General features: G+C 40.6%; 2 protein-coding genes across 3 annotated transcripts; one reads left to right on the forward strand and one right to left on the reverse strand.

Annotated features, from left to right (window-relative positions):
• Nucleotides 1–30,777: 30,777 nt before the first annotated feature.
• LOC139447629 (ras-related protein Rab6) lies at nucleotides 30,778–83,539 on the reverse strand. 2 transcript variants are annotated; one of them, XM_071229040.1, is made up of 8 exons: nucleotides 83,342–83,539; nucleotides 76,392–76,450; nucleotides 59,943–59,996; nucleotides 55,972–56,077; nucleotides 54,834–54,945; nucleotides 52,841–52,934; nucleotides 50,976–51,039; nucleotides 30,778–37,454 (listed from the first exon to the last, which is right to left on the reverse strand). In XM_071229040.1, the coding sequence occupies exons 1-8, from the start codon at nucleotides 83,409–83,411 to the stop codon at nucleotides 37,387–37,389; spliced, it is 627 nt and encodes a 208-aa protein (XP_071085141.1). In that variant the 5' UTR covers nucleotides 83,412–83,539; the 3' UTR covers nucleotides 30,778–37,386. The 2 variants fall into 2 exon arrangements, with proteins under 2 accessions (XP_071085141.1, XP_071085140.1); XM_071229039.1 differs by lacking the exon at nucleotides 30,778–37,454 and adding an exon at nucleotides 39,229–46,404.
• A 461-nt stretch (nucleotides 83,540–84,000) lies between these two features.
• LOC139447423 (ankyrin repeat and KH domain-containing protein 1-like) lies at nucleotides 84,001–96,893 on the forward strand. The gene is made up of 4 exons (XM_071228761.1): nucleotides 84,001–84,052; nucleotides 86,398–87,000; nucleotides 90,317–90,626; nucleotides 94,029–96,893. The coding sequence occupies exons 2-4, from the start codon at nucleotides 86,437–86,439 to the stop codon at nucleotides 94,493–94,495; spliced, it is 1,341 nt and encodes a 446-aa protein (XP_071084862.1). The 5' UTR covers nucleotides 84,001–84,052; nucleotides 86,398–86,436; the 3' UTR covers nucleotides 94,496–96,893.
• The last annotated feature ends 23,600 nt before the right edge of the window (nucleotides 96,894–120,493 follow it).

Consider the following 120,493-nt stretch of genomic DNA (forward strand, 5'->3'; position numbering starts at 1 on the left):
GAAACGTCGCCTTTGTCATTTCAAGTTACTAACCTAAAAGTGAATATATACTCTGCAAAAAAAGAGAAACAAAAAGTAGTAATATCGTAAATATCCGACAGTGTTACCGACATCCATAAGTACCAAAAGTGAATTGGTAATTTCTGTATGGATTGGAGATTGATTTGTGTGGAAAGAATGAGGTACTGCAGAAATTTTATGTCACCGAAACACCAAGTGAGGCACCGTTTTCGCGCTCAGGTGAAACGGGGTTAACGTCGCGACCAAAATTATTGCACTTATATAGCGACGTGCATGCAAGTGTGTATGGCTGCTTGTACTAGTCCGGACTGATGCCGATTTATAGTGCTAGCTCACTGAGATACCATGCCGCAGTGTAACATGAATACCCCACTCAGACACAGTATACTGACTCCGAGCCGACCAGTCCTTGTTTTAGCCCCTTAATGCCGAGCGCCAGACAGGGTAACAAGAAGTGCCATCTTTTAACGTCTTTTGGTATATGACGCGGCCGATGATCGAACCCCGGACGTTCCACTCTCCGGGTGGACGCTCTACCACTAGACCATGGAGGCTTTCTGTTGACGCCCTGAAGGTATCACTAGTTCTAGGTGTCTCATACACTGGTAGAACAGACTTTGTGCAAGTTCTGGGGAATTTAACGGCACAATGTTACACGAAAGAGATTATTCGTCCTTCTCATTATGCAACAAGCGAACATTATTTTTCATCGGGCGGTCGGGTAGCCTATTGGTTAAAGCGTTCGCTCGTCACGCCGAAGACCCGGGTTCGATTCCCGACATGGGAACAATGTGTGAAGCTCATTTCTGGTGTCCCCCACCGTGATATTGCTGTAATATTGCTAAAAGCGGCGTAAAATCATACTCACTCATTTTCCATCAAGACAACACCCGACCTCACACGGCAAGACTGACAACAGCCTTTTTAAGAAATCACAACAACCAGGTCCTGCCATGGCCCTCCAGGTCTCCAGATTTATTTTGGGGATGCACTGGATCAACGACTGCGAGCACGTCCACAACAATCACAGAACCTCCGACGGTTGGCACAAACAATGCTCGCAGAGTGGGTGAACATTCCCCAGGCCATAATTCGGGATCTGATTGCTTCCATGGGACGACGATGCCAGTCAGTTTTGGACTCTAATGATGGCCATACAATATGCTGAGAACAGATGACCTTCACCATGACAATCTACTGTTCCATGTGTGATCGTTTCTGTAATCATGTACTTTGGCTGTCATCAATCAATAAAGTCCTCTTCACTTTTAACTATTCATAATCAGTTGTGCAAGTAATAGTATCTTGCTGCTCAAGCCTCTTGTGTATGCGCAAAACGGGAACCTCGATCTTTCCTTTGTCTGCTAGTGTGAACAACGAAATAATTTCTAAGCTGACATAGCACATCACTTTGTTGTAACGCTATAATTAGATCTTCGGTATAAGAGGATTAGGGAAGAATTATCCAGAGACCTATCTGAAGGAGATTATGTCGTCGGATTATAGGTTTTCGGACATCAAACGTTTTCTGACGGCCATGTTCGTCACGATATGGCTGAAATATTGCCGATGTGACGTTAAATATTAACTCACTCACTCTGACGGCCATGGTTATAGCGATTACTCTCGCTGTAGCAAGGGATGTGGCGTCAAACATGCATTGTAAATACTCAGATGATGACATGTTATTAAGATAAAGTCGTCTTTTATAAGTGAGTGAGATGTTTAACAGTTGTTCTTGTGATTAGCAAGAAAACTGCGAATGATTCTTAAGGGTCCGAAAACCCATAACACGGGGAGTTATATAATTGATTTGAAGTATTCGACTTCTAAATTTGTATATAATTGTAAACTAAAACGACCCGGTGCATTGTCACTGCGACCCTAACAATATTGCCACATACTGCGGCCGCACTGTACTGAAGTACAGAAAGTTCAGACCACATACACGGAAAAACTAGGAATACAACAGGTGTACGCGATGACGAATTGACATTTATCGATTGTGACAAATCCAGGTTTGACAACAGATGAAGGAGTAACACGTGGCTTTCCTCCCACATCAAGCTGACACGCCGTGATGTTACTGAAATACTGTCCAAAGTGGCGTTAAACCCAACTCACTCACTACACAATATTGATTTATATTTTTACGAAAATGGTCAGGGACAGATGTTAGAATTAGCGATGTGAAATGCTCATTCGTCCTTCTCAAAGCTGGTAATGTGACAATTGTCACCTTCGAAATAAGGGAACACAATTCTATAGTAAAGTCAAAGTTGGTACCGAGTTCAAGATGCTGTGAATTTCCATCTCAAACTGGAGATAGGCAGTCAGATGTAAATGTATTTATAAAGTGAAGCAGTCGGGATAGGAGAATAGGTTCGAGATACCAGTACCTTTGGGATAGCGAATATCGAGTTAACCGAGTCCGACTGTATGGGTAACTGAAACATTATGTACTTGAGACTACAACAGAAGCCATTACTTCTTTGAGAGGCATTGGATAAGATATATGGATGAACAAGTTCTTAATTACAATTGGCAGTGGCTTTTTTTTACACCAGTACCAAGAAAATGAAGTACAGATTTCCTCCGTTAATAGACTGGTATTGGGCTCGGCTGACGTCTCGCCCAGTATTTTTCTGCTTATACCGTATACGGCAACTAAGTGAGTGAGTCGGGTTTAACGCCGCTTTTAACAGTATTCCAGTTACATCGGAGGGGGAATGTGGGAGGAAAGCCCGAAGTGGTGCAGGTCTCAGACGTTTACCACTTCGGTGAAACCCACGAACTCGGGTATGGTGCTGACAAACCTAGAAACATAATCGGGGCGAACCGGGATTCGAACCCACAATCATAGGTTTCTGGCGTGCCTAAGGGACACAACTCTGCACAGCGAATCGCGGCGCCTTAGACGACTGGGCCACCCGTGCCCCTACGGCAACTAAAGACACCATAACTAATACTATACCGTCAGTAAAAATCCAAGATGGTTGATACTGACCTAATATGAGACCGTATACCGCCAGTAACAACCATCTTGGATTTTCCAACACCCACCTCAAATACTAGTATTTCACGTGGAAATTCTGGTACTGACATTCGTTGTCCGACACTGCATGTCTTGTGTTCTATTATCATCAATTGTGATGTGCAAAGACATTATTTTTTTTAAGAAACCGCGTTCTTGACTTTAGTAATACTTCTTTTTCTGCTAACCTAATATAATTAATTTTTTCTAGTGTTCATTGAAATTCCTGCATTCTGATTAGCTGAATTGGTCACGTGTTATTGCACTAGCGAAACTAATGCATATTCATTGTCCAAACAACCCTTTGAGGCCGAAGTCCGAGAAGGAATGAAACAGTAAACATGCAGGCTCTCTCGCCGGTCTTTTTCCAGCTCGCCTCGATTCCACAACTTTCATGTCTTTGTGGATTTCTTTTCTAACGAGCATGTTTCCAACTGTGTTCTCAAGGAACTAATGTTTGAATCTTGCGGTAACTCCGTTGATTGGCTACTGACTTTATAGGCGTGTCAAGTTATATGCATAAATTAACCAATCACCTGATTCATGTCACGTCTCGTCATTTTTGTCTGCTTTGATATAAACAACTGTTTTTGGTTAAACTAATGTAGATAAAACATGTTTTCGTTGTCGAATTTAATTAGAAGCGTTGACTGTGTATCTTTTTCTGTTCATTGAGGTATGAACTGATGTGCAAACATTTGTAAGAATCATACATCATACAGATGTGCAAACTTTTGATTATATCGCTACGCGGATTCTTACATCATACAGATGTGCAAACTTTTGATTATATCGCTACGCGGATTCATACATCATACAGATGTGCAAACTTTTGATTATATCGCTACGCGGATTCATACATCATACAGATGTGCAAACTTTTGATTATATCGCTACGCGGATTCTTACATCATACAGATGTGCAAACTTTTGATTATATCGCTACGCGGATTCTTACATCATACAGATGTGCAAACTTTTGATTATATCGCTACGCGGATTCTTACATCATACAGATGTGCAAACTTTTGATTATATCGCTACGCGGATTCTTACATCATACAGATGTGCAAACTTTTGATTATATCGCTACGCAGATTCTTACATCATACAGATGTGCAAACTTTTGATTATATCGCTACGCGGATTCATACATCATACAGATGTGCAAACTTTTGATTATATCGCTACGCGGATTCATACATCATACAGATGTGCAAACTTTTGATTATATCGCTACGCGGATTCATAATCATACAGATGTGCAAACATTTGATTATATCGCTACGCGGATTCATACATCATACAGATGTGCAAACTTTTGATTATATCGCTATGCAGATTCATACATCATACAGATGTGCAAACTTTTGATTATATCGCTACGCGGATTCATACATCATACAGATGTGCAAACTTTTGATTATATCGCTACGCGGATTCATACATCATACAGATGTGCAAACTTTTGATTATATCGCTACGCGGATTCATGCATCATACAGATGTGCAAACTTTTGATTATATCTCTACGCGGATTCTTACATCATACAGATGTGCAAACTTTTGATTATATCGCTACGCGGATTCATACATCATACAGATGTGCAAACTTTTGAAAGATATCGCTACGCGGATTCATAAAGTTTGCATATCAGTTTTTCAATTCATACCTAAATGAACCGAAAAAGATACACAGTCAATCCTCATTTGGGCCTTTATGGGGCCTTTACACAGGATGGCGACCTCTGTGCCTCCCGTGTGCGACCATAAAATTTGCTAGGTCGTCGTTGGAGGCTCAAAGGAGGCAGAATGGTTGCCTAGGTCGTTCCAAGGTGGTACACGGGAGGTTCAGACATCAGACACGGCAGGTCTGATGTGAATTTTTGAACATGTTCAAAACAGTCGCACAAAGTTCGCCGAGGAGGTTAGATGCTCAAAGGTGGCTCAAAGGAGGCACAAACATTGCCGTTGTTGCAGAAAGAAGGCACAGTGGTAATAGATGCTCTCTGATGAAATATTTTCCCGTCAATCTGGGCGATGCTTCTGCCTCTCTTGTGCCGCCTTTGGGCGACCAACAGCGTGCATTGAACGATGACTGTGGCGACCGCCATGCCTCCATTCGGCGACCACGGCAACCCTTGAAACACCATGGCAATGCTTCTGCCTCTTTTCTGCCGCCTTTGAGCTACCTGCAGTGCCTCCTCAGCCTGCCTATAAATAGAGGGCTTGTACCTGCAGTGTTTCATTGTGGTTGCAGACGCTGCACAACTCGAGCAGTTACATAGAACATATAGCACGTATGTGTGCGTGCGTGCGTGCGTGCGTGCGTGCGTGCATGCGTGCGTGTGTGTGTGTGTGTGTTTATTTATAGTGCTATCCCACTGATATACCATGCCGCAGTGTAACATGAATACCCCACTCAGACACAGTAGACTGACTCCGAGTCGAGTCATTGTTTTAGCCCCTTTATGCCGAGCGCCAGATTTTTGGTATGACGCGGTGGGGATCAGACCCCGGACCTTCCGCTCTCCAGGCGGACGCTCTACCACTAGACCACGGAGGCGGTCGCCGAGCGCCAGATTTTTGGTATGACGCGGCGGGGATCAGACCCCGGACCTTTCGCTCTCCAGGCGGACGCTCTACCACTAGACCACGGAGGCGGTCGCCGAGCGCCAGATTTTTGGTATGACGCGGCGGGGATCGGACCCCGGACCTTTCGCTCTCCAGGCGGACGCTCTACCACTAGTATTCAGTATTCGGAATTGCCTACAATCATAGACGGAGAACTTTACCATAAGACTTTGCATCCACTAACCCTTCCCGCAGTTTCACAAATATGTTGAAACAGATTATGGTGGTTAACAAACAATGAAGGCTTAAATAATTTATGAAGATTATAGTATAAGCAAGGAGTTCATATAAATGTTATCTAGGAATATATTTGAGTTGTTCCTAAACCGTAAGCACTTGAAATTTGCGTGGTCACTTGCATTCAACGCACGTTTCTGTCGTAACATTCCTTCGTCAATTAGTCCACTGTGATAATGTTACTAGTTGAGGCCTTGTTTTCCAAATGGTCACCTGCATCTAAATATCCCTCGCTTCTGAACCGAACATCCTTTGTCGAACGTAAAGAGCTGTGACTTTGCAGACTCTACAGGGATACCGAGCGCATGCAGAGATCCATTTAGCTATATGTCCGGGGCGGTCGGGTAGCCTAGTGGTCAGAGCGTCCGCTCGTCACGCCGAAGACCCGGGTTCGATTCCCGACATGGGTACAATGTGTGAAGCCCATTTCGGGTGTCCCCCGCCGTGATAGTGCTGGAATATTGCTGAAAGCGGCGTAAAACCATACACATTCACTCACTCGCAGTTATATGTCCTTACTCACTCACAGTTATATAACATCTTCCCGAGGCAAGGGAGTTAACTGACTTTAAAAGTCCAGTTTCCACCCTTGCCGAACAAGGCTGGAATTCCTGGGCTCGATCGTAGCGCCACCAGTATATCCCTTCTATGCCTCCCCTATGGACCAATCAGATTTCACCTCTCGTGTCACTTGCATTTGATTCAAACAAAACGGCGGCGCCCAGTCAAGACGATCTGATCGATAATCAAGATCTATATATATTGTGATAAAAACGAGTCTTACATCGCGAAGTGCATCAAATAACGTGAGCACCGTGATTAAAAAGATAAAAAGATTAGGAAAATATCTGTTGACAACGAGTTAGCGGTGCATACGCTTTGCAAATCCTGCAATCGGCCGAAATCTGCAGGACAGTTTACGAACCGGAATTCGATTTCTTTGCGCGATTTTGATTGGCCTATGCATAGACTCGTTAGTCCAGCCAAAATGTAACTCCATAATATACCAGCCTAGTTTGGCAAGGGTGGAAAGTGGACTTTTATAGTCAGTTAAAGGGAAGATGGTGTTATACAGCATTGTAATGTTATATCCAGAATTGAGAGAGAAAATACAGTATGTAATAAGGATTGGATCCAGAAGCAAAATATCTAAGGAATGTATCACCATGTCCTCTTAAACTGTGAATGTCTACTTTCAGAGATAGATGCATTATTTTCCACTCTAACTGATAATCTTGATGTTGAAACGTATGTTAAAATAGAGACGACGGAGGACCATGATATGTTAGCTTTCTTTCTTGGTGCAGATAACAATGACATTAATGAAATAACGTGGCATTTCCCTATATTATTGAGTTCTCAACGTATTTATATCAAATTAAACATATCCTAAACAACGTGTGGTAACCTTATCAATTTTTCTCGCTGTTTATATGTTTGTTTGTTTGTTTGTTGTTTAACGCCGCACTCAGCAATGTTCCAGCTATATGACAACGGTCTGTAAATAATCGAATCTGGACCAGACAATCCTTTGATTGACATCCTGAGCATCGATCCACGCAATTGGGATAAGATGACATGCATCAACCAAGTCAGTGAGCCTGACCACCCGATCCCGTTAGTCGCCTTTTACGAACAAGCACAGTCGCCTTTTCCGGCAAGCATGGGTTGCTGAAGACCTATTCTAACCCAGAAAATGACAAGGACAAAGGATTTTGCACATGCTTAATATAGCTGCACGTTAGACTGAGTATGTATCTGTATCTTCGAATTCCTTAATAGGGCGAAGCAACATAAGGCAGCACCCAACCCAATTTTGCGCCATAAACGGTGATGCATGGAGCCATTTACGCGGCAGTTCCTCGCCACTTTGGCGGTGTCATTGCGCCACTTTCGCAGTATTTTCACGACACCACCGTAAAGGCATCGGGCTATATTTCGCGATTTATAACGTATGAACTGTAGTGTAATTATTGACGGCGGTGTCGGTACAGGTGCAGTTGTTCATGTTGTTGCAGGTGTAGGTGTCGATGGTGGGTGTACGGTGGATGTCGATGGTGGTGTCGTATGTGTAATTGTCGGTACAGGTGCAGTTGTCCGTGTTGTTGCAGGTGTAGGTGTCGATGGAGGGTGTACGGTGGATGTCGTTGGTGGTGACGTATGTGTAATTGTCGGTACAGGTGCAGTTGTCCATGTTGTTGCAGGTGTAGGTGTCGATGGTGGGTGTACGGTTGATGTCGTTGGTGGTGTCGTATGTATATTTTTTGGTGTCGGCACAGGGGCAGTTGTCCATGTTATTGCAGGTGTAGGTGTCGATGGAGGGTGTGCGGTTGATGTCGTTGGTGGTGTCGTATGTGTAATTGTTGGTGTCGGTACAGGTGCAGTTGTCCGTGTTGTTGCAGGTGTAGGTGTCGATGGTGGGTTCGGTGGATGTCGTTGGTGGTAACGTATGTGTTGCCAGTTGGGGGTGCTAATATAAATTTAGATGCAGGTACCCAGCGAAAGACGCATCCGCACCAGCCAGTGGCACTGGTAACAAACACATGCAGGGGCAAGTCAATTGTTCATCTGTATAAACAATATGGGATAACTCGAAATAGGGAATTTCATCGGACATCGTTGTTGCGTCACATTCCCTTGGAGTACTCAGTGATACATTTTGCGTGACTATATCCTTCAAATACTGACAGACCAAGCAGGAGTGAGTGAGTGAGTGAGCGAGCAAGCGTGCGTACGAGCGTGCGCGCGTGCGTGCGTGCGTGCGTGCGTGCGTGCGTGCGTGCGTGCGTGCGTGAGTGAGTGCGTGAGTGAGTGAGTGAGTGAGGTTTTACGCTGCTTTAAGCAATATTCCAGCAATATCACTGTGGGGGACACCAGAAATGGGAATTCGGGAATCGAACCCTCGTCTTCGGCGTGACGAGCGAACGCTTTAACCACTAGGCTACCCGGCCGCCCCTGCAGGAGCAGAGCAGCATAGCAAGATGCTGTGGTGAGGTGAAATAGGGTTTAACGTCGCGTCCAAGATGATTGCACTAATATAGCGACGTGCATGTGTGTGTGTGTGTCTGCTTGTACTAGTCCGAACTGATATCGATTTATAGTGCTAGCCCACTGAGATACCATGTCGCAGTTTAACACGAATACGTCACTCAGACACAGTATGCTGACCCCGAGCCGACCAATCCTTGTTTTAGCCACAGACAGGGTAACTTCTTTACCATCTTTTAACGTCTTTTGGTATGACGCTACCGCGGATCAAACCCCGGACCTTCCGCTCTCCAGGCGGACGCTCTACCACTAGGCCACGGAGGCGGTATGATCACCTCGTGTGACACAAAGATACATAACACAGCAATCGGTTACTTGAGTTTATTCTCACAAGGAGTATCCAGGGAGCAAGTTTGAAATCTCCAGAGCATAAAACTGAAATGTAGAACATTACATTTTAGAAAACGTACGAGGTTATTGCAGTGTCTACGGTATCCTATACTTGTGGTAAGGGCCGACAGGACAGGACAGGACAGGACAGGAGGGAACTAGTCTAATTAAATTAAAAGTGTAAGCAAAACTAATTTTCGAGGTCGCGAAAAGGCCGGGTTTCGACCCGCACACACACAATTTTAAAAATTAGACACTGTTGAACGCTATTTCCTGCATTTTATAACCGTTTGTGTTAGATTTTACTTTTAACAAATACAAGCAATTTATTTATTATATATATATATATATATATATATATATATATATATATATATATATATATATATATATATATATATATATATATATACGTGTTTCACCAACACATTGACGACTTTCATTCAAGAAACATCTGTGATGACAAATGAAATTTTAACATTAAAACGTATCGATAATAATACTTTTATGTGTTTTTACATGTGTTTATTTGTAGTATGCGATGGTTATTTATATTTTCATATTTTGTCGCCAGCCGACCTGTAATGAAAATAATTATGAGAGCGCGTTTTACTTACGTAGCAAACCATCTACAACTTAAATCCTAAAGAGCGTAAAGATTTCCAATTCCAAATTAGGCAAAAAATATGATGTTCAACCGTGTAGACTTTGAACTTCTAACTTACTGCATAGCTGGTAAATGAATGTTTATCAAATAATTGTGCTTTGTTGGTTGGAAGGCGTTATATGTTTTGAGGGTGGCTTGGCCCATTAAAGGTCCCTCGATACCTGACTTGGAGTCTGAGTACCCCACCTATCCCTTTTATTCCGCTTTCCCACTACAATATAAAAAACGTTACTTTGTAACTGTGAGGATGGTGACATTCGTTAGGAAAGTTCCTTCTGGGACGATGTAGTTAAGCCCTATTAGGTTGTCGACGTAAATGTCCTCAGTGAACTTGCAGTTCTCAAGACCTGAAACAGATTAGATGAAATACCTCGACGTGAGTCGCACATACTAAGTCAATGATGTCAACCTCTGGTCTTCCCCTGTCAACTGAAACTGAGTCAAACACATGGCCTTCATTCAATGAATCAGACACTCGTATATCTATATGGCCAATTTCATGATATGGACTTCCGCTGAATGTTTCCTGGGACGATTTGGTTGAGTGTGACTGGCTAGGTTCTATAGAAAGGACATTGACCCATTCACAGTACAACCCGTGAAGATCCGGGGTAGAATATAGAATAGGTCTTCCGCAACCCGTGCTTGCCGTAAGAGGTGTTGAAGATGTTATTCTAACCCGGATCTTCACGGGTTCTGAGGGAAGATTAACACATGATCTTGAAGAAACCAGTGGTTTGTTGACGTTAAGTTAGGATTGAATATTTAACTAGCGGACATGGGCATGTGAGGGAATCAATAGCGCACATATGGACGCAGTACCTTAAATCATCGCCCCCTTCCTAGTACCCCATTTTACTAATTAAAACGTGAAAAGGGGATTGGTTTCAGCAAAACAATATTTTGGACACGTTTTCGGTTGGTAAAGAGTGCTCACTGTCTCACACATGTATACTTTAAGTGAGACATGGGGCAGGTTCAAGGAGCTTCAATTGGGCTTACCAGTCAGGCTACAACAGCCAAGTGTGATACTGCCTCTTGATATTTCGTCCAAATCGGTCACGACACGGACGATCACACCATTTGGACAAAATAACACCGCGGTTCCAACTTCAATGTCTACAGGGGCTGAAAGTAACGTCCCATGTGTTAGGATCACCTTCGTTTAAGACAGACATCTAAGTGTCATGGGTGAGGTGAGGTGAGGTGAGGTGAGGTGAGGTGAGGTGAGGTTAGGTGAAATTGGGTTTAACCTCGCGTCCAAGATTATTGCACTTAGATAGCGACGTGCATGCACGTGTGTGTGTGTGTGTGTGTGTGTGTGGCTGCTTGTACTAGTCCGGACTGATGCCCATTTATAGTGCTACACTGACATATCATGCCGCAGTTTAACATGAATACCCCACTCAGACACAGTATATAGCCGACCAGTCCTTGTTTTAGACTCTTAATGCCGAGCGCCAGACAGGGTAACAACAAGTACCCTCTTTTAACGTCTGTTGGTATGACGAGGCCGGGGATCGAACCCCGGACCTTCCACTCTGGGTGATAATCGTCTGGTCAAACATATAACATAGCGCATATGGCTTACCGTGGCACTGACAATCTCATAGTATAACACTTTACATTTTATACAAGGCTCACGATGTCCCAGACAATCTTCCAGCACAATACATAAAACGATACAAGGCTTACGATGTCCCTGACAATCTTCCGGCACAATATGTAACATTATACAAGGCTTACGATGTCCCTGACAATCTTCCGGCACAATATGTAACATTATACAAGGCTTACGATGTCCCTGACAATCTTCCGGCACAATATGTAACATTATACAAGGCTCACGATGTCCCTGACAATCTTCCGGCACAATATGTAACATTATACAAGGCTTACGATGTCCCTGACAATCTCCCAGCACAATATGTTACATTATACAAGGCTCACGATGTCCCTGACAATTTTCCTGCACAATATGTTACATTATACAAGGCTCACGATGTCCCTGACAATTTTCCTGCACAATATGTTACATTATACAAGGCTCACGATGTCCCTGACAATTTTCCAGCACAATATGTTACATTATACAAGGCTCACGATGTCCCTGACAATTTTCCAGCACAATATGTTACATTATACAAGGCTCACGATGTCCCTGACAATTTTCCTGCACAATATGTTACATTATACAAGGCTCACGATGTCCCCGACAATCTCCCAGCACAATATGTAACATTATACAAGGCTTACGATGTCCCTGACAATCTCCCAGCACAATATGTTACATTATACAAGGCTCACGATGTCCCTGACAATTTTCCTGCACAATATGTTACATTATACAAGTCTCACGATGTCCCTGACAATCTCCCAGCACAATATGTTACATTATACAAGGCTCACGATGTCCCTGACAATTTTCCTGCACAATATGTTACATTATACAAGGCTCACGATGTCCCTGACAATTTTCCTGCACAATATGTTACATTATACAAGGCTCACGATGTCCCTGACAATTTTCCAGCACAATATGTTACATTATACAAGGCTCACGATGTCCCTGACAATTTTCCAGCACAATATGTTACATTATACAAGGCTCACGATGTCCCTGACAATTTTCCTGCACAATATGTTACATTATACAAGGCTCACGGGGTTCCTGACAATCTTCCAGCACAATATGTAACATTGAATACAGTACTCACATAAGTCTTCACATTGTCCTAATCCTGGTGTAGTTTTGCAGGCGAATATGTAGGTCCTGTCAGCGGAGGAAAAGTTTCTCTTCCAGCTTTCAATGGATTCACCAGCGGGACACGAGTAATTTTGGATATTCATGGATGACAAAGCAACCAAACTCGACACAAGGAGAACAACAATCTGGCAGCGGTAACGTAAAATAAAGAAATTAGTAAGTACAGTTAACTACGTTTATAACGAGCACACTTATAACTAACTGACGGATATAACGAACTGTCTTTTGTGGTCACGGCAATTTGCTGTATACATACTGTATACATGCTTATTACAAACCACGGTTATAACGAACTAGAAATAGAGCTCCCTTTGAGTTCGTTATATCCATAGTTTACTGTAGATTGTAAACAAATCTGGTGGCAGATTGTACAGTTCTGGTAGGCTGGCGGATTAGGGATGACACTGATTAACATGTAAGCCAACAGATTGGATCAAATCAGTACCCACTAAATGTATTCATTGTACTATTGTGTGTTTCCACTGTAAGCAGTTTGTGACTTCTTTTGAAGATTTACCAGGAACCGTTTTTACAGGGAACTAAATTTCAAATTATTTCGTTGTCGGGGAAAAATCCTGGTTCACTGATAAGTTAACTAAGTTTTTGTTTGTTTGTTGTTTAAAGCCGCACTCAGCAATATTTCAGCTATATGGCGGCGGTCTGTAAATAATCCAGCCTGGGCCAGACAATCCAGTGATAGATGTCATGAGGATCGATCCACGCAATTGGGATACGATGACATGCATCAACCAAGTCAGCGAGCTTGACCACCCGAACCCGTTAGTCGCCTATTGAGACAAGCTTAGTCGCCTCACTGAAGACCTATTCTCTACCCGGATCTTTCTCGGCTCGAATAAATAAACTCATCAGTGTCGTGAAACGTTTTGTTGAAGATCTGACAAATTTTCATTACCCAATATTCCAAGTTTTTGATAAAATCAGTCTCGATTATCTGTCGACACATATTCCACCGTGCACGAAGACCAAACTGGTAAAAACCATATGAATGGTTCAATGAAAATAACCAGGTGTTCGCGAAAAGAGTGTTTAATAAAATGATAAGAAGTTCTAAAATTTTAAGTAGCATTAACAATACTTACAGTTAAACCCATAGTGCACAATCACGTCACTGCGGAAGACGACTGATAGTGCTACGATGACACAATCTTATATAATACCTCGCACCTGTGGAAATCCCGCCCTGTTCTCTATTGCCAGCTTGTGATAGGACGTGAGTAGTTGAGTGCGTAGTTATCCGTCCATGTCCACTATGATATGAGGGAAAAGAAAAGTTGATAACTGTTTCTGCACGTAAACAGCCAATCATGTTCACATGAAATACAATTTATCTGATTTCTTATCTCGCAACTCAAGTCAACTGGATTAAAGTAATTATTTACACATAAATCTTTAACAAATTAGTACTTCAGCAAACAATGCTTGTTGAAAGAGGCAACTAAAGGGATAGGGTGCATGTCATCGTATCCCAATTGCGTGGATCGATGGTCATGATGTCAGTCACTGGATTGTCTGATCCAGACTCGATTATTTACAGACAGCCGTCATATAGCTGGAATATCAGCGTTAAACAAACAAACAATCACAAATTAGACAAACGGCCATATGCAACTGATTTAAATGAAAGCGACGATACTCTTTCCACAGTCATAAGAAATCTATTTGGTCACAGTGTTTTTTCTGACGGACAATTGCCTTGCCTTTGCACGTGTTTGTGAGGGTTGCCATCGGTGGGCCAGGATACGCTCATCTGTTCTCGAACACCTGGTATCATCACTATTTGATAGTGATTCATAAAGACACGCTTATGATATCAGTATGGGATCGAAATGAAATTGGAACGATTGAGATCAACCGAATGGGTGACACGATTATCAGCTGTTGTATCAGCGCTGAATAATGAACGAGATTAATCATGAAGAAACCATCCGATGCGATTAAAATGAAATCAGTGACTTCGGAATCTTCAGCAACGAGGTGAGTCAAAGAACAAAATCTTCCGGATAGAGTAAGGGTAAGATATTTATACCAGCCCGGTGAACTCGAAGGAGGCCTACGTCGCGCAACCAATCCGGTTTGGTCTCTTAAGACATATAACATTAGTCGATTGGTTATGAAAGAAGGAGAGCCTATTCTTTATTATCTTAATACTTCTTAAAGAGTTCATCTCGTGTTTGAACGTTCTACTGTTGAATAATGCTTCTTTATACTGTTCGTGTTTGATATGTTTTTTTACTGTATACTTCTTAACACCCTTAGCTTTTCTTATCTCTCCATTATCGGACTTCCTTATAGAATACATCTTAGGTCTTAATCCGACATACTCCGCTATAGGGGTCCCAGCACATTCATCCTTCATCTTACCTAACACCTTTTAATTTACTACACTGTGCAGTGGATTATCTTTAGGGTAATCGCTCGTGTCGTACATATCTATTTTTTCTGCCATATCTTTATACACATCCTCGGTTTGTATTTCCATCAACAAAGAATCTGTACTGGTATATAACATCTCACATCTATCGCCGTATTGCTTCTTAAGTTTGTTGTAATAAAAGTTATACATTAAGTGTTTTGACAAGTCGAGAATACTCATACCGACGTACACCAGTCTGTTGAATTTTATATTACTCTTCTGCATATGCAACGCGGCTAAGTCGTTATCGAAATATTGTGCTTCTGTTAAAACCGGACTGGCTATAAGTTTCCTGAGTCTTTCTTCCTCATTAGATCTGACTAATTTAACATCAGCACACTTCCTTAGATTCTCCATTGTTTTACCAAATACTGAGTTATTCATGAGCTTACATAGATTCTTTTCGAAATCGCTGGTAGCTATCTTTCTTAAATCTGTGTTCAGCCTTATATAGGGCTCCATCCAAGGGCATTGATCAAATTTTAGAACTCTGTGTATTTTCTTTAGTTTCATACCTAACGATAGGTATACCTGGAGATTTCTGTAGTGAACTATAAATTTTGTCTTATCCATCAAATTTGGTAAGATTTTTTCTACGTTAGCTAACCTTGTATTACCAATCAAGGAGTGTTAAAATTCCGCCATCCAATCTTTATTAACCATTAATCTTTCGGGAGCTAGCGGATAACTGTTATGATCTTTATGTAACGGATTTGGATATTCCAAGTCAACTTCTAGTATGTACCCTTTATTCACATTATTCTCATTGATATTATGGATATCATTCACTTCGATATCATCGACCCACTCAAAACCACTCGTGGGTAAAGGTTGACTGATAGCCCATCCGTACAAATTGTTGGCGTCGAGAAATAATATGTGCGTGTCGGGTTTACTCGGATCATATCCTTCCACTAATTTATTATTAGAATTGGAATACCTTTTTGCTACCATCGATATACCACCTCTTAATCCTTTCTCAATAAACAAGTGCATATCGTAATTGGTGAGTAGTTTTAATTCTACGCCGGTCTTCTTCAACATTGCATCCCACGATAATCCGGGACTGGAATAGTACCATGTAGGGTCCAAGCTGTATTGTTTTAAACATGTCTTTATTAATATCTCGAATATATCCGCGAGTAACAGTACATCGGTTTTTAAGTACAGATCGTGATAATCGCCTAAATTCTTACAACCTACATTTATCCCACACCGTCAGAGTGTGTTCATAATCGACATCTGTTATTTTAGATTCTGTTAAGTTACTATAGAATGATTCAAGAGGTGGTAATTTAGTTTCGTCGAATCTAGACCAATCATCCATATATTCGTAAGGATATACACCTTTTCTCAGCAACAAATGACGAGTTAACCTATCGGTATATTTATTTGTTATCGCAAAGTCATCGGGATTGTTCGCATTAGCTAAATTGTCCAGGGAAGATAACAGAAACTGTACGGAGTCCATTACTTTGCTTTATTCTGGCTTTCCCATCCTTGTTCGTATAATGTATAGTTTTAGTCAACGAGAACGATATGTATTTTTCCATATTATTAGGAATGCATGTTAAGCCACCTACAACCTACACCTACAACCTGCACCTACAACCTACACCTACAACCTACACCTACAACCTACACCTACAACCTACAACCTACAACCTACACCTACAACCTACACCTACAACCTACACCTACAACCTGCACCTACAACCTACACCTACAACCTGCACCTACAACCTACACCTACAACCTGCACCTACAACCTGCACCTACAACCTACACCTACAACCTACACCTACAACCTGCACCTACACCCTGCACCTACAACCTACACCTACACCTACAACCTGCACCTACAACCTACACCTACAACCTACACCTACAACCTACACCTACAACCTACACCTACAACCTACACCTACAACCTACACCTACACCTACAACCTACACCTACAACCTACAACCTACAACCTCCACCTACAACCTACAACCTGCACCTACAACCTACAACCTGCACCTACAACCTACACCTACAACCTGCACCTACAACCTGCACCTACAACCTACAACCTACAACCTCCACCTACAACCTCCACCTACACCTACAACCTACAACCTGCACCTACAATCTACAACCTACAACCTACACCTACAACCTGCACCTACAACCTACAACCTACACCTACAACCTACACCTACAACCTACACCTACAACCTACACCTACACCTACAACCTGTACCTACAACCTACACCTACAAGCTACACCTACAACCTGCACCTACAACCTCCACCTGCATCTACAACCTGCACCTACAACCTGCACCTACAACCTGCACCTACAACCTGCACCTACAACCTGCACCTACAACCTACACCTACAACCTACACCTACAACCTACATCTACAACCTGCACCTACACCTACAACCTACACCTACAACCTACACCTACAACCTACACCTACAACCTACACCTACAACCTGCACCTACAACCTGCACCTACAACCTACACCTACAACCTGCACCTACAACCTACACCTACAACCTGCACCTACAACCTACACCTACAACCTGCACCTACAACCTACACCTACAACCTGCACCTACAACCTGTACCTACAACCTGTACCTACAACCTACACCTACAACCTGTACCTACACCCTGTACCTACAACCTGTACCTACAACCTACACCTACAACCTGCACCTACAACCTGCACCTACACCTACAACCTACAACCTACACCTACACCCTGTACCTACAACCTACACCTACAACCTGTACCTACACCTACAACCTACACCTACAACCTACACCTACACCTACAACCTACACCTACAACCTACACCTACAACCTACAACCTACAACCTACACCTACACCTACAACCTACACCTACAACCTACACCTACAACCTACACCTACAACCTGTACCTACACCCTGTACCTACAACCTACACCTACAACCTACACCTACAACCTACAACCTACAACCTACACCTACACCTACAACCTACACCTACAACCTACACCTACAACCTACACCTACAACCTGTACCTACACCCTGTACCTACAACCTACACCTACAACCTACACCTACAACCTACACCTACAACCTACAACCTACAACCTACACCTACAACCTACAACCTACACCTACACCTACAACCTACACCTACAACCTACACCTACAACCTACACCTACAACCTACAACCTGTACCTACACCTACAACCTACAACCTACAACCTACACCTACACCTACACCTACACCTACACCTACACCTACAACCTACAACCTGTACCTACACCTACAACCTACAACTTACAACCTACACCTACACCTACACCTACAACCTACAACCTACAACCTACACCTACAACCTACAACCTACAACCTACAACCTACACCTACACCTACAACCTACACCTACACCTACACCTACAACCTACAACCTACAACCTGTACCTACACCTACACCTACACCTACAACCTACACCTACACCTACACCTACACCTACACCTACACCTACACCTACAACCTACAACCTACAACCTACACCTACAACGTGCACCTACAATCTACACCTACAACCTACAACCTACACCTACAACCTACACCTACACCTACACCTACACCTACACCTACAACCTACACCTACAACCTACACCTACACCTACACCTACACCTACACCTACAACCTACACCTACAACCTACACCTACACCTACAACCTACAACCTACAACCTACAACCTACAACCTACACCTACACCTACACCTACAACCTACACCTACACCTACACCTACACCTACACCTACAACCTACAACCTACACCTACACCTACACCTACACCTACAACCTACACCTACAACCTACACCTACAACCTGCACCTACACCTACACCTACACCTACAACCTACAACCTACACCTACACCTACACCTACAACCTACAACCTACACCTACAACCTACACCTACACCTACAACCTACAACCTACAACCTACAACCTACACCTACACCTACACCTACAACCTACACCTACAACCTACACCTACAACCTACACCTACAACCTACAACCTACACCTACACCTACACCTACACCTACAACCTACAACCTACACCTACAACCTGCACCTACAATCTACACCTACAACCTACAACCTACACCTACAACCTGCACCTACACCTACACCTACACCTACACCTACACCTACACCTACACCTACAACCTACACCTACAACCTACAACCTACACCTGCAACCTACAACCTACACCTACAACCTACAACCTACACCTACACCTACACCTACAACCTACACCTACACCTACACCTACAACCTGCACCTACAACCTACAACCTACAACCTACACCTACACCTACACCTACACCTACAACCTACACCTACACCTACACCTACACCTACAACCTACAACCTACACCTACACCTACACCTACAACCTACACCTACACCTACAACCTACACCTACACCTACACCTACACCTACACCTACAACCTACAACCTACACCTACACCTACACCTACAACCTACACCTACACCTACAACCTACAACCTACAACTACACCTACACCTACAACCTACACCTACACCTACAACCTACAACCTACAACCTACACCTACACCTACACCTACAACCTACAACCTACACCTACACCTACACCTACAACCTACACCTACAACCTACAACCTACAACCTCCACCTACAATCTACAACCTACAACCTACACCTACACCTACACCTACAACCTACACCTACACCTACAACCTACAACCTACAACCTACACCTACACCTACACCTACAACCTACAACCTACACCTACACCTACACCTACAACCTACACCTACAACCTACAACCTACAACCTCCACCTACAATCTACAACCTACAACCTACACATACACCTACAACCTACAACCTGCACCTACACCTACACCTACAACCTACACCTACACCTACACCTACAACCTACAACCTACACCTACACCTACACCTACAACCTACAACCTACACCTACACCTACAACCTACACCTACAACCTACAACCTACAACCTACACCTACAACCTACAACCTACAACCTGCACCTACAACCTACACCTACAACCTACACCTACACCTACACCTACAACCTACAACCTACAACCTACACCTACACCTACACCTACACCTACAACCTACACCTACACCTACACCTACACCTACACCTACAACCTACACCTACAACCTACAACCTACAACCTGCACCTACACCTACAACCTACAACCTACAACCTACAACCTACACCTACACCTACACCTACACCTACACCTACAACCTACACCTACACCTACACCTACAACCTACACCTACAACCTACAACCTACACCTACACCTACACCTACACCTACAACCTACAACCTGCACCTACAACCTGCACCTACAACCTACACCTACAACCTACACCTACACCTACACCTACAACCTACAACCTGCACCTACAACCTACACCTACAACCTACACCTACAATCTACACCTACAACCTACAACCTACACCTACAACCTGCACCTACAACCTGCACCTACAACCTACACCTACAACCTACAACCTACACCTACACCTACACCTACAACCTACAACCTACACCTACAACCTACACCTACAACCTACAACCTACAACCTACAACCTACACCTACACCTACAACCTACAACCTACAACCTACACATACACCTACAACCTACAACCTGCACCTACACCTACAACCTACAACCTGCACCTACAATCTACACCTACAACCTGTACCTACAACCTACACCTACAACCTACAACCTTACAACCTACAACCTGCACCTACAACCTACACCTACAATCTACACCTACAACCTACAACCTACACCTACAACCTACACCTACAACCTACACCTACAACCTACAACCTACACCTACAACCTACACCTACAACCTACACCTACAACCTACAACCTACAACCTACACCTACAACCTACACCTACAACCTACACCTACAACCTACACCTACAACCTACAACCTGCACCTACAATCTACACCTACAACCTACAACCTACAACCTACACCTACAACCTGCACCTACAACCTACACCTACAACCTACAACCTACAACCTACAACCTACACCTACAACCTACAACCTACAACCTACACCTACAACCTACACCTACAACCTACACCTACAACCTACACCTACAACCTACACCTACAACCTGTACCTACACCCTGTACCTACAACCTGCACCTACAACCTACACCTACAACCTACACCTACAACCTACAACCTACACCCACACCTACAACCTACACCTACAACCTGCACCTACAACCTACGCCTACAATCTGCAGCTACAACCTGCAGCTACAACCTACACCTACAACCTACACCTACAATCTGCACCTACAACCTACACCTACAACCTACACCTACAACCTGCACCTAGAACCTGCATTTATTTTCATTTATAAAGAATTTGTAACTTAAACACAATACATTCATTTTCAGCCAAAATGTGCATTTTATATGTTAGGGAAATGTTTATCAGACCCATATGAAAAGGTGGCTCATCATTAGCAGTATTGACTAGAGAATACATTCTATACTTTGGGAAATGTAATGAATCTGGTGATATAAATGTGATACATAATATAGATACAGTAAAGTACGGTTATAACAAACTCAAAGGGACTACTAATTTTAGTTCGTTATAACCGTAGTTCGTTATAAGCATATATACAGCATAACTACAGCAAAAAGTTGGGACCAAAAAGTAAGTTCGTTATATCCGTCAATTCGTTATAAGCGTGTTCGTTATAACCGTAGTTTACTGTACACACAATATTGATATTTGATAGCTGTACACTCAAACTCCCTCACAGAAGGTGTGGCAATTAAATAGACCTGGATGTGCCAGGTGTTGGCGGTGTGGTTTTACAGTCGTGTTTGCGTCACTTTGCCCATGTGTCAACACCAGGTGCAATAGATAAAATAAAATATAAAATATATATATTCATCATACTGTTTTGTATTAAGTGAACACCCGTGGTGTTCTACGTGTTTAAAGTGCATTACAATTTTTCTGCTGACATCCAGCTTATGGATTTGTGTCTTGACAATGGTTAGTTGTCAGGAATTAGTACTATTTAATGTAAGCAGGGGCGTGAAAGTTACTATATTTAGATGCTTTTGGGGTCAAGTGTAATCTAGAATTTTCTAGAACGGCTCTATTAATCCAACACTGTATAGAAACGCCTAAAGGGGTAAGGTTGTGCCTCTCTCATCATGGGACACGCCAGAAACCCATAATTGTGGGTTCGAATCCCGGTTCACCCCGTTTGTTTCTAGGTTTGTCAGCACCATACCCGTTCTTGTGGGTTTCACCGAAGTGGTAAACGTCTGAGACCTGCATAACTTCGGGCTTTCCTCCCACATTAAGCTGACACGCCGCGATATAACTGGAATACTGTTAAAAGCGGCGTTAAACCCAACTCACTCACTCACTAAGGGCCACTGGCGTCTTTGACAGGTAGCCATATTTCCAGCCTTCTGCCGCATCACGTAATGATTCAGAGAAATATTTAGCTTCTCCTGGGAACATTTGAAAAGCCAGAATGATATATTCGTGCGCTGAACGAAGGTTTTGGAATTCAGATACATGTATGGGTCTTAAGGGGTATAATTCTGTTACATTCGCCTTAGGGTATCCGGAATATTGTACGTTGATGACAGAAATGCCGAGATTATTGGAATAGGTGATGTGTACATTTAGCATAAGACGGTACACTCCAATAATGAAATCATCCAACACGAGGATCATGTCTTTATCGGACCAAGAGTACAGATCAGTGTACCATTAAAGAGCCCAACGACTGTCGTAAGTCTATGTTAAGGTATAGGCGTTACGCTAAGATCGCTTTGTACGAGTGAGTGAGTGAGTATGGCTGTACGCCGCTTTTAGCAATATTCCAGCAATATCACGGCGGGGGACACCAGAAATGGGCTTCACACATTGTACCCATGTCGGGAATAGAACCCGGGTCTTCGGCGTGACAAGCGAACGCTTTAACCACTAGGCTACCCGCCCGCCCCGCTTTGTACGACGCAACCCAGTTCTGTAGGCAGGTTCTTGTGAAACGGAATAGGAGGAATCACCTTTTGCATGTTGCTATACGCGTCTTGCCTTATTGCATAACAGTATCCTTTTTAAAAGCATCTTCGATTTTTGTAATTGTGTTTATAAGCCTTTGAGTTTGTTTTGTTTGTTTGTTGTTTAACGCCGTTCACAAATAATCGAGTCTGGACCAGACAATCCAGTGATTGATATCATGAGCATCTATCCAAGTATTTGGGATACAATGACATGTATCAACCAAGTCAGCTAGCCTGACCATCCGATCCACGTTAGTCGCCTCTTACGACAGTCATGGGTTGCTGAAGACGTTGTGTTTAAGTGTGATAAGGCGTGGGGTTAAGCTCAATATAAATAAACCTAGTACCTATTATATTTGCACTGTATCTCTGTGGTACTGTGTATTTCACACCAAGAATGGCACATATCATCTGTAGAGCTTCCCTATGATCAGCCGACCACTTGAAGTCAGAGTAGATATTCGACATTAGGCCTTCCAGAGGGTAGTCAAATAGTTGCCAGAACCCTTTTGCAGCATTGTGGGCGTGGTGGCAGGTATCGCCGTCGATATCAAGCAGGTGGGGTGCCCTCTTCATCCTTATCATTTGTTCCAAGTCTCTCTTTGAACCCGGCATGACTGCACAAGAGTCCATTATTATATTGACATACGGTTCCATGGAATTTTATGCATTACCAACAAATTGTCCAAGGCTTCTTAACGATGGATGGATGACAACTGTTTGCTGTGATGGGCAACGGTAACTTACCATCACAGCCAAAACTCGATAATTGTTTGATCTTGTAGCCTCATCAATGTTTAAAGAGAACTTGTTTTCCCTAAGAGTAATAAAAAGGTCATCCTTTAAGTTCTGGCCAGGCCATGGGTCATTTTATAAGAGGCTGAAGTTCTGTCCATTGAAAGCTGGTCAAGCGTACACTTGTCAGGAGATAAAGCCTTTGCGAGCGATATAAACTTGGGTACTTGTGAAAAAGAAAGCGAATTTTCAGCTGCAAATGACAATACCATTGCTTCAGCATTATGGATACAATCTCTTAAGGTGAGGTGAGGTGAAATTGGGTTTAACGTCGCGTCCAAGATTATTGCACTTATATAGCATGCACGTGTGTACTATAGATACTATGTGAGATACCATGCCGCAGTTTAATATGAATACCCCACTCAGACACAGTATACTAACCAGTCCTTGTTTTAGCCTTAATGCCGAGCGTCAGACAGGGTAACAACAAGTACCCTCTTTTAACATCTTTTGGTGTGACGAGGCCGGGGATCGAACCCCGGACCTTCCGGAAGAGGCTGAACAGTTTCTGTGACCTGTAATTGGACAATATATATTATATATTATAATATTTATTATATAACATTTTTATGACCAATTCCTATATCACCTAATGCAATGTATATAATCTATTCATGAAACATTATTTAACAAGTTTCTATAATTTCCCTCTTAATATCTTGGGTTATATGTTTACACAGGCGAATAAGGAGCACACTCTTAGATCATAGTGAAATAATATACTGAACCAAATTAAAAACTTCACAATCCTAAAATTTTAACATTTTGACCAGTTATCATTGTGGGCCCTTAAGGTATATTTAAACAGTAATGGCCACGTATTGTCATAAGATAACACCTTTTTTTGTGAAGGTGAATCGATCAAAATCATGTGCACAGCACTATAGTGGCAAAAGGGGCTTTTCACGTGCAACTGGTCACGTGGCCATAAAACCGCACATGTTTTCAGCCATACTTGTTAGCAGTCATTAACAAAAAAAAAAAAGAAAAACACAAGAAAACAAAAGTCTTTACGGCCATTTGTCATGTCACGCCTTTCAAATGTGCAACGTGAACGTGCCATCGGCATGTTGCAGACGGGAACTTCCGTAGCTGATGTCGCAAGGACGATGGGTTGTAGTCGACGGACTGTTTATGATTTACAGACGCGTCTACAGCAAACGGGTACCACCGCTGATCGCCCTCGGCCAGGTCGACCATGTGGGAAATGTTAGAGTGAGACACTGATCTCCAACTCAGAAAGCTGGGGTTCTTATTTGGAGCAAAAAACTGATTTCTCTTTGTTGATAATGAAACCAAGGTTCAAGATACAAGATACTTTCTCGACAATGGACTACACACTCTGGACTGCAGGCAAGGGTACATCAGAAATACTGATCTGTGTGCAATTTGGTAAACCCTGTGGAGCCCATGCTGGTCCAAATTGAAGGCAAAGAAACTGAAACAATCTCTTTCCATTGTAAATGGAGTTTGCTCTGTTGTCTGGTCATTGGGACGCCAAAGTATACCATCTTCCCGAGGCAAAAGAGTTAACTGACAGTAAAAGTCCAGTTTCCACATTTGCCGAACAAGGCTGGAATTCCTGGGCTCGATCGTAGCGCCACCAGTGGTTATTACGAGGTATGTCCCTTCTTAACCTCTCCTGTGGACCAATCAGATTCCACCTTTTGTATCACTTGCATTTGATTCAAACAAAATGGCGGCGCACAGTCAAGACGATCTGATCGATAATCAAGATCTATATTGTGATAAAACGAGTCTTTCATCGCGAAGTGCATAAAATCACGTGGGCACCTTATTAAAATCATGAAAAGATTAGTAATATATCTGTTGACGAGTTGGAGGTGAACATGCTTTGCAAATCCTGCAATCGACTAAAATCAGCATGACAGTTTACAAACCGGATTTCGTTTTCTTTGCGCGATTGTGATTGGACTATGCATAGACTCGTTAGTCCAGCCAAAATGTAGTGTGAGTGAGTTGGGATTAACGCCACTTTTAACAGTATTCCAGTTATATCGTGGCGTGTCAGCTTAATGTGGGAGGAAAGCCCGAAGAGATGCAGGTCTCAGACGTTTACCACTTCGGTGAAACCCACGACCACGGGTATTGTGCTGACAAACCTAGAAACATAATCAGGGCGAACCGGGATTCGAACCCACAATCATAGGTTTCTGGCGTGCCCAAGGGACGCAACTCTGCACAGCGAATCGCGGCGCCTTAGACGACTGGGCCACCCGTATCCCCGACAAAATGTAACTCAATAATACCAGCCTAATTCGGCAAGGGTGGAAACTGGACTTTTGTAGTCAGTTGACTCTCTTGCTTCGGGAAGATGAAGTATACATCCTTCAGGTGCATGTTTGCACTTATAATCGTTATCCTGATTGACATCGTTCAGAAGTGAGTGACTGAAGAATCCAGTGGTCTGGAGTAATCTTGGCCCAAATGGTGTAGAGATGTGCTACTCTCTCACCAAAATATACACATGCACAAACGTTAAGCACCACCCACTATCTTTGTGAGCTGTTACTTTTGGCACTTAATGATGACTATTATAACGAGATGTACGATTGTTATAAGCCGTATATGTAAACCTCATGTGATGCAAAAGTTGTCCCAAAGCAAGTTTATCTTGTGTTCCAAAAGAATATGAGCAGAATGGAATTTTACCGAAGACCAGAAATTGAAGGATTATAAAACATTGAAAAACTTTTTTTGTCATGTAACTGTCATGATATCAGCAGACCATATCAGGTGTCACATAGACACCCTAGGGAATGCAGAGTCTTTTGCAAGACAGAAACGTCAGTTACGTGTGTACATTGACCACAGCTTCAACCCTATGCCTCAAACTTATTACAAGTCGTTGAATGCTTCTCTGAGGCAAACGGATCCATTCTTCATGAAGTGCGGCTTAAAGTCCATCGAGATTTTGAACTGGGGGATCACGATGTCTGATTTTCCGGCCAAGAATGTCCCAGATATGCTCAATCGGATTAAGATCCAGACTACAGGCCGGCCAAGGAAGAGTGGCAATAGCTTCTTGACGCAAATAAGCCAAAACTGCCCGAGATCTGTGTGGTCTAGCATTGTCGTCCATGTAAGCAGGTCTTGTCTGAAGAGGATGGTTGTCAAAATGAGGGACTACCACTGGACGAAGAACGGCATCATGGTATTGTTGGCCATTCAGGTTTCCACGAATTGTCACCAGCGGAAGTTTGCAGCCGAAGGAAACACAACCCCATATCATGACAGACCCCCGCCACATGCTAAGGTCTTCTGGATGTTCCTTGGTGCAAAACGAGTGTTACATTGCCTCCAAACACGTATTCGACCATCAACAGTTCGTAGCAGCATTCGACACTCGTCATACCAATGGATCCTTCTCCAGTTGGCCAAGTTCCATCGACCACGGGCACGAAACCATATCAGACGATTCCGCATGTGCATCTCAGTCAGTTGAAGACGTTTTACCGGTCTTCTGGCGTTATAACCAGCCGCTCGGAGGGGACGCTTTACGGTCATCGTCGAGAGTCTCTGATGAGTAATCCACTGCAGTCTTAAATCTGTTGAAATGGCAAATGGATTTCGTCTGACTACCCTGAAAAGACGTCTATCCTCCCTGTTAGAGGTCTTACTTGGCCTATCAGACCTATGCCTGTCATTGGTTTGACCATGTATGACAATCAAACGAGTGATAACACTGTGATGACGACCCGTTTGTCTTGCAATGGCCCTGCATGACATGTCAGCATTTTTCATGCCTATCACTTGCCATCTTTCAGCGTTCGTTAAGTTCCTCCTCACCATGGCTGATTTTCAACCTCTATTGGAAGGGGAATCTCACACAGGAGCAATATGCAACCAGGTGTCTGAAACTTGAATTTCACTATTTATAGGGTAGGGGAACTGCAGCAACACGTAAAGCACGCTTTCCTTGTGGTATCTGGACAGATTTGGGTTCATGAAACTACGGAAGCCTAATTCAGTCATACATTATCATATTTCGTATTTCTGATTCCCACACGTGAAATCAAGGGACTATGAATATGGTGGCGCTAAACTTTTGTGCATGTGTATAGTTTCTGAGAAAGAGATGTTTTCTAGATTCTGGACTTTGGGCATTCAGATTCATGGGCCTTGAACTTATACCAGGCTTCATGTCATCCGTATTTAGCTACCAGGGTCTTTCCCTCCGCTCTTGGGACTGAAGGTGTCCTTGACTTAGAATCCTTCCACTGGGCTTGCTTTTAAGGGGCTGCTACGAGAGGGGTTGGTTTTTGAAGAAATTATTAGTTTCCTTTGGAGCCGAATGCCACCCACCAAGAATATATCCCTTGCTTATGCTTCACTTGACCAGGAGCATATTGTAAAAAGGACCCCGAAGAGCTTGCCTTTAGCACTGGCAAAGGGGCTCTTCATATTTGTAAAGCAACATTCTCCTATTTGCTTCCTTTGGACAGAACAAGTAAGAAATTGATTGACATGTTGGGTTGTCCAGATTCACTCACCTACTGCGTCAAGAAGCTCCTACGTTTCTAAATCAGGGTAGCCTCCCTGCGTCTAATTTTATCAAGATTTCGCATGAATGGGACAAAGGACCCATGACATTTAACATGCAAAGAGAAATCTGTTCTTATCTGTTTGAGGAGGTTTGCGAGAATTCCCTAAACCTGTGGAAGGTTGTTTGGGAGCATTAGATGGCCTACTATGGATGGCTTGCACAATTTATTAAAGTCAAGCTTTATATATTAATTATCGACATATCTTGATTATTCGGCAAACTATTTCGGGAATGTATGAGAATTCTAAGTGTACCATGAACACAGATTGACCTGGTCGGGTGCCTGCAGTGGAAAAGATCGGATGTAACTAATGTGTGTGTGTGTGTGTGTGTATGAGCGTGCGTGCGTGCGTGCGTGCGTGCGTGCGTGCGTGCGTGCACTCACATGTATGTACTGCTTTTAACAGTATTCTAGTTATATCACTTATGTCAGCTTAATATGGGAGGAAAGCCTGAAGCGATGCGGGTCTCAGACGTTTACCACTTCGGTGAAATTCACGAGCACGGAACATGACAAACCTAGAAACATAATTGGCTTGAACCGGGACTCGAACCCACAACCATTGGTTTCTGGCGTGCTCAGGGGATTCAACTCTGCACAGCGAATTGTGACGCCTAAGACGACTGGGCCACCCGTGCCCCCACGAGGGAGGTAGATGAACACCCTCATAAAAAGTGACAACAAACTATAATTTAAGTGAATGATGTTTATTGTTTCGCCAACAAAGAGCAGACAGTCTCTCAATCAGCTATTTGTTGTCTTGACAACTGACTTACAACTTGAGGAATATCTTAAGCAGTATATAGTGTGAAGGGTGTGCTGAGCAACGTCTCAGAGCGACACACAGGTATGAAATCAATGGTCAAGTTACAAGCAACCACCTTCTTCATTTGACAAAAGCATCACATCACACTAATGCTTGAAGCTCTATACAAGGTTGGGAGTATCCATTTTATACTTATTACATGTGTCCCTCAATATATCTACATTGTATCACTTTGGCCACAAAAAAAAATCATTTGTTTCTCATTTCTTGATCATGGAAAATGTACTTTCGTGTTTTTTAGCTGTTTGTCAAAATAAAACCGAGAATGAAAATCAGAGTACACTGTCCATGAAATAAATGTCATTGCAATGTGTTCCGAGTTACCCCCCCTTAGTTGAAAATGAAAGTCCAACAAAACCAAACACGGGGGTTTGATAATGATGAAAATTTGTGAAAACGAGAAACAAATAAATATCTGTTTGGCCTCATGAGGATATCACACAATTTGTCCACCAGAAAACAAAAGTAACGTTTTCCAGAGAGTTCACATCTAGTTTTTAGTGTTTCCATGGTTACCAGGTACATTCAAGGGTTCTTTCCCCTTCTGTATACATAGAGAACATTTATACAACAATCTATATGTTAAGATCATATTTACAGTAACAGCTGAATACGAAACAAACTTAAATTTATTAATAAAACATGACATGAATGCATAAACACTTCCATTAATGAACATTCCTTAACCACAAGCATGTACATCAAGCCACACATGTCTTTCAATACACAAACTGTTGTGCAATTTTTTAAAATCATTCACCTCCTCATTTTCAACATATTGCATAAATTGTCAATCTTACCTTTTCAATGTTCTAAAAGATCTTAAACCGATAAATAAATACATTGGTGCCAAATGTGTTCATCTCAGGAGGAACATAAATATTGATTATGGTTTTACGCAGCTTTTCGCAATATTTCAGCAACATCATGGCGGGGGACACCAGAAATGGGCTTCATTGATAGGACCCTTTAGACATCACATAGGAAGTCAAAAGAAAGTGGAAAGTGCATATATCATTGAGTGAGTGAGTATAGGCCCCTTTCGCAATATTCCAGCAATATCATGGTGGGGGACACCAGAAATGGGCTTCACACATTGCACCCATGTGGGGAATTGAACCTGGGTCTTTGGCGTGACGAGCGAACGTCTAAACCACGAGGTGACGCCAAGGGTTCCTTTGAGCTCCTATGAACAATCTTCCTGTTTGGAAAATGAAAGCAATACATACTTAAATCTAAGCTACTCATTTCATCTTCCTGAGGCAAGCATGTCCATTAGCCCATATAAAAGTCTAGTTTCTACCCTAGCCACATCAAGGAAACTTTTCTTGACTCGACCCTGGTGACAATAGACATATTCGGGTCAACATAAGACAGGCAGCGGTAAATCACTTTCATACAAAGGTGTACCAATCGTGGACCGATTTTGTGAACCCTTCTCTGATTGGACTATCGATATGTGCGATAGTCCTATCATATTTAGCACAGGAAAGTGAGCTTGATGTAGCAAGGGTGGAAACAAGACTTTGATAAAAAGTCTCGTGGACGCTCTTGCCTCGGGAAGATGTCCTATCCATTGTGTAAGGATATAGTGCTAGTACTACCATACCCACTGTGATGACGGGCATGACATCACCAGCTAACCAAAACTACCATCATAAAAAAAATATAGAGGGAAAACATTTTGATTTCATTCAACCTGTAATATATTTACTGCCTCCATGTTCGCTGATAAATTTTGATTTCTCCACATTTATAAACATTTACTATATTACTGACATACAAAGTTATGACCTTGAACCTAAAACATTTAAACTTGAGGTTGATAATCAAAGGCATCCAGCAGTTGTGTGACAGTGTATTGAAAACAAGGCTAAAAAGGGAAAATGCTTGTCCATTTTCCGGTTGCGAAATCTCTGTTGCCAATCACATGACACAGGTCACACTGTCCTTACAAAATGGCCTCCGTTCGGCAGCAGAGCCGGCTAGAGACATCACAACCTGTCTCCACACCTCTTGGCTCCTATTCTATTTGTAACCAGCTGGTAATCAGGAGATGCAGACTTCAAATACACCATGAAATATTTGACAAAGGGTTTTGTCCTTTAGCTGTCTCTGTGACGATATATCAAAATCTAGTATCAACAGCTGTATAAGTCGACTGACAATGTGGCATGCGAAGTTGTTAAGAATTACCCCAAGACATTTTTCTCGGCGCATTTGCTTTAGGAAAGCATGGGCAATACCAAGAGTATCAATTCAACAGTCTCATCCACACTAAATACAAACATGCTGATGCACCATAAGCCATAGTAAATCAGGTCTGAGCACAAATAGCAGATCCTGTCATGGCCAAGGGGAGCAACTCACCACACACATCAGCAATCTCACCATTACATGATACAGAACATGGCTGTAGAGAAAAAAGATTTTCGGAAATAATTGCTTAGGATCAGTTCAATATAACAGTTAAAAGTGAGTGAGTGAGTGAGTGAGTTTGATTTTAGGCAGCTTTTAGCAATATTCCACCAATATCACTGCGGGGGACACCACACATTGTACCCATGTCGGGAATCGAACCCAGGTCTTTGGCGTGACGAGCAAACGCTTTAACCACTAGGCTACCCCACCGCCACGTAACAGTTATAAGAGTCAATTAAGTCATCACTGCAGAAGAATGGTTTGAAGAGGGAAATACTGAAATGTGTGTTCACATAAACATGTTACTAATAAATGCCACACTAACTTGTGACAAATCAAACAAATTAAAATGCAGAAATTCCTGAGCTTCAAACCCACAGTTCATGGAATATATTAACAAACATGTACAAAGGGTAGAATGTAGCATGTACAATGGTTACTTATAAAAGCTGTGCATTCATGACCTGATTACCATCAGACACAAGGGAATTAACTCTTTCTACAAGTGACAAGGGAATTAACTCTTGCCTAGTGACAAGGGAATAAACTCTTGCCACTAGTGACAAGGGAATTAACTCTTGCCACCCAATACAAGCTCCTTCACAGCGGGTGACACCTTCGTTACACTTGGCAACATCGCTGCCACCAGTGTGGGTGCAGCCATTACAAGAATCTTGAAATTTGCCCTCTAACACCAAATGTAGCAACATTCATACTTTTGTTTGTCTTTGGGAATGCCATCATATTTCATTTTGAAATGGTTCACGATTGACCATGTTTTCCAGATGAATTTACTTTGTTGTTTGTAGCTGTATAATCAGATGGGTTCGAGATTGCAGATAACGGAAAATCAACCAACTTCTTGCTTACATTCTTACTAAAAAATACAGTACATGAAATAGAAATTCAACTTGACAAAGAAAATAATTTAGCAGGGGTACGAGTATTCGGCAGCACTGCAGTCATCACTTGTTTGTAAACAGAACGATCAGGCGGCTGGAGTTCAACTCCAAGCATGGTTGTGGTCACCTATCACAGTGGGGAGCCTTCACTGGTGGCAGCAATAGTACAGAGAGCTCCGCGAACGGGCTATCGCTGTGAGGAGCTTGCACCCAATAGTGTGAAGGGACTTAACTCTTGCCACACACTATTGACATAGGAAGAATGCTAATAGTGAAAGCATTATTTGAAACACATACAGTAACACATCACACTACTAATGACCAGTTTTTTAATAAAATTAAACAAAACATTTGTGACCAACTGTCATCTGGTTATGTTGGTGTTGAAGCGTTTGCCACAGCATTATTCCAGATGTCAAGAAACAACACATCTTGGTAACAAGAGTGGCAGAATAAATATACAGGTCCACTAAACAAATATTGCAATCTTAGGAAGCGACCATGTGACATTCTTGGTGGTGGGTGCCTGAGATTTGTATCAGGATTAGATATTTATTTTCAGCTAAAGCTACCAAAGCAGATATCTTTTTTATTTTGAAACTATGAGCCTGAATTTATTTGTAGGTGACAAAGCGAGAACTTAGATGCGAGGTGAAATGGGGTTTAACGTTGCATTCAAGACTATTGTACTTATGTAGCGACATGCATGCACGTGTGTGTGTGTGTGGCTGCTTGTACTAGTCCGGACTGATGCCGATTTATAGTGCTAGCCCACTGAGATATCATGCCCCAGTTTAACACGAATACCCCACTCAGACACAGTATCCTGACTCCGAGCCGACCAGTGCTTGTTTTAGCACCTTAATGCAAAACGCCAGCCAGGGTAACAACAAGTAAACTCCCAACCTTCCTATCTGGGTGTGGACGCTCTACCACTAGACCACGGAGGCAGTCTTTAATTTTTAGAAAAACACCTTGCACCAATGTAATTTTTGTGGCAGGCAATTTTGTTTTGTTTTGAACAGTCAACTTTTGGGGACAGCTTATTTTGGGGGGATAAAATCCCAGACCCCCAGATATCCAATGGTCAGTCCCTAATCACAATGTCCGACTTAACTTTAACTACAAAGACCTAATCTTAAAAAGAACGGGCTCCAATTCACAAAGTGATCTTAGTGCAAGTCTTGTAGCAAGTGAGTATGGTTTTACGCAGCTTTTAGCAATATTCCAGCAATATCACGGCGGGGGACACCAGAAATGGGCTTCACACATTGTACCCATGTCGGAATCGAACCTGGGTCTTCGGCGTGACGAGCGAACGCTTTTACCACTAGGCTACCCGACCGCCCCCGAACACAAATGTTGTAAGTAAATGTTAAAGTACAGGACTTACGGTCGTCTTAGCGCTAAGATTGCTTTGTGAGATGGGCACAGGTGGTAAAGTCCATGGTCATTCTAACAAGCATGCATGCAGTGTGAAGCATAACCGGTGAAATCAACATACACATGATAGATCCAACAAGTTAAAATCAACAAACAGTGTTCAGTGAAGATGTGGCATCTACATCATGAACAACACAATCCTCCATGACCCAGGACATATAAACAATGAGTGAGTGAGTGAGTGAGTTGGGTTTAACGCCGCTTTCAACAGTATTCCAGTTATATCGCTGCGTGTCAGCTTAATGTGGGAGGAAATCAAGAAGTGATGCAGGTGAAACCCACGAGCACGGGTATGGTGCAGACAAACCTAGAAACATAATCGCGGGCGAACCGGGATTCAAACCCACAGTCATAGGTTTCTGGCATGCCAAAGGGACGCAACTCTGCACAGCAAATCGCGGCACCTTAAGACGACTGGGCCACCCATGACCCCCATATAAACAATGCATCACATACAAAAGTATATCTGACTAATGTACACATCTTTACAAATCATATTTGGTGTAATGGCAGTTGGAAGCTAAAAATTGGAGTCTTGATCAAGGACATGGAATTTAAACTGTGTCAATCACTGTAACATGACTATCTATTAGATGCTTTCTTCAAAACAATACACTAATGTACTTCACCAAAATATTAAAAAAATGGCTCAATTACAATTTCAACAAAGAGCATCTCTTGGGACAAAAATATCAAAACTTGAAAATGATAGAATTTAGTATATAATGATAAACAATTACAATTTCAACATAGAGCATTGGTGAAAATATTCCTCACCCCCCACCCCTTGGATTCCCATGTCTCATTAACAAAAAATAACATCTTTATTGAAATTGGAAAGTAAATATTAAAAGCTTATGTCTTTCTGAAACTTATACTCAAATACTGCAATATTTGTTTGCTCACCAACCCTATAAGAAGGAGTCTGCTGAAATGCAGATATCTGGTGCTTCATCCTTGTGGCCAGGTGCTTGATATTTCATCTACAGCTAAATCAGTACATACTCAGTTGTCTAACAGTAGTTTCTACTGAGGTTAACCTAGCTATATAATACATTACAGTCACATAAATAGTGAAACCATGACACTATATAACTTGCATAGTCTTTCACTGTGTGAACCAACCTTGCCGATCTGCCTACACATTCAGAAGCTGCTGCTGCTGCTGTTGCTGTTGCTGTTGCTGTTGATGATGATGGTGTCCTAAGATATATTGTGTGGAATAGTTGTCCTATTCAGCCAGTTACTGCCATCCTCTTGAAATGTCCAGGACCCTGTTCCACAAAGCGATCTTAGCGCTAAGATGATCGTCAATCCCATACTTTAACATAGGCTTACAATAGTCTTAGTGCTATGATCGTTTTGTGCAAGTGGGCCCAGGACCCCGTTCCACAAAGCGATCTTAGCACTAAGATGATTGTAACTCCCATACTTTAACATAGGCTTACAATAGTCTTAGAGCTAAGATGGCTTGGTGCAAATGGGTCCTGGTCAGTTGGTGCTATTTATCTGTAATATCTAACTGACCGACGAAACAAGGATTCCATAACATTGCTGTCCTAGTCTAATGATGTCATCAGACTGTGAGGGAACAATGCTTCCAAAATGATTGTGATGTCATCATCAGATAAGAACAAAGAGCTTGATCCTGTGACTAATATTCAAAGTAATTTGATAGTGATATCGACACAAACGATTTCATGCCAAAAGAATCAGAGGTCATGCAGCATAATTTCCAACCAATGTGAATAGGCAGCGACAATATGTTCATTAAATACAAATTACATAATGTTACTATCACTAGATACAATCAGACTGAAGTTACAACCCATTATGTCAGACATGAAAGTTGACTGCTAAACGTGTCGCCATCATCATCACTGTCTATCAATACCTATTTCTCTCCTAGACGTTTAACGAGGGTACCCCACAAGCAGGCGCTTGGTGCAGACAAACCTAGAAACATAATCAGGGCAAACGGGGATTTGAACCGATGAGGATCAGTTTCTGGCACACCAAAGGGACGCAACTCTGCACAGAAAATTGTGGTGTCTTAGACAACTGAACCACCTGTGACCCCGATAAAACAAACCTGTCATTGTTGAGTACATACTTAAAACAGAAAAAATTCCAATTCGTCCTTAACATCATATACTCTGCGATGATGTCGAAAGGAAATAATTATCACATTGTTTCAGATTACCGTATTCGACGTAATAAGCGCCCCGCTCTAATAAGCGCCCACAGTGACATTTGCTAAGATATTGGCTAGTGAACAATCCCAATTAGCACCCCTTCCTATTGATCAATGTACGCTCTAATAAGCGCCCACAGTGACATTTGCTAAGATATTGGCTAGTGAACAATCCCAATTAGCACCCCTTCCTATTGATCAATGTACGCAAGACTTATTTATTCGCGTATAATACACACTCGTGTGTTATATGCACCCTTAATTATGGGCATTTAACTCTGGAAAAATATATCTGTCGTACATTAACACTTCAGGCTGTCAGCATAAACCACGAAATTTATCTTTCAACTCTGTTTTTTTCACCAAAAAAATATTCTAACAAGAGCCCCCTATTTCTAATTTTGAGACCGCCCTGGGCGCTTATTACGTCGAATAAGGTAATATTGTTTAAAACAGCATAGCATGAAGTAAAAAACATCAACAAACGTCACTGTGACATCACAATGACCATGTAAATATCAAAATATACTTATTTTATTAAACCATGTCAACTATCTCCAAGACCATACAGAGAATACAGCACAACTGTCTGCACAAGACCATATCCACCAACATCGGACCAATCGGAAACAAAACCTATGTAAGCTGTGCTGACCTGTGTGCAAGACGGAACTTATATTGTCAGAACAAACATCACAGCAAGCACAACATCATCACATGACTTGTCACATGGTTATGGATACTGCTGATGCTGTCAAATATAGCGGACATAACGGCCCACCCTCACCAGGGCATCATGGACCGATGGTGGAGATGAAACGCAAATGGCGATTGGTTGATTTGGTGATGACATCACAAGGCGAGAGTAGGCTAGCAAGAGCAACCCCCCTCTGCCTCTGCATGGTCTATTGGGGGCTTCAGTGGCTCCAGTTCAATATCTTGTACCAGTCAAGGAATAAAAGCAGATAGATACGATTCATTTACTCCTAAGGGCATCACTGAAAACAAGAATTTGTCAATGCATGTCAGGGTCTGATTTTGATTGTTGTTTAACATCGCTCTCAGCAATATTCCAGCTATATGACGGCGGTCTGTAAATAATCGAGTCTGGACCAGACAATCCAGTGATTGATATCATGAGCATCGATCCACGAAGTAGGGATACGATGACACACATCAACCAAGTCAGTGAGCCTGACCACCCGATCCCGTTAGTTGCCTCTTACGACAAGCATAGTCGCCTTTTATGGCAAGCATGGGTTGCTGAAGACTTATTCTACCCCAGATATTCACGGGTAGTCAGGGTCTGAAATACTACTTGCCTGCAACTACTACAAACAGATATTATTTTGGATTTGTGCTCAATTGGTATGTGTCTCATCTCACACCATCTTAATTTCTGGCCAAATCTGGCTATTTATACCTGTTCTGTCAATCAATATTTCATATATACAAGTTGAGGTTGTCCTAAACCAATATGTATATAATTCTTAACCAATCAAAGCCATTTAACCCGTCATGTGACCTATAATGGTGTTTACATTGATAAGTTCATATAGAAATAATCTGATTTATGTTTACAGGTTCAATTTGATCTATTTTCATCCAACATAATCATGATGCTTTCAAGAAATGAGAGTCAAGCCATTTCCTGTCAATATCAAATATCTGTGACCTAAAAAATATTCAAAAATTATACGTAAATTTATCATAGAGAAACCAACCTAGGTTTTACATGTTTGTCATGTCCACTTTGGCCTTGCTATCGCTGACCTTGCTATGACCTTGCTATGACTGACCTTGCTGTGACCTTGTTACCATTCACCTTGCTATGATGACCTAATATCACTGACCTTGCTATGATGACCTTGTTATCACTGACCTTGCTATGATGACCTTATCACTGACCTTGCTAAGATGACCTTATCACTGACCTTGCTAAGATGACCTTATCACTGACCTTGCTATGATGACCTCGTTATCATTGACCTCTCTGGCTGGATATCAAATGGTCTTTCATGTGGTCAAAATTGATTGGCATATGTTTAGCCATTATCATGTAAATTTTGACATTTCACAGACAAAGTTATCTGGTTCTTAAATTTCTCTTGTTTGAGGCACCACCTAATATGGTCACAATCAATGACCTGTTTCAGGCCAATTCTAGACCTCATGTGACCTTTGACCTTTAATATTGACTTAATTTGTTGTCTAACCTATCTTGACTTTTATAAAGCCAGATTAGGTTAAAATCCATTGATTTCTGTCAAAGGTGGATGGACAATGGATAACATGCCTTATGTCCTGTTGAGTAAATCAACACTTAATAAATACTTAAAGATGGGATCAGATTTCTTACTGTCAATTCCAAAAATAGTTTTCAGTGGAACTGGTTAATGACCTCTACAAGGAATTCACACCTACATACCAACTGGCACTTACTGTGTAAATTAAATTGTGCAAGTGACAGGTACTACTGGCAGAACAGGTCATACAACACTTTTCACAAACACCCGGTGTCGTCATTGATATTCATTGATTAATTCATATAATATTAATCACCAATACGCCCTGTGGAATCTGTCTTAGCAGATAATCAAGACTGATGATTCTTTGGCGTTGAAGTCACATATCCAATAGTAAAGACTAAAACCTCATTGATAAAATATCTACAACAGAATGGAGACACAAAGGGAGATCCTGTACAATAATAACAACAAAAACACAAGTCAGATTCCATTTTATTTGATATAAAAGCATGGCAACATACAATGCTACATGCCATTGGACAGCATGCCAGTGTATAATAACCATCATACCACAGTTAGACCTCATAAGGACAAGTGTCTGTCGCACAAAGTTCCTCGTCGCAAATATTGATTTACAGGTTTTATACTAGAATATATCAAATATATTTCAGATAATCTCAACACACTGCATCCCTCCCACCTGGGATGATATAAAGGTTATAACCATGGGGAGATATAAAGCTTAACATAGAATACTTAAAACTACTCATCGTTTCTTTCTGATTTCACACTCAGTTTAAATTAACACCTTTCCCCATGATGTACTCACTGCTACAGCATATTTGCATAGTGAGTGAGTTTGGTTTTACACAGCTTTTAGCAATATTCCAGCAATATCACGGCGGGGGACACCAGAAATGGGCTTCACACATTGTACCCATGTCGGGAATCGAACCCGGGTCTTCGGCGTGACGAGCGAACGCATTAACCACTAGGCTACCCGACCACCCGCATATTTGCATAACATAATGATGAAATAAATTAACAATTTGTACTGGATAACCAACAAATCAATTGTAAAAAAACAAAACTTAATTAAGACTCGGCCAAGTATGAACATTTTTGGAACTTTTTTCTGAACACCTTTTAACCAAATTTCGATGTAGAAGCATCTTTACACAACTGGGAAGAGACAATCTGCTGCAGACACTTGCTTAAAGCATCCTTAGTTATATACATCACTGCTACAGGCTCACCCTATATGCAATATTACCGAAAACTTCGTGAACGTAACAAAATGACATACAACTTCCTTCATAATGGTTTGTTAAAAGTGAAAATGTGCAAGTTGTACTCCCAGAACACACCCGACATACAACCGATCGATGCAATCCGTTTTTTCCTTACAGAGCTTCATCTGTGTTGAATTGTAACCCAAGTGGGAAGTGCAGTTTACACTTACAGCAACAAGCAATAGAGAAACACTATCGGACAGAAGTTTAATGAATAACGTCTACTGGTAGGAGAGTATATTGGCATCTAATTATTAAGTTAAACCATCTAAGGGTAAAGGTCTGACCGAGATGTTCAACTACGCGTGCACACCCAAAATGAAGCTTCCAAATAAGGAGATAACCTAGGAATTATCACACTAAAAATTCTTCAGACCCCATGGTTTTGTTTTCTGTTATTTACAGACCGTCGTCGTATACTTGGAATATTGCTGACTGAGGCATTAATCAACAAACAAACAAACAACATCAGCGATACCAAATGAGCAAAGACAACCTAGGAGTGATCAGGCATATCCTAAATCGTTCACACCCTCCTGTACACAATTTATCCCATGAAATGATTCGAAGTTATTGCATGTAAAGACGTGACACTTTTTATTGAGCTAATACAGTTCCCATGTGATAATTTGATATATATTACTATGCAACAATTCACAAATTACTGCCGCACTATCAACACTAAACTAGAAAACTGACTTTAAAAGGTAAAACTCAAGAGTCTAAGAGTGAATGAGTTTGGTTTGACGCTTCTTTTAATAGTATTACGCGGCGTGTCAGTTTAATGTGGGAGGAGAACCCCAAGTGATGTAGGTCTCAGATGTTTACCACTTCGGTGAAACCCACCAGCTCGGGTATGGTGCTGACAAGCCTAGAAACATAATCAGGGCGAACTAGGATTCGAACCCACAATCATAGGTTTCTGGTGTCTCTGGACGCAACTCTGCACCGCGAATCGTGACGCCTTAGATGACTGGGCCGCCCGTGCCCACCCAAGAAACTAAGAAGTAGCATGGGTCCTTTAAACATATCCGACATAAACCAAACAGTTGAGTTGTACTTCTAAGTGATTTGTTGAACATGTACATAGTACTCCTTCTCAAACAATTGTATTTATTAGTCAAATTTGTTGTCTTTAATTAAGCAAGCAATTTATTTGAACATGTACTAGGTACCGGTAGTTGTACTTCTATGTCATTTCTTGTCTTCATTTATTGGTAATATTGTGTAATTTAGCAAATCATTCACTTTGTTCGCTCTGCTCTCACTGAGGATAAGAATGCCGATTATGCACCGACAATAATTACTGAAATAATAAATAAATAAGACATTTAAGTTACATGTCTTAGTTTTAATTAAAAAAATGCTTCAAGATGGGAAAATGACAAAAGAAAAAGTATGTGATGCCAAATGTGGAAATGTGATAAACAAAAACTAGCCATTTACCATCCATACTCAAATTACTCAATCATAACATTTTTCTCGAGTATTGCTTCGTAATTAGTTGTTTCCAAGGTACAGATATCAATGTATCACTATTCAAACCAGTCAGTTCTGGCACATCCTCTTGAAAAAACACACATGCATAGGAAAAAAACAAAACAACACCGTTGCGGATATATTTGAGTGAGCTATCAGCCCTATCCTGTCCCACTGTCACTCAACCCTACATCACACAACCCTTTACAACACAATTCTGTAGTCTTGTCCCTCATTTGATTAATTTCACGTGCAAAAACATGACAAACTAATCAGAATGTGTATATGACTAAGTACTGTGTCAAAGAATCCCTTAATATTTTTGTGTTTGGTAGAAGCCACGCCCAATGCTAACAGCCAAGAAACAAGAGCAGCTGGATATTCTGTGTGGTTCTGTCATGTTCTGACAGCATTCAAGTGGTTTTACACAGCTTTTAGAACTATTCCTGCAATATCATGGCAGGGGACACAAAGGATTCGACTTCTGGAATGATGAGATTCGAACCTGGCCCTTAGCATGGCGAATGAACGCTTCAACAACAAGGCTATCCCTCGCCCCAGAATAATGTCTCCAGCTGTGTTCAATGAAAATTATTCTTATCAACAAAACATATCACTCTGTTAATTAACATTACCTGGAGCGTTGAATCCACTGCCAAACAATACCGTAATGCTCATGGCATTAAAAAAAAGTTCCTTAATATCCTTCCAATGTATATCAACAGCTCCAAATTAGCATAAAAGCTTAGTTTCCCCATTTACAGAATTTCAGAAAGACAAATTACTAATGCTTAAAAAAATCAGCTGCCAAAAAACAGTACTTTAATACAAACCAACTTTTCTCTTGCCGCTCATAAATCCTTTACTAAGTAGTACATAATCATCATAGTTGAACAATCTCATTAAAATCAAATCTTAGTTCTCACTATCGCTAAACAAAGATTTGAGGACATCCCATTACGGGTCACGTCAGAATGACCTTTCATCAAAGCGTTGCTTGAAAGTCATGAATGTGTTTTCTTTGCTTGTTTGTTTGTTGTTTAACGGCGCACTCAGCAGTATTTCAGCTATATGACGGCAGTCTGTAAATAATCGAGTCTGGGCTAGACAATCCAGTGATTGACATCATGAGCAGTGATCCACGCAACTGGGATCGATGACATGCATCAACCAAGTCAGCAAGCCTGAATGTGTTTTCTAAACATGCAACCTCGAAAACGTTAACATGGGGTATTCAGAACGACAGTTACGGCCCGTACGACTGATTCCGTCAAAATTATCGTCTATCTCTGGCTTCCCTGGGAGAAACATTTGAACTGAGGAGGCGTTGCACAGTACGAGGGAAGCACTGCCATACAATATCAACCACATATTAGACATTCCGGAATGTTTGTTTGTTCAGTTTTAAATTTTTTAATCGAAAACTGTGTCAACATATTTTTCAAGCGGCGTCTGAAATGGAAGTCACCAGGTTGAATTGAGTGCCGTAAAGCTCGAGAGAGCTGCTTTCTAATAGGCTGATGTTGACTTCTTGTTAGTCATTTCAGTGGATGGTCAAAGTTCGCGACAGGTCATTCTGATGTGACATGTAATAGGATGTCCTCAGATCTTTGTTTAGCGGCAGCGAGAACCTAGATCTGATTTTAATGAGATTGCAATGTTGAATAACAATTCCTTGTGTGGTTACAAAACATACTATATACACAATTAAATCATATCCCATATCTACACCCTTACACAAATAATAATTGGAAAATAACTTAATATATATGAATAAATGCAACACTACCAATACAATTAACATGCAGAGTTACAACCTCTCCTGTACTACAACGTCCATTGCAAATGACGGGAAAAGTGTGACTGGACTTGCATGTGCCCCACTACATCATTACACGGCTTGCTCCCTCATCTTGTTGGTCTTGGTCCCCTCAGTTTTGAGGTATTATCAATCCTCTATAGAGATGCATGACAAAACAAGGGCCCTATTTCAGAAAGCGAATGTAACACTACGACTGTCGTAAGTCTGTGTTAAAGTATAGGATATGTTAGTTGTAGTGCTACGATCATTGTGTGATCCGCAGTGTTGACAATACGATAATTGTAACCTCAGTTTAGAGGTGTTATCAATCCTCTAGAGATGCATGACTAAACAAGGGCCCTATATCAGAAAGCGAATGTAACACAATGACTGTCTAAGTCTGTGTTAAAGTATAGGATATGTTAGTTGTAGTGCTACGATCATTGTGTGATCCGCAGTGTTGACAATACGATAATTGTAACCTCAGTTTAGAGGTGTTATCAATCCTCTAGAGATGCATGACTAAACAAGGGCCCTATATCAGAAAGCGAATGTAACACAATGACTGTCTAAGTCTGTGTTAAAGTATAGGATATGTTAGTTGTAGCGCGACAATCATTGTGTGATCGGCAGTGTTGACAGTGCGATAATCCTAACTGTACTGTTTAACATACAACTACAACTGTCGTAGCGTTATTGAACGCTTTGTGGATCAGAGCCATTGATTGTACATTTCTAGTCTGTGTGCCAGTATGTCAGTGAATCTGTATTGTTATGTTTCCACGAAGACATCCTATATTGTGGTGAGCCACTCGTCAAATATTTGTCATAGCTTACAGCCTTGATGGGTTTCCAAACTATCACAGGCTTAAAAAAAGCATGGGAATCAAACCCAGCCCTTTAAGCAGGGAGAGCAAACCCAGTACCAACAGAGCTACTTCACTGCCTCACAAGCAGCCAAGCTTGTTGTGAACTAGCTACTACCTTCTGTGTCACGGACCAACAGACAACTCTTTTATATTAAATCAGAGTCCTTCTTCTTTCCACTCAGATTAATTATCTATTCACTATCCAAAGAATTAAGAAATATTTCAAAACATTAATAATCATCACTACGTGAATACATGACCATTTGTCCATTTCACCATTCCTCTATCTTCCAATTATAGCCATGGAGTAGGACTTTCATAGGTTGACATGGACCAATAGGCAAATGTTTCACCAATCAGCTGCTTAGCACAAGTAGAGCTGCAGTGGTTGGTTGGTTTGTTTTACGCTGCACTCAGCAATATTCCAGCTATATGACGGCGGTCTGTAAATAATCGAGTCTGGACCAGACAATCCAGTGATTGATGATTGATAACATGAGCATCGATCCACACCATTGGGATCAATGACATGCATCAACCAAGTCAGCGAGCCTGACCACCCGATCCCGTTAGTCGCCTCTTACAACAAGCATCTTCGCCTAGAATTGCAGTGGAATCTTGACAGGATTAGAGGTTCACTCATCTGTGCATGTCCATGCTTCTCTATAGTCCAGTGCCTTATCAGAACTACTCAGCCTTGGGTGCTGCTGTACAAAGCGACCTTAGCGCTAAGGTGTCATAACTCCCACACTATAACATAGATCTACGACAGTTGTAGCCCTAAGGTTGTTTTGTACAACGACACCCTGTACAATAAAGTCATCTTGGTGCTAAGATCCTGGGTGCCATTGTACAAAGCGACCTTGGCGCTAAGGTGTCGTAACTCCCACACTATAACATAGATTTACGACAATCGTAGCCCTAAGGTTGTTTTGTACAATGACACCCTGTACCATAAAGTCATCTTAGTGCTAAGATCCTGGGTGCCATTGTACAAAGCGACCTTGGCGCTAAGGTGTCGTAACTCCCACACTATAACATAGATTTACGACAGTCGTAGCCCTAAGGTTGTTTTGTACAATGACACCCTGCACCATAAAGTCATCTTAGTGCTAAGATCCTAGGTGCCATCGTACAAAGCGATCTTAGCACTAAGTTGATTGTAGCTTCAATAACCTAATGTAGACTTACACCAGTCGTAGCCCTAAGGTTGTTTTGTACATTGGCACCCTGGAAAGTCTATGTTAAAGTAAGGGTGTTACAGAAAATGGACATGGTCATCGGTTCCAATCAAAGCATACAACTGTACAACAGTTAGAGGCAAATTTTGATGTTAAAATACACACATTCAAAACACATCACTGGCAAACTTGTTAGACAATAAAGAAGAGCAAGAAATGGGTCATTCAGTTTTAGTTCGAATACCTGCAAAGTGAGAGAGTGTGTTGGGCACAAACCCAGGTCTGTGTGCTGCTAGGTGAACACACTACCCACTGCACTACCCAGTGTACTACCCAGTGTGGTGACAGTGAGGTACATGGGTTTAGCATTATCATTGTGAAAGTCACAATCAGGTAAGATTAATAATCACATAAATATATCTTTCAGTGAAACGAAAATTAGACAAACATCAAAATCCTTTTTTAAATATAATAGTACAAAAGTTTAGATTTTCAACAAGAATTTGAGGACAGGTTGAAGCTAATTTAGATATTGCTTTGTCAGGAGAACAGCAGAGAAAATACAGTTTCAATGGTCGACTTCATATTGTTATGAGAAACTAGAGAGCTCATATCTGAAAATTGTGAGCATTTCAGATTTTCTTAAACATTTGCATAGATCTTGCGGACAATATTAAACTAATAATAATATTCTTGAACTATTTAAGATTCTACCCACATACTTATAGTCATCTTCAAAAAGAATCGTTTGACAGTCTTGAAGTTTGGAAAAGAATGATCTCATTATTTCTTGCTTTCCTTCATTTTGAGCTATGTACAAAAATACAACCAATGATAACAGTTTATACAAAACTGAGTGGCCAATGAAATCAGTGATTCTATATACAAAAATACATCCAATGGTTACAGCTCATACAAATAGAGTAGCCAATGAGAAACAGCGACACATCTAGCATGCACAGCCTCCTTCTTGTGTCTGAGGCTCGGCCGGCGTCTCCTTCAGTTTGACCTCAGTCACTGGGGAGGGTTAAGGTGTCAAACTCAATCAAATCATAGCAATTAATCCAATAAATTAACTAAAAGTAGAAAAGAATTACATTAATTTAATCAAGCATCTAAAAGCCTCTGTTTCCAGTCTCAGGATCAAAACTCAAACAAAGTATCAAAAAGACTTATGTAACTTACAAAAGTGAAGTTAATTTGACAGCTTTTTTTTTTAATTCTTTCAGAAATTAATATTACAAATAACCTGGAGACGATGGACTATTTTTTACTTGGGTGACATACAAACTTTGCCACAAAGCAATGCTAAGTACAAATTTGAAAAGAAGACTTTTCTGAATTATTCGATTTCATTAAAAACATCATAGACCATATTGTTCTTTTATATCAAGCAGCTATATATTTCCCTTTGTACTGTCTGAGAGGTGAATTTTCAACCTATAACCATTGTTATACTACCGTATTTTCTTGAGTATAGTGCGTACCAAAGTAAAATGACCACCCTCCTTAAGCAGATTCAGTATTTTTGAAAAAAATAAATCGAATATTATTTGCAGAAAAAATTACTGAATTCCGGTAAACGAACGGGTGATTAGAAACTTGGTCAGTACAAATTTGAGTACAAACGTAAGTCCAGATATACAATGAACACTTTTTATAACCAGACAGTGTAATTACAAGATTATATTGTGTACTCCTGTACGGATTTGTTGACATGGTATTTCCAGGGTTACATGCTCACGGCAATGTCTTTGCGTTGGGGGAAAAAACATCAAAACTCATTATGGTGTGTATAATGCACACCCCCTTCTACACAGCTGTGTTTTTGGGGTAAAAAGTGTGCACTATACTCAAGAATATACAGTATATATACCAGTTAATTAATACAACCAGCACCTCCGACACAGAGAGAAGATAGCACAAGGACATTCAAGCAGTGAGTTAGCATGCAGGACAACAGGTGCAGAAAGAGTCTATGAAGATGTCGTGGATGATCAATACCATGGACTGGTTGGCACACAATCGCACTTTCAAATTAACTACAGGCATGTAATATCAAATAATGGTTTCTGGAAACAAAGAATGATAGTGTTCTTTAGCTGTGATAAGTCCTGAGAATAACAGGTCTCTGACTACCTACCCTCCCTAGGAAATGCTCCGTGAATTAATGGTCTGTGACTACCTACCCTCCCTGGGAAATGCTCTGTGAATTAATGGTCTGTGACTTCCTACCCTCCCTGGGAAATGCTCCGTGAATTAATGGTCTGTGACTACCTACCCTCCCTGGGAAATGCTCTGTGAATTAATGGTCTGTGACTTCCTACCCTCCCTGGGAAATGCTCTGTGAATTAATGGTCTGTGACTTCCTACCCTCCCTGGGAAATGCTCCGTGAATTAATGGTCTGTGACTACCTACCCTCCCTGGGAAATGCTCTGTGAATTAATGGTCTGTGACTTCCTACCCTCCCTGGGAAATGCTCCGTGAATTAATGGTCTGTGACTACCTACCCTCCCTGGAAATGCTCCGTGAATTAATGGTCTGTGACTACCTACCCTCCCTGGGAAATGCTCTGTGAATTAATGGTCTGTGACTACCTACCCTCCCTGGGAAATGCTCTGTGAATTAATGGTCTGTGACTACCTACCCTCCCTGGGAAATGCTCTGTGAATTAATGGTCTGTGACTACCTACCCTACCTGGGAAATGCTCCGTGAATTAATGGTCTGTGACTACCTACATTTCCTGGGAAATGCTCTGTGAATTAATGGTCTGTAGCTCCCAATATTCCCTGGAAATTCTGTGATAATTATTGGTCTGTGATTTCCTACATTCCCTTGGAAAAGCTCCGTGTAATTGATTTTCAGTTCATGACTTTGAAAGACTGGTGTTGGCTGGTGGCTCTTTCAGTGAGAGGTCACAGGTGTAAAGGGAGGGTTTGTCAAGCCGAGACGAAGTAAGTAAGTTACCATAGCAACTGCAATTCAGTGTGTTCCTATATTCATGTACCATCTATCAGACATACATGTCCATCCATATCTCTAAATTTCATGATATGAAATCAATTTGTCATTCTCAGCTGAGACAACCCAGAGTTACCTCCCTTTGACAATGAATGCTCACCCAGAACTGAAATTAGTTCAAAAGGGCAGAGACCATATGGTCTCTGAATAGGGCAAGCAGCCTTCTACATTGAACTTGCTTTTTGAAAATATTGCCAGCATATGTCAGTAGGGTCCTGTTTATATTCAACGCTGTTGCAGCAATATATCAACAGACCCAAAGGAATAGGGTTGAACGCACGTGTGTGTACGTGTGTGTGTGTGTGTGTGTGTGTGTGGCTGCTTCAAATAGTCCGGACAAATGTCGGTTGTATAGTGCTAGGCCCACTGAGATACCATGCTGCAGTTTAACATGAATACCACAATCAAATGCAGTATACTGATTCCTAGCCGACCAGTCTTCGTTTGATACCCTTATTGCTGAGCGCCAGACAGGGTAACAACAAATACCATCTTTTAATGCTGTTTGTTATGACGCTGTGAGGGGATTGAACCATAGATCTGTTGCTGTCTGCACTAAGGCATTTCCACTTGACCATGATGGTCTAACTGACCCTGGACTAGTGTAAAAAGTTGATGAATATCAAAACTCCATGTTAGGGCTTGAGATTTAGGACTTCGTAGCTCTATGTTAGGGCTTGGGATTAACGACTTAATAGCTCTGTTAGGGCTCGAGATTTACAACTTAGCTGCTAAATGTTAGGGCTTGAGATTTACAACGTCGTAGCTCTATGTTAGGGTATCAGATTTATGACTTCGTAGCTAAATGTTAGGGCGTCAGATTTACGACGTCGTAGCTCTACCTTAGGGCATCAGATTTACGCCTTCGTAGCTAAATGTTAGGGCATCAGATTTACGACTTCGTAGCTAAATGTTAAGGCATCTGATTTACGATTTTGTAGCTCTATGTTAGGGCATCAGATTTACGCCTTCGTAGCTAAATGTTAGGGCATCAGATTTACGCCTTCGTAGCTAAATGTTAGGGCATCTGATTTACAATGTCGTAGCTCTATGTTAGGGAATGAAATTTGTGATTTTGTAGCTCAATGTTAGGGCGTCTGATTTACAATGTCGTAGCTCTATGTTAGGGAATGAAATTTGTGATTTTGTAGCTCAATGTTAGAGCATGAGAGTCGAGACTTTGTAGGTCAATCTTAGGGCATGAAACTTTCAACCGAGTAGCTAATGTGTCTTTGGAAGAAAGCCCAGTTTTTCCAGAGGAAAATCTAATGCCAAAACCACTCGTCCCCCAACACAGAGCCCCCTATATAATATTTATACTGAACCATGAGATGGATTGGGAGTAAAATGCTTTACAAGACACTTGTACACTACACATGTAACACCACAGGACATCACAAACTCTCAATGATAAGCCTGGGACTGGAAATAGGAGCTTCATTAAGTAAATATGGAAAAATAAAAACATTTTAATCACAGCCAACCACAAATACTTAAAATTAATTATCACACAGGGTATGTGACATACAGAGAATTATTACAGCCAGACAGCTTAGTAGTCAGTGTGTTTGAAGTTGCAATAAAAGATTTACTTAGAGCAAACACAACTCATGGAAAAGCTTGAAAATGTCATTGTCGAATGACAATTATATAACAAATTTTCCCAAGAAGGTCTTTTCCTTGACATGTCACACACAAAATAAAAATCAAGCTGTACAAGTCTTACCTGAATCTGACCAGGCCATAGGACTTCTGCTCTCAAAAGGTTATGTATGCAAATTTGTACCTGTACAATGTGTCAAAACATTGTACAAGCTGCTCTTAATAATCAAACATTGCTTTGGGATTCAACTGAATAACTAAATATATTGCAAGTGATTCCATGTCATTTGATTGTCAAACCGAGGGATTATTTTGGCATTTAGGCTTCCGCATGGAACCACATGGAATTTATCTACGTACAGAATCCCAGCAGGAGATGCTGCCATACAGAGTCAAACCCAGGCTACAACCTGACAGTGAAACACAGAACCCACACGGCCACCTGGCCTCCACACAGAATCCCAGCAGAAGACCCAGTGGGGTTTTCCGACCTCCCAGAGTCAAACCCAGGCCATAACCTAACAGTGAAACACAGGACCCACATGGCCCACCTCCTCCAACAACACCATCACCCAACAAAGAAGCAAAGGCAAACAATGTTAGCTAGTTCCATCTTGTTTTACACTGACCACCTTGCACGTTTGTGTACCAAGGTCCTGTTTTAGTAACAATCATCTCAGATCTCATCAGAATATACCAGCTCCAGAGAAATATTGGACAAACTTGATCTATGCACAGTATGAGTGTCACTGCAATCACTCATTCCAAATGCATCAATTATATTATCCAAGAACAATCATCGCCATCAGTGTAATTATTTCTGTTAGTGGCAAAAGCTGAAACATCTAAGTCTAGGCCTAATTTTGCAACTACTACCAGCCCTGTCAACAGCGTGGCTACACGCGACCTGTATCAAAGGAAGTATTATGATGTTTATGATCATTGTTATCGTTTCAAGGATACTCTCGCCTTTCTTGGGTTCTGTTTGTTCCATCCCGGGTAGCGCTGCTGCAACACGACGGAATAACTGAAAATGGAACCAGCAATCGTTAGAGGGCTACTTCTTCAGTAAAGGCAGTCTACCATCATCTTTCCGAGGCAAGGGAGTTAACTGACTTTATAAGTCCAGTTTCCACCCTTGACGAACTAGGCTGGAATTCCTGGGCTCGATCGTAGCGCCACCAGTGACTATTACAAGTTATGTCCCTTCTAAGCCTCTCCTATGGACCAATTAGATTCAACCTCTTGTATCACTTGCATTTGCTTCAAACAAAACGGCGGCGCCCAGTCAAGATGATCTGATCTTTATTGTGATAAAAAGGTCTTACTTCGCAAAGTGCATCAAATCACGTGAGCACCTTGATTAAAAACATGAAAATATTTGGAAAATATCTGTTGACACCCAGTTGACGGTACACCTGCTTTGCAAATCCTGCAATCAACCGAAATCTGCATGACAGTTTATGAACCGGATTTCGATTTCGTTGCGGGATTGTGATTTGACTAAGCATAGAATCGTTAGTCCAGCCAAAATGTAACTCCATAATACCAGTCTAGTTCGGCAAGGGAGGAAACTATATGACATTTAAACTATATGACAGCAGCCTGTAGATAAGAGTCTGGGCAGACAATCCAGGGTTGGTTGGTTTGTTGGTTTGTTTTAGCAATATTCCAGCTATATGATGGCGGTCTGTAAATAATCGAGTCTGAACACGAGTCTTGACCAGACAATCCAGTGATTGACATTATGAGCATCGATCCACGCATTTCAGATAGATGACATGCATCAACCAAGTCAGCGAGCCTGACCACCAGATCCCGTTAGTCGCCTTTTACGACAAGCATAGTCGCCTTTTACGGCAAGCATGGGTTGCTGAAGTCCTATTCTACCCAGCTTTAGAAATTGGCACTAGTCCTGTAGTCCTTACCAAACTGCCCAATGGTAAAGGTATCATAAGGACTAGTAGAAATTGGCCCATTTTAAGGGTTTTGCTATATGTTATCATTATAAGGACTAGTGGACATAAACTGTTAGTTTCTAATCCTGCTACCCGGATTTTCCAGGGATTGATACTGTGACCGATCCACTGCATCGAGGTATGATGAGACACTATCAATGAGTGACCACCAGTTCCAATAAGTCTCATCTTACAGTAAACCAGAAAACGATCTCAGCAATACAACCATAATTACATCTTCCATACTGTAACAATGATACACATTTCTATTCAAGTGCCAGTCTTTCTAAGTAGCCATTGTAGACAATCCTCAAATGATCGGCACTTGAAATGGGTACTGGCAACTGTGGCATAAAATAACACTCACTCACTTCACAGCAATGGTTGAGTGAGTGAGTGAGTATGGTTGTACGTCGCTTTTAGCAATATTCCAGCAATATCCTGGCAGGGGACACCAGAAATGGGCTTCACACATTGTACCCATGCCCACATAGGGAATGGAGTGAGTGAGTGAGATGGGTTTAACGCCGCTTTAACAGTATTCCAGTCATATCGCTGCATGTCATCTTAATGTGGGAGGAAAGCTCGAAGTGATGCAGGTCTCAGACGTTTACCACTTCTGTGAAACCCAAGAGCACGGGTATGGTGCCGACAAACCTAGAAACATAATCAGGGCGAACCGGGATTCGAACCCACAATCATAGGTTTCTGGCGTGCCCAAGGGATGCAACTCTGCACAGCTAATCGCGGCGCCTCAGATGACTGGGCCACCCGTGCCCCCAGAGAGAATTGAACCAGGGATGACAAGCAAACACTTTACCATTGTGCTACCCCACCGCCCCTTCTGCTATGGTTGAGACTCTAACTTACTTGTTTGACATTATACCCGGCCTTGGCGCTGGTTTCTATAAACATTACATTTAACTCTTTTGCTTTCCTCTCTCCCTCCTCTGTTGTCACTTGTCTGAAACGAAACAGCAAGGGTCAGTCATGTCTTTTACAAAGGGGGGTAAGTCTTCAACAAAGGGGGATAACTCTCAACCTAGGTTGTATCACTAGCAACATGTGGCTGATACAGTACTGTCATCATGAGAACACTTCCAATCCATCAGGGACATATTTAGACCTATTCAGGGACATATTTAGACCTATTCAGGGACATATCTAGACATATTCTGGGACATATTTAGACCTATTCAGAGCCCAATACTCAGCCCAAGTCGGCAGCAAATGTCAGAAAGATATTCCAAATTTCCAAACTGAATTACAAATCTCTAAATTCATGTTATATACTCATAATATAAGTTGTAGCAGGATCACGAGGGTTACATGCGGTTTATGCATCCCGCGTTAGGTTTTATACGAGCAGGAGCGTGTGGTATAAAACCTGTTGCGGGAGGCATAAAACCCCATGTACCCCCCGTGATCCTGCTGCAACAAATTCATCTTACCGACAAGTTTTAATATGACATTGTAAAAGAATTCAAACAAATTGAAAATCGATAGAAAACACCTGTTCGTTTGAGCTGAGGTTAGCTTGCACTATGTCACTTGACTTCCATTGACTTTGAAAAAGCGTGCGTCAATTTGTTTGGAAGCTGGGTATAAGGGACTTAATCAGCCTCTCAGAAATCCACATGCAGCCTGACTTGCTTGTGGTGGGGTATCAGAGATTTATTCCCTTCAAGGCGGGATACGCAGTATTTTATCAAGATCACTTGGACCAATCAGGTCTCATCCTTCTGACATGGACGTATGACAACTAATGTTATGGCTTTGTATATGAACGAGCTATCTTTTCTTTTACATTTCATTCCATCCCCACAAATGTTCATGAACATCCTACATCCATAATACAGCTGTACAATTTGGTACCGACAATGGAGAGGTAATGGAATATTTAATAGCAAAAGGTTCTTTTACAAGGTATAAGGTACAGTCGTGCCCCGCTTATACGGACTTCAGATATCCGGAAACCTCGGTTCCCGGACGATTTTCATTCAAAACGAAATAATGACTATATAAATTTACCCGTATATACGGAAATTCAGTTTCCGGAACCGGACGGTCATTTTCATACACAAAACACTGAAATGCACACAAAATTGTCTCACTTATCCGGACAATACATATAATCCTTCCGCTGATGGTAATCCTTTGACTCGTGAGAAGTCAATTAACCAAGTGACACTGAGTTACGTTTGAGCTACGAGCTTGTTTATTGTACATGTAATCCCCAAGCACAAGTTTGTGGCTTGTATAGAGACCTTGATGAACTATATCGAGAACACGGGCGATCTGGACAATTCGGAATTATTGTTTAAAATTCAAACCTCAAAATGTGGTAAAGTTCAAACTTCCATGACAGACTTCCAGTAAGAAGCTGGTTTCAGTTATACGGAAATTCGTTTATGCGGACGAATTGTGAATTGACACAAGTGTCCGTATAAACGAGGCACGACTGTATTGTATTTGTATGAATCTGCCACTGTGCCTTATTAAATTCAACTTACACATTTACTGTGTTCGACCTCATAAGCGCCTCGCTCTAATAAGCGCCCACGGCGACATTTGCAAAGATATTGGCTGGTGAACTATCCCAATTAGCACCCCTTCCGACTGATCAATGTACACAAGACTTATTTATTCGTGTATGATACGCACTCATGTGTTATATGCACCCTTAATTATGGGTGATTAAATTCTGGATAAATATATTTGTCGTACATAAACATTTCAGGCTGTCAGCATAAACCATGAAATTTATCTTTCAACTCTATTTCTAATAAGAGCCCCCTATTTCTAATTTTGAGAGCACCCAGGGCGCTTATTATGTTGATTACGGTACTCGCAATAAACAAACCTTTTATCTGACAGATCTGTTTTATTTCCTACAAGCATTATAATGACATCACTCCCTCGCTCTGTACGCACATCATCGATCCATTTGGATGTTTGGTGGAAGGAATTTGCATCTGAAACAGAGAGGAAAAGTTAGTTTGATGACACACTGTTGTTTAATTCTGGTGTCAAAAATATTCCATCTATAACAGAGTGGAAGACAAAGTCTGGACCAGAAAAATAAGTGATTGATGTTTGTTTATTTGTTTGGTGTTTAAAGCCGCATTCAGCAATATTCCAGCTATATGATGGCAGTCTGTAAATAATCAAGTGCTGGACCAGACAATCTAGTGATTGATGTCATGAGCATCGATCTACACAATTGGGATTGAATGCCATGCATCAACCAAGTCAGCGAGCCTGACCACCCGATCCACTCTGTCGCCTTTTATGGCAAACATGGGTTGCTGGAAACCTATTCTCTACCAGAACACACACCATCAGAGAATGGTGACACACAATCAGCCAGGTCACACACCATCAGGTCATGGTGACACACAGACAGGTCACACACCATCAGGGCTTGGTGACACACAATTAGGCAGGTCACACACAATCAGGGCATGGTGACACACAATCAGCCAGGTCACACACAATCAGCCAGGTCACACACAATCAGGGCATGATGACACACAATCAGCCAGGTCACACACAATCAGGGCATGATGACATACAATCAGCCAGGTCACACACAATCAGGGCATGGTTGACACACAATCAGAGAGGTCACACACTATCAGGTCATGGTGACACATAATCAGACAGGTCACACACAAACAGGGCATGATGACACATTCAGACAGGTCACACACCATCAGGTCATGGTGCCACACAATCAGACAGCTCACACATAATCGGGGGATGATGACACACAATCAGATAGGTCACACACAAACAGGGCATGATGACACAAACAGACAGGTCACAAACCATCAGGGCATGGTGACACACAATCAGACAGGTCACACACAATCAGACAGGTCACACACCATCAGGGCATGGTGACACACAATCAGCCAGGTCACACAGCACCATTACTATGCCCTAAAGCATGGATAGAGAGCATCACAACTATGCATGGTCAACCTGCTTGTACTCACTTGTTATATCATACACAACTACAGCTACTGAGGAATCTCGAATGTAACTAGGGATGAGACTTCTAAACCTCTCCTGCCCTGCTGTGTCCCACAGCTGTAACCGGATCTGAACAACAGAAAACATACACAACATGGCCAAACTGTATTTTGTGTTGGTTGTTGAACACTGCACTCAGCAGTATTCCAGTTATATTCAAGTCTGGACCAGGCAATCCAGCTTTTGACATTAACCTCAATCTACAAAATCCTGATAATTGAGGAGACGGTGACATGCATCAACCAAGTCAGCGAGCCAGATCACCCGATCCCTGCGAGTCGCCTCTTACGACAAGCATTGGTTGCTGAAGGCCAATTCTAACCCAGATCTTCATGGGTAAGTGTATTCCTATTACACCAGCACATCATCAATACTTCAAAGGTTTGTAGGCCTAGAAAATGTCAGCCGAGTCTCTTTCAATATGAATTATATCAACATAAAAAAATTGCAAGTGATTCCGTTTCATTATGTTGCAAACACATTTGGCCACAGGCCTCAAAGTTGCGACTTTAACGGTTACCAAACTTTCGGAATTGTCTACTGTCTAAAATTCAGAGGTAGCCAAATGACTGACTAGAAAAATATCTCGTGGCTACTTGATTCTATTGCTACACATCTGTAGACACACACAAAAATAACAGCTGATATTGGAAAACATGTCTGCCAATTATTGTACTTGCAAATAATTCCTTCTAAAGTCGATAATGAACCAAAATACATAAATATTAATGTAATTAGTTGTTTATTTTAGTTAACAATGCTCATTGGATAAGCAAAGTTATACCTATGTAATCTAGTAACATAAATTGCATCATTTTTTGAGTCACAAATAACAAAAATCAAGTACAGTTTCCATTAAGATACAATTTCAAGACCAGTGCTGTAACTTGTACATATTATCACATGATTATAATAGTTATTTGAGAAAGATAATTTCAAATGCTTTTGGCTACCTACAATATTGGCTTGACTTCTTGATTTTACCACTGGCTACCTGGAAAAAATACTTGTAGCCATATGGCTACTTGGTAAAAATTTAAACTTTGAGGCCTACCACCCCTGCTGCCTGGAAAAAAATACTTGTAGCCATATGGCTACTTGGTAAAAATTTAAACTTTGAGGCCTGTCACTACTGCTACTACTGCTGCTGTATCCTGATTGGCTGATCAATGATGCTAATGGAACCCTGAACAATGTCAATGATTTTGTATTGTCGCCTACAGTTTTTTGTGCGCCTGTCTGTGAAGTTATTTTTTCCCGTATTTATTAATCAGAACTGACTTCAAATTAGTACAATACAATATGTTTTTACATTCATGGAGGTTTAAACATAAAAACAAGTGTACATACTGTGTAAATGTGTAAGTAAATTCTTAAACAAGACGGTTAAAATTTAAAACTCTGAGGCTTGTGGATCAGTTTAAAACTTTTATCGACAAGTGTTGATATCTTTGACATCAAAAGACACAAGGGTGAGATTTAATTTATCATCCAAAATCATTCTTCAAATTTTTTCTGTTTGCCAACAGAAATAACCTGTTTCTTGAGTGTAAAATAGTACGCCGAACCAGCTTCAATAGCAGAGAGATTAGTGATGTCATTTGACTGGTAACCCATGAGGTCACACTGGTCTGCAAAGCATAGTGATGTAGCGATATCTCCTAGGTGATATTGCTTGATAACTACCAAGCATATCTCCTGAGGAAGCCAGTTTGGGATGATAAATTATGTTGGGCTGACATTCATGTCTATTGAAATGATTTGGTTGGTTGGTTTGTTGTTTAACGCCACACTCAGTAATATTCCAACTATATGACGGCGGTCTGTAAATAATCGAGTCTGGACCAGACAATCCAGTGATTGACATCATGAACATCGATCCACGCAATCGGAATCGATGACATGCATCAACCAAGTCAGTGAGCCTGACCACCCGATCCTGTTAGTCGCCTTCTACGACAAGCATGGGTTGCTGAAGACCTATTCTACCCCGGGTCTTCACATGTCCTATTAAAATGAAAAAAAATGTGTATCCGTTACGGATGTCACATGAGCCCGTCTTTGTGGACGAACTTAGTGTGAACTCTACCATTGCCTGACAGAAGTAATGTGTAGAACAGATACCACAATGTATGGCACGGATTTAACACAATGTCAGGTGGGAAACACTGATGTTTGTAATGCAAATTGAGCTCCCAGTGCTTTGGCTTCTCACTGGAAGCAGGTCGCCCGATTTGATGACAATAGGTGAGGTGAGGTGAAATGGGGTTTAAGGTCTCGTCCAAGATTATTGCACTAAAATAGCTACGTGCATGCATGTGTGTGTGTATGTGTGTGTGTGTGTGTGTGTGTGTAGTCCGGACTGATGCTGATTTATAGTGCTTAAATATGCACACTGAGATACCATGCCCCAGTTTAACATGAATACCCCACTGACACAGTATACTGACTCCGAGCCAACCAGTCCTTGTTTTAGCCCCTTAATGCCGAGCGCCAGACAGGGTTTCAACAAGTACCATCTTTTATTAGTTTTAACGTCTTTTGGTATGATGTGGCCGGGGATTGAACCCTGGACCTTCTGCTCTCCAGGCGAACGCTCTACCACTAGACCAGGGAGGCCGTCTGATGACAAGAGAGACTTCACCATGTTCACTGCACAGTGGGTGAAAGTCTTACAGGTAATGGAGGAACATTGACTACAAACCTGTCAAGCATTGAGGATGACAATAGCATTAAGGATGACAATAGCATTGTCATGCTGCATTAACTATACCACTACAGTGCCCACTTCCTGAACCTGGAAGCTGTCACATCCTTGAACCTAATTCAAACTTCGCACTTGAATGTTTAATTTTTTATCTTCTATGTCATGTTACCTTTAGTAAAGATGTTACCATGATTACCTTCCTGATTATGTTTTGCATTATGTATGGTTTGTCAATTTCATATCTCCTCCTCCTCCACAGTGACTGAGTGAGTGGCTTGGAGAATCTATGCCATTTTCTGCTGTGTTCATTAAATTATATACTACAGCCCTTCGTCTGTTCTTAATCAAGTGTTTGAAAGACAAACCAGTCACTGAGCATGTCCACCAGGGCCCACTTGCACAAAGCGATTTTAGTGCTACAACTATTGTAAGCCTATGTTAAAGTATGGGAGTTACGATCATCTTAGCACTAAGATTGCTTTGTGGAAGTGGGCCCTGGTCTAATATAGCAGCCGCACACGACCAGCATGGAGACTTTTCCACCACTGTCGTTCCAACTGGGCTCTTGTATTGAAGACAGTTTGTCCCCATAAGTTTGATCATTTTCTCATTAGCACATCTCCCTGAGGAAAGGCATTTAACTGACTGTAAAAGTCCAGTTGCGACCTTTGCTGAACTAGGTTGGAATTTCTGGGTTCGATCGTAGCACCACCAGTGACTATAAAGACTTATGTCCCTTCTACGTCCCTCCTATTGACAAATCAGATTCCTTCTTTCATATCACTTGCACTTGGTTAAAAAAACATGGCCGCTCCCAGTGAAGACAATCTGATTGATAATCAAGATCTATATTGTAACAAAATGGTTCTTACGTCGCGATGTCCATCAAATTACGTGAGCACCTTGATTAAAACATGAAAAAGACTTAGAAAATATCTGTTGATGCTAATTTGACGGTATACATGCTTTAAAAATCCTGCAATTGATCGACATCCGCAAGGCCTTTACGAATCGGATGTCGGTTTTGTTCCGTGATTTTGATTGGACTATGCACAGACTCATTAGTCAAGCCAAAATATAACTTCATAATTCCAGGTTAGTTTGGCAAGGATGGAAACCGGATTTTATAGACAGTTAACTCCCTTGCCTCAGGAAGATGTCATCAGCACTGCATATGGGAGACAACAACAGCCATTGATCAACATGACTGTAGGCAAGCATACTCACTGTTCTGTCTTCCAAGTACATTGTCTTTGACAGGAAGTCTATACCTATGGTCGCCTGTGGAAACAGAGAGAGAGAAATCAATACTTCATGCATATTACTATCATTGATACACACAAACTGGCAGCCAGGAAGACTGGCTGGCAACTTGCAAAACATTTCTGGCTTTTTACATGTTTTACATAATGATAATATTTTCAAACATTGAATGTCCTATCTAAAAACATTTGAATCCACCATTTGAATCAAAAATGACAGATAATCTGTGAAAATGGACAAAAAGACAAATAATTCAGATTTCCTGTGGAGTTGTCAAGAGGTTACTCTGTAAATTAGAGAATGTAGTTTGTGGGCAAATGCAGAGTGAGTGAGTATGGTTTTACGCCGCTTTTTTAGCAATATTCCAGCAATATCACGGCGGGGGACACTAAAAATGGGCTTCACACATTGTTCCCATGTCTGGAATCGAACAGGTCTTCAGCGTGATGAGCGAACCCTTTAACCACTAGGCTACCCGACCGCCCTAAGAGAGATCTACTCAAGCTATTGCATGTAAAGTTCTAGCAACAATCAGGGCGACGGGAAACTGGTTTGAATGTTTCGTTCAAGATTATTGCACAAATATAGCATCGTCAGTAGCTGCTTATACCATGTATACTAGTCCGGACTAATGCTGGTGCTATTCAAGTGAAATATCATTCCCTAGTTTAACATGGATACCCCACTCAGACACATCATACTGATACTGAGCTGGCCAGTCCTTGTTTTAGCCCCTTAATGCCAAGAGCCAAGCAGGGTAACAACAAGTACCATATTTTAACGTCAGATACAACAGCCCCCTTAGCCCCCTAATGCCAAGAGCCAGGCAGGGTAACAATAAGTACCATCTTTTAACATCAGACACAACATACTGATACTGAGCTGACCAGTCCTTGTTCAGGCAGGGTAACAATAAGTACCATCTTTTAAGGTCAGATACAACAGCCCCCTTAGCCCCCTAATGCCAAGAGCCAGGCAGGGTAACAATAAGTACCATCTTTTAACATCAGACACAACATACTGATACTGAGCTGACCAGTCCTTGTTCAGGCAGGGTAACAATAAGTACCATCTTTTAACGTCAGACACAACATACTGATACTGAGCTGACCAGTCCTTGTTTTAGCCCCCTAATACCAAGAGCCAGGCAGGGTAACAACAAGTACCATCTTTTAACGTCAGACACAACATACTGATACTGAGCTGACCAGTCCTTGTTTTAGCCCCTTAATGTCAAGAGCCAGGCAGGGTAACAATAAGTACCATCTTTTAAATAAAAAAGTCTTGTGTACACTGATCAATCGGAAGGGGTGCTAATTGGGATTGTTCACTAGCCAATATATGAGCAAATATCGCTGTGGGCGCTTATTAGAGCAGGGCGCTAAATACGTCGAATACGGTATTTGTTTCTAATACAGGTACCCCCTTCTCTTACACATGACATCATTACCTAAGTCCTTGTTTCATCATTAATTTCTTACATTGACTTATAAGGAAAATAAAATATCCATCACATCATTAATCATATCCAACTGGACAGCACAAATGTCACCAGATCGTTTACTACACCAATGCAAAGTTTTGCTGAAAGTTTCCCTGACATAAACACCTGGGATGGTAACTAGCACTCGCTAGCCCGGACCAGTTTTGTGTTAATGGTAAAGGTATCCAAAGAGCTAGCAGAATTTCCAACATTTTGTGGGTATTCAGGGCTAGAAATTGGCACTAGTCTTGTAGTCCTTGCCAAACTGCCCAATAGTTAAGGTATCATAAGGACTAGTAGAAATTTGCCATTTTTAAGGGTTTTGCTATATATTATCATTATAAGAACTAGCGGTCCAAAAATGTTAGTTTCTGCCGCTGGGTATTGCTATATGTTATCACTAATCAGGCTAGTAGATGTAAATAGTTAATTTTCATCCCTACAACAAACATTATGGTTTGATTATAAATACATGGAACCAGCAATTAGAGACTTGTTACAGTCTACACTATTATTAGCAATACAACTGTGGTTGTCATGGTTTCTGAAACATATAGCAAAGAAATCATTTGAATCCTGACAATGACGTAAGTAAACAAAAGCGACAAGTCTCACACATGTTGAAACCTCACTGAAGCAACAAGATCAATAATTTATTGACTTCAACCTTGAGAAGCAACAAAACAGCTCGATCATGTTCGTGGCAAAACTCTTGAATTATTCAATATTCAAAATCCATCTCGACAAGAAACAATGACTTAATCATTATTCATAAGAATATATGGAATCATACATTTTCAGATCGTGACCTAATAAATACAAGCCAATACAAAATTCTGCCTACAATTGAGCTCCCCATATTAACTTTGGTGGTTATTCTTTATAGTCCCAGCCAAACTGGCCAATAGTTAAGGTATCATAAACACTAGTAGAAATTGGACATTTTAAGGGTTTTGAGGTATGCTATGATGATTTGGTTGGTTGGTTGGTTTGTTGTTTAACGCCGCACTCAGCAATATTCCAGCTATATGACGGCGGTCTGTAAATAATCGAGTCTGGACCAGACAATTCAGCGATTAATATCATGAGCATCGAGCCACGCAATTGGGATCGATGACATGCATCAACCAAGTCAGCGAGCCTGACCACCCGATCCCGTGAGTCGCCTCTTACGACAAGCACAGTCGCCTTTTACGGCAAGCACGGGTTGCTGAAGACCTATTCTACCCCGGATTTTCATGGGTGTGTTATCATGAAAAGGACCAGTGGACTAAATCTGTTAGTTCCTATTACAGTGTAATACAGGTAATATTGATCTGTTGTTGTTTTTTTATAATAAATTCACAGATTTATATAGATGTTTCTTTCTTCTAATGACTGCGTTAATACAATCAAGTTTGTCATAAATAAGAATTACGTCCACTTGAATCATCTTCCTGAAAATGTTGACATGGTTGAGGCTAGATATGAAACAAAATTAATATGTCTTTCAGAATGTTGAACTGATGTTGGAAATCTGGTCATATTTGGACATATACGTTCTGTAGTTTTAAGAAAAATAAAATGTCATGGTATGTATCTTTTTCATCATTCATAACATAAATGATCATGGATTGTAAGTTGCCATGATAAATTGTAAGTTACCATCATGGCACCTTACAATAGGACATGGCAACTTACAATAGGGCATGGCAACTTACAATAGGACATGGCAACTTACAATAGGGCATGGCATCTTATAATAGGACATGGCAACTTACAATAGGGCATGGCAACTTACAATAGGACATGGCAACTTACAATAGGGCATGGCATCTGATAATAGGGCATAACAACTTACAATAGGACATGGCAACTTACAATAGGGCAAGGCATCTTACAATAGCACATTGCACCTAACAATAGGACATGGCAACTTAGAATAGGACATGGCATCTTACAATAGGACATGGCAACTTACAATAGGGAATGGCATCTTATAATAGGGCATAGCAGCTTACATTAGGACATGGCAACTTACAATAGTGCATGGCATCTTACAATAGGGCATAGCAACTTACAATAGAGCATGGCATCTTACAATAGGGCATGGCAACTTACAATAGGGCATAGCAACTTACAATAGGACATGGCAACTTACAATAGTGCATGGCAACTTACAATAGGGCATGGCATCTTACAATAGGGCAAGGCATCTTACAATAGGACATGGCAACTTACAATAGGGAATGGCATCTTATAATTGGGCATGGCTACTTACAATAGCACATGGCAACTTACAATAGTGCATGGCATCTTACAATAGGACATGGCAACTTACAATAGGACATGGCAACTTACAATAGGGCATGGCAACTTACAATAGGGCAAGGCATCTTACAATAGGACATTGCAACTTACAATAGGGCAAGGCATCTAACAATAGGACATGGCAACTTACAATAGGGCATGGCAACTTACAATAGAACATGGCAACTTACAATAGAACATAGCAACTTACAATAGGGCATGGCAATCAATCATGGCACCTAACAATCCATCATTGCAACAACCTACAAGCCATCATGGCACCTTACAAAATGGGTTGGAACATTACATGGAATAATGGAAACTAACAATCTATTGTGGAGTTCGTGACATTATTCTATATGGGGTACCATCACAGAAAGAAAGAGCTCAATTAGTGGCAAGTTGGAGCCGTTGATGTCACTTCTGATACGAAGCTATGTCAGTGAATGGTTAAAGAGCATTTACGATAATAATACACTGGATAATCCAGGATGGGGCATGTGTAGCCAGTTTTTCCGGTTCGTAATCATTTCAGGTAAATTTCTACAGCTGTCAGCTGATAAGGCAGACGTGTCTCAAATGCTCTTCACGCATGATGGTCCGTATCTGTGAGTAGGATAGCTGGACACTGTATCGGTGGTACTGCTGCTAATAACCCAGGCCCATGCTTGCCACACAACCCTGTTTGTGCTCTCTAAACAGGCCTAACCTGTTGGTTGTATTGATTTCTGCTACTCTGTGTCTAGACAACCAGGACCATGCCACACAAGCGAAAAACATGAAAGTTTCATGCATCGACCTTGCCATATTGTATGAGCGGGACAACTCGGAATGCTTCATGGAGACCGTGACCTGTACATTCCCGAGTGACCTGTCACCTAACAGAGCTTAGTGAAGACATGCTAATGCTTCAGACAGGGCATCAGGTGGCAGAGGGGCGGATTAATGGCAGGGAAGTAATCTAGGTCTAACAGACAAGGTGACCGTGTCCTGATTATGGTCTCAGTGTTCCAAACCTTTTCAAGACAGCAAGAATCACTGGTTCCCCAAGACCATACAGCTGCGGGTCCTTTTAGTGGCATTTTTAATATACCGTATTCGACGTAATAAGCGTCCCGCTCTATTAAGCGCCCACGGCGATATTTGCTAATATATTGGCAAGTGAACAATGCGAATTAGCACCCCTTTCGATTGATCAATGTACACAAGACTTATTTATTCGGGTATAATATGCACTCGTGTGTTATATACACCCTTAATTATGGGCAATTAAATTCTGGAAAAATATATCTGTCGTATATTAACAGTCAGGCATAAACCACGAAATTTGTCTTTCAACTCTGTTTTTCAACCAAAATAATAATCTAATAAGAACCCCCTATTTCTAACTTTGAGAGCGCCCTGGGCGCTTATTGCATCGAATACGGTATGCCTAGTTTGAAATCAGCAATATACTAGTTAAAAGAACTACAGAAAACTTGTTTTTGCTAAGGCTATAGTTAATCTGTCATGCCATGTGGTTGAGCGATTGATTGGATAATCAACAGAAAAATCTATCTTTTTTCAGGGTTTATTGATGGGCTCTGAAGACAAATGATATTATAAGAATGACAATGCTAAACATCAAAATAGAGTTTAAACAGTATGTTTGTTGTTATGTTTTTACCATCAAGTCAACATCATTTGATAAAGTTTCCTGGTTCCTTAATTTCAATATAAACAACAGACATACTTGAGTGACCCAATAACGGTAAAACATAGAAGTGCAGTAATACACATGTCATCAAAGCTGCAGCCAATCGCTGAACAGGTCTAAATATAGTAGGGTGTTTTCCACGAGAGCGTGACTACAAACATGGACAAATCTAGCAGTGACATGACATGCTTTAAAAACTTGCCTACCGTTAGTGAGATGACTGAACTGATTTTATTTCTCTTGTCAGGCAAAGAGTGAGCTATTGAAAAACATCAAAACCCAGGTGCAGATGGGCCGGCTGTTCTTGAAATGACTAAGGCAAAATGTCGAATTTGCAAAGCAGGGACCAACATTACTAACTTGAAAAATCATTTAGAAAAGATCCCCCCTACATGCCATACAAAATCTGAGACAGATTCAACCGAGGCCTACATGACAGTAATAGCTCACTGCATTACTGATGATTGGAATTTCGTTCTTCGGGAGCTCCTGGGACGACATACCAGAGAAAATCTCAGCGAAGCACTTTCTGAGTGTGTGAAAATATGGGATATTAAAAGAAATCCTGTTATCGTTTCGGATAATGCTGCCAACTAAAAAAAGAGCCATTACTTTGTTGGATTTGGATGGAGTACCCTGTGTGGCTCACACACTTGATCTTGTTGCAAAAGCTGGACTTGCATTCCCCAAATATCCAAACATTTGTCTCGTTGGCGTGAGCTTATGGGTTTTATAAAAGAGGAACCCTACGGCAATGGATGTCTTGAAAATGGAGCAGAAAATGCTGGATTTCCCAGGTCTCAGCATTTACCGATTTGTCCACTAACTCTTTCAACACCGTAGGCCGGTACACCGGCCAAGAAGCATCGATTCAACAACAAGCATAGGGTCTGTGAAGATCCGGGGTAGAATAGGTCATCAGCAACCCATGCTTGCTGCAAAAGGCGACTATGCTTGTTGTAAGAGGCGACTAATGGTATCGGGTTGTCAGACTCGCTTGGTTGATGCATGTCATCGATCCCAATTGTGTGGATCAATGCTCATCATGTCAATCACTGGATTGTCCGGTCCAGACTCGATTATTTACAGACAAACATCATATAGCTGGAACATTGCTGAGTGCAGCGTTAAACAACAAACCAACCAACTACAACAATCATAGCCACCTTTCACCTGCATGGGTTGCTGAAGACCTATTCTACCCCGGATCCTCACGGGTCAAACATTATATTATCTTCTACTGCTGGTTTCTACAGCACTGTCAGCAATGTTACAGCAATATAACAGCATTATTACAGCAATATTACAGCAATATAATGGCAACATTACAGCAATATTACAGCAATATAACAGCATTATTACAGCATTATTACAGCATTATTACAGCAATATTACAGCAATATAACAGCAATATTACAGCAATATCCTTGTGTAGTGTTGACATAAGAAGCCTATACCTTTGAGTGAGTATGGTTTTACGACGCTTTTAGCAATATTCCAGCAATATCACGGCGGGGGACTCCAGAAATGGGCTTCACACAATGTACCCATGTCGGGAATTGAACCCAGGTCTTCGGGGTGACGATCGAGCGCTCAAACCACTAGGCTACCCGACCACCCCGTATACTTTAGAACTCAAGTGGTTGATACATACATCGTATCGCGACCCATGTATCATGATACATATCGTATCGCGACCCATGTATCATGATACATATCGTATCGTGACCCATGTATCATGATACATATCGTACGCGACCCATGTATCATGATACATATCGTATCGTGACCTAGGTATCATGATACATATCGTATCGTGACCTATGTATCATGATACATATCGTATCGTGACCCATGTATCATGATACATATCGTATCGTGACCTATGTATCATGATACATATCGTATCATGACCTATGTATCATGATACATATCGTATTGTGACCTATGTATCATGATACATATCGTATCATGACATTGCTGTATCTCTTTACTTCAACGCCATTTTCTAACACAGTAAAAAAAAACATAGTAAGTAACACAGGTTTTCAACCCTATAAATGCCATTAAAAATATGGGTGGGAACAGAACATAATTCATATTGTACCAAGTGGGGAATCAACCATAAGACTTTGTCTATGACACTGACAACCACACCAACCACAGGGCTACCCAACAGTCCCTGAGGAATAACAGAAAGAAGGAATTCGCTCAAGCTGAAATTAAATGATTCATTCACGAATCTCTTCAATAAGGAAACTCCACACTTTATTAGGTCAAGACGCACTGTTAGCAGGAACACGCAATAGCTCATGGAATGAATATTTCATAGGAAGCACAAGCAAGCATAACCCTGATCCAATAAGACAATCGCTATTGACATAACAAATACTGAATAAATGCAATACAAATACAGAGTGGAGCTTGCCCTGATGGCGCCAATGGTGAGACATCATCTTCAGGTTGCTATGACTCACAAGGAAACGGTCAGACTTGGGCTTGAAAACATTGTTAGGACATGTAGAATAGGGTTTCGTTTCACAAGAATAGCAATCAGGGTTACGGTGACGTATTAAAATTAAGAACTAATATCAAATGTTTAACAGCAAATATTCATGAGGGTCCTGTAGAGAAATAAAATGGTGAAGTAGTGTACGTTTTGTAATTACTTTAATTACAGTCCAGGATCTAGATATATTTCAGGTCAAGAATTTATTGTCAATATTGTTGTGAAATGTATGGTCCTCACCATTTATCAATGTCATCTTACTTGTTAATTAACTCAATAACTCGTCTTCTATACGTGCGTCCATTGTCTAGACTAATCTATCATGATCCAGTGTTAGAAATTGGCACTAGTCATATAGTCCTTGCCAAACTGCCCAATAGTTAAGGTATCATAAGGACCAGTAAATCTATTGCTGCTCTTTCACTAATGCATTGCCTGGAAAGGACCAGTGATCATGTGGACAATAGTCATGATTGATGGATGACAGACGCCCATAAGAACAGAAATACATATTATTTACCGAACAGTGGCAAACAGCACACAGATGCTGAGTGAAATTATACTGTAACAGAACAGCATTATGATGATTATGTAAATGCTGCCTATACTGATCACTGAACTTGTGACTGTCTTCCATCTTACACAAAAGTAACTGTACTAGTCGCAGTGGTATCTTAATTAATCATCTTTTCATTTATATAAAAAAAAATTTGTTGTTTAACGCTGAATTCCATATTCCAGCCATATGATGGATGTCTGTAAATAACTGAGCCTGGACAAGATAATCCAGTGATTGACGTCATGAGTATCGATCTATGCAATTGGTTTGTTAACGCCGCACTCAGCAATATTCCAGCTATATGACAGCGGTCTGTAAACTATCGTGAGACATCATGAGCAACAATTTCCGCAACTGGAATAAGATGACATATATCAACCAGCGAGCATGACTTGGTTTGTTAATGCCGCACTCAGCAATATTCCAGCTATATGACAGCGGTCTGTAAACTATCGTGAGACATCATGAGCAACAATTTCCGCAACTGGAATAAGATGACATGTATCAACCAAGTCGAGAGCATGACCACCCGATCCCGTTAGTCCCCCCTTACAACAAGCATAGTCGCCTTTGACAGCAAGCCTGGTTTGCCAAGGACCTGTTATACCCCGGATCTTCACGGGTCTGATTTGCAGTGTACAAAGTTTCACATCAGAGACCATGTATCATGATACAATATCGCCTTACTAATCTAAACAAACAAGACCAATTCCAGACCTAATCTATATTTCAGCATGTCCCTGAGCCAAACAGTTCATTAATCTGCCCAAGACCCAGCAAGTCTTGTCCCGTTCCTATCTTCTCTCACAGCTAACAAGAGAAATGACCGCTTTGATCAGACAAATTACAACATCAATACTCAGTGGCCAACTAGAGCAGTAATCAGCTAAGTATCCATGGTAATGATGCCATTAAGAACACAAAGAGCCCTAATAATGGATAAGTAATGTTCTTACAAGGAATTCAAATCAACCTAAGAAGACTTTATATAAGAGGGCTTATAAACTACCTGTGCCAGCCGTGTTTCTCAACTCTTAGCAAAGCTGGGCCATGTTTTTTAGATGGGGTTGATTTCAACGAAAACTAAAAATATAACGAGCGCAACACATCTCATCAAGCAACATCAAGACAACACTGACCAGATGATTTCAAATGAATCAAAAATCACAATTGCAGAAGACATGATTTAAAGAAATGACTTTGTACAAAACTCACAAAAATGTCAAGACAAAAAGCAGCCCTTGCAATAAAGTATTTTCAAGATTTAGCCAAAAAAACAACTCCATTGAGATTCCCATTCAGACCAGTTTTCACTGACTGGGAAAAGCTCCGTATAAATGTGGTTAGGTGATCAAGCGAAGTCCATACTGCTTCTGTTGAAGCAATTTGGAAAAATAAGCATGCACATGCAAAGAAGTCACATTTATAACATTGCTAGCTTTCACTAATCCATGCGAAAATAAACAAATACTGAGTGCTAATAACACTGCAACTGGAGCATAGCATAAGGACTACAAAACAGCTCATGAGTAATGGACACTAACCGCCTGCAAATCCAACAATTGTAGCATGGTTGAAAATGAAGGCAAAAATATTAGAATTATGGGTGAAAATATAAAAAGCACAAGAAACATTGCATTTTGAAAAAAAATTCAAAAGCTTTAAGATGTGTAGCGCACTCAGTAGATCTTTTGCTTTACCAGATGTGTCGTAAAGTGACTGAATCACTTGGTCACACGATCTTGACTGTATTGATCTGCATCATTACGACATTAGGTCTGGACAAATGACATTGACTTTGAGGGAGTTAATAGGACTCTTTCCATGAGGAAAAACTAATTGTCTGTCATTGAGGATGTGTTTGGGGAAACCAAAATCATAACTTTTAACCAATTATCAGCGTGAGAAACTAACAGTTTTAGTTCACTAGTCCTTATAATGATAACATATAGCAAAACCCTTAAAATGGAAAATTTCTACTAGTCATGATACCTAACTATTGGTCAGTTTGGCAAGGACTACAGGACTAGTGCCAATTTCTAACGCTGACTATGAATTTCAATTATTTCCTCAGTTTAACATAAAAAAGGTTCCCATAATTTCAGTCTGCGACTAAAACCACTGGTCCGAAGCCAAAGTCCAGCAAAATTCTGTTTGGTCTTTTAAGCTGAGCTAATGAGTCCATATGAAAGACTACTTGTACTACACTGAAGATAATGTTGTGTTCGGGCTAGCAGACTCAAAGGTTTTGGGCATAACCTGCAATTTCTGGTCTGTCATTTTTATGTTGTAGGTAAGAACATACGGATGCTGGTGCATATTGTCTGCTAGATGGGCTGCCCTCTTCCACACATAAGTCCTGGTGAACGGTAACCAGTATTTGTGGAATGTTGGCCATGCTATAAATATAACATCACTTAAGGTGAGTGAGTGAATCTGATTTTACACAGCTTTTATTACGGCAATATCAAGACAGGGGGACACCAGAAATGGGACTTCCACAGAACCCAAATGGAGCATCAAACCTGAGCCTTTAGAGTGTCCAGGGAACGAGAGGGCCTTTCAACAGTATACAATGTGTTTACCCCAGTTTTATTATGGGGTGCACAAATGTTCATCACAAAATCATCTTCGGGAACAAATTTAAAAACTAAACTAAATTCATGATTTCATTGTTATGGCCATATTTTCTGCTGCATAATACAAGTAAACCCTTTAAAAGAAAAAAAGTTTTGGAATCTTGTCCTTTTGCGTCAGGTGTTTGGCCTAAACTAAAACTTACAGCAGAAAAGGTAAAGGCTCCAGCTTTGAAAATACACAAACTTGTGGCTGTTTTGTCAGTAAGGATAGGATTTATAGATGAACAACTTCTTTATTACAATTAAGAGCGACATAACGGTGTAGGTTCTAGCACCATTATCAAGCAGTGATGATCTTAAGTGTAATGAAGAAGTTGTTCATCCATAAATCCTACCCTTACTTAGGACTCCAACTAAAAGCCTATCAAAGAAACTATCTTGTCAGTCCAGCCCAGGCTCTTTTGTCACTCCATTTATAGATCAAGGACAGAACATCAGTACAAGCTATTCCTGATAGTCTTATAGATATGATAAATACCTGACACTATATTTTCACCTAAAGTACAAGAATGACCCAGGCCTTCTGTGGTCAGTGACCGCTGGGTGAAACCCAGCCTATGGCATTCTACTGTTTATATTTCTGTGACAAGCATGAGGTTGATGTCCACCCTATGTCTAATCAGATCAGTTGTCACACACACCAATGTCATTAGCTGTGTAGTGTTAGAATGAGGGATGTGGTAGATGTCCCATTATACCTCTGCAGTTATTCAACACCAGACAGAGAAAGGTAAAACCAGATCAGTAATGATGAGAAGTTCAACTGTTTGTCTTCTAGAACACACATGAGATTACTGCCAATTTTATTTGTATAATTGATAGGAATACACCACAAACAGTCACAAGGAAACAGAAATAGGTTTAAGTATGTTAAGGGCTAGGGCTTGCTAAAAAGATCAATAATCAGAATTATCGCTGATGGGAAGAAATATCAACGATTATTGATATGAAACAGTTGTCATCCATAATAACTCACATAAACTATTGGGACAAAATAAAGTTTAGATTTACTGAAACAGACTTGTCATTGTCAATGACAGAAAGCAACTGTTTTTGTTATATCTCAAATGTCCACAATATTTATATATTTTTGTTGTTGTTGTTTAACGCTGCACTCAGCAATATTCCAGCTATATGATGGCAGTCTAAATAATCTACCAGACAATCTAGTGACTGACATCATGAGCATCAATCCACGAAATTGAGATACGATGACATGCATCAACCAAGTCAGCAAGTCTACCCACCCTATCCTGTTAGTACCCTCTGACGACAAGCATAGTCGTGTCCACAAAGTGATCTATGCATAAATGCAGGGTTAGAACTAATATGCCCTTGGTAATGTTAAAACTCTGGGGAATGGGGAAATGTGTATTAACACTGGGCTAGCAGGCTTGTCAAGTTCTAACCCTGAAAATGTCTCACTGCTCACCAGTGGCCTGAAATCTGTTGATTTCTTTCAGGACTTTCTTGTATATTTTCTTCCTTCTCCAATACTTGATAATTGATCCATATTTAGTAAGTGATGATCGATCTCTATGATCAATATCGATAGCCATCCGTATCAAGGGTAGCATATAGCAATCATAATTGAAGCAAGGGGACTGGACTGGAATTCGAAAAAAAATTTACAAGGTCCTTGCCATAACCCCTGAGGTTGGTTGGTTTGTTATGTAACGCCGCACTCAGCAATATTCCAGCTATATGACGGCGGTTTGTAAATCCTCGAGTCTGGACCAGACAATCCAGTGATTGATATCATGAGCATCAATCAACGCAATTGAGATCGATGACAGTGCATCAACCAAGTCAGCGAGCCTGACCACCCGATCCCATTTGTCGCCTTTTACGACAAGCATGGGTTTCTAAGACCGATTCTACCCCGGATCATAATCCCTGAGACTCCTCATGCGTATGTGACTCCTACACGGTCGTGATTTCATGTACTTTTGACTGGATAATATCCTGTATCATTACCCAAAATAGAAACCATGTCTTTTGGACACATTGGATGACAATCAGTCAATGTCCTTGAAAGTGAACTGATCTGAAACCCTGTAACGCTAATGCTAAAATGTCAAAAGATGAAACTTTAGGGGTCCCAGATTCAAATACTAAAGCAGTTAATTTCATCCCCCACCCCCTTCCCAACTTCCAAACACTATTCCTCCTCGAAGGATCAGGGCAAACAGGTTGAAATCTAATGGCAGAGATTTTCCAACAGAATGGCTGAGGGCAGAGTGGCTAAGGCAAGTTTTAGTGCTTCGATCTGATCACTTACAATGAATTATTCAGATGGGTCTTTGTTGATTACCTGACTTCCATCCCAGCAAAGTATCCCAGTGTATGTTAAAGATATACTAAAACTTTTAATTCCATCATTTTTTACATAAGCTATTCCTCACTGACACTTTCAAAAGAATTCATCAATAGCTACGCCAGATCTAATAAAACAAATCTATAAAACCTTACCCAGACTGAAGTGCACAGGATGCTCGAAGCCAAACACATTTTTCAAGCTGACAAAAAAATATCGACCAACTTGCTCTTTTTGAACGAAAATGAAACTTCCCGAAATCATTGTGTTCAAAAAAACACTTTATCTAATGCAAGCTGAAAATAGTCTTTCCAGAGGCCTCTTGACACGTGTCTATTTCAAATAGCCTAAGCCGTGACACAAGTGTTACTGTCACAGACGTAGTTTGTAGACCAATTGCTCAATAACACTAGCAGTGCAGTTTCAAAATGGCACCTTCGGTCAATGCCGATATGCCCAACCAGTGCGCAGGGCTACGATCCAACACAGGAAAATCAATCAATGGAAAGATGAGCTGTGATGAAGACAAGTCATTTTCAAGCAATGCCTGAGGTTTTTGAAGAAAGGTTTCGGATCAATGGGTTAGTCTCTAACAGGCTGCTATATTTACTATACAAATATTGTCACTTTCTTTCAGGGAATGGGGTGTTATCAGCAATAGAAACTAACAGTTTTAACCCACTAGTCCTTATAATGATAACATATAGCAAAACCCTTGAAAAAGGCAAATTTCTACTAGTCCTTAGGATACCTTAACTATTGGGCAGTTTGGCATGGACTAGTGCCAATTTCTAACGCTGGTGTTATGCCATTTGTCCATTGTGAGCCATATTTCATCAAGCTATGGACAGTATTTAAGTTAACACGGCATGCCAGTCTGCGGAAACCTGAAGTGATTAAAGTCATTGATATTTCCCCCTTCATATTTAACCCATCAGCACCTGTCTTGAGCTGACAGGCTTAGCATCATAAGTGAACTGAACCTATGCTCAGCAGATCCTGTCACATCTAAGGGATACAACTCTGCACATTCATTTGGAATCATGCTGTAGGCAAACGGACGACTCACACCACACAGGTTTTGAAGGAAAGGATCTTACTATTTGTTGTCCTTGTACTAAGTTGTAAGCACAATAATTTATTTACATATGCCAAAATTGAAGCCATAACTTATCGAAAAATAGGATTGAGTGATTGAGTTGGTTTAACGCCACATTAAACATGTTAAACAGTACTCAGGTTATATAATAGGACATCAGCTTAATGTGGGAGGATAAGCCCCAAGTGATGCAGGTCTCAGACGTTCACCACTTCCATGAAACCCACAAGCACGGGTTTGATGCTGACAACCTTGAAACATAATCGGGGTGAACCCGGAACACACAATCGTGGATTTCTGACGTGCCCAAGGGACGCAACTGTGAATAGTGGTGTGTTAGATGACTTGGGCAATGACAAGAACAACTGGACTTTCCACGTTCATCAATATTCCAGCAATATCGTGGCTTCACACATTTTACCGATGTGGGCAATTGAACCCAGGGCTTCGGTGTGATGGACCCATGTAAGAAAGTGGAGTCTTTGTGCTGGCATGATTCACACTTTGAAACTCAGTGCCCCAAAAGCTTCACATGTACTTTCCGAGAATGTTTAACTACAAACTGCAGGGGTAACAAGTATACATACACAGACACTTGAAATCTTTCCACAGATTGTAAATTCTACCATAAATTTGGAAATAACTTGATTCTGACCGGTCTATCTGAGGTATCAAATCACGATATTTGTGTATCTTTGTGTAACTGTTTATTGTTTAACGTCGCACTCAGCAATATTCCAGCTATATGACAGCAGTCTGTAAATAATTGAGTCAGGACAAGACAATCCAGTGATTGACATCATAAGCATCAATCCAATTGGAATACGATGCCAACCTACGATAATTATAGTTCTTTAAATAGCTAGTAGGGCAGGGAGCGAGTCAGTTGGATTCAAAGCTTCCGTATACAGCATTTCAGCTTCATGACAATGTGTCAGCCTGTTTTGTAGGAGGAAATCATGATGTTGTTTGTTTGTTTGTTGTTTACACCGCACTCAGCAATATTTCAGCAACATGACAGCGGTCTGTAAAATAATCAAATCTAGACCAGACAATCCAGTCATTGACACCATGAGCATCGATCTACACAATCGGGATACGATGACATGCATCTACAAAGTCAGCAAGCCTGACCACCCGATCCCGTTAGTCGCCTCTTACGACAAGCATAGTTGCCTTTTAAAACACGCATGGGTTGCTGAAGACCCATTCTACCCCGGATCTTCATGGGTCAGGAAAGCCTGAAGTGATGCAGGTCACAGATGCTGCCCACTTCAGGAACCCCATGACGCTGACCAAAGGTTGAAATCAAGCCAAAGATTAACGAAATCACTGCTCAGTAAGAGAAATGACTCTGCAGTGCCTTCGGCCAACAGAACACAATTGCCCTGGTACGCTCTAACAGCATATCACTACAGGGGTCCTGCGATATGAGTATGGTTTAAGCATTATTCCAGCTATATCACGACAGGGGACACTAGAATGGGCTTCACACATTGTACCCATGTCGGGAATCGAACCTGGGTCCTTGGTGTGACGAGGGCACGCTTTAACTACCAGGCCACCCCACCGCCCCCTCTGAGATATGAGACCTGGGTTGTGGTTTGTTGTATACATTTCAAGACAAACAATAACTTCCACTTATGACTTCACAAGAGAACAACATAAATACTCAACTGTTATTGCAACACATGACATTATTATTCTACCAGATGTGTCTTAGCTGTGACTTAAGGATTCAAACATCACGACTCAATGTGTCACATATCTACATTTATTCAGTGGGTGATATTTCCTCATATTCATCGATCACAACTCTTACCTGATATGTGTTGTCAAAACTGTCATACATGAACCTTGTGATAAGTGACGTCTTTCCCACTGAAAAATAAAGGAAACGTTAAAAATATCAATAACAACATGTTTTAGCTAGAAAACACCTCATCTCATACTTAACGTATACACCATGCCTTATGGCATCTATCCAATTCTAAGGGTGAAACAAAACATTGGTGGACTGCGAGTTTACAATTACATGTGACAATACAATACATGATACCGTACTCAGCGTAATAAGCGCCCCGCTCTAATAAGCACCAAAGGCGATATTTGCTAATATATTGGCTAGTGAAAAGTCCCAATTAGCACCCCTTCCGACTTTTATTCATTTGCGTATAATACGCACTGGGGAATTAAATTCTGGAAAAATATATCTGTCGTACATAAACATTTCAGGCTGTCAGCATAAACCACAAAATTTATCTTTTAACTCTGTTTTTTTTCACCAAAATAATATTCAAATCAGAGCCCCCTATTTCTAATTTTAAGAGCGCCCAGTGCGCTTATTACGTCGAATACGGTATGCTTTTTTCTGTATCAATACAAGACAATACACTTACTAATACTCACTACTTGTCTAATGACCCCGGTGTTTTTTGTCAGTCTAGTATCACAAATGTGTTGTAATTAGCGTTTCAAGTTCACCACTAAAAAATAGCCGCAACGAACATGTTTCCACATGATTGCATGTAAATATGTGTATAGCGATATGTATCATATCACGACCTATGTGAGGTGAAATGAGGCCAAATGGTTTGACCTCGCGTCCAAGATTATTGCAGTTATACAGCGACGTGCATGTACGTGTGTGTTTGTGTGGCTGCTTGTACTAGTCTGGACTGATGCAGATTTATAGTGCTAGCTCACTGAGATACCATGCCGCAGTTTAACATGAATACCCCACTCAGACACAGTATACTAACTCTGAGCCAGCCAGTGCTTGTTTAAGCCCCTTAATGCTGAGCGCCAGACAGGGTAACAACTATCTATTAACGTCTTTTGGTATGACGCGGTCACGGATCGAACCCCGTACCTTTCGCTCTCTGGGCGGATGCTCTACCACAAGAGCACGGAGGCAGTCTCACGACCGATGTATCATGATATGTATTGTATAATGAACTTATTGTATTGTATTGTTTCACCCCTATCCAATGCACTGGTCGAAACAATGGGATAAGCCAACCACTATTGTAGCACCAGTTCTCTACTAGAATCAGTCATGGTGTGACCCAATAGCTGCGTATCCACGACTTACCAGTAGCTAGAATGTAAAAACTATTCACGGCAGCAGTCCAGGGTTAGAAACTAACAGTTTTTGTCCACTAGTCCTTATAACGATAACATATAGCAAAACCCTTAAAATGGGCCAATTTCTACTTGTCCTTAGGATACCTTTACTATTGGGCAGTTTGGTAAGGACTACAGGACTAGTGCCAATTTCTAACGCTGCCAGCTTCTTTTATCAAGTTATTTATCCTGTTATATATCATGTGTGACCAGACATCTATATCGTGTGGAGGACGGCAATGATGATGTCAAAAACATGTGAAGGAAGTCTGAACTATGGGTTGTCTTTCATTCAGGTTCATAACAAAGTAGAGATGAAAGAACACATTGTGGTATGTATTGCAATACATGAATCAATATTGTGAACAAATCCAATAGGAAAGTCAGCCTATACCCAGCACTACTACATTGTATTCCATTATTCTGAGTGATCCTTGTTTCCATTTCACACTACAGTAAGCAAAATTACATTACATAGCATGGCACAATCTCATTAAAAACAGATCTTAGTTCTCGCTACCGCTAAACAAAGTTCTGAGGACATCCTATTACGGGTCACATCAGACTGATCTTGTGCGAGCTTTGACCGACCAATGGAATGACTGACAAGATGTTGACATTAGCCAATTAAAAGGCAGCTTTCTCGTTCTTTATGGCACTAATTTTCAAATTGGCAACTACACTTTGAAACAATTTGACAAATTTGCGATGAAAAATTTGAAACATGAACAAAAGAACATTCTGGAATGGCTAATAGATGGTCTAGTTTGTACAGATTCAGTTGTTAAGCCCGTAACTATTGTTCGGAATACCCTGTATTTAAAAATGGCATTCCGACTATCACTTTCATGATCTGGTAAGAGCTGCTCTGATTGGTCGTTTGAAGGGTCGTTCTGACATGACCCCTAATGGTATGTCCTCACATCTTTGTTTAGAGTCAGTGAGTGAGTGAGTATGGTTTTACGCCGCTTTCAGCAATATTCCAGCAATATCACGGCTGGGGACACCAGAAATGGGCTTCACACATTGTACCCATGTCGGGAATCGAACCCGGGTCTTCTGCATGACGACCGAACCCTTTAACCAGTAGGCTCCCCGACCGCCCCTCTTTGTTTACAACTAAGATCTGATTTTCATGAGACTGCAGCATGTCATTCACTTGATTAACTGAAATATGTGCCAGACAAACGAGTGGTCGATATAATGCATAACGTCCCACACCTCCAGGGCATGCTGACATGGTATCAGTTATATGACTGAGTCTATTACAGTCACTTCTTACAATGCCTACAATTGACCCACTGAGGTTCACATATTTCACTGAATTCTTAACTCCAATTTCCTCCTTAAGTGGCTCGTTTCCACAATATATGACATGTCACATCTACATCAGGGAAGGAACTCCATGATAAAGAGTCACTGCATGCTAATTGGCTGCCTGTCTGGTGCCCCTCATCGAACAGGCTACTGTTGCATCCTGAAAATGTCATCAATAATGGCCCCCACCAAGCAGCCCCTGGGACAGCCCTGTCAGGCAGTTGACGTCCCTGATGGCCAACCAGACTCCGTCTCAACTTCACTATTCAAATTTGGGCTTTCACATTTCTCCATCATGCCCATGGTCATTGAATCAGAAATGGCTTCAGAAATTCCACACATTATTTATAGCTTGTCATTAAGCCCAACAGTGAGAGTATTACATGCAAAATTCTCCACTGATGGACTGTCAGTGCTGTGGCAAAGATTTAGCTGAGTATTAGAGATGTTATCAGAATATTGTGATATCGATGAATCGATAAATGTTTAATCTTGATACAAATTTGTGAATATTGATTCTCTATAAATAATTCACTGACAGAAAGAATTTAACATACATTTATTAAAGATTTATTACCATATTCAATGTAATAAGCGCCCAGGCGCTCTTCAAATTGGAAATGTACTGTGCCTGAGTGGGGTATTCATGTTAAACTGCAGCATGGTATCTCAGTGAGCTAGCACTAAAAATCGGAATCAGTCTGGACTAGTACAGGCACGCACGCACGCACACACGCACGCACGCACTTCGTTATATAAGTGCAAAAATCTTGGACGTGATGTTAAACCCCATTTCACCTCTCATCATGCGCATCCAATAGACAAGTATATTTCTGTGCATTACAACAAGTTTCACATGTGACCATTGGTAGCCTCATTGAGACAGGGACTTCAGGACTGTTTATAAACAACAGATGACAAAAACAGCCATCAGATGCTAATAATATACCATATGGTAACAGTAAATGTACAAGAAAAGAGATCTAAGACCCAAGTTCAAATTAGTAGACTCAAAAGTTTTAGGCTCAGGCTGCTAAGAGGCTCACAAGATTCATGTCAGTGAGTGAGTATGGTTGTACGCCGCTTTTAGCAATATTCCAGCAATATCACAGCAGGGACACCAGAAATGGGCTTCACACAATGTACCCATGTCGGGATTCGAACCCGGGTCTTCGGCGTGACGAGCGAACGCTTTAACCACTAGGCTACCCGACCGCCCCTCTTTGTTTACAACTAAGATCTGATTTTAATGAGAGTCAGTGTATCATACGGGGTATATCCTTTGTTATAAAATCCAAAGCACAATACAGTAAACTATGTTTAAAACGAACACGCTTATCACGAACTGAAAAATATAACTAACTTACTTTTAGTCCCGACCATTTGTATATACCCTGCATATATACTTACAGCGAACTATAGTTATTACAAACTAAAATTAGTGGTCCTTTTGTGTTCGTTATAACCGTAGATTACTGTACTGATAAACTGATAGCAGTATCAACATATACTAACATTCCAACAAGTTATTAGAATACAAATATATTTACTGTTGTTGATTAGGAAAAAGTGACTTGTAAAGATAAAAAAATAAACACAGTAAGCATGGTAAGAACTAGACATGAAGATTTTTTGTCTGTTTGTTGTTTAATGCCACTCTCAGCAATATTCCAGCTATATCACGGCAGTCTGTAAATAATCGAGCCTGGACCAGACAATCCAGTGATTGACAACACGAGCATCGATCAACGCAGTTGGGATCGATGACATGCATCAACCAAGTCAGCGAGTCTGACCACCCGATCCCGTTAGTCAGGCACATGAAAAAGAAGGCTGAACATCATTTTCCCATCTTAATGAAAATCAAACAGTCCTCCAACCACAGATACCCATCTGGTCCGAATAATTGGCCACAAATCTCATTTTAAATTGGCATTGTTCTACTGGTCAACACATTCGTCAAAACCTGATTTGACTGTGACAGGAGCCAGTCATTGAACATTCTGAAATCAAAGTGTTCCAAGATATTGCTACAAGTCCATGTGCCTCACCATGCTCACACAGTCGGACAATTCACTGCCATAGGCAATATTGACCCAAGCATGGGTCGTGGAGAATATTGATAAAACATTCTGAACTGATACACAATAAATATGTCCCACAAATAGTTCCTTGATACTTTGTACAATTAAAGCACATTTAGTGTTGAGAAATCTTTTACAACTTCATCAACATGCATCCAGAGCACTTTCAAAATCGATCAAACATAATTGTTTACAAACACTGTAGTTCAGAACCTGATGACAATATACATATATTATTCCTGAACTGTCTCATTGCCTGCGAATTAGTGATAAGTGTATTTGTGTCAGAATTAAGAAATGCTTGAACCATGTGAACATTTGAAATATACATTTATTTACATAAAAAAAAATATTTACATCTAAAAACTTGATTATGGACAATAAATGTGCCAATGGGTTTTTAGGGACAAAGATTGATCTTTGATAATACCATGACTGCACCATGATTAGTAATACGTTCTACTACAAAAAAATATAAATTCACAAATCTTTTGCAATTCTACCACTCTGAGAAAATTTAAATAACCATTAGTTCATTCTGGCTTGTGTGTAAAAAGTATGATATTTTCAGTTAAAATCCTAATGACATAAAACAATTTATTTCAATTGTGTGAGACCTCAACAATCCTTTCATAAGTATGAAGTTTGTTATGTTACATTACAGCTTTGAAAATGTTGAAAAAAACTCTAGGATGAAAGGAAATCGGGTTGAAAATTATTATAAATTAAAACAGGGTTGCACTGTCTCACGGATACCCAAATCATAACATGTCATGATCGATCTGCGCTTGTGCTGCTTTTTTCAGTAACCTAAGTCACACTTCCTCTGTATTTCAGACACAATACCACAGACCAGGCGTGTTTGAGCATGAAGGTGTCCACTATACCTGTTAGCAAGAAGGCTATCAAACTCTACTTGTCTCTAGCTAAAGGCTACCTATAAAGATTTTAATGCCAGTTACCTTTCAAATTACATGCACAAATCAATCTGTCTTGAACCAGTTTAACTTGAACATATTTGTGAATCAAGTGTAATATTTACAAACTTTGCAATAACCCGGCGTAATCACTGCTGGAGTTCACATTACCGTACTGCTTACCTGGTATATATATGTGCATTATGAGTGGATTGGCTTCAGTCAGTTAGAACAGCATTTTAGTCAATATGGCGAGTCATCTTGATTTGATATCAGCCACATCGGATTGTATAATACCAGGTAAAAAGTCATGTGAGATAAACACAAACAGGCTGATAACAACCTCTTGTTAGTAGGGACACATTGAACATGAATAATGAATAGTTTATAATAAAAGTCAATACAACTACAAACAGTACGAAAACATTGTGTTTGATTATCTCATGCCTCAATACACTGACAACTGGATTTGATTTTAAGGCCATTTTGATCAATATTACAAAACCTTTTTCAATGTGTGTGAGTATAGTTAATATCATCATGATCAGGTCAATGCTAGCTTTGCAACAATTCGTTTAAACATGTTAAAAGAAATACTTCATACATGCAGTCTTAGATTAAATGTTTGACATGTATACAGGCGCAAGTTAATCTGACCCAGCAGGCTATCGAGGCCACTAAATGCATAAAATTCCTGGACACTTGAGTACTGGTTGACCTGATTCAGTAGTCATGGTAAACTTTCATTGATCATGAATATTCAGGTACATTAAAATGTCTGAGTTAAGATTGGCATTGATAATTGTATGTGATGGTTGCACAAATATAGATCATATGAGGTGTGTACCTAAATTTTGACAATGATTCATGCTGAGCGAGAGAAACGGGGTGACACGGCAATAACAAGCTGTCAAAATATGTTATGCTGTGTCTAACATATCCTACCTCGTTTGACAAATCTTACAGTAGGAATGAAACAATGAAACACTGATATACATATGTATCAATAGTATACAAACAGATCCAAAACTAATATAGACATACAATGCATCGACATGAAATAAACGAAAAAGGGAGGGGCTATTTATTGCTAATTCACAGGCGGATCAAACATGCTAAATATTGAACGAAGTTAGCCATTTTATAGAGCAATGTCTACTGATTAACCGTCTTTCACCAACCTTATTTGCTTGCCACATTTAACCTGGTATCTAGATGTTACTAAAACAATAATATTATATGACTGTGTGGTAGAAATAAATTATCAAGATCATGATTTTTTTACGTGTTATAACCAGTGACGTGATTCAGGCGATGCCAAGACTTACCACTCTGTTCACCGAGGAAAACTAGCTTGAATTTCCGAAGGGGATTACCAAATTCGCCTGAGGAACTCATCTTTTCCTCCCCAAGTTTGACAAAGATGAGAAAAATTAATCGTTTATGGTGGGGAGACACCTGTGTGAAAGAAATACCGATATACACCAATATACCGTAAACCCGTCGCCACGTTCGGAGCCTCGATTTCAGTTTCTGCCGGATATATGTAACCTAACAACTCCTTCAATCACTAAGTAATGTTATGGCTATCTATCGAGTAAAATACAGACTTCGGTTGCATTTAAACTTTCCGGTGAGACAAATCTGAGCGCAAAACTTCTTTTCCAACAAACATGCATCATATATAAATTCAGTGTTCATTCAAATAAATATGTTGCTTGTTGTAAGCTCCCGATGCCTGACACGCAATATATTTGAATATCTATTTTAGTGATGAAAACTAAATGAAATGAGGATTCCAAACTAATTATATGTTTTTAACAATTAAAGAAGACTGCAATTTGATATCATTCACGGGTTCATACGAAATGTATTTTCATAAATAATACTAATCTAATTAGTTGTAAAGAAAGTGTGTGAATATCATCGCGCACCTGCGCATACAGGCGGAAGTAGTGCACTTGCTTGCACTTGATTGGTCCATTATTTTCGGCTGTCTGCTAGGGAATATTTGTGAGGAATGCAGGGACTGACAACAGGTATTCCTCGTAGGGTTTATACTGCGTTGTGGGTTAATTTATTGCAATATTCATGGTTGTATCGAACGCGTCAAAATGTGACTAGTTGAAATCTTAATGACTGTTATGGTAGATCCAAAAGTAGCTAGCTGTCAAGCGTTTCACAGAATGGCAAATGCCCCCAAGATGAAGCCTTGGGTCTACTTACCCTTGATAATGTTCGTCTTGGAATATTATTTTGGTTCCTGGACAGACAGGACCATGAAAATATCAATATACACGTCGGGTCAAGAGATTTTGTAGGATACCTACCTTTTGATGCAAGTTCACATACTGTCATAAAGCGTATATGTTTTACTGTTTAACCAAAAGATAAAACAAATTATAATTTGCATGTGGTAGATCTACATTCAGAATCCGGAATAAAAATATTGTACATTTCAGTTTAAATATTTATGTGATATAAAAGTAGAAAACAAACATATTATGAAAACAAAACTCGTAATATGTTTTCACAGCAATGACTTCCTGAAACATTTGTTATTGTTTTCAAGGATATGGGGTATAAAGTTGACACAATCACTGTGGTGTATACATGATACTGTTGACATTGATACATTAAATGGTTAAGTTATAATTATTTTTTCATAAATAATCTTTTTAAAGTAATAGCTACAATGTTGTAATTTTATTTTATATTGAAATTGCTTTGCACATGAAGACCACCAGATAATTTTTTTACAATTGAAACCCACAACATTGTAAATGCTTTTGTTATTTTTAACCATAAACCATATTTCTCAATGAAAGTTAGCTCCCTATGTGTAATATGTTTACTCCTGTAGCCTGACCAATCAATTATTACCCTCAATCGGGATACAAATCATATTGCACCCATAGTATCGGGATACATATCATATCGCAACCCCACCGTATAGTTCACCTCTAGAAAGCACATTGAAAGACCAAATCACTTAACTATTCATTATGAATATTGAAGTGTTACCATGGCAACTGCATAACATGTTGACTATTACTATTACAGTACATATAGGGATTGATCTAGACCTGCACACTGGCTGAAGCAAATGTCAGTTCCAATTCTAAATTTTGTCAAGGGTGACCTGGGGTAAAATACGTCCCTAGCACCCTTTGGTGTGCTTCTCTGTCATTTTATGTTTGTCAAGATTTTGCATTATTATACTTCCTTGGAAAATTGTCTCCATGATACAATAAATAGAACTTATAAGCCTGTGTTTTGCTTGGTTCACTTTGTTTTGACAATTGTGTCAATCTAATAAAAAAAATAAAAGTGTTCGAACAAATCAAACTTTTGCTTAAAATCTCTGTGAATGATTTCTTCTATTTTTTTTCTATTATTTGCTTCTTTTGCAATACTTGAGTAAGATTTCTCTTTTGAAACTTGGTTTGTAATAATTTTTACCATGTTTACACAAAATTGTCCTGGTGTTCTTAATGCTAAGATGATCGTAACTCTAATACTTTAACGAATATGTAGCAGGGCGTGGAGTCGTCCCACAAATGACATTCTTGCCTTGTCAGGTTGCTGACGGGGTTATCCTCTTTGGTCATGTGGACAAGGCGTCCGACCTCGGATCAGGTCTGTGGTTCGAATCCCATCACGGGACTCGGAAATTTTATGGCCGCTACACAGACATACAGCGGCTTAGCACTAAGATCGCTCTGTGGGATAGGGTGCCGTTGTACAAAAACAACCTTAGCGCTACGACTGTCGTATGTCTATGTTAAGGTATTATTGGAGTTACGATCACATTAACGCTAAGATCACTTTGTACAACGGCTCACTAGGCCACTGTTCAACATGGCATTCTTAGCACTATGGCTATCGAAAGGTTATATGAAAGTATTGGATTTACGATCACTTTAGCGCTAAGATCGATTCGTGGAATGGGGCTTTGATGAAAAATAATAATCCTTTAAATTAGGGCTGGGACGAGTCCCTACTCGGGTACCCACTTCAGGTCTCAGAGTTGGGAGCAAAATGTCTGATTGGGAATTGTTTTACCGCAGCCCTGGCCAGAAGTATTTAGATTCATGTATCAAACGATCTGATCATGCGTTCACTGAAGTTGACTGAAGCTTTATATTTACTAAAACATTTACAAGTCAAAAGAACTGTGTACATCGTCAGAAAGAAATGCGAACATTAGCGAATTATAGTTATAACCACCGAGCTATAGTGAGTTTTAGGTCATTAAACAATATATCATGTGACAACCACGGGTCCGGGTAGTCCTGTGGGTACCCGGGTCCTACTCAGTACCCACCCAACCCTGGTACTCAAGTTACCCAGCCCTACTTCAAATGTTTGTTCTACTTTGCAGACCACAAATGAAAAGGATGCTTGGTTTTGAAAATCTTTCATGATGATGTTTGAAGCGCCCGATTCTCGACTGTACTATGTTGTGGAGGAGAATGACCTGGTGAAACTCCAGGGGCTAATTGATGAAGGTAGAAATTTAGATGAGTTTTATTTTGATGACCAGAACATCAGCACGAAGTCGCTTCTGCACGTAGCCTGTGAGAAGGGAAGATACGAATGTGTGAAGCTACTGATTGACAACAAGGCCTCGATGTTCGTGCGAGACAAATGGGGACAGTCGCCGCTGATGTATTCAGTTGCTTCCCGACATGCTGATGTAGCAGAACTGTTGTTGATGAAGAATCGCGAAATTGTGGACGATTCAGACAGTTATGGGAAGTCAGCCTTGCACTCGGCAGCTGAGATCGGTTATGTTGAAGGCATCAGGGTGTTGGTGAAGTATGGAGCCAATGTGGATCGGCAGATGATGGATGGGAACACGGCCTTGAGCAGAGCCATCTGTGAGCGAGACTTGGAAGACTGTTCCGAAACTGTCCATGTTTTGATTGAAGCAGGAGCGGACTTGAACATACGTGACAGGAGGTGTAAAAGAACTGCTTTGCAGGTATGTGGAGTCATGTTAAAAATGGCTGATGGGCTAAATTAAGAGTATTTTACATTTGTAAGGTATATTTCAAATCTAAATGAAGGAAATGAGATTTAAGATATGATTAAATGAACAGAGTGAGTGAGTGAGTATGTTTTACGCTGCTTTTAGAAATATTCCAGCAACATCACAGCGGGGGACACCAGAAGTGGGCTTCACACATTGTACCCATGTCGGGAATTGAACCCGGGTCTTCGGCATGATGAGCGAACGCTTTAACCACTAGGCCACCCGACCGCCCCTTAAATGAACAGAAACGTCAATAGACTTTGTTCATTGCTGCAATGAACATACAGTTTGGAATACACGATATCAGGGATATCAAGACAGAATCGGGGGAAGGTCAGCCTGAAATATGACAGTCTCTGGTGAGGGGGGTTGGGGATGGGTCATAAAAAATAATACACATATTTGGGAGGGGCATAAAAGAATTGACATGTTATGATAACTGTTAAAGTACTTTTGCATTTTGTCTCTCGGGGACGCCTTCCAAGGCAAGGGAGGTAACCGACTGTAAAAGTCCAGTTTCCACCCTTGCTGAACTAGGCTGAAATTTCTATCATATTTTGACTGGGCTAACGAGTCTATGCATAGTCCAATCAAAATCGTGTAATGAAATCAACATCCAGTTTGTAAACAACATGGAATTTTTTAGCTCGATCATAGCGCCACCAGTGGCTGTTACGAGTTACGAGTTACAATACGTAACCACAGACAAGAATCGAAAGCGTGACGACAGCCAGTCAACCGATGCAGATCAGTCGAGCGGATCTGCCAACCCCTCAAAATCTGGAATATCATTTTGTAAGTCGTAGTTAACGACTTTCACTTGGTTGACATACACTGAGGATTTGCAGATTTTATTGTTTTCAGTAGCTAGTCGTATATTGAATCTTGATTGACCACCATTTTGTTTTCTGTGACGAAATGCCCTAAACAGAGAGTTCATGCTTCTATGACAACTAGATAGTGTGGTTAGTGGTATGAGGTCAGTGACCTTGATGACCCGTCAAGTGTTTTTGTTCTTTTGTTTGTACTCACACAGCTTGTATGCATGCATTTGTTTAACAGTCCCTGTTGTATTTGCATCCAAAATATCAAAATTCTGCAGTTAATTTTTGTAAACCCTGCAACTAGATTTTGGAAATTCTGCACATAGTTCTGCAAACTTTTAAGCTTAGTAGTAGTGAATATCATATTTCTTTCGTTGTTTGACTTGTGGCAGGCATCTTTATGATAAACTATCCATGGCTAGAGTGCGTGAGTGAGTTGGGTTTAACGCTGCTTTTAACAGTATTCCAGTTATATCACAGCGTGTCAGCTTAATGGGGGAGGAAAGCCCGAAGTGATGCAGGTCTCAGATGTTTACCACTTCGGTGAAACCCACGAGCACGGGTATGCTACTGACAAACCTAGAAACATAATCGGGGAGAACCGGGATTCGAACCCACGATCATAGGTTTCTGGCGTGCCCAAGGGACGCAACTCTGCACAGCAAATCACGATGCCTTTGACGACTGGGCCACCCGTGCCCCCCCATGGCTAGAATAGCTTTCTGATGTGAACATGGAGATCATTAGTGTAGACATGCTGACACGCATCTTGGTAAGCAATAATACAAGAGTCACTCAAAAATGAAACACATATCCGTTTACACATTTAAAACCAGCTTTCGACTCACGTGTTAAACTTCAGCAGTGTATTTGACGAATTTTGCAGCAGATAAATGCAAAATTCTGTCCCAACAAAAACACAGGGGTGGTATTTTGTGTTTATATGAAAGTGAATTTTTGATTTATGAACAATACAAGAAATTTTTGATGCAAGGTATTAACACGGCTTAAAACAGGAGGAATAATATTGTTTTGCATTCAATGATTCATTCCCTGTTTTCCATCTTGCACCAAGATTTTGACTACCATGCGTTTAGCTCCGTTACCTACTGAACTGAACACTGTCTTTCCTGGAACTGGGTCTAACCACATCCTCTTCTGATGGACCAGCATGTAGGCATTATTGCAGTAAACTTTCTGACAAATGTCATGCATTTCAGGGTTGAAGAAAAACTAAAACTAATCAACATACTGGGAACTTTAATACAGCATATCATAAACAATGATGCATGTACTTTCTATTCAGTTATCCATAAGTTGCTTAGATCTTTGTTTGTTTGTTTGTTTGTTTGTTGTTTAACGCCGCACTAAGCAATATTCCAGCTATATGATGGCGGTCTGTAAATAATCAAATCTGGACCAGACAATCCAGTGATTGATATCATGAGCATTGACCCACACAATTCGGATCGATGACATGCATCAACCAAGTCAACCAATCCTGTTAGTCACCTCTTATGACAAGCATAGTCGCTTGGGTTGCTTGCCCAATCCCGTTAGTCGCCTTCTATGACATACACACTTGCTTTTTATGGCAAGCATGGGTTGCTGTAGACCTATTCTACCCCGGATCTTCACGGGTCTCGACCTTTCTGAAAACTATTACAGTAAACTGTGTTTAATGACGAACACGCCTATAACAAACATCCGGTCAATTGGCTGTATGTATGCTGTATATATTTTAGGGTCAAGGGTCTTACTAATATGAATTCTTGAAAGCATGTTTGATAATTGGTTGCATGTTTTGCTTTGCAGATACATAGAAGCTCCATTGCTTATCAACCCTCATCACTCATCTAGTAGTGTGTGTGTACCCTGTGTGTAGTCATGGTTACACGCCTAGTGTTTGTTTCAACTGCAGAGGTGCATGCCTGATGCATTAATGAAGTCCATGGAAGTGTGTTTTTGAGGTTGGTAAACTTTCACCGTATTCACTACATGTTTTCTCTGTTGATTTGTTATAAGTCAAGTTTCTTGTAGTTTAATCAATGAATGATTCCTACGACCCTTTTGAAACCATTGCAGGCATACATTTAAGTCAATGAACGATCCCTTCAACCCAACATCTTTTGAAAATATCACATCCACACATGCATGCATAAGTCAGCGAATCATCCCTCCATTCTAAGCCCCTTTTGAAAACATTGCATGCATACATCAATGAATGATCCCTCCATTCTTAGCCCCTTTTGAAAACATTGCATGCATACATCAATGAATGATCCCTCCAGTCACAGCTCTGACCTGCATTCCTGCATAAATAAATAACATATTAAAGATCATCCTTGATGTATTGTATGACAACCTTATTAATAAATTATTCCTAGGCTTGAAATATCCCAAACATCCTTCATATATAAAGAACTTCCCTTTGTTCCCAGAATGCTGCAGTGAAGCGGAACATCAAGGTGGTAGAGATGTTGCTTGAGGCGGGAGCTGACACGAACTCCCTTGATGGCGCAGGCCGCACGGCACTCACCAACATGATGTATGAACACGTTAAAAATGTGCAGGGCGTGTCTTTCATTCCGGACGACGTCATGACGATCGTTGTGATGATGGTACAAGCTGGAATCGACCTGAACCTCAACACATGCGAGTATTGCAATCCTATGATGACTGCTGCAAATCTGAGAGCTGAGCCACTGCTTCGACTCTTTCTAACCAATGGTGCCGATGCCAATCTTACATGTAAGTTACCCCTGTGAAGATCCGGGTTAATGAAACACTGCTTATTGCAGTAAGAGTGAGTGAGTTTGGTTTAGCGCCGCTTTTAACATTATTCCAGTTATATCACGGAGTGTCAGCTTAATGTGGGAGGAAAGCCCGAAGTGATGCAGGTCTTAGACGTTTACCACTTCGGTGAAACCCACGAGCATGGGTATGGTGCTGACAAACTTAGAAACATAATCGGGGTGAACCGGGAATCGAACCCAGAATCATAGGTTTCTGGCGTGCCAAAGGGATGCAACTCTGCACAGCAAATCGCGGCGCCTTAGACGACTGGGCCACCCGTGCCCCCTATTGCAATAAGAATATAGAAGAGTGAGAAAACCCTTTTCATAGTCATGAGAAATCTCTCCTAAAAGTCTACTGTATGATTCCATTCCTATAATAAGCATGTGTTTATGAGTCACTATCAAATAGTGATGATACCAGGTGTTCGAGAAAACGTGAGTGTATCCTGTCCCACCTGTGGCACCCATTAAAAAGACATGCAAAGGCAAGTCAATCATTCCCCTGAAAAAAACCCGGAACATATAGTACAAGTCAACACATGGAATTGCATAGGACATTTTTTCTGACTAATGCATTAAATTTGGAAATGTCCTCCCCATGTCCACCATTAAACTTTTTGAAGAATTAGAGAGGCATTGAATATTGTAACCGCGGATGGGTTGTCTGGCTCGCTGACTTGGTTGATGCATGTCATTGTTTCCAAGTGTATAGATCGATGCTCATGGTGTGAATCACAAGATGCTCCAGATACTGTTACTTACAGACTGCCGTCATTTTGCAAGAATAAACAACAGCGCTGTTAAGTGAGTGAGTATGGTTTTAGCTTTTAGCAATATTCCAGCAATATCACAGCGGTGGACACCAGAAATTGGCTTCACACATGTACCCATGTTAGGGAATTGAACCCGGTTCTTCGGCATGACGATCCAACGCTCTAACCACTAAGCTACCTGACCGCCCCTAGTGCTGTTAAACAACGAACAGACAAAACACAAAATAGACATTAAGTTGACTAGGGGATTTGATTCTTTTACACCTTTTTGGCTCCTTTGACTGAAACCATATACCCATATGCAGCAAGTAAGCGGAATCCCAAAATATTTGTGTGAAAACGGTTTTCATGAAAAATGATTTTATTTTTTTAATAAGAAAATTACAAATCTGAACAATAATCAATATATATGGTATTCAGTTATTTTTTAAACAAAAAGAATATAGAACATTATTTATATATATTATTTGAATATAAGTTTAGATGTTATTCATATTATGCGAAGGGAGATAATCTGAAATTTTTTTGGAGCAGTGCGGCATGTAGTTTTGGAACTTGGTCCATTGTCAGAGTACATAGTAGGACTGCAACGAATACACAATGAGGCGAATACGATACGTATCACGAATATAGGGTAACGAATATGAATATTAATTCACAAATACAATAACAAGTCAGCAGTTGATGTAATATTTGTTATGTTCAGTGAAGTAATAACAGCAAAATATTTGACATGGTTTGTTAATTATTAATATATTATACATTTATATACTGCACTTATCCAGGGGCTAGTATCTGCTTATATACAACAATGACCAGTGACCACAACCCTGTCAAATTAAATAGTAGAAGAGTGTTGTTTTTTAAGAAATCTATGTATATAATATGTTCTTGTGGGTATTTTTATGTAAATGCACGATTGCATGTTCATAAATATTCGATTCTAGTTGCGCGAATAACGAATTCAATTCATGAATGGATACAGTTCAATTCACTGAATACGCAAGTGAATCGTAACAGCCCTAGTACATAGCACATGTGTAAGTCTGTGATGATGTTATTGAAATATAAATAGCCTTTACTATTGATTCTGTAAACAACTCATGGTGTTTAAATAAGATTTGACAATGATATGGCACCAGACACTGAGATTGCTAGACCAACAGGCTGGAGCAGTGTTCGAGTGCATTCTGTGGTTGGTTGTTGGTTGGTTGGATGGTTGTTTGTTGTTTAACGCGGCACTCAGCAATATTCCAGCTATATGACGGTGGTCTGTAAATAATCAAGTCTGGACCAGACAATCCAGTGATTGATATCCTGAGCATTGATCCACGCAATTGGGATCGATGACATGCATCAACCAAGTCAGCGAGCCTGACCACCCGATCCCGTTAGTCACCTCTTACCACAAGCATCGTAGCCTTTTACGGCAAGCATTGGTTGCTGAAGGAGTGCATTCTGGAACATGATACAATCATGCAAACCTTGTGACTAGTGCCACTACAGTAGACCAATGAAAATCATTTCTGATACATATTCAATACTTTCAAAAGCAATTTGTTGCCCTTAAGTTTTAAGCAGTCTGTGCAAATTTTCTCTGTATTTGATTGACACTGGGGATGTAATGTGAAGTGGTTCCAAATTATCTGCCTCACATTTTTTGCCTATTATTAATCTAGTTGCGTAAAAATGACACTATCAGATCCAAACTAGCCTCTGTGTAGGTAGGTAGGTAGGTAGGGAGGGAGAGAGGGAGAGAGAGAGAGAGAGAAAAATATGATACAGTTCATCGAATCACCCCTTATAAGAAATGACCAGTCGGTTAATGTGATATGTTTGGCTTACAAATTCAGTGAAATATTTGTGTGATCTCAGGGTCCTGGTGTAACAGTGAGAACACGGACCCACTCATTCTCTTTCATGTATGTCGGGGCGGTCGGATAGCCTAGTGGTTAAAGCGATCGTTCGTCATGCCGAAGACCCGGGTTCGAATCCCGACATAGGTACAATGTGTGAAGCCCATTTCTGGTATCCCCTGCCGTGATATTGCTGGAATTTTGCTAAAAGCGGCATAAAACCAAACTCACTCACTCACTCAATGTCAATTGTTGTGCCTGTTACTCTTTCACCAACCATCTATAACAGTATAATTATGTACCATGCTCAGATTGTTCTGACCAGGATTAGGCTGGCAATGCTATTTAGTCTTGCTTGACAATAGAATGATGATCTATACCGAATACAATAAAGAAGTTTGTTATCCTTAAATTGTGTCTACTTGTGTCATCCGCCTACTTCTAAGAAGTGACTTTTAGTGCGTGAGTGAGTGAGTATGGTTTTACGCCGCTTTTAGCAATATTTCAGCAATATCACGGCTTCACACATTGTAAAGTGACTTTTAGACAATGGGCATACGGTATAAAACCATACTCACTCTTTTTTGGACAACTTCACCAGTGTGGTGTTTCTCAAAACGGCCAATAGCTCATCAGATTCTTTATCAAGTAATTATGATCACAGAGCTAGAGTTTGCAATATGTCGGTTTATGGTGGAATAATCTGGTAAAGTTTGTGTTTTTCAGCTGTGATGGGGATATCCAGCCTACTGATATCCACTAGCAGGAACGACATCCTGTCTTTGAAGACTCTCCTGGAATGGAATGTACGCAGCGATATCCCCGGTCTGATCTACAAACGGCGGGAGGACAAGGAGTACACGGTCGATCCTTTCGAGTTGGCGATAATGGAAGGACATTTTGATACTGCCAAGATTCTCATTTCTGCTGGATATGGGAAATACCGCAAACCGTATCTGTTTGACAAGGCTCTGTTGCCAAGAACGCTTCAACAGAATCCTGACATGTTAGAGTGGCTTCAGTCCAAGGCATCTTGTCCAGATTCTCTGCTTAATTTGGTGTTATTTTCGTGTCGGACTTTGTTGGGTAGAAACATTAAATCTGCTGTGAAGAAGCTGCCTATCCCTGCCCGTGTCCGTGGGATGATTGCCCTAGCAGATCTGTTAGATATTCAGGATGACTTCTCGTCATAGGTCACAATTAACCGTGGTTGATTAAAGTTTTTTTTGTCTCCTTGGAAAACAGTAATGAAAGGGACATTGAGTAGACAAAGTCCTGACAAGTTTTTTTGTTTTGTTTTATTTGTCCATTTATATAATGCAGGGCATAGAGATGTCACCTCGTCTGTCTGTCTGTCTGTCCATCTGTCCGTAATCTTTCGTTTCCGGAGCTCGAAACCTGTTCGATTTTTTTAAAACAAAAATTGGCAGATATACAAAACAGATCCTGCAATGGTGCCTTTTGCTACTTGCCTTCATTTTGGCGTCTCAATTTCCATGGAATATGGACTTACCGTATTCGACGTAATAAGCGGCCACCGCGATATTTGCTAATATATTGGCAAGTGACCAATCCCAATTAGCACCCCTTCAGATTGATCAATGTACACAAGACTTATTTATTCGTGTATAATACGCACTCGTCTGTTATATGCACCCTTAATTGGGCAATTAAATTCTGGAAGAATTTATCTGTCCTATATAAACAGTTCAGACCGTCAGCATAAACCACGAAATTTATCTTTCAACTCTGTTTTTTTCCACCAAAATAATATTCTAATAAGAGCCCCCTATTTCTAATTTTAAGAGTGCCCTGGGCGCTTATTACGTCGAATACGGTTATCTGAAAAAGGGTGGTGGATTTCGTTTCTGGAGCACAACTTGAAAACTGTGAAAGACTTTTCATCCAAACCTGGCACCTGGGCTGAAGTGGTGCCTTCTGCTATCTAGGAATTTTTCAAAAATTGAATTTTCCCTGTTTCAATTGAAACAAGTTAGACTGAAACGGAGGTAGGTGTCTTGAGCAACTTTAATGCAGATGGTTTCTAGGTGGGACGATACACTGGTGAATCAGTGGATTACAATCTTTTGCTTCCTAATACAAGTATCGATCACTGTCACACACACTAAGTTAGTGATTCTTAACTTAATTGTTTGCTTTAATAACTGATACACCAAACAAACACTAATTATAAGTTAAAACATAAATATCTTCACCCATTGTGCCAAAATTGACACTGGCACACACTCGACTGAATATCGAATATTATCAACTCAGTTGGTATAGAGTTATCTCCCTTCTATTGCTTCAGCTCAAGTTCCTCACAGCGATAGCCCTTTCGCCGAGCTCTCTATACTATCGCTGCCATCAGTCAAAACTCCCCACTGTGAATAGGGGCTACAACCATGCTTGGAGTTGAACTCACAACCGAATCACCGTTATGTTTAAAACTATCATGTTATTGATATAGTAAGAATGTAAGGGAGAAGTTGGTTGATTTTCCGTTAGTCTGCAATCTCGAACCAATCTGATGATACAAACAACAAAGTAAATTCATCTGGAAAACATGGTCAGTTGTAAACATTTGCAAAATTCACTATGATTGCATTCTCAAATACATAAACAAAAGTATAAACGTTATTACATATGGGGTTAGAGGGCAAATTTCAAGATTCTTGTAATGGCCACGCCCAATCTGGTGGCAGCGATGTTACCGAGAGTGTAACGAAGGTGTCATGCGCTGGGAAGGAGCTTGGCTTCAGCTGACCCGAAAACTTAGCTTAGTGGCTTGGCAGTATTCAATCGCCACATAATTTAGTTTGTCAGTTTAGATGGTCGTGCTTAGAATCGCTGCTAACTGTAAATCTTCAGTGTGGCAGGTATTTGGCCATCCTGTCTTTGAAAAAGCACATTCATATCATATCATGAGTAAGGTATGATGATAAGTATCTCACAGCTGGTGTATCGTCCAGCCCTATCTTTGTTTCTCTGGCCTGCAAAAGCTCTCGCTGAGTCACAGCCTTGTCTGTTGTTTGGTCCACATTGATTCTACCAGGTTCTTTTCTCCGAACTGCACAGCAAATCATCCCTCTTGAAATTGACCATAGTCATCTGGATGCAAATATAGTAGTTGTGACATTTCGCCAAAGTATCCTGTAAGGTATCTTCCATAATTTATCTTGTAGGAGAAACACAAAATAATCGTTTGGCGAATGGAGGACATGTATTTCCCAGTCACCTTCTCGACATAGCCAAGCATAATGCCAGTGACCATATCAATGTATCTCATCCAGAATGCACAAAGTTGACTAAAGTAAGACAAATATCTGTTGAAATCCTCCAAAAGTTCTTTTCAATGGGTAATACTTTACTCTGTGTCTTCTGATCAATTATTTCTCGTCCATCAGTTGTGGTCTGTATTCTATGCACAAAGTCCCTTCTCTTCAATGGTGATGGCCTTTCCAAGCAAGACGTGACAGTGCTCCATTTGTATACCTAAATAATAAAACACACCTCCAAGGTTTTTGGCTGACATAATGAAAACCGAAATGTATATCCAACAACGTAATAAATTTATGATTATGACTACCACCCGAGAGTCCTCGTAGAAAAGCCAGTGTCTTCACTGTGTGTTTTCTTTGAAGAGAAGGTTTCTCACCGACCTTAGCCTGATGTCCTGGGCAGGAAATGACAGTGTTTTGACCTCTTTTCTTTCATTAATAAATGGGGGCACGGGTGGCGATTCGCTGTGCAGAGTTGCGTCCCTTAGGCACGCCAGAAACCTATGATTGTGGGTTCGAATCCCGGTTCGCCCCGATTATGTTTCTAGGTTTGTCAGCACCATACCCGTGCTCGTCTGAGACGTGAATCACTTCGGGCTTTCCTCCCACATTAAGCTGACACGCCGCGATATGACTGGAATACTGTTAAAAGCGGCGTTAAACCAGACTCACTCACTCATTAATAAATTTGTTGGGCCCCCTAATAAACCTTTACTCATTCATGTTAACCCAACACATGATGCGTTCTGGGAGTGGATATTGGCGAATGTCAAAGGGTTGACACGACACGTGTATATAGTGAAGTAACTGTTAAAGCACTTCTAAAGATACTAAAACTACTTTACATCTATAGACTAGTATTATATGTACCTAGATACCACTTTATAGTGTCTCAGATCGCGGTATTTAAAGAAAAAGCGGTGCTCAAAGTGAAGCCCTTTTCCCTCTACATTCTCAACATCAGAAGTGTTTGGTCTGTGTTCGGCCCGACTTTGCCCGTCAAACTCAGCTTAAACCTCACAGATGTATAATCAAATGAGTTATTATTGTACCTATGTCATATAATATACCACTTTATAATGTCACAGTACATCTCTTTTAAAGAAAACTGGTCGGTAAAAGTCAAGTATTTTTATTGTATTTTCTCAAGAAAATCTGTCACATGTGTTTGCCCCGACTTGGACCGGGCTGTCGAGATCAACTTTTCACTCACAGATTTATCAAATGTGTTTACCTCTATAGACTAGTGTTATATCTACCTATATACCACTTTACAGTGTCTCAGATCGCTGTATTTAGACATCCTTGCCTTGTCAGCTTGTGATGGGGTTAACCTCTTTGGACCTCGGATCAGAATGTCCCTGGCTCGAATTCCATCGCAGGACTCAGACATTTTGTGGCCGCTAGATGACCTGGTGCATTTATACAGTAAATATTGAAATATTTGAAAACACAAATTTATGAAACAATAATTCTTATATCCTAAAAGACATACCACAGAAAGATCACAGATCAGGTCTGATGCCAGCTGTTTTGTCCTGCTGGTCGTAGATGTAGCCCATCATGGACGATGAAGTCCTGTCTCACTGTGCTGGAAGACATGAAGTCAGGATGTCCTATGTATGTTGGTCCATCCGCTACAGAAAGATGTTTTAGTTCTAGGTTTAGGGCGTAGGCTTTCTTGTTCGGGGCATCGTGGTTTGAAGGGCCCGGCGCCATCGGTTCCAATCTCACGGGTGATTCCGGAAAGAAATATCACAGCTCTGTACAAACAAATATTTAAGACGTTATTTACACCCAATAAGTACTTTCGATGACTCGGCGGTCAAGTGAAACAAATCGTACGAACCTATTACAATATGATGTTAACTGACAACGTTTTGGACAATGTGTGACGGTCGTTTGCGAAGTCACCTTAAGAGCCGCTAGTTTACATGCAAATATCGGATTGTGTATGGCAGGAGATGATATGATGCTAAAAATTAGTTGACATACAGTGGGTTTCGTTCCCCTAATATGCCGGGCGGTTTGACGAAGTCAACCAAGACTTGTCCGGCGTCCTTGGTATTTAGGCCAGGTCATTGATCCATGTGATGACTATGACGAACTGAAAACAATGTTAAAATAACGCTCACTTCAGATGTCTCTTTTGGAAATGTTTGGAGATGTTTTTATAACGACACCACAATGATAATGAAAACCGGTTTCAATTTTCACTGTCCTCATTATGTGCAAAATGTTACTTCCATTAACTGTTAATAAAATATGACATGAAGACGTCTCCTACCTTAAACCTCTCAATGTCACAGGGGAGATTGGGAACGTCAGTCACCTTGGCTCCCGAAAGAGATCTCGTCACTTTGCCTTCTTTCTCCGTGTGACGTCCTAAACACTTTTCCAAAGAGTCGCCAACAAGTGCTGCAGTCATTGTCAGATCCTATGATTGGGAATAGGATGTAACCAATGTTATATTTTGGATAACACTTTCTTAGTAAAATACAGATTCTATTCCCGGATCCCGGATGGGACTGAACCCAATATAGTACTAGAATCTATACTTTACAAAAAAAAGTGTTATCCCAAATATAACATTTGTTACATTTGACCACTTTCTAATGGCAATGTGTGTTCATAACTTTCGGCAATGGAAGCTGTGCCAATTTACACTCCGAGGGGTACACAAAGTACGTGATCTAGACTACCAGTTGTCAGACTTTCATTTTTGTGGAAGTCTTGGTGGCTGAGTGGGTTAGATCGCTGACTTTGTGTGATGGCGATTAGGTGAATGAGGCAGTGTGGGTTTGAGTCCCGGATGGGACTCTATCCAAAATAGTACTAGCATCAGTACTTTACTAAGAAATTGTTATCCCAAATATAACATTTGTTACATTTGACCACTTTCTTAAATGTCAAGGTGTGTTAGGAATGGGAATAGGATGTCAGCGCTACCTAGTCACTTTTATAGGGTAACACTTGGAGAAGGTGAGGTGAGACACTTTGGATTTCGGGATAAACTTCTGGTCCTGACTTGGACCACACAGTATTATTATCGTGGTGGTCAAAAGACGCCGTAAATTAAATTTCTCTCTATATCTAGCTAGTAGCTACTATGTTTTACATCCGGGAAATAAAACGCCTACTTGGCAATCTGAATCAAACTCAAAGCGGTTGAAAAAGATCCAAACGACTACTAATCACTCTACTGAATAAACACTCGAATCTATAAGCACTGATCCGCCATCTCACAGACACAAAGGCATTGTTAAACGCATGGGGGAAAAAACCCCAACCCCCCAAAACCCAAAAACTAACGCTATTTCTGGGAGTTGGACAGCTACCATATAAACAGAGCAGCCAAAGATAAAAATTATATCAATATACGGAAATAGAAATTACATCAATACAAAAACAGAAATTCTGTGAATACCAAACTCACAATAGATGTGTGTACTCTACTCACACACATGAGTCCCAAAGAGGGACAGGTCAGCCGAAAAAGCTTAGGCAGAAGGCGACCCCTTAAACACTTAATGCAACAACACCAACAACAACAGGGTTACGAGAGACTTAAAATACATCACAGTATATACAGCATAAATATATAAATGTAAAAGGGGTATATAAAATATACTACCGGTCACTAGTCGTATAAAATATGTTTTTCTTCGTTGGAGAATTAAAAAGCAGGTTTTGGCTGTAAAATATACATAATATTTAAAAAGTATGATAAGTTTATCAGTATTACATAACTCTAGGAAGTTGGGACAGCTAAAACTGACCTTTCCGTATAAACTTTCACGCAAATCATCGTACACAGGGCAATCAAGTAATACATGACATTCATCTTCAATACTTTCCTTACTCTTTCATTCACATTCATATTCGTATATCTGCCTGTTTCCAACTTTAGAGGAGCACTACCTGATCTAAATTTGGATAAGGCAGAGAGGTACGAACGAGGCATATACATACTTACATAACTTTCACACCCATTCCCATCTTTAAACATGCTATACGTACGTAATTTATTATCGCCCGTTCTTCCGCCAGCCTTGCGTAACCGTTCATTCCAATCAGACACATACTTTCCCATGCATACATCTTGCACACGTACAACTACACTTTTCACGCTTACATTCTCAGAAATATTCAGACTCCATTCGTTCAGCTTTGCCCTAACACAAAAATTCCAGTTATAGGCGTTCGAATCCCGGTTCGCCCAATTATGCTTTTAGGTTTGTCAGCACCATTCCTGTGCTCGTGGGTTTCACCGAAGTGGTAAACGTCTGAGACCTGTATCACTTCGGGCTTTCCTCCAACATTAAGCTGTCACGCCGTGATATAACTGGAATAATGATAAAAGCGGCGTTAAACCCAACTCACTCATTCCAGTTATAGAGATATAGAGAGGAGTCACAGGTCAGGTGATCCGGTCTCCGACTCTCCCAGCCAACATAGGCCAATACTTGTCAACTTCCTGTCTTACTGCAGCAAGAAGGAATTCATCAAGCAAAGATCCAAGCTTAAGTCACTCAAAGGGAAAATATACATCTACAGATCAAGGATGGCTGCCACAGCTCGAAAGCTACAGATGGAGAGTAAAATTATAGGTACGTGGACCAGCGATGGACTCATATTCATCAAAACACAATGAGCAAATATTGAAGATTACCCGACAATCACAGATAGACGAACTCATCGACTCCCTCAAAATCAACGCCCAACCGATGGGTACTAAAACCTTGTAACGAAGATAGTCAATATACAATGGTTTCTTAAAGGCAGAATACACATCATGGTCACTGAAACAAATGTGTGTGCTATTCTCTCTATACTAATGTGTATCATGTTCATGTTTAAAAGGGGGACACAGGTGGCCCAGTCGTCTAAGGCGCCGCGATTCGCCGTGCAGAGTTGCGTCCCCTGGACACGCCGGAAACCTATGATTGTGGGTTCGAATCCCGGATCACCCCGATTATGTTTCTAGGTTTGTCACCACCAAAGCTCGTGGGTTTCACCGAAGTGGTAAACGTCTGAGACCTGCATCACTTCGGGCTTTCCTCCCAGATTCAGCTGACACGCCATGATATAACTGGAATAATGTTAAAAGCGGCGTTAAACCCAACTCACTCACTCACTCATGTTTAAAAAGGTGTATATTGTCATTTACCTGATGATAAATGTGTATATTATCATTTACCTGACGGAGGCACAGGTGGCGACAGACGTCTGGGGCGCCTCAATTCTCCTTGCAGATTCGCGTCCAGATTTGTCAGCATACCCATGCTCGTGGGTTTCACATGAGTGGTCGGGCTTTCCTCACACATTACGCTCACACGCTGTGATAGAACGGGAATACTGTTAAGGCAGCGTTTAATTCACTCATTCATTCATTTATCATATAATCGGTAGGTTTCTCGGCAGGATAAAGCCAACGGATAAAAACGATATCCGTTGGGGTCATATGCGGATAGAGATGCAAATATCAAAGGTCAAGTAGGGACTACATTCACTGTTTATCAACAAACATGGCATCGCCCTTGTCATTCCGCGATCGAGTCAGAATTAACCATCGGGAATCTGGATAAACTACAGGGATAATTGCTATCATTATCAAAAGAACAGTCTAATATACTGAAAATCTGTGTCTAACTGTGACGTAGCTAAGGCATTTTATAAGTTTTGGCAACTTTGGAGATATAAATTTCGAAACAATTTGGCGAGGGCACGAGGCCTAGCCAAGCGGGATCAGGAGCCGTATCTGTGCTTGTAGTCCTTTGCGCCTTGAAACCTCCTCCACAAATTAAAATAGTTGGATTTGGCGGAAATATGTTTGAATTGTTACCTTGTTTCGTTTTGTCGCTGTGTGTACATCTGACTACACTTCTTATCGTTATGACAGGACAGACCGACTGTCAACGTATGACCGTGGCCGTGACGTCTCATAGACTAGGGTTAGAGTAGCTTCCCTTTGACAAAGGGCAGTTACTCTAACGGACAGACCGATGGATTGCCGCGAAAGGCAATTAAAAACAATTGTTTTGCGTATATGTTGCTTCGCCACTGTATAAGAAACAGATTTCAGTTGGAACTATATTGGCTACTGTCACTGTCCGACTGACACATCACTTACCCTGTGACGTAATATATATTAATGCGCGCATTCCAGGAGTGAGTGAGTGAGTGACTTGGGTTTAACGCCGCTTTTAACAGTATTCCAGTTATATTGCGGCGTGTCAGCTTAATGTCGGAGGAAAGCCCGAAGTGACGCAGGTCTTAGACGTTTACCACTTCGGTGAAACCCACGAGCACAGGTATGGTGCTGACAAACCTAGAAACATAATCGGGGCGAACCGGGATTCGAACCCACAATCATAGGTTTCTGGCGTGCCCAAGGGACGCAACTCTGCACAGCGAATCGCGGCGCCTTAGACGACTGGGCCACCCGTGCCCCCGCGCATTCCAGGAAAACTCGCAATGTTTCGGTAATGCTTGTGAGAGAGGGAAAGCGATTTTGAAGCACAGAATTAAAGAATGACATTATATGATAAGGAGGTTAAGGCTCGCTAAACACAATGTTTATTCCTAATGCAGGATATTTACCATCCCCAAACACACTCGCTTGATAAGCTCTATTTACTTGATACAAAGGTTATCATTTACCCAATAACTAAGTTCAAGGTTGTTATCATTTTCCGGATCGTTTTAATTGTTTTTTGTATAAACAAAGTGTTTTTTATCAGGAATTGTGCAGTCACACAACAACCGCTAAGTCGGCGATTATGATTTCAATTTGTTTTATGTTTTGTCAGTTTCATGGAATTAAAGACAAATATAATAATTCATCTTACACAATGGGGATTAAGTTAATGTTGTAATTTTATCAATAATCTTGATATCAGACATTTATAAGTTGACACATGTCTGCACGTTTAGACTTTATAAACACATACTGTCACAGTTCGCTTTTGCATATGATTTCATCGTAAACTTGATGGGCATAAGGGTAAAGGTTAATATTTTATTTATATTATGTGGGTTATAAATCATGAAGTACAACATGTTCACATACATTCCTTCCTTACCTAGACATGGTTATACATATAAGTATAATTAATAAGTAATCTACGTTACTGTACGACATAACACTCATGAGTTGAATGCATGATATCGGATGCCCGACCACGTACGTTCTGCAATACAAAGCGTTTAAATATCATTTGTGGTAATTGAGTTAAAAAGTATCAGTACTGCGGTAACACGTGGTAATTATGTGTCTAATCAACGTTTGGATAATGATACCGCCTCCGTGGTCTAATGGTAGAGCGTCCGCCCGAAGAGCGGAAGGTCCGGGGTTCGATCCCCAGCCGCGTTATACCAAAAGACGTTAAAAGATGGTACTTGTTGTTACCCTGTCTGGCGCGCGGCATTAAGGGGCTAAAACAAGGACTGGTCGGCTCGGAGTCAGTATACTGTGTCTGAGTGGGTATTGTGTTGCATAACGGTCATACAGCTCATAGCGAAACATGATGAGTGAGTGAGTTGGGTTTAACGCCGCTTTTAACAGTATTCCAGTTACATCGTGGCGTGTCAGCTTAATGATGCAGGTCTCAGACGTTTACCACTTCGGTGAAACCCACGAGCACGAGTATGGTGCTGATAAACCTAGAAACATAATCAGGGCGAACCGGGATTCGAACCCACTATCATAGGTGTCTGGCGTGCCCAAGGGACGCAACTCTGCACAGCGAATCGCGGCGCCTTAGACGACTGGGCCACCCGTGCCCGCTATTATGATGAGAGGGCTGGTAGTTTTCGATGTTTTCGAATCGGGTACAGTATTACGGTTTCAAAGTGTGAGCGCTTGCTGTGACACGTAGTTGCTACAGCTGTGTTGCATTCCAAATATATACCGAGGAACAAAGAAAACTGTACATCCCTGTGGATTTTATCATATCTTAGATTTTCAATTAAAAATATCTCAAGTTAGTGATATCATACCCCAAAAAATTATTCGAAATGATTGATTTGAAACTTTTTAAATTTAAAAGTATTAATTCACATAATACACATCTGTTGTTGGGTATCTAGGATATCTTATCTTGAAAACCAATAAATTTGCTCTTTTTGACATAAATTTATAACATTTCAAACATGCATTGAACCAACATATTTTTACCCAAATTACCCAGCCACAGATTACAATTTCACAAACTGTTGCAGGAATGGGTGGGGGTTAAATAGACATAATCAAATTTAACAACAGTTGTTTCAATTTTCCATTACATAAACAACAAACTCGGTATTCTTTCTTTTGACCCCCTGTTGATATCCTTTTTGCTCGTGTGGTACATTATACATATTGTTTATAATTCTTTAATAATATTTTTATTCATAATCGTCACAATGATTAAACTGCATTAAATGGTTAAGGCGCTAGGCAACTCATGCTCAACTATCCACTGTATTATATCTCCATTCTGTTATGATGAATACCGCTAAAAAATACCATTCATTATTTAAAAAGCACGTGCGAAATTTGGAACTAACAAAATCCAAGCCATATTATGGAGAGGGGCCACAAAATCGGTTCTACATCCTTGTGGTGAACTGGTGTGACGAGTCGACACTTTAACCTCGCTGGACAAACCCCACCGCCAATGGCTTTGTCGGTTAAGATTATTTATATAACCAAATGTCAAATCAAGCCAGAAGTGTTGTACATTTCAAGCAGGTGTTCACCAGAATAGTCACGTGATGGCATGGTTACGAGTTTGGCCAATCGGGAAACACTTCCGTTGCACGAGTTTTTCATGCGCGTAAACCAGACTCTATGGATCGAAGCAGACGACGCTACCTTTATCAAGTGTACCGGGGTTATCAAGTGTTAAATTAATTTCAACAAGCTGTTTAGAACTTATTTAAATTCGAGATTACAATGGGCAGTTTCTCATGTTTATATTATTCACACGCTACGGTGAAAGCTGCTTCTTTGGCGGTATGTCATGTGCATTATGAAGACTTTCCTGCCCTGCCGTATGTTTTCACTCTGGAGAGGACGTTGAACAAAACGACAAGGTAAGTGCAGAAATATGTAATTAAACAGTCTGTTGGTGAACTTATAAGTATGTAATTGTATAATCGCTGTGGCTGTAACGATTCACAGATGATGTGATATTAATTCGATACAAAACAGCACATGTCATGGGGACCAGGCCGATTGGAGCGTTTCTCAGTCATTGTGTGTCTCTGTGTTTTTTGTGTGTTTGTGTGTATGTGGAATTGGGGAGGTATTGTCCCATGTCGTCAATGAATTTAAAGCATATTATTAAATGTAAGCATACAGCATGTACATAGATATTACTTTTTGTAAATTCTGTTTCGTAGCAAATATTCTGTCTATATGTTGGCCAATGTGTGGAGGCGTTTGACAATAGTCTCCTTGTGAAAACTTGTTGAAAAACATAATTCGGCGTGTGTGTGTGTGTGTGTGTCTGTGTGTGTGTGTGTGGTACTACTCCCACGGGCCTGTGTACACCTTGAGAAAAATGTTGTTAGTTTTATCGTATGGATATATAGAGGAGAGTTACAGCCACTATTAGTTCAATTGACATCGTAGTTCCGCATTTGTCATGCTATCACAAATGATCGAAAATACGAAATAAACTGTATCCGAAACTAGGATTTTCAAAATATTCACCTTACGTATACCTCGAAGAAGCTGATTAATGATATACGAGGCATAATTGTGTTGAAGAAGCCGTCATGACGGCAACGAAACTGTTTTCTGTTGTTTACGTCACTGGTATTGTATGGAGAAACCATGTTGTTAAAACGTTCGGTCCTGTGACGAAACGAAAATCTGGGTCCCGTACCCCAAATTGGTAAATGTGTGAAACGACACGTGAAAATCCGGGGTAGAATAGGTCTTCTGCAACCCATGCTTGCCGTAAAAGGTGACTATGCTTGTCGTAAGAGGCGACTAACGTGATCGGGAGGTCAGGCTCGCTGACTTGGTTGAAGTATGTCATCGATCCCAATTGCGTGGATTGAAGCACTTTTTTCTATTTCATGTCCTTTTTGTTCTAGCTTTTATCACATGCACATAATATGGTACCGAAGTTTAACAATCTTTTCGAGTGTGAAAAGTAAATATACCTTATACAGAATGATAGTTTAGTATAAATATTAAGAAGAACATTGCTATTCGTGTATAGGAAAAACTTTCCTTTATGTCATGAGTCTGTATGAACATTATAACATCTTAACACGCAGCTATTAATCTTGTTTTTCTTTATACAGTGATTGTACGGTTCTATTTATATAATACCGTGGCACGATTTAAAACATCACCATGAATCTATATCATGACTCGTATATCGTGACACGTAAATAATATATATATATATATATATCTCGGTCTCATTCTCTCAAAAGCAAAAAAGTAAACAAAGACTAATACTAGCTGTAAAAACAATGTGCAACATTAATTCTATGCTTTGTAGAATAGAGAGAGTATACAATGAAATGTATCAGTTAAACTGGTATTAATATAATAGTCCTATAAAGAAAGAAAAAGGAGATATATCAGTGTTGCTGTTGCGATATAAACTTTGGGTTGAGAGGAGTGTAAGGCGGCTGATGATGGCAGTGTTGTGGTCGGGTGGGCGTGGTGACCTAGATAAGTTGGTTGTATAAACGAGTTGAATAGATAGGTGAGGTGAAATGGGGTTTAAACGTCGCGTTCAATATCATTACACTTATATAGCGACGTGCATGCACGTGTGTGTGTCTGCGTGTGTGTCTACTTGTACTAGTCTGGACTAATGGGGATTTTATAGTGCTAGCCCACTGAGATACCATGTCGCAGTTTAACATGAATAACCGCACTCAGCCAAAGACTCCAAGCCTTGTTTAAGGCCCTTAATGCCGAGCGCCAGACAGGGTAAATTTTAAGCACCATCTTTCAACGTATTTTGGTATGACGCGGCCGGGGATCGAACCCCGGACCTTTCGCTCCCCGGTTGGACGCTCTACCACTAGACCACGGAGGCGGTCCAAGCTAGTATCAACCTCAGTGACACGGAAGGAGGCAAACTGTCAAAATTACAACTCATTGTCCCTATTGAAATGGTATTCAAGGATACAATTAGTTTTCTAGATGGCACACTTTAATTCCAAAGGGCACAACAAAACATATGTATGAGTACCATGTGGCACACTTGAGAAAAAATACGTTTCTTGCACTGCATACATGACAAGTAATGACAGGGTACTGTGAATTTCTTTCAGTGAGTTGCATATATACTCAGCTACAAAAGAAACGCACGCGAACACAAGAAACATATAGTATGTACGTTATGAAGAGATGTTTCCTATGTGTAGCAATTAATGACAAAGCTAACAATCCTGGCAAACGCTCTACCACTAGACCACGGGGCCTGTCGATTCAAAGATAGTAGATATTCTTTATTTCTTCCATATGAACGAATATTACAATATGTAGAGATAATTTTGATCCCGATCCGAAATGGAGAAATGTTGTTTTAGCAATTGGTTTGTTTGGAGTTTTGTTTTGTCAAAGATTAATCTGAAAATGTTTGCTGTATATTTTGATGAAATTTGAAATTGCCGAAAATACTGCCGATGCGTTAAAAGGTTTGAAGAGTAAAGCTAGATTGTTTTTATATTTTGATGTAGTGCTCGAACAGATGTTTGTTAGTGATCATGATCTAAAGATCAGTTGTCAAGGTCCTCGGTTGTTTTGCAGTTTGATCATCATGGAGTTTAGATCTGCAATGGCCCTGCGAATTCTTGAACTTATTTTGTCTAAATGAGTCGAGTTTGAGAAATTGTGTATATCTATCTATCTATTTCATATCAATCTCTGCATATATATATATATATATATATATATATATATATATATATATATATATATATATGTATGCATATAAACTGATATAAAGAAGATGATGGACTAACGTGGACTTTATTATTTTATTATATATTACATGTACACCGAGTGAACATTTACCTCATTTTTGTGTGTATATATATTGCTATTTCAAATTAATCTCTGCATGGCTGCATGGGGGATGTTCCCGTGTTTTTTAAGGTCAACAATTAATATAACTTGCCTCTACATGTGTTTGTGACGGGAGCCACCGGTGGTTCAGTAAACGCTCACCTTTTCGCGAACACCTGGTATCTTTGCTATTCTGGAGTGATTCATAAACACATATTCATATGTAGTCGGAATTGCACAATCGACTAAATTTATATATTGAATTTATATTGAATATGGTAAGAGTGTTCGCTTTTATTTATTCGAAGAAGAATGGGAACAGGACTTTGTTGGATTGTGGTTGTGTCGGAGACTTTAGTGGTGGAGGTTTAAAGCTGTTGGCGAGTCGTTGGACGTTGTGCTAATGTGGATGTCGCTGTTAGTACCAGCTACGGCCGAATATACCATGAAATAAGTATAGGATAAAACACGTCCGAGGGTTGTTATGATATTTAAAACCCGCATCCCGAGGGATTTTCCGAGGGAAAGGGTTTTTAATATTATAACAACCCGAGGGGAAGTGTTTTATCTTACCTATAAACCGAAAAAAGAAACTTTAAACAACATTATCAACATTTTTATGTTTCGAACATACTTTCCATGAACATTAGGAAACGGGCGTAAAATGTCTGTTGCTGGCATACAGATCTTGAAAAGGACATTCTAAAAAGCAGTGCGACTTATCAACGCCTCTCTAACCTAGTGGTACACTCACTAGGCTACAGATACGAAGGTTGCGTGTTCGATCCTCGGGAATATAAAGAAAATGTTTGTCATTTGATTTTACATTTCATTACATGTTACAATCTGAACGGAAGTTATATAAATAAAATACCCAGGACATTATATAAAATCCCTGTGATATTATAACACATTATATAGGAAATATGACTTGAATATCCTATGAAATCCCGGGAATATTATATATAATCCCAGAGACATTACAACGTGCCTGTTTATGAGATTTAACCCGAGTGGAGAACAATAGGATGACGTCACCGGAGGTTTATAATGTGAATAAATGAATGATAATGAGTGCGTCTTTTAATGTTTTAGCTCCAGCTCAGATGCGTGAAATCATGATCAGTTCATCTCAAATGTTTTAGCTTCAGGTGTGACAAGATTCAACTTCCTACAATAACGAGTTAGTTTTTTTAATGTACTAGTTCCATTAGTCGCACCACATTCTGTTAAAAATGAGTTGTACTTTTAGTGTTTTAGCTCAAGTTGAGATCCATCTAGATCTCTCAGACGTTTTCAATTTTATGGTTATTGAAATGAGTTGGCAGGGCTCGGAAATACCACTCGTCAGCTCGTATTGACGAGTGAGTGAGTGAGTATGGTTTTACGCCACTTTTAGCAATATTTCAGCAATATCACGGCGGGGTACACCAGAAATGGGCTTCACACATTGTACCCATGTCGGGAATCGAACCCGGGTCTTCGGCTTGACGAGAGAACGCTTTAACCACTAGGCTACCCGACCGCCCCTCGTATTGACGAGTGAGAGTATGTGCAGGGCGAGAAAGAAGTACGAATTTCGGTCATATGAATTCATCTCTAATCAAATTCAATAAAAGATTGTATTTTCCTGAGTGAAATACGCACACAAGCATTATGCGCACCCCCTCTATGTGATTCAGTATTTTGGAAACCCGTGAAGATCCGGGGTAGAATAGGTCTTCAGCAACCCATGCTTGCCGTAAAAGGCGACTATGCTTGTCGCAAGAGGCGACTAACGAGATCGGGTGGTCAGGCTCGCTTACTTGGTTTGATGCATGTCATTGATCCCAATTGCGTGGATCGATGCTCATTACAATCACTGGATTGTCTGGTCCAGACTCGATTATTTACAGACCAGTGTCACATAGCTTGAATATTGCTGAGAACGGCGTTAACCCACAAACCAACCAACCAGCATTTTGGAAAAGATATTCGAGTATTAGGCACAGAAAAACATAACAGCATATCCCTTCAGCGATTTCATGCAGGTTAACGATCGGGTGATAACAAACATGGTCAATACAAGTTTGAAATTTGAGGTAAAACATTACTAGGCAATATTATTTACCGTTTCAATTGTATTTCCTGTCCTGCTAGTCATTGTTTTATATGCAAAGATTAAGATTACTACATGTATTTTCCCGTTAACTAAAACGGACACAGCAATCAGCTGTACACACTTTTTCTACCGGTGATTCGGTTCAAAATTACCCAATAATAAAACTTCAAACAATTTTGATGCAATGATCGGCAGAATTGTATCTGAAACTTTTATTTTATCTGGAATAATATATTCTAATATCGTTTCATTTTAGCTGCAGCTTTATAATATACATTTAAAATAATAATCATAAATGAAGCACTTTCATAGGTTGATGGCTACTGCCGGTCACTTTTACGTATGGAATAATTTGACCAGTCACCGCCGAGGCTCCCGCCCCTCTGATCGAGAAAACTTTATGTTGACATATAATAGTCAGTCTACATCAAATATGACTTTGAACGAGTCAAAGTATGACATTTATGATATGTAGATATCCATTCTCTGTCAAACAAAGTTCGTTTCAAGGGGTCAATAGCGGTAATCTGACCATAGTTGCTGTAAATAACGGTCAGTTGTGCGATCTACCGATCACTTCACAAACGAAATTAATGTAAACAAAAGTGAATTTAATTTTGAGTACAACTTATGAAATAAGATACAAACATAAGTCCAGATAAACAGTGAACAATTCTATAATCAGACAGTGTAATTACATAATTAATTTGCGTACTTCAGTACATGGTATTTCCAGTGTTAGTGCTCACGGTAATGTCTTTATTTTAAAATTATGATGGCGTCTATTTTATATTGCGCATCCCTCTCTAGACAGCTGTGTATTTTTTCAAAGTGTCCACTTTAGAAACAAAGCACAGTATGCAAGATATATTTCTTTTTATCTCTCGCACGTTCTTAGAAATAATAAGGTTGCGCACGTCAATCATATCATTAATAGAAGGCATACTTGGCAACTGTCTGTTAAAGAAATAAACAGATTTTTTTAAAAGCATATAATTATATTCATTTTTTCTGTTTTATGCGAATTGGTGAAGATGACTGGATGGCGGGGACTATGGATTATTTTGTACTGTCTGTCTTAACTATCTTCAACTATCAGATCCAAATTCTTGACTGGTGATTGGGTTGAACAATAAGTTCAGAAATTAAAAATTAAACTTTCGAGGGAAGAGTAGCAATATGTTCAATGCTGTGAATATGAACAAGTTATGAATAAACTTCAGTCAGCACAAAGTTATGCAAACCGCTGATTACATGTGAATTTTTACTTTATAAAGGTTAATTGCAGAAAATGGTTATAATAACCGAGAACATGAAACTTCATAAAAAATATATTGCCTGCAGGACACTGTTATGTTTAAGAATTTTTTCGAGCCCTTAGTTGGTCATTTAATGTGTCGGTACCCCTTGAGGCGCTCCATTTCTTATTATAATGAGTCTATCTTTTTTAACTCCAGCTAAGACGCATTACTTTCTATAGTAATGAGTTGCTCTCTAATATTTCATCACCAGTTGTGAAGCGCCACTTAATATGCTGAGTTGGTCTCTGATGTTTAAGCTACAGTTGTGACACGCCACCTTTATAATGTTTTGGTCTCTAACGTTCAAGCACCTGTTGTGATGCGCTACTTCACATAATCAGTTGGTCTCTAATGTTTCAGCTTCATTTGTGACATGTTATACTGTGATGTTCTCATGTTTTAGCTCTTGTTTAGATACCTCCAGTCGCAATGCGTTGTTCTCTAATATTTTAGCTCCAGTTGAGATGCGCCACCGCCTAGTTTAATGTAACGTACTCTTATGTTTCAGATCCAGTTGAGATGCGCCAAATCCTATTATTATCCTCCGTCCCAACGAAGTTGGCGGGGGATATTGAAATGGATTCCGTCCGTCTGTCCGTGCGTCCGTGTGTGCGTGCGTCCCGAAATCGTTTCCCGAGCATAACTCAGAAACCGTTAAATAAGTCTCTACGAAACCTTACATGCTGAACTGGTGCCTTTTGCTATTTAGGAATTTAGAAATGTTCATTTTTTACGTTTACATGGTAACAAGTTGGACTTAGGTTCTATAAGGGTGGTGTTCATTTCCGGAGCGTAACTCAAAAACTGTAAGATACTTTCTTACAAAAAATTGCATGTCCACCAGGCACATACTGAACTGGTGCCTTTTACTATTAAGGAATTTAATCCATTTTTGTTTTTTATGTTTCCATGGCAACAAGATGGACTTAGGTTCTATAGGGCAGAGTTCGTTTCCGGAGCATAACTCAAAACCCATTCAATACTTTCTAACAAAGCATGTTTACCAGACACATACTTAACTGGTGCCTGTTGCTAATTAGGAATGTTACAATTTTTTCTTTTTTACGTTTCCATGGCAACGAGTTGGATTTAAGTTTTAATATAGGGTGGGTTTACTTATGAAGTATAACAAATAAACTGTTAAATATTTCCTTGCCAAACATTGCATGTCTATAAACAAAGCACATACTGAACTGGTGCCATTTGATATTAAGGAGTTTTAGAAATTATATTTTTTAGAATTTCCATTGCAGCTGTTTTGACATGGGCTAAGAGAAATGTTGGGTCAGTTACATGGTTTGGGACCATAACGTGTTAAAATGGGCGGGTGATATAGATAACTTCGTCAACTATACGCTTGTTATTATTTGTTGGTCATTTAATGTTTGAGTTCCAGTTGAGACGCGCAACTTCCTACTATAATGAGTGTTTTATGATTCATATCCAGTTTGATACGCGTCACTTAGACGAAGCAGATTATTTTTCAATATTATGGTTCAAACTCGGCGCCACTTTAACTCCATATAGTTTCTGTAGTCACAGTGACTTTGACTTAAGGTAAACATGTCCTTCTACAATTGTAGGTTATACCCAGACGACCAAGGTGCCTGGACATGGGTTACACACTACAACTGTCCGTGGTCACGTGGGCTCCATTCTGAGAAAGCCATGCTATGCTGGACTTTCTCTGTGAAGAATGTGGTCAGTAGATATAGGGGTGTATTTTGCTGGTCAGAATGTTCCGAGTAGTGGGGAAAGTATAACCTTCCGCATTCATGGTGAAGTGTAAGAATGAGTTGCGGGTGCTGTCCACACCCAATGATACCCCAGTTACGAAGAAAGACAGTTGTTGTGTCAGCTGAGTTCATCTGGATGTCTGACCCCTTTTGCACTTATATTGAGAGTTATTAAAAAGCTCTAAGCTTCTATAAGGCGTTAGTCATTAAATGTTTCAGATCCCTTTGAGACTCGCCACTTCTGTAAGGAATTAGTCTTTAAATGTTTCAGATCCCGTTGAAACGCACCACTTCTGTAAGGAATTAGTCTTTAAATGTTTCAGATCCTGTTGAGACGCGCCACTTCTATAAGGAGTTGGTCTTTAATGTTTCAGATCCCGTAGAGACGCGCCACGTCTATGAGGAGATAGTCTTTAATTGTTTCAGATCCTGTTGAGACGCGCCACTTCTATAAGGAGTTGGTCTTTAATGTTTCAGATCCCGTTGAGACACGCCACGTCTATGAGGAGATAGTCTTTAATGTTTCAGATCACGTTGAGATGCGCCACTTATTTAAGGAGTTGGTCTTTAAATGTTTCAGATCCCGTTGAGACGCGCCACTTATATAATCAGTTTTCCTCTTATGTTTCAGCTCCATTTGTGATATCTGTGATCATGTGATGTTCTCTCGTGTTTTAGCTCTGGTTTAGATATCTCCAGTCGCAATGCGTTGTTCTCTTATATTTTAGCTCCAGTTGAGATGTGCGAGCTCCTAGGTTAATGTGACGCTCTCTTATGTTTCAGATCCAGTTAAGAAGCGCAACGTCCTACTATAATTAGCTTTTTAAGGATTCATATCCAGTTTGAGACGCGTCAGTTAGACGAAGCAGATTATTTTTCCTGACAGAATCATTTTTTCAATACTATTGTTTAAGCTTGGCGCCACTTTAACTCCATATAGTTTCTGTAGTCACGGTGACTTTGACTGAATGTAAACATGTCCTTCTACAATTGTAGGTTATACCCAGACGACCAAGGTGCCTGGACATGGGTTACACACTACAACTGTCCGTGGTCACGTGGGCTCCATTCTGAGAAAGCCATGCTATGCTGGACTTTCTCTGTGAAGAATGTGGTCAGTAGATATAGGGGTGTATTTTGCTGGTCAGAATGTTCCGAGTAGCGGGAAAGTATAACCTTCCGCATTCATGGTGAAGTGTAAGAATGAGTTGCGGGTGCTGTCCACACCCAATGATACCCCAGTTACCGTAGAAAGGCAGTTGTGGTGTCAGCTGAGGTCGTCTGGATGTCTGATCCCTTTTGCACTTATATTGAGAGTTATTAAAAAGCTCTAAGCTTCTGGTTGAGATGCGCCACTTCTATAAGGCGTTAGTCATTAAATGTTTCAGATCCCTTTGAGACTCGCCACTTCTGTAAGGAATTAGTCTTTAAATGTTTCAGATCCCGTTGAGACTCGCCACTTCTGTAAGGAATTAGTCTTTAAATGTTTCAGATCCTGTTGAGACGCGCAACGTTTATGAGGAGATAGTCTTTAATGTTTCAGATCCCGTTGAGACGCGCCACTTCTATAAGGAGTTGGTCTTTAATGTTTCAGATTCCGTTGAGACACGCCACTTATTTCAGGAGTTGGTCTTTAAATGTTTCAGATCCCGTTGAGACGCGCCACTTATATAATCAGTTGGTCTCTAATGTTTCAGCTCGATTTGTGATATCTGTGATTATGTGATGTTCTCTCGTGTTTTAGCTCTGGTTGAGATATCTCCAGTCGCAATGCGTTGTTCTCTTATATTTTAGCTCCAGCTGAGATGCGCGAGCTCCTAGTTTAATGTGACGCTCTCTTATGTTTCAGATCCAGTTGAGACGTGCAACGTCCTACTATAATTAGCTTTTTAAGGATTCATATCCAGTTTGAGACGCGTCAGTTAGACGAAGCAGATTATGTTTCCTGACAGAATCATTTTTTCAATACTATTGTTTAAGCTTGGCGCCACTTTAACTCCATATAGTTTCTGTAGTCACGGTGACTTTGACTGAATGTAAACATGTCCTTCTACAATTGTAGGTTATACCCAGACGACCAAGGTGCCTGGACATGGGTTACACACTACAACTGTCCGTGGTCACGTGGGCTCCATTCTGAGAAAGCCATGCTATGCTGGACTTTCTCTGTGAAGAATGTGGTCAGTAGATATAGGGGTGTATTTTGCTGGTCAGAATGTTCCGAGTAGTGGGGAAAGTATAACCTTCCGCATTCATGGTGAAGTGTAAGAATGAGTTGCGGGTGCTGTCCACACCCAATGATACCCCAGTTACCGTAGAAAGGCAGTTGTTGTGTCAGCTGAGGTCGTCTGGATGTCTGATCCCTTTTGCACTTATATTGAGAGTTATTAAAAAGCTCTAAGCTTCTGGTTGAGATGCGCCACTTCCATAAGGCGTTAGTCTTTAAATGTTTCAGATACCGTTGAGACGCGCCACTTCTCTAATGAATTAGTCCTTAAATGTTTCAGATCCCGTTGAGACGCTCCACTTCTATAAGGAATTAGTCTTTAATGTTTCAGATCCCGTTGAGACCCGCCACTTCTATAAGGAGTAAATGTTTCAGATACCGTTGAGACGCGCAACTTCTGTAATGAATTAGTCCTTAAATGTTTCAGATCCCGTTGAGACGCTCCACTTCTATAAGGAATTAGTCTTTAATGTTTCAGATACCGTTGAGACGCGCCACTTCTATAATGAATTAGTCCTTAAATGTTTCAGATCCCGTTGAGACGCTCCACTTCTATAAGGAATTAGTCTTTAATGTTTCAGATCCCGTTGAGACGCGCCACTTCTATAAGGAGTTAGTCTTTAAATATTTCAGATCCCGTTTAGACGCGCCACTTATTTAAGGAGTTGGTCTTTAAATACTTCAGACCATGTTGTGATGTGCCACTTCTATAAGGAGTTAGTCTTTAAATGTTTCAGATCCGGTTGAGACGCGCCACTTCTGTAATGAATTAGTCCTTAAATGTTTCAGATCCCGTTGAGACGCCCCACTTCTTGAGGAATTAGTCTTTAATGTTTCAGATCCCGTTGAGAAGCGCCACTCCTATATGGAGTTAGTCTTTAAATGTTTCAGATCCCGTTTAGACGCTCCACTTCTATAAGGAGTTAGTCTTTAATGTTTCAGATCCCGTTGAGATGCGCCACTTCTATAAGGAGTTAGTCTTTAATGTTTCAGATCTCGTTGAGATGCGCCACTTCTATAAGGAGTTAGTCTTTAAATGTTTCAGATATGGTTGAGACGCTCCACTTCTATAAGGAATTAGTCTTTAATGTTTCAGATCCCGTTGAGACGCGCCACTTCTATAAGGAGTTAGTCTTTAAATGTTTCAGATCCCGTTTAGACGCGCCACTTATTTAAGGAGTTGGTCTTTAAATACTTCAGACCATGTTGTGATGCGCCACTTCTATAAGGAGTTAGTCTTTAAATGTTTCAGATCCGGTTGAGACGCGCCACTTCTGTAATGAATTAGTCCTTAAATGTTTCAGATCCCGTTGAGACGCCCAAGTTCTTGAGGAATTAGTCTTTAATGTTTCAGATCCCGTTGAGAAGCGCCACTTCTATAAGGAGTTAGTCTTTAAATGTTTCAGATCCCGTTGAGACGCTCCACTTCTATAAGGAGTTAGTCTTTAATGTTTCAGATCCCGTTGAGATGCGCCACTTCTATAAGGAGTTAGTCTTTAATGTTTCAGATATGGTTGAGGTGCGCCACTTCTATAAGGAGTTAGTCTTTAAATGTTTCAGATCCCGTTGAGACGAGCCACTTTCTGGTAAAATCAGTTAGCGTGTAACGATTAAGCTCCCGGTGAGACGCGCCACTTCCTATTATAATGATCTATTTGGTGTATAATGTTTTAGCTCCACGCCCGGAGAGCGGAAGGTCCGGGGTTCGATCCCCGTCCGCGTCATACCAAAAGATGTTAAAATATGGTACTTGTTGTTACCCAGTCTGGGTTAAAACAAGGACTGGTCGGCTTGGAGTCAGTATACTGTGTCTGATTTGGATATTCATGTTAAACTGCGGCATGGTATCTCAGTGAGCTAGCACTGTAAATCGGCATCAATCCGGACAAGTACACACACACACACACACACACACACACACACACGTCGCTATGTCAGTGCATTAATTTTGGACGCGACGTTAAACACCATTTCACCTCACCTTTTACCTCCAAATTGAGTCCAGCCAAATTCCATAATGAGTTTTAGCGTCGGTTGAGCCACGCCACAGATGAGTTGGTCTCTAATGTTTGAGCTCCAGTTGAGATGAGCTACTTACTTTAAGGAGTTAATCTTTTAATGTTTCAGTTCAAATTGAGACGCACCATTTCTTATTGTAACGGTCTTACCTCCCGTATTCATGGTCAAGTGAAAGAATGAGTTGCAGGTGTTCCAAATTATATTGGCATCCAATTTAAGAACTCTTTGAGTGTTATCAATGTACACAGCTGGTACTATTTAAATCAGATTTTCATGTAGAATGCATGAGCATGCAAGCTTATAAATTAAGGGCGATATATTTTATAAATTTTTGTCACTCTTTGCATCATTAAGAATATTACGAAAATAAAATTTCAATATGGACATACTGGTATCCGCGTACCAGGTAAACATTTCATGGCATCAAGCTTACTGCACTGCGACATCCGGTGTACCAAAAGGGGGGTTGGTACCCTCATGACACCCCAGGTACTGTACAAAGGCAGGTGTGGTGTCAGCTGCTGTCATCAGGAAGCATGATTTCGATCTTGTGTTTAGATAGGATACATCAGGAAGCTGCAATTTCGGTTGGCCTATCAATGCTGCACAATAGTCCGTGGAGAGACAGCGAACACTCATTACAGAGCTTGCACAATCCTCTCTCCCAAATGATCTAATATCGGGTTTGAACCTGGACGCTGAATATCTTTTCGGGTTCATGGTTTCCCCCTGATTCAACAAAACGTTTCTGTGTACCCGTCTCTAGGTTTGAGAGGTTTAACAAATTTTGGTACCCCTACCAGAAGATTGCAAACAAAAAATAAAACAAATATGTCTTCAGTAAATTTACGAAGCTGTTTACCACAGGTATGCACGGAATATGAATATTTAGAATTTAGATCCAATCTAAACATTTATTTTATTGATTTCGAATAATTTCGGTTTCTGTAGGCAAGAAGTTTCATTTGTGCTTTTAGCGGTACGTTTTGTGTAGGTCACACGGCATTCGTCACAACTCGTCACTCTCCGTAACCTGCAATCATGTTGGTTATAACAGTTTCAACATACCAGTTATTCCATTCATACTTGACAGTACATGGTATATTTTCTAATCGAACGGTATCCTTTTCACCATCTATGAGATATAAGATTACAGGCGTATGATTAGTCTCAACGCTGTTGACTACTGCTATTTTGTTTTTGTAACAGAAAAGTTCAACCGGAAATGAAATAATCGATCACACTACATCCTTGTTTACTGATATAAGTAAAAGAACCACCACTGTCTCCGACAACACGCCCATTGAGTATTTACAATCTAAATATGTAGGAAAAAAATCAAAAGTAAATTTCCGAATGTATTAACCAAGCAATCACTTAAAAATCGGTATATGGATAAAGGCACCTACTCATCTGGAAAAATATTTGTACGCTTCATTAAGTACAGAAACAGGAGGCTGATTTCCACAGCCGACTGGAGCGTTAAAGTCTCCTTATAACTGAATATGACAGTAACCCGTGAAGATCCGTGGTAGAATAGGTCTTCAGCAACCCATGCTTGCCGTAAAAGGCGACTATGCTTGTCGTTAAAGGCGACTTACGGGATCGGGTGGTCAGTCTCGCTGACTTGGTTGATGCATGTCATCGCTCCCAATTGCGCCGATCGATGCTCATGATATTTATCACTAGATTGTCTGGTCCAGACTCGATTATTTACAGACCGCCGTCATAAAGCTTGAGTATTGCTGAGTGCGGCGTAAAAAAACACATAAACAAACAAACAAATATGACAGTTTGCAACATAGCTGGGTTGTCATACATCCACTGCTCTAAACGCTCTATTCCCCTCATGGGTACGATGTGTGAAGTCAATTTTCCGGTGTCCCCCGCCTTGATGTTGTTGGAATATTGCTAAAAGCGGCATAACACCACACTCACTCACTCTATAAACGTTCTAAAGGCGGTGGAGTAGCCTAATGGTTAAAGCGTTCGATCGTCATGCCGAAGACCATGGTTCGATTCCGCACATGCATACAATGTGTGAACCACATTTCTGGTGTCTTCTGGATATTGCTGGAATATTACTAAAAGCGGCGTAAAACCATACTCACTCATTCACTCACTCACAAAACATTCTTTTAACATATAAATTAACTTGTAACACTATTATATATTGACACATAAGGAGGATCATATGCTTCTGTCAGTCAATCTTTAGCTGTATCTACACATAAAGTTTGTAAAAATTCAGCTCTCAGACAGTATAAAAATTAAAAAAAAAACCTTGAGAGTGAATTAATCAATTTATAGACTAGCGCTTGCAGCTTCAGCGCGCCTCTTTAGGCCAAACATTACAAACGATCCGTCAGGATCCGACTATATTTAACAGCTGGTGCTCATAAAGAAAAATGTGCAGATGGCCTTAAAGCACAATTGACCTAGTTCGAGATGCAGTCATCCGGTTTGTAACCATGACAGCAAAATGATATTCCTCGAGT

The sequence above is a fragment of the Haliotis cracherodii genome, unplaced genomic scaffold, assembly GCF_022045235.1.
Source record: "Haliotis cracherodii isolate W230 unplaced genomic scaffold, xgHalCrac1.p SCAF_7, whole genome shotgun sequence".
Lineage (NCBI taxonomy): Eukaryota > Metazoa > Mollusca > Gastropoda > Lepetellida > Haliotidae > Haliotis > Haliotis cracherodii.

What these genes read in the sequence shown, in the direction of transcription:
- LOC139447629 (XM_071229040.1), bottom strand. Translation starts at nt 83,411, where the DNA reads ATGAGTTCCTCAGGCGAATTTGGTAATCCCCTTCGGAAATTCAAGCTA. An exon ending in AGTTGTGTATGATATAACAA is followed by an intron (nt 54,946 to 55,971) that starts GTGAGTACAAGC and finishes TCTCTGTTTCAG; the next exon opens with ATGCAAATTCCTTCCACCAA. An exon ending in AGAACCCAAGAAAGGCGAGA is followed by an intron (nt 37,455 to 50,975) that starts GTATCCTTGAAA and finishes GACTGGTACAAG; the next exon opens with ATATTGAACTGGAGCCACTG.
- LOC139447423 (XM_071228761.1), top strand. Translation starts at nt 86,437, where the DNA reads ATGATGATGTTTGAAGCGCCCGATTCTCGACTGTACTATGTTGTGGAG. An exon ending in GTAAAAGAACTGCTTTGCAG is followed by an intron (nt 87,001 to 90,316) that starts GTATGTGGAGTC and finishes CTTTGTTCCCAG; the next exon opens with AATGCTGCAGTGAAGCGGAA. An exon ending in TGCCGATGCCAATCTTACAT is followed by an intron (nt 90,627 to 94,028) that starts GTAAGTTACCCC and finishes TGTGTTTTTCAG; the next exon opens with CTGTGATGGGGATATCCAGC.